At 38.9% G+C, this 142777-nt stretch overlaps 1 protein-coding gene across 4 annotated transcripts; it reads right to left on the minus strand.

The window, feature by feature from the left end:
- Window positions 1-49058: 49058 nt before the first annotated feature.
- Window positions 49059-120880, minus strand: beta-Man (beta-mannosidase). 4 transcript variants are annotated; one of them, XM_076213416.1, is made up of 19 exons: window positions 113920-114072; window positions 113654-113810; window positions 98563-98740; window positions 90555-90707; window positions 87740-87888; window positions 86757-86965; window positions 86458-86584; window positions 84716-84862; window positions 77517-77688; window positions 77051-77244; window positions 76507-76697; window positions 75826-76016; window positions 75590-75689; window positions 73089-73260; window positions 71832-71979; window positions 56924-57012; window positions 54139-54258; window positions 50694-50900; window positions 49059-49668 (listed from the first exon to the last, which is right to left on the minus strand). In XM_076213416.1, exons 2-19 carry the CDS (start codon window positions 113690-113692, stop codon window positions 49381-49383), a joined length of 2874 nt encoding a protein of 957 aa, XP_076069531.1. In that variant the 5' UTR covers window positions 113693-113810; window positions 113920-114072; the 3' UTR covers window positions 49059-49380. The 4 variants fall into 4 exon arrangements, with proteins under 4 accessions (XP_076069531.1, XP_076069532.1, XP_076069533.1 ...); XM_076213417.1 differs by lacking the exons at window positions 113654-113810; window positions 113920-114072 and adding an exon at window positions 120827-120880; XM_076213418.1 differs by lacking the exons at window positions 113654-113810; window positions 113920-114072 and adding an exon at window positions 99120-99346.
- Between the last annotated feature and the right edge of the window lie 21897 nt (window positions 120881-142777).

Here is a 142777-nt window from a genome sequence, read left to right on the forward strand (position 1 = left end):
AATTGGGGGCGAGGGCCCAACAGTCAGGTCAGTAATTTAAATGAAATGTATAACAATCTAACTGATCTAATTATTAATGCACAAAATACATTTATCCCCCTAAAGTCAATACGGAAAAATAGTAATACTCCCAAATGGATGACGGACAGATTGAAACATGAGATCGGAATGAAAAGAGGACTTTACGTAAAAATGAAAAACGGGGAATCACACCTTAGATTAAGATATAACGAAATGGCAAAGCTGGTTAAAAGGAATACACGTTCAGCGAAACGTAATTATGAAATCAAGGTTGCCAATCAAGCAAAATCCAACCCAAAGGGTTTCTTTCACCTCTATAGAACAAAAAATAAAGAAAGAATAGGACCAATTAAAAACGATGAAAATGTCATGATTGAATCGGAAGAAAAAATGAGTGAGTTTAACAATTATTTTCTATCGGTGTTTACTAATGAGAGGTTAGATAAAGTACCTGCTTGCGATCCGATTTTCAGAGGGGATGAAGAAAGTAGTCTAACTAATATCAGCATTAGTAAAGAAGTAGTCAAGCAGATTGACAGACTTAAAGCTACAAAATCTCCGGGTCCAGACGAAATTTTTCCAAGAATGCTTAAAGAGTGTAAATTTGAAATCTGCGACCAGTTAACTGAAATATTCAATAAATCGGTAGACACTGGTTCTGTTCCAACTGCTTGGAGGCAGGCAAACGTTGTTCCTGTTTTTAAGAAGGGAGATAGATCGTCTATATGCAACTACAGGCCAATCAGTTTGACATCGGTTATAGGAAAAATGCTTGAATCAATAATAGTAAATAGACTCAGAGAACACATTGAAGGGCATAATTTAATTCGTGTTTCACAGCATGGTTTCTCCAAGGGTAAGTCATGCGTGACTAATCTTCTATCCTTTTACACTAAGGTATATAAGGCGTCAGACAACAATGAAAATTACACCAGAGACTACTAAATAAAATCAAAGCCCATGGCATAGGAGGAAAAGTGTTAGAATGGATTAGAGCTTGGATTAGTAACAGAAAACAGCGGGTCACCATAAATGGAATAAAATCTAGGTGGGGCAATGTTACTAGCGGGGTCCCCCAGGGCTCGGTTTTGGGTCCCTTGTTGTTCATTATGTATATAAACGACTTAGACGAAGGGTTACATAGTGATGTTAGTAAGTTTGCGGACGACACTATAATAGGACGCCTAATTAGGTCAGGAGAAGACGCCCAGATTCTGCAGGATGACCTTAATAAGCTGTTAACATGGTCGGTGAAATGGCAAATGAACTTCAATATCTCTAGGTGTAGCGTGTTAAACGTAGGGCTACACAACCCCGAAAATAGATACAACTTAGATAACACGTTTTTAGAAAAATCTGAGTGCGAGAGGGACTTGGGAGTTCTGGTGAGTCCGGACCTTAAAACCAGGCAGCAGTGTATTAGCGCCAGAAATAAAGCTAACAGAGCATTAGGCTTCATTGCTAGGACGGTAACAAATAGAATTGCAGAGGTAATTATTAAACTCTATCTAGCGATAGTTAGACCCATCCTTGATTATGCGGTACAGTTTTGGTCTCCGTCCTACAGAATGGACTTAAATTCACTAGAATCAGTACAGAGAAGAATGACCAAAATGATACAAGGACTCGGAAATTTGCCTTACGAAGAGAGGCTTAGGCACCTAAACTTACACTCTCTGGAAAGACGCAGAGTGCGAGGTGATCTAATAGAAGTGTTCAAGTGGATCAAAGGCTATAACAAGGGTGATGCAAACAAGGTCATCATAATAAAACAACAGGGAAGGACTCGCAGTAATGGGTATAAACTGGACAAATTTAGATTTAAGAATGAAATAGGCAAGAATTGGTTTACTAATAGGGTGGTCGATGAATGAAATAAACTTAGTAACCATGTAGTAAGCGCTGAAACTATCAGTTCTTTTAAAAAACGATTAGACAACTTTATGGATGGGGATGACAGGTGGTGATGGATACGGAGCTGCCTAGTGTAGGCCTTATGGTCTTTTGCAGTCTCCTTTATTTCTTATGTTCTTATGTTCACCGGTAGAGAGTCGGACAAAGTACAAAGGAAGGTAGACATCAACCGCCTTAGCCGAAAGGCGTGGCGGTGGCACCCCTCCAAACTTCGGCCTTTTCACCCAGTATTTACTTCTGGGCCTGTGGTACCCTTACCGTATCCCTGAGTGGTGTCAAACTGGACTCCACGGCACCCGTGGACGCCCTCGACCTGTGGGTGATATGGCGGATAAATCTGAGCAGGTGACCAAAATGACCCAAAATCCAGAAAATCTCAAACGAGAAACTATACAAAATTTGCACAAAATCCGAAGGTGACCGATTTGGTCCAAACTTACCTCACAGGTAGAGAGTCGGACAAAGTACAAAGGAAGGTAGACATGAACAGCCTTAGCCCAAGGGCGTGGCGGTGGCACCCCTCCAAACTTCGGCCTTTTCACCCAGCATTCACTTATGGGCCTGTGGCACCCATACCGTATCCCTGAGTGGTGTCAAATTGGACTCCACGGCACCCGTGGACGCCCTCGACCTGTGGGTGATATGGCGGGTAAATGTGAGCAGGTGACCAAAATGACCCAAAATCCAAAAAAATCTCAAAGGAGAAACCATATGAATTTTGCCCAAAATCGGAAGGTGACCGATTTGGTTAAACTTGCCTCACAGGTAGAGAGTCGGACAAGGTACAAAGGAAGGTAGACATCAACAGCCTTAGCCCATGGGCGTGGCGGTGGCACCCCTCCAAACTTGAGACTTTTCACCCAGTATTCACTTTTGGGCCTGTGGCACCCATACCGTATACATGAGTGGTGTCAAATTGGACTCCACGGTAGCCGATAACGCCCTCGACCTGTGGGTAATATAGCGGGTAAATCGAAGCAGGTGACCAATATGACCCAAAATCCAAAATATCTCAAAGGAGAAACCATACGAATTTTGCCCAAAATCCGAAGGTGACCGATTTGGTCCAAACCTGCCTCACAGGTAGAGAGTCGGACAAAGTACAAAGGAAGGTAGACATGGACAGCCTTAGCCCAAGGGCGTGGCGGTGGCACCCCTCCAAACTTGGGCCTTTTCACCCAGTATTCACTTTTAGGCCTGTGGCACCCATACCGTATCCCTGAGTGGTGTCAAATTGGACTCCACGGCACCCGTGGACGCCCTCAATCTGTGGGAGATATGGCGGGTAAATCTGAGCAGGTGACCAATATGACCCAAAATCCAAAAAATCTCAAAGGAGAAACCATATGAATTTTGCCCAAAAACCTAAGGTGACCGATTTGGTCCATACTTGCCTCACAGGTAGAGTCGGACAAAGTACAAAGGAAGGTAGACCTAAAACGCCTTAGCCCAAGGGCGTGGCGGTGGCACCCCTCCAAACTTGGGCCTTTTCACCCAGTATTCACTTATTGGCCTGTGGCACCCATACCGTATCCCTGAGTGGTGCCAAATTGGACTCCACGGCACCCGTGGACGCCCTCGACCTGTGGGTCATATGGCGGGTAAATCTGAGCAGGTGACCAAAATCACCCAAAATCAAAAAAATCTCAAAGGAGAAAAAATACGAATTTTGCCCAAAATCCGAAGGTGACTGATTTGGTCCAAACTTGCCTCATAGGTAGAGAGTCGGACAAAGTACAAAGAAAGGTAGACATGAATAGACTTAACCAAAGGGCGTGACGGTGGCACCCCTCCAAACTTGGGCCTTTTCACCCAGTATTCACTTTTGGGCCTGTGGCACCCATACCGTATCCCTTAGTGGTGTCAAATTGGACTCCACGGTAGCCGTGGACGCCCTCGACCTATGAGTGATATGGCGGGTATATCTGAGCAGGTGACCAAAATGACCCAAAAAATCTCAAAGGAGAAACTATACGAATTTTGCCCAAAACCCGAAGGTGACCGATTTGGTCCAAACTTGCCTCACAGGTAGAGAGTCGGACAAAGTACAAAGCAAGGTAGGCATGAAATGCCTTAGCCCAAAGGCGTAGCGGTGGCACCCCTCCAAACTTCGGCCTTTTCACCCAGTGTTCACTTTTGGGCCTGTGGCACCCATACCGTATCCCTGAGTGGTGCCAAATTGGACTCCACGGCACCCGTGGACGCCCTCGATCTGTGGGTGATATGATAGGTAAATCTGAGCAGGTGACCAAAATGACCCAAAATCCAAAAAATCTCAAAGGAGAAACCATACGAATTTTGCCCAAAATCCGAAGGTGACCGATTTGGTCCAAACTTGCCTCACAGGTAGAGAGTCGGACAAGTACAAAGGAAGGTAGACATCAACAGCCTTAGCCCATAGGCACCCCTCCAAACTTGAGACTTTTCACCCAGTATTCACTTTTGGGCCTGTGGCACCCATACCGTATCCCTGAGTGGTGTCAAATTGGACTCCACGGCACCCGTGGACGCCCTCGACCTGTGGGTCATATGGTGGGTAAATCTGAGCAGGTAACCATAATGACCCAAAATCCAGAAAATCTCAAAGGAGAAACCATATGAATTTTGCCCAAAATCGGAAGGTGACCGATTTGGTTAAACTTGCCTCACAGGTAGAGAGTCGGACAAGTACAAAGGAAGGTAGACATCAACAGCCTTAGCCCATGGGCGTGGCGGTGGCACCCCTCCAAACTTGAGACTTTTCACCCAGTATTCACTTTTGGGCCTGTGGCACCCATACCGTATCCCTGAGTGGTGTCAAATTGGACTCCACGGCACCCGTGGACGCCCTCGACCTGTGGGTGATATGGCGGGTAAATCTGAGCAGGTGACCAAAATGACCCAAAATCCAAAAAATCTCAAAGGAGAAACCATACGAATTTTGCCCAAAATCCGAAGGTGACCGATTTGGTCCAAACTTGCCTCACAGGTAGAGAGTCGGATAAAGTACAAGGGAAGGTAGACATGAACAGCCTTAGCCCAAGGGCGTGTCGGTGGCACCCCTCCAAACTTCGGCCTTTTCACCCAGTATTTACTTCTGGGCCTGTGGTACCCTTACCGTATCCCTGAGTGGTGTCAAATTGGACTCCACGGTAGCCGATGACGCCCTCGACCTGTGGGTAATATGGCGGGTAGATCTGAGCAGGTGACCAATATGACCCAAAATCCGAAGGTGACCGATTTGGTCCAAACTTGCCTCACAGGTAGAGAGTCGGAGAAAGTACAAAGGAAGGTAGACATGAGCAGCCTTAGCCCAAAGGTGTGGCGGTGGCACCCCTCTAAACTTCGGCCTTCTCACCAAGTATTCACTTTTGGGCCTGTGGCACCCATACCGTATCCCTGAGTGGTGTCAAATTGGACTCCACGGCACTCGTTGACACCCTCGACCTGTGGGTGATATGGCGGGTAAATCTGAGTAGGTGACCAAAATCACCCATAATCCAAAAAATCTCAAAGGAGAAACTATGAATTTTGTCCAAAATCCGAAGGTGACCGATTTGGGCCAAACTTGCCTCACAGGTAGAGTGTCGGATAAAGTACACATTTAGACATGAACTGCCTTAGCCGAAGGGCGTGGCGGTGGCACCCCTCCAAACTTGGGCCTTTTCACCCAGTATTCACTTTTGGCCCTGTGGCACCCATACCGTATCACTGAGTGGTGTCAATTTGGACTCCACGGCAGCCCTGAACGCCCTCGACCATTGGGTCATATGGCGGGTAAATCGGGGCAGGTGACAAAAATTACCCATAATCCAAAAAATCTCAAAGGAGAAACTATACGAATTTTGCACAAAATCCGAAGGTGACCGATTTGGTCCAACCTTGCCTCACAGGTACAGAGTCGGACAAAGTACAAAGCAAGGTAGACATGAACAGCCTTAGCCCAAGGGCGTGGCGGTGGCACCCCTCCAAACTTGGGCCTTTTCACCAAGTATTCACTTATGGGCTTGTGGCACCCATACCGTATCCCTGCGTGGTGTCAAATTGAACTCCACGGTAGCCATGGACGCCTTCGACCTGTGGGTGATATTGCGGTAAATCGGAGCAGTTCACCATAATGACCCAAAATCCAAAAAATCTCAAAGGAGAAACCATATGAATTTTGCCCAAAATCCGAAGGTGACCGATTTGGTCCAAACTTGCCTCACAGGTAGAGAGTCGGACAAAGTACAAAGCAAGGTAGACATGAACAGCCTTATACCAACGGCGTAGCGGTGGCATCCCTCCAAACTTGGGCCTTTTCACACAGTAATCACTTTTGGACCTGTGGCACCCATACCGTATCCCTGTGTGGTGTCAAATTGGACTCCATGGCAGCCCTGGACACCCTCGACCTGTGGGTGATATGGCGGGTAAATCGGGGCAGGTGACCATAATGACCCAAAATCCAAACATCTCAAAGGAGAAACCATATTAATTCTGCCCAAAATCCGAGGGTGACCGATTTGGTCCACACCTACCTCACAGGTAGAGAGCCGGACAAAGTACAAAGCAATGTAGACATGAACAGCCTTAGCCCAAGGGCGTGGCGTTGGCACCCCACCAAACCTGGGCCTTTTCACCCAGTATTCACTTTTGGGCCTGTGGCACCCATACCGTATCCCTGAATGATGTTAAATTGGACTCCACGGCAGCCCTGGACGCCCTCGACTTGTGGGTGATATGATGGGTAAATCTGAGCAGGTGACCAAAATGACCCAAAATCCAAAAAAATCTCAAAGGAGAAACCATATGAATTTTGCCCAAAATCCAAAGTTAACTCATTTGGTTCAAACTTGCCTCACAGGTAGAGAGTCGGACAAAGTACAAAGCAAGGTAGACATGAACAGCCTTAGCCAAAGGGTGTGGCGGTGGCACCCCTCCAAACTTGGGCCTTTTCACCCAATATTCACCTATGGGCCTGTGGCACCCATACCGTATCCCTGAGTGGTGTCAAATTGGACTCCACGGCAGCACTGGACGCCCTCGACCTGTGGGTGATATGGCGGGTAAATCGGAGCAGGTGACCACAATGACTCAAAATCCAAAAAATCTCAAAGGAGAAACCATATGAATTTTGCCCAAAACCAGGTGACCGATTTGGTCCAAATCTGCCTCACAGGCAGAGAGTCGGACAAAGTACAAAGAAAGGTAGACATGAACAGTCTTAGACAAAGGGCGTGGCGGTGGCACCCCTCCAAACCTGGGCCGTTTCACCCAGTATTCACTTCTGTGCCTGTGGCACCCATACGGTATCCCTGAGTGGTGTCAAATTAGACTCCACGGCAGCCCTGGAAGCCCTTGGCCTGTAGGTGATACGGCGGATAAATCGGAGCAGGTGACCAAAATTACCCAAACTCCAAAAAATCTCAAAGGAGAAACCATATGAATTTTGCCCAAAATCAGAAGGTGACCGATTTGGTCCAAACCTGCCTCACAGGTAGAGAGTCGGACAAAGTACAAAGGAAGGTAGACATGAACAGCCTTAGCCCAAGGGCGTGGCGGTGGCACCCCTCCAAACTTGGGCCTTTTCACCCAGTAATCTGTTTTAGGCCTTTGGCACCCATACCTTATCCCTGAGTTGTGTCAAATTGGACTCCACGGCAGCCCTGGACGCCCTCGACCTGTGGGTGATATGGCGGGTAAATCGGAGGTGACCATAATGACCCAAAATCCAAAAAATCTCAAAGGAGAAACCATATGATTTTTGCCCAAAATCCGAAGGTGACCGATTTGGTCCAAACTTGCCTAACAGGTAGAGAATCGGACAAAGTACAAAGTAAGGTAGACATGAATAGTCTTAGACCAAGGGCGTGGCGGTGGCACCCCTCCAAACTTGGGCCTTTTCACCCAGTATTCACTTTAGTGCCTGTGGCAACCATACCGTATCCCTGAGTGGTGTTAAATTGGACTCCACGGCAGCCCTGAACGCCCTCGACCTGTGGGTGATATGGCGGGTAAATCGGAGGTGACCATAATGACCCAAAATCCAAAAAAATTCAAAGGAGAAACCATATGAATTTTGCCCAAAATCCGAAGGTGACCGATTTGGTCCAAACTTGCCTCACAGTTAGAGAGTCGGATAAAGGACAAAGCAAGGTAGACATGAACAGTCTTAGACCAAAGGCGTGGCGGTGGCACCCCTCCAAACTTGGGCCTTTTCACCCAGTATTCACTTTTGGGCCTGTGGCACCCATACCGTATCCCTGAGTGGTGTCAAATTGGACTCCACTGCAGCCCTGGACGCCCTCGACCTGTGGGTGATATGGCGGGTAAATCTGAGCAGGTGACCAGAATGACCCAAAATCCAAAAAATCTCAAAGGAGAAACCATATGAATTTTGCCCAAAATCCGAAGGTGACCGATTTGGTCCAAACTTGCCTCCGCATGTACCTCACAGTGCTCTGTTCATGGCTCTCTGCATCTGGGGAAGGATTGGGTCAAATCGGCCGAAGTGACCATTTCGCTCAAAAATTCCTGGGTAAACCTCTGAGATTTTTAGGTAATTTTTGGCCACTGATTCCGATTGAGCCACTATCTCAGCCACCGAACGAGGGCCACAATGCCTCCTGCGCGACATCAATTGGAGGCCACTCAACCTAAACGTACAGGTTTTAGCGTCAGAAAGGCAAAAAAGCAGCCACGGCCTCAACTTTGGCTGGGTTCCACACACATGCCCTTGGGTTCAGTTTCTTCAGATGTACCTACAGTACTCCGTTCATGGCTCTCTGCATCTGGGGAAGGATTGGGTCAAATCGGCCGAAGTGACTATTTCGCTCAAAAATCCCTGGGTAAACATCTGTGAGATTTTTGAGTCATTTTTGGCCCCTGGTTCCGATTGAGCCATTATCTCACCCACCGATCGAGGGAGACAATGCCTCCTGCGCGACATCAATTGGAGGCCACTCAGCCTAAAGGTACAGGCGTTAGAGTCAGGAGCTCCCAAAAATCACCATCATTCTGCTCACAAAAGAAATTAAAAAAAAAAGAAACTCTAGTGGAAAACACAGAAGTGCTGGCAACAAATCAAGACCATAGAAGACTTCGTGGGAAGAGAAGTGAAGGATGAGAATGAGGAATCAAAGAGGAATAATGAAGAGAATAAAGAGTCCATAGCAAAAGAAGCATGTGGTTGGAAAAAAGTCCAAGAGAATAAAAAAAAATAATTTAGAGATATAGTGAAACAACAGATGAAAGAACCAACTAAGGACAGAGTTTTAAAGTGATGAGAGAGAAGAATATAGTAAGAGACTTAGCAGATAAAAAGAAATGTATAATTATATTAGGAATGGAAGAGAAGCATAATCCAAATAGGACTACAAGAGTAAAGGAGAAGGAAAAAGTAAACAAGGTATTAAAAGTAGTTCAAGAAGATGAACAAGAAATAGGGAAAGAAATTGAAGAATATATAGATTGGGGAAATACAATATAGACATAATCCAAATAGAACCACAAGAGTAAAGGAGAAAGAAAAAGTAAACAAGGTATCAAAAGTAGTTCAAGAAGATGAACAAGAAATGGTGAAAGAAATATATAGATTGAGGAAATACAATATAGACAAGACCAGACCAATTAAGGTTAAATTTAGGTCACAAATTACAGCAAAAAATATCTGATAAAAAACAGGGAAACTAGCAAAAAGTATTCAATATAAACAGGTATGGATAATAAGAGATGAATAAAGAGGAAAGAGAGGAAGAAGAAAAAAAATAATAGAAGCTAAAAAAAAAAAAAAAAAAAAGAGAACAGAACGGAATCAAAGAGCAATTCTATTGGAGAGTAGTAGATATGAAAGTGAGGAAATGGTTCATAGTAGAGAAAAACAGGATGAAGGTAACAGAAAATTTAAAGTGTCTTTGACAAATATAGATGGCTTAATAACAGGCTTGAATGAACTGAATGATTACCTGAAGGAAAAAGAACCGGACATAATGGGAATTGTAGAGACAAAATTGAAAGGTCCATTACCACCCAACAGTGTAGGACATGGCGCATACAATTATTGGATTAGAAACAGAGGTAAAACAAGGGGTGGAGTTATGCTCCTGACGAAGGATATAAATGTGAGGAATGTCACATATGGAAAGAATAGTGGAGATTATTATGATGGAGATAGAGGACAGGGACAAAAAGCCAAGGAAATTTGTGCTAAATTATGTGCCTCCTAAAATGGTTTCGTGGGAAGAGAACACAAAAATATGTTAGAAGACACAAGGATAACACTAAATAAGATAATGGAAGATGGAGGAAGAATAGTTATAATGGGTGACTTTAATTGTAAAGAAATCTGCTAGGAAGAGATGACAGTGAAGGGTGGAGACGACCTATGGGGAAATGTACTACTTGATATGATTATAGAACATACAATGACACAATGGATACAAGAGAATACTAGGTATAGAAATGAGGAAGAACCATCGAGACTGGACCTAATAATCACATCAGAACCTGAAATAGTGGACAAGATTGAATATAAGACACCAATAAGTAAAAGTGACCACATAGTAGAATTAGAACTAAATGAAGAAAAATATGAAAAAAAAATTAACAATATAGAAAGGGAAGATTGATGTATGGAAAAATATTGATAAAATGAGAAGAAAAAAAAGCAGACTAGGAAAGGATACACAAGGAGGAAACAACAGTGGAAGAGAAAGGGAAAACTTTGACAAAAATTTATAAGGAGTGGAAAAGTATGTTAAAAAAAGGGACATGTAGAATGTTGGTAAAACAAAAGATGTAGCGAGTTAAAAGATAAAAGGGATAAAGCTTGGATAAAATGGAAAATATAAGGTTATAAAAATCAATATGTACAAATGCGCAGAGAAGAGAAAATATGAAAAGGATGTCATAGAAAAATGTAAAGAGCAACCAAAACTGTTTTATAGATTTGTAAACAACAAACTGAAAGGCAAACAACAATTAGTGAAACTACGACAAGGAGGAGTTGAATACACAGAGGAAATAGAAATGGCAGAAATTATGAACAAGCATTTTAAATCAGGCTTTACGATGGAAAACATACAACTTAGAGATGTCGAGTGCGAGGTGAAAGTCCCCAATAAAAAAAGAGATAGAAGTAACAAGGAACGAAATAATGAATCACTTGAGTAATCTCGATGTCAGAAAATCGCATGGACCAGATGAAATGGCAAACTGGATTTTGAAAGAATGCAGGAATGAACAGACAAAATACATAGTCTAATAAGCAGTTCATTGAAAGAAGGAAAAGCTCCAGAAGATTGGAAAAGAGCAAATATAGTACTAATATACAAAGAGGGAAACAAGGAAGACCCTACTAACTATAGACCGGTCTCTCTTACAAGTGCGATAGCTAAAATTTATGAAAGAACTATCAAAATTAGATGGGTAAGACATCTGAAAAAAAAAACATATTAAATCCGAGACAATTTGGATTTAGACAAGGAAGATCATGTATCACAAACTTGATGTGTTTCTATTCAAGACTAATAGATATAATACAAGAAAAAGATGGATGGATTGATTATGCATTTCTAAACCTGAAAAAAAGCTTTTGATAAGATGCCACATAAGAAATTGCTAAAGAAACTAGAAACTGCAGGAGGAATACAGGGCAAACTACTTAAGTGGATGGACGACTTATTGCATGAAAGAAAAATGAGAGTGGTGATAAAATACAAACATTCTAATTAGGATGAAGTGATTAGTGGAGTTCCACATGGAACAGTTATGGCCCCAATAATGTTTACTATATATATTAATGATATGGATAAAGGAATTGAAAGCTTTATGAACTTCTTTGCGGACGATGCAAAACTGCTGAAAAAAGTGAACCCTATAGAAGATTGTGAGTCGCTGCAGAGTGGTCTCAGTAAAGTATGGGAATGGAGTAGGAAGTGGGAGATGGAATTCAATATTAAGAAGTGTAGTATAATAGAATTTGGAAGAAGCAAAAAATAAAATAAATAGTGGGATCATATAAATTGGGAGAGGAAGAAATAGAAAAAAAGTGGAAAATGAGAAGGACCTGGAAGTCATTATTATGAAATTTATGTCCCCTACATATAAAAAAAAAAAATTGAGAAACTTATAATCTAATAAGAACAATCAAAGTGGCATTTACATACCTGGACGAAGAAATGGTGAAGAAAATTCTAGTCACTTTGATAAGACCAAAATTGGAGTAGGCAGCGACAACGTGGTCACCAAGTACAAAAAAAATGTACTGTATAACAAAAATTGAAAGAATACAAAGAGCAATTATGAAATTGGCACCAACGCTCTTAGAACTATCATATGAGGAGAGGCCGGCAAAACTTGAGCTACAGACCTTAGAGCAAAGAAGAGAGAGAGGAGACTTGATAACTATTTATAGAATCATGAAAGGCGTAGAAATTATTGATAGAGAGGATATAATAAAATGGATGGTAGAGATACAAGACGACACGGAAAGAGACCTGAAAAAGAACAGTTCTCCCCATAGGATCATAGACGTTTGGAACAAGTTAGATGAAAATGTGGTGTGTGTAAAAAATGATACACGATTTTAAAAACAGTCTAGACAAAACGAGATATGGAAACGGGACACCACGAGCATAGCTCCCCTTCCCGTAAAATATAACTAGGTAAATACAACTAGGTAAATACGCACAAAAAATATATATAATAGATAAATGCAAAGACCAACCCATACTATTTTACAGATATGCAAATGATAAACTAAAAGACAAACACGAAATAGTGAAACTGTGCAAAGGAAATAAAGAATATATAGATGTATTTACAATTGAAAACTCATAAATTTGGGATGAAGGACAGCGAGGAAGATCCCCCGAAATGAAAGAAATAACGGTGACACAGAAAGAAATAAGGGACCAAATAAAAAGCCTTAACATCAGAAAGTCACATGGACCGGATGGAATTGCGAAATGGATATTGAAAGAGTGTATAGATGAACTATCGGGCAAAATACACAAGATTGACTTCTCACTCAAAGAAGGAAAAGTACCACAAGATTGGAAAAATGCAAATATTGTTCCAGTATACAAAGGAGACAAAGAAAATGCAACAAATTATGGACTGGTATCCCTTACAAGCACAGTAGCAAAAATATACGAAAAAGTTATTAGGAATAACTGAATTAAACATTTGGAAGAGAACAAAATACTAAACCCCCAAAAAATTTGTTTTAGAAGTGGAAGATCATGTACCACAAAATGAATGTGCTTTTACTCAAGATTAATAGAAATAATACAAGAGACGGATGGGCAGATAGTGATTTCTTGGACTTACAAAAGGCTTTTGACAAAGTGCCACACAAAAGCTATTAAGAAAAATTGAAATAATAGGTGGAATATAAAGAAAGTTATTGGAATAAATGAAAGATTTCTTGAACGGGAGAAAAATGAGGGTGGTACAAGCAACTACGCAATTATAAGCATGCAAATATACAAGCATGCAAACACAAGCAAGCAGACAAGCATGCAAGTATATAAGCATACAAGTAAGCAAGCAAGTATACAATTAAGCAAGCATACAAGTATACAAGCATACAAACATGCAAGTATACAAGCAAGTATAAAAGCAAGTCTACAAATAAGCATACAAGTATGCAAGTATACAATTAAGCAAGCATGCAAGTATACAAGTATGCAAGTATACAAGTAAACAAGCAAGCATGCATACAAGCAATCATACAAGTATACAAGTCAGCAAGAAAGCATGTATACAAGTAATCAAGACAGTATACAAGTAAGCAAGTATACAAGTAAACAAGCAAGCATACAAGTAAACAAACAAGTATACATGCATACAAGCACAAGCATACAAGTACACAAGCATGAAAGCATACAAGTATACAATCATGCAAGCATGCACGCAAACAATCATGCAAGTAAAGAAGTATACAAACAAGCAAGCATGTAAGCAAGTATACAAATATACAAGCATGCAAGCATACAACTATACAAGCATACAAGCAAGCAAGCATGCAAGCATGTATACAAGTAAACAAGCATGCAAGTATACATGCATACAAGTAAGCAGACATGCAAGTAAGCAAGCATGCAAATAAGCAAGTAATCAAGCATGCAAGTGAGCATCCAAGTAAGCCAGTAAGCATACAAGGAAGCATGTAAGTGAACAAGCATGCAAGTATGCAAGTGTGCAATTAAGTATGCAAGTATGCATACAAGTATGAAAGCAAGTAAACAATCAAGGAAGCAAGCATGGAAGCAAACAACAATGAAAGCAAGGAAGCATGCAAGTAAGCAAACATGTAAGTAAACAAGCATGCAAATAAGCAACCTTATAAGCAAGCATACAAGAAAGCATGAAAGTATGCAAGTCTACAAGCAAGCATGCAAATAAGTATGCAAGCAAGCATGCAGGCATTAAAGTAAGCAAGTAAGCAAGCAATCAAGCAACCATGCAATCAAACAAGCAAGCATGCAAGTAAACAAGCATGCAAGTAAGCAAGCATGCAAGTATGCAAGTATGCAGGCAAGTATACAAGTATACAAGTATGCAATTATGCATCCAAGTATATAAGTATGCAAGCATGCATGCAAGTGTGCAAGTATACAAGTATTCAAGTAAGCAACCACACAAGTAAGCATGCAAGTATGCATGCAAATTTACAAGTATGCAAGCATGTAATTATACAAATAGGCAAGTAAGCAAGCAAGCATGCACGTAAGCAAGCATGCAAGGAAGCAAACATGCAAGTAAGCAAACATGCAAGTAAACATGCATGCAAGTATACAAGCATGCAAGCATACAAGTATGAAAGCAAGCAAGTATACAAGTATGCAAGTATGCAAGCAAGTCTTCAAGCGAGCATCTAAATAAATATGCAAGTAAGCGTGCAGGCATGAAAGTAAGCTAGGATGCAAGTAAGCAAGCATCAAGCAACCATGCAATTAAGCATGCAAGCGTGAAACAAGCAAGCATGCGAGTAAACAATCAAGCATGCAAGTATACAAGTAAGCAAGTATGCATGCACGTATACAAGTATGCAAGCAAGTATACAAGTATGCATCCAAGTATACAAGTATGCAAGTATACAAGTTTTCAAGTAAGCAACCATACAAGTAAGCGAGCATTCAAGTATGCATGCAAGTTTACAAGTATGCAAGCATGCAATTATACAAGCCTGCAAGTATACAAGCATACAAATATACAAGCATGCAAGTATACAAGCATACAAGTATACAAGCAAGCATGTAAGTATGCAAGTATACAGGCAAGTATGGAAGTAAACAAACAAGCATGCAAGCAAGCATACAAACAATCATGCAAGCAGTCATGCAAGTATACAAGTATGCAAGCATACATGCAACTATGCAAGCGTGCATGCAAGTATGCAAACATGCATACAAGTATGCAAGCACGCATGCAAGTATGCAAACACGTGTAAAATTATGCAAGCATGCATGCAAGTATGCAAACATGAATGCAAGTATGCATGCAAGCAAATATGGAAGCAAGTAAACAAGCAGGCAAGCATGCAAGTAAGCAAGCAAGCATGCAAGCATTCATGCAAGCAATTATGCACGCAAGTATGTAGGTATGCAAGCAAGCATGTAAGTATACAAGCATGCATGCAAGTATGCAAGCACAGAAGTATACAAGTAAGCAAGCATGCAAGTATACAAGCAAGTATGCAAGTATACATGCATGCAAGCAAACACGCAAGTATACAAGCATGCAAGCACACAAGCATGTTAGTATACAAGTAAGCTATCATGCAAGCATGCAAGTATACAAGTAACCATACAAGTAAGCAAGTATACAAGCAAGCATACAAGCATGCACACAAGCATGGAAGCATACGAGTACATAAGCAGGCAAGCATACAAGTATGCAAACAAAAAAGCAAGCACACAAGCATGAAAGCATACAAGTATACAAGGATGCAAGCATAAAAGTACACAAGCATGGATGCATACAAGTATACAAACATGCAAGTATACAAGTATGTAAGCATGCACGCAAACATAGAAACAAATAAGTATACAAGTAAGCAAGCATGTATACAAGTAAGCAAACAAGCATGCAAGTACACAAGCATGGAAGCATACAAGCAAGTACACAAGCATACAAGCAAGTACACAAGCATACAAGCAAGTACACAAGCATACAAGCAAGTACACAAGCATGCAAACATACAAGCATGTAAGCATACAAGTTTTCATGCGAGTAAATTTGCAAGTATGCAAGTATACAAGTAAGCAAAGCATGCACGCAAACAAGTATACAAGCAAGCATGAATACAAGTAAGCAAGCACGCAAATACACAAGCATGCAAGCATAGAAGCATGCAAACAAGCATACAAACATGCAAGTTTTCATGCGAGTAAATTTGCGAGTATGCAAGTATGCAAGCAAGCATTTGTTCATATATACATGTATATATCAACTAATGATGGGTAGTCTTATGTGGAGGTACAACAAGATGGACAGCAAGTGTGACCATTTTCCAATAACATCACCCCCCCCCCCCCACCCTTAACAAAGTGTCTCCAGGCTGGACCAAAGATCTCCTTATAGCAACTTTAGCCCAAGATCTTTGAATTTCAGCTGCATTTCTTACATTTTTCACAGAGTTCTGACAGCTGGTGATCACTTTCATCTCCCTACAACTTTCGGTTATCGACATGAAAGTAGTCCCACTGATACAACACAGACAGCATTTCGAAGTGTCTCCTCATATAGATCTGGGGGAGGTTCTGAGAACTGTTGCCAAGCACTGGGGCTGCAGGTTTTCTACTTAGCGGAAGTTAAAGTAATAGATTATTTATGTGTACAAGTATATATATATTGCTACGGTCGTGTGGTAGCTCTCCTTCTCCGGTCCTCACAGAGATCCTAGTATACTTCAATGCTCCGGATAGACTTCTGTACACGACCGCCTTCCCACACGAAGTAGTTTCGACTTTCGTGCAAAAGGGGAAGGTATATTAGAGGGTTAGGAGAGAAAGGTTCATTAGACCCATGACAAAAATTGACAGATTTAGTGAAGATAATGGAAAGTGGGACTATGTACAAAAGTGAAGTGTTCGGGCCTTAGGCTTCGGACCGCTGAACAACTTAAAAAATACATTGATTGGAGCTGTTCATTCTTTAGGGTTTGACCAGAGTCTGTGTAGTTAAATAAGTACCACAGAAAACCGTATCAAGCCTATTGTTGAACAGCATCCGGGATAGTATTCGTCTATAATCCCAAAAGTTATCTACATATGGGTGAGTACATGGAATATGATAGCAGGCTGGCTATCTATAAAGAATGAGAATTGCTCAGTGCATAGAACGACCAGAATCTCAGATATCAAGTTTAGACATCTAGAGTAGACCGTATCGTTCATTAACTGAATCAAAACTGGACTATGGACTAACTAGGACAACCCGCTAGCGCGGGATCGGTAGTTGTCAGAGGAGAAGAGATGTCTGTATGAACATGAAAAGTATATGACTGACAGTCTTTTCCGTGACTTTTGAGGAAAGCTTGGATTCACCCAAGGTTTTTATAATCTTACCTAATTACATCAAAATTATACAGTAAATGTACATAATATGTTCTGAGATTTATAATAATGGTTATAAACCTTTACAAGGGAAAATTAACAATATTATGAAATAGAGTTGTTCGAGAACCGTTGTTCATTAACCTAATAATAGTAACCGGTACAAATGAAAATAAAGTTTTTAATATATAAACAACATCGAAAGATAAGGAAATAAGATACTAGAAACATGTGATAACACTGAACGGCTATGTTGTTACCATGCTGCGTATGAGAGTCACCCCTTTTTGTTTTTCGTTCCTAAGCAAAGAAAATTAAGTATTCGGAAATGAATATATTTACGCATACGTTGTATGATTTAGAAGGTTATATTCCAATTAGTGTATGAAAATTCAAGGATATATTTGCTTTATTTTCTTGTGATGTATAGATAATGAATTATGTTAATGACCATATATGTCGACATATTAGTGGTTGGAACTTGCTAGTGGTCGACCAGCCTGGAAAGAATATTTTGGTCCTCTCTCTTCGGTTCACAAACAAATTGTTAATGTTTATCAAAGATTTAAGGGAAATGAGTCCCCATGAGTGTATTGCCTTCCTTGTAAAGATTGTGATTTGGTGTACCTTGGTCAAACCGGAAGGGATCTTAACACCAGGTTAATGGAGCACAAAAGATCCATTAGGTATGCCCAAGAAAATTCCGCTGTATTCCAACACATCAGTGCCAAAAATCACAGTCTTGACTGGGACAAGGCCAAAATTCTGTTTAAGTCCAACTGTAGTTTTTAGAAGAAAAATTGTTGAATCAGCCTTAATCGAAGAATGTCCGAACTTGAACATCTCCAAAGGTCAATGGTCCCCGGACATAATCTCACGGCTAGCTGTGAGCCACTTGGTTAAGAACTGTCACCCTCCTGACCTCGCTTTCAGCCCGCTGCCCTCCTTACCTCATACCTCCACCCACTTATCCCCTCACCTCTGACTCCGCCCTGCGTGACGGATCGTCCTGTTCTAGCTCTGCGTGTTCCCCTTCTACTCACATCTCAATTGTACTTATGTCTCCGCAAATTCTTGTAATCTGTACTTTCCTGAAGAAATATAGAAGCACTTTCTTCTAAAGTTTCCTTTCATTCCGACTGTGGGTTCTTCGTGATTATTATTATATATATATATATATATATATATATATATATATATATATAAACAAATATATATATATATATATTATCTCCTGGACCAAGTCGTTTTAGCATACATTTGATATACATTGTGCTGTTCAAAATCAATTTTTCCAATTGCATTCTTTCGGTCTGACCTAGTTTTTTTTTTTTTTTTTTTTTTTTGGCGAAAATGAAACAAAACTAGTTGCAGATTTATGAGGCAGTTTGTGTTAGCATATTCCTATTGCAAGCGAAATATGACCTCTGATGCAGTCCTCTCGCGATCAGTGGTAATAATAATAAAACTCAATGATCTACATCACACTAGTTTGGGTAGTATGGAGTAGTCCATGCAGGTAAGACGTATATTACACAACAGTAATAAGTTAATGTCAATCATAGGGATCATGTAAGTCCACTTTAGGCTAATGTGCATCTTTCAAACTTGGGCTATTTTTTACTAAGAAATATTTGCGCTTAGTATTGGAAAACACATTACATGTATGAAAAAATTTCAAGGCCTCCAATACGGTAACATATAACTGCTTGTTATCTTGCAAACAGTGTGGGTGAAGTCCAGTACCTGAGGCGACATTGTTGTGAATGGAAAGACGTGGTGTTGACGATAGTGAACCGACGTTGTTTTCATTGTTGTATAGCTGGCGGGTCGGAGACAACGAACGCATATTTAATTATTATTCATCATTTTGTAAAAAAAAATCACATTAACCTAACGTGAAGTATAAAGACAACAGGTCTAATTATAGTAGTTATTGGATTGTCGTTAGTGTACTGAATGGAATATTTCGTACACAAGAACGAACGCTCCCATTCTTTAGCAAAGAATATACCTATGTGAATGGAAAACGCAATCATTACGTGTGCCACAGGTAGTCGATGTCTGACTATGAAACTATACAGCAAAAACAAGAGGAGGAATTTCTTAGTGACGCTTTTGATTGTTCTTTCCAGCATGTAGAAAAAACGTGGACGAGTGTGTAATAGAGCAAGGTTTGCCGTTTTTTCTCTCTCTTTTCCAAGTCACTGAAGCAGCGTTTCTCAACCTTTTTTTACCCTTGCGGAACCTTTTAAACAAATTGCATGTCTCAAGGAACCCCTGCGCAAAAAAAAAAAAAAAAAAAAGCCATATTCTCATTTTATTTTCATCGTAGTAATAGGCTAGATAGGATGATGTCTATATTACATTATTGCAATAGCCAAGAATATGTCGTGCGTGTTTAATTATATTATATGAAAATAAATAAAAAATCAAAAGTGCATTAGCTTATCGCATTTGTTCTCGTGGAACCCATAGGGACCTTTTGCGGAACCTTAGGGTTCCGGGGAACCCTAAGGTCGAGAAACGATGCACTGGAGGAAAATCACACCTTTAGCTGTGCAACCTCAAGATATATATATATATATATATATGCAATAAAAACACTAGGAGCGTGTGTTCACAAATGCGTAAGTAACCACTAGTTAAAGTAAACTAACGAAGCAGAGCGCTTTCGTATAATTACATCTTCAGTGCAGATTTGTATCTGCACTGAAGATGTAATTATACGAAAGCGCTCTGCTTCGTCAGTTTACTTTTCCTAGTGGTTACTTACGCATATATTATATATATATATATATATATATATATATATATATATATATATATATATATATATATGTGATGAAAACAGTTTCTGGGGTTACCTCTACAGAGCTCCGAAAATATGAGCAAGGCATGAAAACCGCCATTAGAGTACCCAGGTGTAATTGGCCGGTGAAAAGTCTTGTCACCATATATACATGTAGTGCAATTTAGATGTGTGTCATTGTATTCTACTTTGGTAGTGATTTGTTGCATGTTATACTGTCAGATATTGTCTTTCTCCTTTTACTTTAGCCGATATTACTTTTTATACTTCCAGATATTTATTTTACCACATGTTCTTCTTCTCCCTTCTTGCTCCTCCACCATCTCCTCTTTCCCTTCCCTGTCCTCCTTCTCTTCTTCCTCCTTTTTCTCCACCTCTTCCCCTTTCTGGAGCGGCCCTCTCCGGGCACTTCACCCGGCCGACTGCTCCAAATTACAAGTCATGGTACTGTACAACCAACAGTACCACATAAACGGACGGACATCCCACAACCGTTTACACGCCAGCCCACCAAATGTAACAAACAACAAAGTGAATTGTCTATTGTACTGGACGGGATTGAGTGTCACTTACAAGTTGTTAAATAAAGTTATCCTGATAATCACCTTAGATGAGGGGCAGTAAGTTGGCAATCATGTAAGATAATTGGATGGCGGGAATGTCGATCATCAATTAAACGGAGGGAATGTTAATCGGTATGGGCGAACAAAACCTCTTCAAGTGATTGGTGGAGACTGTTTAAGAGCTGCATTGTTGTGAGCACATCCGGGAGAGAGTTCCAGCTGCATTTTTTTTTATATATATTTTCTTTTCCCCGGTTTTCTAATTTGTTCATTTCCTTTTCCTTTTTTCTATGTTTTCTCAGTGTCCATACAATTTTATTAAACACTGCATTTCTTATTACTTATCATGCATATGAGTATTCTTATCCTTTCTTATTTTTTTCTTCTGTAGCCCCCATACTGCCGTAGAATACCCAAGCGTAGTTCGAGGTATTGTTGCTGTTGTTATAAACTTTAGTTTACCAGCGCTTCTATCCTTGTGGACAATCTTGCGTCACTGTCTTACACTATCTTGTGTGCAACGTTTTTAAGTGCATGTATCAAAATCAGCCAAATCCTTGGTACATTTTCTCGCGCTTTAACGGAGTAAAATCATAGGCCTACATTGGCATAGAATATTCCTTGTATGTTGTACATACGTATTTGTAATATATATATATATATATATATATATATATATATATATATATATATATATCATTGCATATTTAATGTATTTTTGTGAGAACCAAGTGTTCACATTAAACGTGTATGTTTTTCTCGCCAAGCCTGAGCTTGGTGGCGTGGCTTGGCGTCGGAGTCGGTCTTGATTCTGCTTACGAAGCGACCGCACGCTTGTTTCTGTAGTGCTTTCTCACACTGTGGTTAATACAGTATTTTGCATTGTTGATATGGTTTCATTGGCCACCCTGCACATTCATACGTGTATGGTCCCCCCCCCCCCCAGTGGATCACGCACAAAAGAATTTGGAAATCAATTAATTAATTAATCAATTCATTTATTTTAATTCATTATGAGCAGCTTCGCGTACCGGAAGAAAGTCGTTAGTGTGCCAGGTATTCCACCCGTGTCAAGGATTGCCTACCATTGTTCTAGTTTATCAAGGGTGTTTAGAGTTTGACTACAAGTCCTTTTCTTAAATTCTAGAGGAGTTACTTACCACTTTTTACTTCTTTCCCTCCTTTTTGCTACTGCTGATCACTTATAACTTCTACTGTCTTTCCTTTCTGCTGCCCTTCCCAAATTTATCACCACCTGTATGGTCTTCGATCATGGTACAAGTTTATCACCCGTAAGAGGAGGATTAAATGAAATTTTATATCTTCTGGATTTGTTCTAGTGGATTAGCTAGGTAAAACCACCCGCTCGCGCGCAATCGGTTTTTGTGAGAGGAAGAATGTCTGTAAGAAAATGAAAAGATAGTAGTGTATAATAGAGGGCTATTGCCAAAATGCGCTTTTTCGTGAGCGATTAGGGGCGGTTGATGGTCGTGTCTCGGGAGAAATGGGCAGGGAACTTGGACGGCGGCTCCGACGCCTGGGATTAGAATCACCAAAAATTGAGAAAATGGTAGGAAGCGTAGTAGTAAAGTAGATAAAGGTGGAAAAACGGAAAAAATCTTTAGTGGGAGGTAAATTGAAATGAGATGTAGTATATGAGAAAGTTAGAAAGGAAGCGAATTTTATTCGAAGAAAAAGTACGTGCAGATGTTTGTGCGTGGGGCGTGGTTATGTTCGTGAGAGGTGTGTGTATGTATCTTACGGGAAGTGAGTAGAGTTCACTTCCCACGTGTGGAGATGCTGATTAACCCCAGCTAGGCAGCGCGGTCCTGATTAGCCCCAGGTTGGGCATGAGCGGTCCTGTTTAGCCCCAGGATGGGCTTGAGCGATGAGCGAGCGATATCCGAAGCATAGTCAGGAGAGTGGATCCAATGGCGGTGTGAGGGGGGGCAGGCGGGCGAATGTTGTATTATCTTCCTCCTTCCAAGCACAACTCTGAAAGCAGAGAATTACGTGACTTGGGAATTGTGCGTAAACGTTAGAAGTGTAAACCCGCTCGCCAGCGTCAGCGAAGAGGTCAGGCGTGGGTGCGGGCCGGTTGACAAGAGAGGCTCCCCAATTCCTCTCCCACGACCAGCCGGCGAAGAGTTAAGGGCTCTGAATCAGAGTTGGATTAAGGGCCTCCGTTAAGCCAGCGAGCAAGTGTGCGTATATCTCTTTTCTTCCAAGCACAACTCTGAAAGCAGAGAATTACGTGACTTGGGAAATGTGTGTATTTGTCTTTGGTGTAATGATGATATGGTTTAACGTCACATACTTCTCCTTAATGGGAGGCTAGGACGGTGCCACTTTCAGAGGACTTTGTAGCGCAGAATTTAATGAACCATGCCCTTGGTTCAGCTTTGCCAGTGGCAGGATTTGAACCGCCATCCCCTCGACCTTTGTCACAAGTAAAGATGCCCAAACCCGCTCGGCCAGTATAGTACTAGATAATCATAGAATTGAAATGAGTCCGAACAACTCTCTGCAGGTTAAAAAAAAAATAATAATAATAATAATAATAATAATAATAATAATAATATTAATAATAATAAACAAATAAAAATAAGATAGAATGAAATAATAAATAACTAAATAAACCAGATAAAATGAAACAAAATAAAATGAAACTATATGTGATAAATTTGTATCATAAGAGCCGTGGTTACAACGTCGTCGTTTTTTAACTGATTCTACCAAATTTTATACCAAATGTAACGATATCTGTTGCCTTGAGTTTTACTAACTGAAAACCCGTATCCCAATTGTGTCGGCAACGGTCCTCTGGTTGTCAACATAGATCTTGCCGGGAAGAAACATTGGATTGGAAAAACGAGAGGAGAGAAATACATTAGGAGAGTAATAATAACACAAATCCAGCAGGTTCCGACTTACGAACTCCAAAATAGAAAAGAGCGTAAGTCGAAACATTTCGAATGATATACTGTTACTCCCACAATTAAGACTTCTGTAGGCTTGTGTTTCCCACTTCTCGTCTTACTATAACTTTTTGTACAAAGCCTCTAAACTTTAGAATACTGTGTTGTATTAGGCTGCGTTTACACCAAGCGAATCGAATTGATTCAATACATAAAGAATCAACACGATTCATGAATCGTCTTGATTCGCCAACACTAGTGTCAATGTAACCGTTTACACCAGGCGAATCGGCATGATTAGAATTAGTGCGGGTCTGTTTATGTGTCATCGGATGAAAGAAGGGGAGTGGGTGCTGTCACCTGTTATCAAATCTCCTTAAGTAAGAAAACAGAGGACACATAGTTAAAATTGACAAGATCGATATCCTGGGTCCGGGGCTGCATCACCAGATGGGGGTGAGGGGGTTGACGAGATTTGAAGATGAATATCAGAAGAAGAATGTTCTATCCTCCATCTTGCAAGAGTACCACCAACAGGTATCTGCTATTGGTTCCCTGGGATACGTCGAACTAAGATTCTTTTCTTTTTTATGCACAAACTCTTCACACTCAACTCCTTGAAGATTTCAGTTGCAACATATAGAGCAATCCCATCTAGTTTTATACGCACACACATTTATAAACACACACACACACACACACACACACACTTACGCACACACACACACAATTACACACACTGTCACACACACACACACACACACACACTGTCACACACACACGACTCGGTGGCGCGGTTGATAGAGTACTGGTCTGCCAGTACGGAGGTGCGGCAGTACCTGGTTCGACTCCTGTCTAGGGCCAAAATTATTTCGGTATCGCTGCGCTTCGGGTCGTTACTCCGACTCTCGTGGGCGGGGAGTTGTGTGTGTGTGTGTGTGTATTCACTTGGTCTTTGGATCACGTGTTGGACTCGTGATCGACAGCTATTTCCCTCCTGGAAGAGAGCTCAGAGCTCGTAGGTCCGATCTATGGGTAATGCTATGACCTTGCACACACACACACCCCCAACTCCCCGCCCACGAGAGTTGGAGTAACACCCCTCAGCGCTGCGATACTGATATTATTTCAGCCCCGGGCGAGGATCGAACCCGGACCTCCGTAGTGGCATGCCAGAGCTCTAACCACAGCGCCATGAGTGTGTGTGTGTGTGTGTGTGTGTGTGTGTGTGTGTGTGTGTGTGTGTGTGTGTGTGTGTGTGTGTGTGTGTGTGTGTGTGTGTGTGTGTGTGTAAGGTCATAGCATTACCCATAGATCGGTCATTCGAGCTCTGAGCTCTCTTCCGGGAGGGAAATAGCTGTCGATCACGAGTCCAACACGCGATCCAAAGACCAAGGTGAATACATGCAAAATATTCCTATACATCCGCACATACTGTATACACATTTGTAATGGAACATATAAGAAGCAGCACATACAAATTCCTTCTTGAACATTTATTGATAAGTAAAACATTTGTATAAATGGATGTTTCAGACCAAAAATCCAAGAACATATTTCTTGTCTATTCTAGGATTACCTCGAACCAAGAAAGCTAGGAGCCTGTCTCTGTGTCCTTAAATATACCCTTTTTATTACTATAGATCTTTTTACTAGAAAAACTGAGTGAATAACGCCATCACATGGGTTTTCTCTATTCTCACCTTTTGCTGTTCCTTGTGGCTGGACGGCTGATACTCTACTATTATGGTATGTTAATCGACCTTGTTATTGGTATATAGAAAACAACTGTGTCTTGACTATATACCTTAAACTTACTGGGAAAGAGAATGGTTAAAAGTTGTTCAATGTATCACCAACAGAATGAGACACCACTTAGCTTTTCTTCCTTGTCTTAGCCGCAGCAAATGTCTTACCTGGTCTGGTCCTTGAGCAAAGGTCCTCTTACGCCGTCCTCGAACAAGACCTAGTACCCGAAGAGCCTCCTTCTTCCGTGTGTATGTTCTTCCTTCTACATGAGTACGTCCCGGCCCCACGAAGCCTCTTCGCCTACAACAGGAATGGAACAATGAGAGTGATGGGTTAGTGATACGATTTAGTTTACCGTCGCGAACTCCCTCCTATCAGGAGGCTAGGACGGTGCCCTTTACAGAGAACTTTGTAGCATGAAATTTATTTAACCATGAACTTGGTCCAACTCGCTGGCGGCAGGGTTCGAACTGCACACACACACACACACACATACATATACACGCACGCACACACACACACAAACACACCGTAGCCGATGACTACATTCGATGTAGGGTATTTCTCCTCTCCACCTGTGAGGATTAATGTGACTCACAAGCCCTCCTCTTGACCCGCAGACTTTGTTGCAGGTTGGGCACTTCATCTGCGGAGTGGGATCTTCTCTTCGACCATGCCGCTGCTGCCGATTTTGGTTATGTTGAGAAGTGCGTTCTTGCGCTAGAGTCTCTACTCCTTTGGAGATTTTAGACCTCCAGGTTGCACGATCGATGACTAGAGTTTCCAGGTTTGCTGGAGGGATGTTGCATTTCTGATGATGTCTTGGCTTGATCTTTGTATTTTCTCTTGGGGCCACCAGGTCCCTCGTGAATCTGTCCATACAGGACTTGCCTAGGAAGACAATCTTCTGGCATACGAATCACATGATCCAACCACCGTAGTTGGCGTATAGTAACCGATGCTTCTATGCAACCCATTCGGTATAAGATCTGTACATAGGGGACACGGTCTTTTCAAGCGTGACTAAGGATTTTGTCGAGGTTGTTGATATGGAACTTTTCTAATTGTTTTAAGTGTCTGCTATGCATTGTCCAGTTCTCAGCTCCATAAAGAAGGGTCGATATACACACTGCTGTGTATACCTGTACTTTGGTTGACAGTTTGAGGTGTTTGTTCTCGAATACCTTTGAGCGCAGTTTGCCAAACGAATTTGCAACCTCCTTAATTCTGTCCAGCATCTCCTCATCTATGTTGGTAGACGGGTTACAGTGCTAACCAGATACCTGAATAGTGGGACTGTTTGAAGTTGCGTATTGTTTATTGTAAAGATAGGCAAACCTTGGTTGGGACTAACAAGTTGTACTGTCACTTCAGTTTTCCTAGTGTCAGTTTGTAGACCAAGAGCTTGATATAAGGAAGAGATGGTGTTGAGTGTATGTTGCACTGATTCTGGAGTATGACATTAAGGCAGCAGCATCTGCATATTGTAGGTCAACCACTTGCTTTACTGTTGCTTTAGTATGCGCTTATAACTTCCTGATATTAAGGCTGCCGTCAAGTCGATATTCCAGTTCCATTCCGTCCCCGGACCTCAATGTGTTTTGCATCAGAGACACTATTGACATAATAAGGTTGTACAACACAGGAGCTAGGACATCTTGCTTCACACCCATCTCAACCGGAAATTATATTAATTCGGATCCGCCGAAGGTCTTAATTATACTGAGAAACTTGTTGGGGACTTCAAATGTTGAGAGGACCCGCTATAGTTCCCGAGGTGCAGTATCAAAGGCCTTAGTTAAATCAATAAACACTAAATACAAGTCGGATTTTTGTTCGACACATTTCTCTTGAATCTGCCTAAGAGTGAAAATCATGTCCATGGTACCTCTTCCCTTTCTGAACCTGCATTGGGTTTTTGACAGTATAAGTCCAGAGATATGTGTTATTAAGCGTGGCAGCATGCATGATTTTGCCAGCAACTGAGAGAAGAAAGATTCCACGGCTGTTTTTGCCTTTTTTTTTTTTTTATTTCCGCCCTTGTTCTTATACACTGGGATGATTATGGAATCTATCAATGGGTTAGGCAAATGTTTGCCATTCCATAGAGCGCGCGCGCGCACACACACACACACACACATTCTCTCACACTCGGTGGCGCGGTTGGTAGAGCACTGGACTGCCAGCACGGTGGTGCTCGCAGTACCTGGTTCGGATCCTGCCCAGGGCCGAAATTATTTCGGAATCGCTGCGCTTCGGGTCGTTACTCTGACTCTCGTGGGCGGGGAGTTGTGTGTGTGTGTGTGTGTGTGTGTGTGTGTGTGTGTGTGTGTGTGTGTGTGTGTGTGTGTGTGTGTGTAAGGTCATAGCATTACCCATAGATCGGTCATACGAGCTCTGAGCTCTCCTCCGGGAGGGAAATAGCTATCGATCACGAGTCCAACACGTGATCCAAAGACAAGGTGAATACACACACACACGCATATATATATATATATATATATATATATATATATATTATATATACATACATTTGCATACGTATGTATATACATATACCTCTAGAAGTATCAAAGTTAGGAAAGGTTTTGATTAATTATTATTCTATGATTTTTTTTTTTTTCTAAAACTACAGCGTGATTTGAAAATAATGGCAGCATTTTTCTAGTCGATGCGGTGATTCATCTTGCTGGACTGAAGAAAAACTGCGGAGTTCCCGTGAACGTATCTGATGGACTTTCTATGTTATTGTATTCTTGTTGATAGATCACGTGCCGTTTGGCCCCAAAACACCTTAACGCAGTCTTGGCGTGGTAACTTATATATTCCGGGGCTACTCACCATGACAAGATTGTGATGAGGTGCACTGGGGCCAAACGGGACGTGATCGATCAACAAGAACAAAAGAACACAAAAATTCCATCAGATACGCTCAAGGAAACTCTGCAGTGTTTCTTCACTCCAGCAAGATGGATCACCGCATCGATTGGAAAAGGATTACAAAGGATTACAAAGGCGGAGCATGCCGACAGGAGACCTTTTGATCCATATCTAGGTCGGATGCAAAAAAAAAAATCATATTAATAATAAAATAATAAATAAAAACTATAATAATGTAAATAACAAATAAAATACATAAATAAATGCATAGGTATAGTTAAAATAATAAACAAACAGGTAGATAGTAAATGATAATAAATTGACATATAACTAATAATAAATGAAAATCAGACAGACAAATTATAACAAAACAAAAACAAATAATATAACATAAATTATAATCATTACAGCATCTTACTTAGGTATTTATCTAAATTATTTTTAAAGCTTCGAACTGAACTACATTGGACTACCTGTGCAGGAAGTTTATTCCATTCATTAACTACACGGTTGGCAAAGTTGTTTCTACCCACTTCCAAATTGAATCTATTTCCGGACAGTTTGAGACCATTGTTTCTTGTCTGATTCTCATTCAATGTGAAAATTTGGTCACTTTTGATGTTGTCAATTCCCTTTAAAACCTTAAAGACCTGTATCAAGTCACCTCTGAGTCTACGCTTTTTTAGGGAAAACAGATTCATGTGCTTTAGTAGATTTTCGTATGATTTATTTTTGATATTTGGAATCAGTTTTGTGGCTCGCCGTTGTACTTTTTCCAGTCTGTCAATGTCTTTAATGAGATTCGGTGACCATACGGAAACAGAATATTCCAAATGTGGACGAACTAACGATTTATATAGCTTGTTAATGAGTGATGGATTTTTGAAATCAAAAGATCGCGCAATCAGTCCCAGAATCTTATTTGCTTTCTCAGAGGCTGAAATACACTGCTTGGATGATTTGAGGTCGTTACTGATAATTACGCCGAGATCTTTTTCACTATCCACTTTTGTTAACGAATTTCCAAATAACTTGTAATCGTACTTACTGTTATTTTTACCTATGTGCATTACCTTGCATTTACTTGTGTTAAATTTCATTAGCCACTTTTCAGACCATTGCTGTAATTGATCTAAATCTTCTTGAATATCTAATTGGTTTGAGTGATCATTTGCCACTCCGCACAGTTTTGTATCATCAGCAAATTTGGAAACAGTAGATTTTAGTCCATGGTCTATATCATTTATATATACTATGAATAGAAGTGGCCCAAGAACGGAACCCTGAGGAACTCCACTTGCAACACTTTTCCATCCAGAAGTTTGTCCATTTAAAACAACTCTCTGTTTTCGACCATTCAACCAATTGCTAGTCCAACCTAATAAGCTTATTCCATGCAAAGCTAATTTAGTAAGTAGTCTTTCGTGTGGGACGGTATCAAAAGCTTTTGCAAAGTCTAGATATATCAAATCTATATTGTTTCTTTTGTCATAATTCGAGATAACTGTGTTGTAGAATTCGAGTAAGTTAGTCACGCAAGAACGTTTCCGTCTAAAACCATGCTGGCTATCATTTATCAAACGGTTACTTTCTAAATGATGTTCGATAGCATCTCTGATGATAGTTTCCATTATTTTTCCTACGATTGAAGTCAAACTTATAGGCCTATAGTTATTTGGTTTCTTTTTGTCACCTTTTTTGAATATGGGAGTAACGTTAGCTAGCTTCCATTCTCTTGGGACATCTCCGGATATTATGGATTTCTTGAAAATAATTTCTAATGGAACAACAATCTCATTTTTCATTTCCTTTAAGATTCTTGGATGCCAACCGTCAGGCCCTGGTGTTTTATTAACTTTGAGTATGTCTATACACCTTATAATTTTTTCTTTTGTTATATTTTCAAATCACACTGTGGTTTTGGAAGAAAAATAATAGAATCATCATTTATTAAGCACTTTCCTAACTTGGATATTTATAAAGGTCAATGGTCACCAGATTCCAGTCAATAAATCAATATCGTCCACAGTAGTTACAGCATTGTTTGCAGTTTGCATTGCTGAACAATGCTATGACTACTGTCGACTTCAATAGAACATGATTTCTGAATGGGATTTACCATATATATATATATATATATATATATTATATATATATATATATATATGTGTGTGTGTATGTGTGTGTGTGTGTGTGTGTGTGTGTGTGTGTGTGTGTGTGTGTGTGGCAAGAGTGGCATAGGTAAATTCCAGGAAGGAGCAGAAGTATTTTATTATCTCTCTGAAGAAGACTCTGTCGAAACGTTAGAGAATAAAATACTTCTGCTCCTTCCTGGAATTTACCTATACCACTCTTGCCATACATTTGTCTTTTCTCTTGTCAAATATATATATTCATATCTATATATATTTATATATACATATATGTGTATGTATATATATATATATGTATATAGATATATATATATGTACATACATATATATATATATGTATATACATATATATATGTATATACATATATATATGTATATACATATATATATGTATATACATATATATACATGTATATACATATATATATGTATATACATATATATATGTATATACATATATATATATATATATATATAATATATATATATATTATATGTACATATTACTATAGTTGGACAGCAAATTATCTTTTTGCAGCAGTTTCTGCGTTCACGATTTTTTTTTTCCTGGTATTCTTGACTTTTCTTATGCTGACGTGCTGCGTGGTGCTGAGTTTGGCCACTTGATTAGAGAATTCAGCAGCGCACAACGCGCTTGCATAAGAAAAGTTGAGAATGCCAGCAAAAAACTCGTGAACGCAGATGCTGCAAAATTCAATGATATATATTATATATATATATATATATATATATATGTATATATATGTATATATAAATATATATACCGTATTTTTCGGACCATAAGGCGCACCCGTAATTTGCTATTCCCTGTCCTTACATAAGGCGCACCTGGTCTCGTCATCGGATAATCATGCATATGTGAGTGCATTCAGAACAACATTTTCGTTGTTGAATGAGAAAAATCGGTTGGGATTTAGCAAAATTACAAAAATAAATATATATATTTTTATTTTGGTCAGTGAAATCAGACCACCTCCATGGACGGTCTGCCCTGCCAATACTCCTAAAAAACAACAAACACGTTACGGGAATAGTGGGGAATAAAACCAACATTAGCAGTTTTATTCCCGGAATTCTCTATTCACTTAAAAACACAAGATTACAAATGAAGGTAAATTTTTAGTTTCGACCATGGGCGCAATATAGCAATAAAAAATTAATTATTAATTTTGTAAATTATAATGTATCAACGTAATATGCAATTTTGTGAGCGGAAATAAAAAACAAAAAATGTGCTGAAACAGATTTCGTAAGTAACGAAGTCGTGTCGGACGAATGGTACGCCATGTTTGTTATGATAGATGCCGACGTCGAAGATATGAAAGGGTGATAAATTCGTCTAACCTAACCTGTGTTTAATAAATCATTACCTACAAATTAAATGTCATCCGGCTCGTCCTCGTTGTCGTCGTCGTGAGAGACGTTGGCGTCCCGATCCTATGCTACCGACTTCGTTCATTAGCATATTTGCTTGTAGCAAGGTATTCTTTATTTTCATTTCCGCCCACAAAATTGCATATTACGGTAATACATTTTAATTTACAAAATTAATAATTAATTTTGTATTGCTATATTGCGCCCATGATCGAAACTAAAAAAATACCTAGACTACAGTCTGAGTGGAGCGAGACTATACCAATGCAAAATGGCTGTCTGCGTTGTGGACGCTATCATGTCATAGCCATGATAGCGTGAATGAATGCTGTGGCATGGACCCGAAAACTGTCGAAGTTTTCACAATTTCCTTGTCAAGATACATGCATCTTGGTTATAACTTGGTTGTAACTTTTGCTAGGCCTATCATGCACTGTCACCGTCGGCAGGCTAGCTACGAAACGTGTCAAAATAGTACGTCACTATCCGAGGCATTATTTTGGACTGAAGCCACACATAAGGCGCACCGCACGATAAGGCGCACCACCCGATTTTGGCCGATTTTAATTATTTTTCCCGCGCCTTATGGTCCGAAAAATATGGTATATATAAATATATTATATATATATATATATATATATATATATATATATAAATATAATATATATATATATATATATATATTGTCATGGTGTTGCTAGGTTTGGCCTGAGTTGATGGAAAGTATGAAACTAATTTCGAGTCTAGGGGTAAGTTGAGTTCCAGTTCGGGAGCAAGCCCGTAACAATAAAGTGGAACGTACAGAGACTATAGATAGATTAAGGTACGTTCCGATGAAAAGCTCTATATGAGACTGGATGTAAGCAAGATTATAAGAGAGGGTTCGTAAGATAGAAGTCTGCACGAAACTTAAATAATCTATTTTTATGACAAAAGAGAAATAAAGATTTACCGTTTTTACATTTAAATACATACAACTCACAGTTCACTGAGAGACCTAACAAATATACAATCCTATCTAAATACATATAACAACTAAAGAAACAAAAATAATGTCCTAGACAATGGTTTACACTAATACTTGCACAAACACGTGGTGTACCGATCTACAGCGGCGAAGGGGTGAGACCAGGCAGGTGAAGTCCTCAGGGGGGGGGGGGTAAGAGAGAGGGTCGGGCGAGTGAGCTAAGATAGGATAGGTAAGATGGAGGAGAGGGGTGGAGGGGGGATTTGGAGGGTAAGTGTAAGTAAAGAAGGAAATGGAAGGAAGTGAGAGGTACGATAGATGTGGGGCAGATCCACTTGCTATTGTGATGACATATGTGATTACTAGTTATTCATATAATGTTTTTTGGTTGGAGGCTGGTCCATCTTCCACAGGATCGGGTCTTCCCATCTTCTTGAGTTATGATTTGTTGTTGGTTATTATTTTGTTTGTTGTTTGTTTTTGTTGGTTGTTTGTTTTTTATTTAATGTATACTACTCTTTTGCCTATTTTTAGGTTTTGAATTTTATGGGGATAATTTTTATTTGTGTTCGTGATGGTGGGGGAGGGTCTTGACTTCTTTACGTCGTATACATCTTTTTTTTTCAATGAGTATGATTTTTCCCCCATTAGGATGACGAATAGTGATTTTATTTGATTATTTGTTTATTTATACATTTTTACAATTATGTTAGGGGAGGGGTAGTGACTCCTATTGCCATACTCATTGTTTTTGTATGATACCTCGTGCGATTTGTTTCGCAAATGTTAGAGAGGGTCGGCTGAGGGCCAGCCCCTTTATATGGTCGAGGGGGGCGTGGCTAATTGTTTCATGGTCAAGTTTCGAGTACCAACGTTGATTATACGTTGGGGGGATGAGATGCATTAAAAACTTCGTTAGCAACAGGCGGGAGATTTGAAAGTCTCATTCGATTCACGGTTGGCTATAACATATATATATATATATATATATATATATATATATATATATATATATATATATATATACAGGGTGGGGCACAAAAAGAGGGACAAAATGAAATTGTTACAGTTTCTACAAATGTAGGAATTTATTCAAGATTTTTTCAAAAGAGGTGGAAAGTATTTTAATTTTTTATTGTTCAAAAGCATTTTTAAATTAATGAATGTTTAGTCACTGTGATCAGTAATTGATGACATGTTCGATCCAGGCGCCTCGCTGCTGGATAACGTTCGCCACTCTGACATTGAAATTGTTAACGACTCTCTCCAACATGTCATTCGGAATTCTCCTGATTTCTCTCTTGATGTTTTCTTTCAACCTGTCAATTGTGTCTGGGTTGTCCTCATACACTCTCTCCTTCAGGTAACCCCAGAGAAAGTAGTCTGGCGGGCTCAGATCAGGGGAGTAGGGCGGCCATGGAAAAATATATATATATATATATATATATATATATATATATATATATATATATACACACACAAGCCGCGGGCTTCGCCGGAGGCTTGGCTGTGCAAACAGCAGCCTACAGCCGCAGCTTTCCGCGCTCTAATCCCTCGTTTTCCCCTTCGGCCTCGGGGCGGAACCCCAACACGGGATCCCCAGCACGATGAAGAACGCGAAGAACACGAAGTAGAATGCGAAGGAGAACGCGAGGAAGAAGAACGCGAGAAAGAACGCGAAGAAGAATGCTAAGAAGAATGCGAAGAAAAACGCGAGGAAGAAGAACGCGAAGAAGAACGCGAAGAAGAATGCTAAGAAGAATGCGAAGAAAAACGCGAGGAAGAAGAACGCGAAGAAGAGGAACACGAAGAAGAACGCGAAGAATACCACCTGACCCCGACTCACCCAAGCGCTTTTTCAAGAATATTTTTAGGACAAAGTGTCACCGTAATACCACCTGTCCCCGACTTCCACAGCGTTTTTTTAGAAGAATATTTTTATTTAGACTTATATATATATATATATATATATATATATATATATATATATATATATATAGTGTGTATTCACCTCGGATCTGCTGCAGTCTCTGTCGAGACAGCCAGACACCACCCTACGGCAGTAAGCTGAGAGCTCATTATTTGCCGATCTCTGGGTAGGTCTGAGATCACTCACACACCACACACCGGGACAGCAAGGTCACAACTCCTTGACTAACGTCCCGTACCTACTCACTGCTAGGTGAACAGGGGTTACACGTGAAAGGAGACAAACCCAACTTATCTCCGCCCGGCCGGGGAATCGAACCCCGGTTCTCTGGCTTGTGTGTGTGTGTGTGTATTCACTTGGTCTTTGGATCACGTGTTGTATGGGCAGGATTCGAACTGGGTGCTGGGAGCATTTCTGCTTCCCAGTTCAGCGCTCTACCAACTATGCCACCATGTGTGTGTCCGTGTCCTAAGTCTCGTATCGTAACTATGAGGCAGGCGAAGTATAACAATCTGTATAATATGGCTTAAATTAATTAAATGAAAACTGTCCTTCTACAGGTCTTTCCCAGTTTGGCGTCGTCCTGGTTACCAAGACCTTGTCTGTCTATTTCGATGTTATACTTCCTGTCAATACTTGGAGGCACATGTGCTTGCTAGAGAAGGAAGACGGATTTATTGTGAGTGTTTGTGCGAATACAGTTTAGTTTATTGACCAAATTATATTATACAACATGATACATTATACAACTTGAAAGTTAGTATGGTCCAGTATACAAGGCAATCTACAAATTATACCGTACATCGATTCTTGGAGACAAAAACACCCCCAATAAATTTTAGTATACAAATACACATTGGCCTTGTATCATCATTCCTAAGTGCTACAGTTAAAGTAGAAGACAGACATGTGTACATAGAAACAGATGCTTGTGATGTTCTGCTCATAAAATTAGGTCGCCTTCAGGCAAGTAGATACGTTTTAATTATTTAAAACTTTGTTTACATTTTTACCTGTTTATTGCTTCTTACATATGAACCGTCCAGAGATAGAGAGGCATCCCCGCCTCTTTTATTGGTTTCGAGTTAAGCAGATCGTGAAAGGCCTAATGGTTGTATTCTTAACCCATTTAACTCCGATGACAAGATGTCTTGTCATTTGGTCAAATAAAAAAAAAATAAAAAAACAAAATGTTTGATCAAACGAATGGGTTAAATAAAAAAAAATAAAAAAGTCTTTCCCTTCCAAGGATTTATATAAGATTTCTATGAGGAAAGATTTATACAAGGAAGGATTTTTTTAAGAATACCACCGTAAGATTCTTATTGTGGTATTCTTATGAAAAAAAATCCTTTCCAAGGATTTATATAAGGGAAGATTTATACAAGGAAAGAATTTTTAAGAATACCACCGTATGCCTTTTCTACATATACCCATGCTTAACTTGACATCAGTAAAAGTGGCGAGGATGCCCCTCTATTTCTGGACGCCTCATATCGGTTGCTATTTTTAATAGACTGAAGAGTAGTACCATCGTTCATATCATAACATTTCTCAACAGAAACACATAAGTGACATATCAAAATCATTGTTCGAATGACTTGTGTGTTCGTTTTCCCCGAGTGACTTCATCTGAGGAAAGATCCCTGGATTCCTAAGGAAGCAATCTCGATTGAACATTTGAGTATCTTATTTGACTTGTACATCCATTCGCTCACCATCATCATAATCACATGAATAAACATGAACCATAATCATCATGATCATTTTTATTTTTGTTTGTATTTTTTTTTTTTTTTTCAGTTGTTCGTTGATGGCGTGGCTACTTTTGCTCATCAAAAATATGAAACACTTGACACGAAGACTTCCGAATCCTCAGTTTACCTTGGGTTTGATGATCGCATTACAAAAGACAACGTTATTATGGAGTCGACAGTGCAAGCCACTATCGCTGGTCTCTTCTTAATCCCAGAGATTCTAACAGAAAAAGATATGACTTCTTTATACGAGAGTGGCACTTTAAACAACAATGCCGGTTACAAAACCATCACGCTCTCTTCCCACTGGGAAACGTCTGATTCAGTTAAGAAAATCGAAGTGGATATCGAGGAACTCCATCGGGAGAATGTTCGATTTGCACTCATTGAAGAACGTGGGAATTACCAGATGCATAATGAGTTCTGTGGTGACTTGGGAGGGCAGCTTCTGAGTCCAATTATTACAGATACAGATGATGCTAAGATAGATTTTGAAATGCCATCTGAGTGTATAACTGAGGATAACTTTTACACATGGTTACAAAGTGAATCCATGAATGAAACAACATACAGTGTGACGTCAGAGTGCCCTGCTCTTTTGATGAACGGTACAGTGCTTATGCAACCCTGTTTGAGTGAACGGAACTGCAGCGTATGCGTCATCAAGACCTCTTCACGAATTATCCTGTTTGGGCCTGTGGGGAATATGGTGGACAGGACATACTATATCAAAGTCCAGCCTTCTGGACGTTTCACAATTGATGGAATAGTATCCTCCAAAATAGTTAAAGAAGGGGAGTTTTGGACTTTGAGATCTAACCTGTTCAAAGCAGAATGGAAGACCAAAGACTTGGGTTTACCTTTTGGGAGAAAAGTCTGGATACACAAAGACACCGAAGAGGTATTATCCCTAGGAGACTGCTTAGTAGATGACTACATGTGTGACAATGGACAGTGCATCGATATAACAGATCGCTGCAACGGATATTTAGAATGCAGTGACCACAGTGACGAAAAGAATTGCGAAGTGTTGCTCCTGCCGTCTTTCTACGAGAAGACCCATGCGCCTCCAGCTTTAGTCGAGGGTCAGCCTTTGGTTCTGACTCACGACATCTTCGTCTATAGCAGCTACGACATTACGTCAGAAGGGGGATTTATGGACCTCGACATAGAAGTCACGCTCGGTTGGTACGACTCGCGTATCACTTATACCAATCTTCGGGATGCTGAAAATTATAACATTATTGACTGTGGTGACATATGGAATCCTGAACTGCACGCCTACGGGAATTATCTGTTGGAGGAACGGCTGAACGTTTACAACCAGTATTGCTACACAAAACGTAACATAAGCGTGGAGTATAAGGACTTCAAGGACCAGTACACAGGTAGTTCTCTTTGGCCCTTGAGAGTATTTCAACTTCTCTTTCACTAAAACGTAACATAAGCGTGGAGTATAAGGACTTGAAGGACCAGTACACAGGTAGTTCTCTTTGGCCCTTGAGAGTATTTCAACTTCTCTTTCACTACGGTATGGATATGTAAAATGAATGAGCGAAAAAGACTATAAAAAGAGTGTAGTGGGCAGAGGTGGATGGAGTGAATTTAAGGGGAAGACCGATAATGGGATGGATGGAGTGAAGGGTGCTTTGGATAGGAGATTGTCTCTTGAGCAGAAAAGGAATGATAATCATATTAAAGGATTCAGATTCCGTGGATGTTCGCTTCCCTCAACACTAAGTAGTTATTAATTTATTTAAAAACGTATTTATTCATTTATTCATCCATTCGATAATTAACTAATTGGTTTATTTATATGTATGTTTATACGTTTATTTACCTATTTTTATTATTTACTAACTTATCTATTTATTCATTCGTTTGCTAATTTATCTACTCGTTTAATTTTTGTTCATTGTTTTAGTAGTTTATCTATCTTTCAGGAGTGAAAACAAGAGGAGAAGACGTGGAGACGTACAGGAACATTTCCTTCAGGCTCAAACTTCCCTGTCGGTTCCACTTCTCCCGTTATCCCTTCGACAAACAGACCTGCAACCTGACCCTCTATTTCACCAACCTGAGTCCCATCTTCGAGGTGCTCAAGGAGGACAAGGAGGTCGAGACGCTCATTGACAAACCCTTGCTCGAGTATAAGGTCACAAGCATAAGGAAGACAGTTCTCTTCAATCGGATAAGAGTGGTTTTCACCTTGGAGAAAGTGAATGGCTTCCATTTGATGACCAGCTATGCACCCTCTGTTCTTTTGCTCCTCATCTCCCTCTCCACCTTCTTCTTTCCCCTGCACGACTTCGGGAATAGAGTGATGGTGTCTTTGACAAGTCTTATGGTCCTGGCCGCTCTTTTCACACAGACAAACAGTACCTCCGTCAATACGCCGTACTTCAAGCTCATAGACATCTGGTTCTTCTTCATCATTTTCTTCTGCTTCACTGTCACCATCACGATGACTGGGATTAATTTTGTTTTGAAGAGGGAAGAGAACAAAGGTTTCGTTAAGGTCTTGCCTCTGAGCAAACACACAATGATGAGTAGTATCGACTATAAGGTGCGGAATAGAATGACCAAGTGCAGGATGTCAGTGGAAAGACTAAATTGGCTTTGTTTTATCATCATTTCGGCAGCCTTCGCTTTGTTTTTGGTGACTTATATCATCGTAGCCACCGAGAATTGACTTTTCAAATTGCTATCAAATGACCATGTGTCACGACAAAATACTTCTGAACACGAAGACACGGAACGCAAATAACAAAGATTACAACTAAAAGGGCTGCAATCATACACACATATACCAAGGTTTTTTTTCCCCCTTTTACAAGGAAGGTAGCCAAAGTCAAAGCTATAAATCCACTCCCACCCATTTCATCTCCACATACTCCACTGTAAGCATGCACACTGGAAATTGAACTTTGTATACGTAAGCTGAAAACCATCTTACGCACGCACATGTACATGCAAATACACATACCTAGATTTACCTGGAGTCCCTCTTCAGCATCACTGCCCATATGACAGTAAAATGCCAGATTGAGGAGGTCGTCGGTGTTGTGGCTCATGAACGCTACCGGTGTACTATGTATTTTATCTACAAATATCTCTAACAGAATAATTTGGATTCATTCATGAGATTTCCATATCTTGGTGATTATTGATTTATTTAGATTCCACAATGTCCTGCACGACATTCATCTCTTTGTAACTACTTCAGTTTGTAAATTGCTTGCCGCCATTAGGCGTAATAAATTTATCAAATCAAATCGCTACCGGTGCTACTATAGCGTGAGGTCTACCGCCATATGTCGCCTACCCAGATGCACGCTGAGGTCTACCACGTGACCCGTGTTCTCCCGGGACGCTCCCCTCACCTGTCCACTAAACATGTGTCCTGCCCAAATACATAAAAAACGTGACCTGTCCACGTGACCTGACCTAACCTAACCTATTTGTGTCATTCTTAGAAGATGTACGAAGTGTGTATCGCTAGGTTAAATGTAGGAAAATATATGATAACATGTTTATTTTTACATTTCTTCCTTTAATATGTAATTAGAAATCCAATTATCTAAGTTATTTCTAGGATACGTACAAAATGTGTTTACTGCTAAAACAAATGTATGGAAATGGTAGACTTCGCACTATAGTAGCACCACACTCCCTATATGTGATGAAGATATTTGTTAACGTGTTTTTTTTTTTAACGTTAACACTCTCTGATAAAACTGCTTTATCGGGTAGATTATTCCATTCGTTGATAATTCTGTGTAAGAAACTGTATTTCCCTGCATCCAATCTTGCTTGTGGTTTACACAACTTATAAAGGTGACCATAAGTATCAACCTCACTGTATATGAAAAACTCTTGATCCAATTTCTCAATGCCCCTTACAGTTTTGAAGACTATCAGGTCTGTTCTTGCACGGCGTGTTCCCAGTGATGTAAGCCAAAGCTTTTGTAACCGTTCATGATATTCTAGGTGCTCCAATTACGGAATTACCTTACTAAAGGCACATCTCGGCTTACGTCGTTTCAACTTACGTCATTTTCGAAAATACGTCGGTTTTCAAAAATAATATATGGAAAAATTAAATTCAAGTTGTCGTTTTACTTGACTATACGTTGGTCAGCCAATAGTAATGGAATCGCATAACACCAAAAAACATTTCAAGTACATAAATTCATGTTACAATAAATAAGAATAAAACATGTAAAATGATATCAAGATTCAGTAACTGCTAAAATACACATCATAAAGTAGTATGGCCTAGTTCATTAGAACATGAAATTAGCTGATTTTCTTACTTATCGGGGCAACAGTAGTTCCAACACTGTAACAGTATCTACTGTTAGGCGGCGTCTCGAATCCCGCAATTGTATTGGATTATGATCTGTTTACTGAAGTTTTGTATAGTTTCTCATTAACATTCACTTGTAACTGTAATATTTGCCTCCATGCCTCCGAAGAAAAGTCCTAGTGAAATTGCTAAGCGTCATGCTATTTCGCTGGACTGAATGGCGATGATAAAACGTCTATGTCAACATAAACATATTGTATGTACTGCATTGGTAAATTAAAAATACTTTATTTTATTTTTCATTTATTACAAAATTATTGTTTGTAAGCTTTAAATGTATTTTTTACCGTATGTTATTGACAATGCATTCATAAAGTACAGCACCGCGAAATAGCTTTTAGCGATGTAAACATCACCAAATTGTACGCATTGGTAAAGTTAAAGTACAGGTACTTTTTTTTAAATTACAAAATAATAAATACATGTTTTGTTTGGAAACTTAAAATAGGTTTTTATTAACCTTATCTTATTGAAAATGCATTCATAAGTAAAATACAGTGTCGGGAATAAATCCTGACAGAGGCATTTTTTGAGTAAATAAGCTATTATTACAAATTAATTTACACATCTGTGGTTACGGCCTCAGTTAATTTAGTGAATTGATAGCTGCATAATTAGGATTAATATTGAAATACAGCAATTAAGCATATCAAGCTGTATGAAATTTGGATTCTAGAAATTTAGTACCCTGTGTATGAAACTGAATGCATGCATAACAAATTATACAGTCTTACTTTTTCCATTTAGATAGAGTGGCCTATCATTTTTGTTTATATATATGAAAACATTATATAAAGGACTCGACATCCCCTAGTTGCCACAAGCACGTTGTCTAACCCCTCTCAGGAATGTCGAGTTACCAACATATCATTTTCATTATTAATCTTTTTATTTACCACTTGGTGATTTCTCCATCTTGAGTATTGGTTCTGGTGCACTGCCCATATCTGGTTCCCATGTATGGATTATATATGTATCGTGCAACATTTTCACTTCATTTAAGGTGAAGTTGTACTTCCCATAGACCCTTGGCAATGAGAGGTCAAAGGTCACTAGGTGTTCGAGACCAAGAGAGGTCCCTCTCGCCCCCACAACGCACTTGAATAGTAGTTGAGTACAAGACAAGCCCAAGACAAGAGATGTAACTGACCAAAAGTGCTAGTGATTCGTGACTGGGGAGTGATATGAATTTACTCCAATCTCAGACCTCATATATACCATGTGTGAAGTGCATATACGACGAAGCGTGTCTTAAACCAGTGAGAGGATTCTGTGAGAGAACCATTCCCCTCAACATACCTTTATCCTTCCCATTCCCTCATCCTCCATGCCACGCCTGAAGTCGTCGCACACATCACCGTCATTAACCAGAACAAAGACGAAGAAGATTTCCAAGTGGCCCCAAGGCCTCGGTAAGTCATAAATTGAGTTACATGAAATATCCAAACCAACATGAATAATTGAAATGATTACATATTCATAAAGATACATGATGCTTTGTGATGCCATTGTACTTTTCAGGGTTCGATGAGTCCCTGCCGATCACAGGTATGTAGTTTTGTTGTTGCTGAAAGTTGTATACAAGTTCACACAGAGTATCCCAATATTAACTCGGTGGGACAGTCACCTAGAATAACTTACACCGTCAACATTTCATATCAAAAGAGATGGGAAATCTGTCGGAAGTCATAATATTCTCCACATACAGTACTGGGAAATGGCTATTAGCAGTTTAGCCAAGGCTACACCAGGCCTACCTAATCTACATATAAGTATTATATGGGAACCCCAGAACAAACTACAAGCTTGGAGAAAGGAACCTGGATAAGTCAACGGTGGAAAAAGACCTAGGAGTTTTTGTCTCTACAGACCTGAAGTCCTCCACACATGTAGCCATGATTGCAGCCAAGGCAAATAGCAGACTGGGCATTATCAAGAGGAATTTTACCTACATGGATCGGGAGATCCTGCTCCCTCTCTACAAGGCGCTGGTTCGACCGATATTAGATTATGCATCCCAGTGTTGGTCGCCATACCTAGTGAAGGATATCAAACTACTGAAGCAAGTGCAACGCAGGGCTACCAAGCTAGTGCCGGAATGTTCAGAGCTGCCCTATGAAGAGGTGCAACTTCCTTGGCTTACAGACGCTGGAGGACAGAAGAAAACGCGGAGACACGATTGAAGTCTATAAGCTTCTTCACGGATATGAGGACATTCCCTACACCAAGTTTTTCAGCCTCAGCACAACTGGACTCAGTTACAAATTAGTTGTTCCGGACCACTGGAGAACTTCGCTCAAGGGAAACTGGTTCACAATCCGTACATTGCGTGAGTGGAATCATTTGCCAGATCATGTAGTGACTGCACCGTCAGTATCAACTTTTAAAACTAGGTACGACAGGCACAAAGGGTATGAGCAGTCAAATACCGGCGCAATATTTTAAGAGGTGGGGATCCAACAAGAAATGTTCTTATTTCCCCACTAACCAATACTAGGTAAGCAATACTAGGTAAGTAAGCAAGTAAATTCAACTTACGTCGTTTTTCAACTTATTCTTCAAGCCGGTTCACAGCTTTGGTCATGTCCAGTATTCTTGGCGCCATTCCTGGAGGAAAACCTTTCGATGCAACTGCTTCACCAACATCTTCAGACATTTATTCGCCTGTCTTTTTATAATCACAACACCAACCACTGGGTAATTCCACTATTACTCGCTTTCCGTGTGCTTCCCAGAATCCCAACACTTCACGAGTGTGTGTTGTTTGGTACGATTTTAAAATATCGACATTAATTTTCTAAAATAAATAAATAAATGTTAATGAGAAAATTCTCTCTAAGATGGCTATATGAAAATAATAGTTTGGATTGTTTTCATGTTACACTGACAATTGAAGGAACTAAACAGAAGAACGATAAAAAAAAAACGGTTGTCAGATGCGGAGTCAGGAACGTCTTCGATTCGTGTTAGCTTTCCGGATTACACCAGCCATGCAGAAATTCATGATAAATTTACAATTGAATAATAACCTCCCAAGACCCCATCACCAATTTATGAAAATAACAATAATGATGATAATAGTAATAGAATGCTCTCTTCCCTTCCACCACCATCTACCCACCCTGATCTCCAAATTAATTGTAAACCCTTCACCTTCCGAAGTACCCGAAACCACGCCAACAGCTAGGTACAAGAGCACGAGGCATTTATTCGCTTCGTCGTTCCAATGAGTAACCAATTCAGTAGACATAGACATTAACATAGAAGGGTCCCGGAAGAGGCTATTGAGCCTGTGACTCCGGCTCTAAATGACTAAAACTTAGGTCATCTGGGGTCTAGGTGTTCGTTATTTATTTGAGCTGTGTAATCGAATATTTGATCTTGCTGTTTCCATACACTATCCAATCTCTTTTTAAAACTCACAAATGAATCTGCATTCACAACATGATCAGGAAGACTATTCCAGTTGTTCACAACACGACTGCAGAAAGTGAATTTCCTGATGTCCAATCTTGGGCGCTGCTTGTAGATCCTCTTGGTGTGTCCTCGAGTCACTGAACCGGCAAGTTCAATAAATAATCCCCTGCTCACTTCACTATCATATAAATTGTTCACAATTTTAAAGGTTTCTATCATGTCCCCTCTTGATCTACGGTATGATAGTGTAGGAAGGTCTAATTTCCTCAATCGTTCAGGCTAAGGCAAATCCTTTAGGCTAGGGACCAACTTTGTTGCTCTTCTTTGAACTGCTTCCACAGCCTCAATGTCCTTTTTCTTGTATGGACACCATACCTGATTAGCGTATTCCAAATGTGGTCGGACTAGTGCAGTGTATAATGACTAATATGGTCTCGTTCAATGTTACAAAAGTTCTTATTAGCCCAACTGGTCTATTTGCCTTATTGATTTTCTCAGCCAAGTGTGCTGTGAACTTTAGCTCGTCATCAATTACAACTCCCAGATCCTTCTCGACTTTGATTCCTGTCAATTCTTCTTCCATAGAATATTTCCTGGTGTCCACATTTGATTTCCCGATTCTCATCACACAGCACTTCTTGGGATGAAATCTCATCAGCCACTTCTCTAACCAGCTTCTCATCCTCACGAGATCTTCTTGAATTTCTCACAGTCCTGGCTTTCATGAATCCTCCTGAATACTTTAGTGTCGTCTGCATACAAGAATAATTCGCTGTCGATTACAGAATCTGGCAAGTCATTAATATATAAAACAAACAGTAGCGGACCCAACACAGATCCCTGAGGTACACCGCTGACCACGTCCTTCCATTCTGACTCAACTCCATTGACAGTAACAGTTCAACGGCGAAGCAAATAAAATCCTTGTTCTTATAATACTGTGTAGCTGGTGGCATTAGGAACTGTGTAAAACGGAAGATATATAACAGCAGATTGCAGTCATTTCCAACCAAGGGTGTAAGTTCATATATGGTTTCTAATCTTTCAGATGCTTTGCATGGCGCAATTGATAGCATACGGTACTCATCCTTACTCTTCAAAAGTTATACAAGTTCAATGAGACTAATTCTTTCACAACTTCTACACTCATGGTGTAGTGCCGGGTATGTACTGTCCTTACTCGTGCCTAGTGATCCCTCGGTTACACAAGCTATTAAAAAATCTTCTCGGTGTTACGTTACGTATGTTTAAATATCGTAATTTAGTTTAAATATTGCAGTGTAATATTGGATTCCATTGCAAATACCGGTGTTCAGTTATAATTACATTTACTTGTTACATATATATATATATATATATATATATATATATTCAGATATGTGAATAAGTAAAAGTATATTAAAAAATCAAACATCACATATCCAAATAAAAATAACACCGCCATTACTCTGATCAAAGCAGTAGAATTAAAACCACAATTTTTTTAATTGAGAACAGTTAATCAGTTAAAAATATTATCATTATAATGGTGCAAATCAATTATGTCACAAGTCTCATCCAGCGGTGTTCCATCACACCTAGAGTCTGGTCCCTAATGGCCAATCACAAAGTTGCTGATGACCTGAGCCTAATGGCTGACGTATTTGTTAAAGCCTTTGCATCTGTCGTTGTGTTATAGTCATCTAATCATGTTTACCTGCAGCAGGTGTATTCTGGGAGCTTGCAATATGTTCAATTCTTCCTGTGTCACATTGAGTTTTACTTTTGAAGCACCACAGGCCCAGATAAATTCTCCAACTCCTGAAGGAGTCTGTCTGTAAGCTTGCCTATTCTTTCCAATATGTCTAAAGCTTCTGGCTACCATTCCTACTCATGAAAGCTGTCTCATATATCTCCAATCTACAAAAAAAGTTCTCATAATGATCCTCTGAAGCTTTACTCCCATCCACTTACAAAATTGTAGTGCAAATAACCTGTAAGTCATTATTTAGCTTCATAGGAACCCATTTGAGCAACAGTTTGGTTTCAGACAAAATAGATCATTGCCTGATCTGCTCCGACTTATAACTATGTAATCAGCTCTTACTTACCTATGACAATGTAAAATACTGATATGATCACAGACATGTAGTGTATTTAACATTGTCAAAGCCTCTGATTCTGTCTATCACAAGATACATATGGATAAATTAGCACCCACTGAAGTTTCATGGAATTTCTTATATTGGGTTACAAAGCTTTCTTGTAGGTTGAATCATGAGTGTCCCATAAGTCATTGTGTGAGTACCCCTAAAACCAGGCCTAAATGATATTCTCCAGGGTTCTGTTCTTGGTCCCCTCTCACTTCTCATCTTCATAAACCATACCAGTTTCCAGTGCCAATTTGAATATGTTTACCTCTGATTTCAAACTTTACCTTTACCTTTCTGCCTCCTAATCCAGATGTGCTCATCTTTCAAAGGACCTACAGAGGAGTATTGATATGCTGTCTGCAACCACTTCTTGGAGTTTGAGATTTTCAATTGGTATATACATTGACCTTCAACTTTCAAAATGCCACACTACTACAAATACCATATACAGCGGCGTACAAGTTGATCTGGGACACAAGTTGATCCCTAAAATTGTGAGATGTAATTCAATTTTAAGCCTATATTTGCCAGATAAGATGAGCCCTGAAAACAAGTCAGCACCACTTTCCCAATACTATTGTATGGAGAAAAAAAATCTTATAAATATATGGTAGCTTAACAGATATTTACTGCATAGTTAATGGTCTATATGCAAGTATATCAGCAATAGCAAACTACAAAGTTAATGTCACAGTTACCATGTTCTCTATTGGCAGTCGTGTAAACTACCAGGATGCAGACAATCTCAATGCATTGAAAAGAGTAAACAATGTCAACATGCGACTCATTTCCAAAGGATATATTTGTTAGAGGACGATGTTCCTGAGGCTAAGATAGGCATTCAATGTATTGACAGTTCTTCCAGTTGAAGCATTCATTTGAAGCGTTGGTTGGAATGTCGAATGTAATGCCCACAATTTTCATACTTATTTATATTGTTTAAATTTACTGGATAGGATGCCCAGGAGAAATTTCAACACATACAGGCAACACCCAGAAATACATCCAGTCACCCAAATGTACGGATAGCTCTTTGGGTTTTATCTTTTCTTAAAGTCCCATAATTTTCTTCTCCCATCACATTAATTTTTCTAGCATCTCCCATTGCTACGGTCAATCCCTAACCTCCTCCACATTCAATAAGTCCCTGAAATACTCTATCCATCCTCCCCTAAAACCTCCTTCACTTCCATTAACATCTATCTGCACCAGGTACTTTTTCCTCTGTACCTGACTTAACCCCTTCACTCTTTCCAGTTTCTTCCTATTCACCTCCCCCACAAAAAAATCAAACTCTTAGTGCACTTTACATCTCCCTTCATTGCCTCCCTCATCTTGTATTCTACTTCTCTTCTTTTCTTTCTGTACCTCTCACATGCTTCCCTATTTCTACTTTGCAGCCAATTTCCATTAGCTTGATTTTTCTTTCTTTCACCACCTTTATTTCATCATCTCGCCACTTGCTGCCTCTCCTTCTGTTTCCTCCCATCCTCTTCATTCCACATACCATCTTTGTGCACTTTATTACTTCCCCCTTAAAAAATACCCATTTTTATACTATTTCCCCCTATCCCTCACCACCTCCCACATTTCCCCAAGCTTCTCTTGCTATTCTCTCTTCATCCTTCTCATTTCATTTGTTTATTCTCAATACTTCTCTGCTTCCATCATCTTTCTTCCACTCTCAATTTTCCTTGTACCAAAAAATTATCTGATAATTCCGTTCTCTCTCCCCCAAAAAACATCAACATCCAGAACTTTCAATCCTCCCTTTGGGTGCCACTACATAGTCCATTAATGTTCTATCAACCATCCTTCCCTCAACCACTTTCCCTTATATACAGTACCTATGCTTGGCTCTCTTCATGCTGTTTTTATTATCATAAAATCCCTTTCTAGACACATCTCTCAACTGCAATTCTTACCTGACATCCCAAACTTCCCTACTATTCTATCTATTGGCTCATCTTCTACTCTAACATTGAGATCCTTCAATACTGCTACATTATTCCTCCCAAAACTCTATACATTGCTTTCAGTCAAAAAAAGTTTACCTTTCCTTTTCATTTTTCTCCCTATTAGGACTGTATGCACTCAAAAAAAGCCCATATTTCCCATCACAACTTCACCTCCATCTACATTATCCTTAAAGACACTTCCCTCCACTCCACCATACACTTTCTTATCTCATCACTCCTTCCCTCCCTCTGACCACTTGTTACTTCTGACACCCTTACTGCACTCTCAAATTCACTCATCACTCCTTTTCAACTTAGTTTCACTCAACACTAATAAATCATCTTTCTTCTCACATATATACCTCTGTTTTCTTCCTTTATACTCCCATCTGCATCACATCTATGCTTAATTAAATACCTAATTACCATGGTTCTGGTTGGAGTCTTTCTTCCAGACCCTCTTATACCTCAACATTTTATAGGATGGAAATACAGAGTTGCCTTTTGTTATACACATGAGAACAGGGTGGCAGAATTCTCTTTCCCCCCCACATGTACAAGGATTAAAAAAATAAGTACCAAGGCTACATAAACACAAAGATATGAAATTATTTATGTAACAGACTGTAACATATTTCAGTGTAATGAAGTGAGAAATCCACAAGATGTTATGTAAAGAGTCTAGTATAAATCTTTGATTTCCAACATACTTTCATGTATCTTCCCCTCTCTACTCCTTCATTTCTCCATCATGAAGCTACGATTGTAGAGGGTCAATGAATTTGTCTGATTTTCTCCTTAGAAGATAAAGAGGTGGCATTCTTAAATGCAGTGTAAATCTTTTCATCCTTCCCTGACTGCATGAAAAACAAAGGAAAAACACTCTTCCTAGCCGACACTGTAAGTATTATTTTCATGTAATCAAAAAGTTCTGTTTTTCATAGTACTGTTCTTCTTAAACCTCTGGTGATCTTCTTCATTGTATGTATCTGACAGACTCCAAACTCTGAGATTCTGTTTGAGCTGACTTGGGTCCAATAAGTTATCTTTAGGATAGAACTTGACCATGACCTCTTGACTATGCATGATGAACCCATTGTCTTCAAATACCCCTTCCTCTGGTGTTTCAAGCCAGACGAAAAGAGCTACTTCATCAGAGCTTAAGGTCACATCTAGGGTGCCACTGGTGTCTGCAGAAACATCTTTTATCTGTTCAGAAAAGCAGTTCAACTAATAAGTATCATTTGGAATCAATAATTTCTTGAGAGTATAATCATATCGGACAATGTTCACTCAAAGAAACAATGTATCCATACACATACCAAAGGGTTCCCCCTTATATGAGGGGTGGTCGAGTCAAAACATACACCCATCCCAAACCCATCGAACCTCTTTCATTGTCCCTTCCATCTTAGCACCTCATGAATGAAAGTTCACCCCTGTCCTGCACCACAATGCTCAGATTAAAGGCAGTGCAGCAAGACACAGTACCTCCACAGCAGAGCACAACAGCCACAGCTTGTTTACTCCCACTGTTTGATTATATGATGACCTGCCCACCTCTTCCACTAAACCACTAAAAAAAATATATGGGGTAAACATGAACACCCAGAACCAATGACAGGTACCACCATGTGATGGTCCTATAAACTGGACAGCAAAGTTGTTAATTTTCAAAACCCATCAGCCCCCTTACCTCCCTCAGGAGATGCATCCCTGAGGGATTGACACTTGTCTCCACATCGGCCCCAGGATCTCTCTATAAACTTCTACTGTATTTCTTACATTTTTTCACACATGGAAACAGTCCCACACAAATACAACACAGAAAAGTCTAATGTTTCTCCCCAGAGAGATCTATGGGAGGACCTGACGACCACTGCCAGCCATTTTAAGGGTACAGATTTTCCACTAAGTGAAACTCAAGGCAACAATTTATATCCAAATTAAAACATGAATATCCATTTGGCCCACATCATTCCTTTATCCATTCACACCTATGTTTTGCACTCTTTCTTCCTTACTAAGTAGAAATTCCTCTTGCATCCAATACCCTCTTTACCCTGACCTCAGTTTTGGTCTTTCTCTCAAGTTCATACCATCCATTTTTGCTTTCCATACTCTTGTTTGCTTATATTTTCTCACTCATTCATTCCATATGCCCATATCATCTCAATACTCTTTGATCTATTCTATCCACATTTACTTAATTCTATATCATAATCTAACATTACCTTGAGGGTAGCCTTCTTAATATCAGCATCCTTAGGAGAACCAAGTAAAAGGAAATTGTTATGTTCTCTCTTCCCAGCAGTTAGGGTAGTCCAAATGAAACATTTATCTTCAGGCTTAAAGTACAATGAGTTGTCCGAACAGAGGACATCAAGTTTGAGATCATCCAGAAGACTGTACTGGACCACTTCATGGGCAGTGTTTGCTGGCTGTAAATGTAAAGAGAAAAGGAACTCTGAAGCCTATGGAAATGATAACAGGAATGAAACCAAGTTTATAATTAGACATCGTGAAAATCTTCATAAAAAGATCATCAGTGCAGTTAGTGATGTTTTCTTTAAGCTAATTCTTGCAGAGGGTTAATTGGGCCTGAGGCCCAAAATGAAAGACAGCAATAATAATAAAGTATTAATCAGTACCCTACCGTCTCAGATTTATAACACATTTGGAGAATTTGTTAGCATATAACCCCATCTGGGGTATTGGTTGCATGTTATTGTGAGGTTAAAAGCTGCTCAGTAGAATGTAGCTGATACTTTAGGGTCTATATGGGGTGCCCCTATGGACCAGAACCACACATCATTTTATGTGGTAGAGGAAATCTGTATTCATAGAGGAATGATGATACTATATTTTACTGTGACTGTCCCTCCGTTATGCTGTCCTCCAACTCTTGTTACTGTCCTGTGCCACTTCTCTGAATATTCATTTTCTTATTTTACCAAACCCTGTGGTGGGGGAAAAGAATGTTGCCACCAAGTGTTCCCACTTGAGTCATAAAAGGCAACAAAAACAGGACAGGATAGGACTAGGCATCCTTCTCCCTGTAGCCCCAAAGGGGATATTTCTTAAAAAAGTAAAGGCATAAGAGGGTCTGGGAGGAGTTTTCCAACCAGAATCCTATGGTTTGGGTCTTTTAATCTGCATGGATGTGGTACAGATGAGAGTAAAAGAGAGAGATAGGCAGTCTGTGTTAGAATCAAATGGAGAGAATGAGCGGTTTGGGGTAAAGATGGGACTCCATCAGGGATGTGTTGTCACCTTGGCTGTTCACAATTTATACATGGATGGGGTGGTGTGAGAGGTAAATGCAAGGATAATGCATTGGGAATTACATACATACATATACCAAGGCTTTTTCCCCCTTACAAGGGAGGTAGCCAAAAAGGAAAAGGCATAAAATCATTCCCACCCATTCCATCCCTGAATATACTCCACACTCCTCCACCCTCCCTCTTATCTTAGCACCTCCTGGATGACGGGTCATCTCTGCACCCTGTCCACTGCCCAGGGAATTGAAGATGGTTAAAGAAAATTGAGAAACGTGGGAGATAATCCAATTGTTGTTTGCTGACGACAATACACTTGTGGCAGGATCAGAGGAGGGATTGAGGAAGTTAGTGACAGAGTTTGGGAAGGTGTGCAAAAGAAGAAAGTTGAAGATAACTGTGAGTAAAAGTGGGGTGATGAGATGTACAGGGGGAGAAAGTGGCAGCAGACTAGAAGTAGATAGTTTTCATACTTCGGTGCAAATGTAGCAGGAAAGGGAGGAGTGGAGGTGGAAGTAGAAGGTAGACTGAAAGAACCGAGTACATGCCTTAGATTAAAAAGTGTAATGAGAAATAGATATTTGGGAATGGATGCTAAGGGGAGATTGTATGAAGAAGTGATTGTGCCAACAGCACTGTATGGGGAAGAAACATGGAGCATAAGAGAAGAAGAGAGGAGTTTGAAACAAGGAGGTGAGGAAGAGGAGAATGGGGGTGGAAAGGGAGTTGAGATATAGGGTTGATGAAAGAGTATTGGGATGGTTTGGACACATGGAAAGAATGAGTGAAGAAAGATTAGTAAAAGAAGTGTGGAAAGCAGAGGTGGAAGGAGTCAATATGAGGGGGCAACTAAGGACGAGATGGGTGGATGGGGTAAAAGGGGCATTGGGAAAGAGGGGAATGTCTGTTGAGGAAGGACAAGAGAAGACAAAAGATAGGGGGTGAATGGAGAATGGTTGTGAATGGATGATGCTGCAATGCATGAAAGGGAGTGGGTGGGGGATGGGGGTGAGGGAGCGAGTGTGAAAAATAATTTAACGCAGCCTGAAGGGATTTCTCCTCATCTTCTCTTTTTCTGCATGAGGGGACAGAGGGGCAGGGGTTGCCAATTAAATGAAGTGGCCTTGCTATGGATGTGTTGTGCCTTGCAACACTGCTTCTGACCTAGGGCAGTGGGTGAGATGCAGGGATGACCCATCATCCAGGAGGAGCCAAGGTAAGAGGGAGGGAGGGGGTTGACTGGGAGTGGAGTATGTGGGGACAGAATGGGTGGGAGTGGATTTTATACTTTTGTTTTTTGGCTACCTCCCTTGTAAGGGGGAAAAAGCCTTTGATATATGTATGCATGTATAACAAATCCTCATCTTGACTTCACCCCAATGTTTGATGTTCAAGAACCATATGAAAGGCATATTTTCAAGCCCAGGATTATCCTACATATACCAAAGGATTTTTCCCCCTTACATGGGGGGTAGCCCCCCCCCAAAAAAAAAAAAAAAAAAAAATCCTGATTCCAAAAAAAGTATATGTCTATATAGAGCATATGCAGACTGAGACACAGGGGTCCCAATTGGATAGAGAGAACTTCATATTTATTATTGTGTTATATGTGTGTATATACAGTACAGATGATATATACACACATGGAAAGTTGACCACTGGCAACTACTACCCACCTCATATTTCAACCAGTGACAAAGCAATTCCCCCAAGAGAGAGAGGAGACTTGATAACAATTTATAGAATCATGAAAGGCATAGAAACTATTGATAGAGAGTATCTAATAAAATGGGATAGTAGAAATACAAGAGGACACAGAAAGAAAATCAAGAAAGACAGTTATAGAAGAGACCTGAAAAAGAACAGCTTTCCCCATAGGGTAATAGACATTTGGAACAAGTTAGATGAGAAAGTGGTGTGTGCAAAAACAATACACGAATTTAAAAACAGTCTAGATAAAACGAGATATGAAGACGGGACACCACAAGCATAGCTCCCCTTCCTGTAAAGTACAACTAGGTAAATACACTAATACAACACAGACAAAAGCCCAAAGTTTCTTCCCTAAGAGATCTGTGTGAGGGCTCAAGGACCATTGCCAGCCACTGTGGGGTTGTAGCTTCACCACTTAGTGAAACTAAAGACAACAATTAATTATTTAACATAACTATCTATCTATATACCAAGGGCTTCTCCCCCCTTATAATGGAGGTAGCACATCAAGGTACACCTACATCCTAGGGTACATCATGCATAATAATAATAACAATAACAAAAAATCCAGCTAGGTGGTGTAATTCCTTGCCATACTCTACTTCTGTCTTGGGTTTTCAGTTCTTTAGTAGTCATGTACTCCATAACAAAACAATAAATAAATTAAAAATAAAAACAACCTTACCACTATATGTAGTGTCTCGAGTTCCAGAACAGGGTCAAATGAATCCCATCGTCGAAGTTGAACTTTGAGTTGGACATTATTCACTTCCTCAAAAAGATCATTGATGACAGTCACTTTTACCTGTGGAGGAAAGGAAGACTGGGTCAAAATTTTCTTTCTTTATGATATGGTATGTACATACATACATATACCAAAGGCTTTTTTTCCCCCTTATAAGGGAGGTAGCCAGAAAACAAAGGTATAAAAACCATTCCCACCCATCTAGGGTATTGGCTGCATGTTATTGTGGTAAAGTAACATGCAGTTGATACTTTAGGGTCTATATGGGGCACCCCTATGGACCAGAGACACACATAATTTTGTCTGTGATAGAGGAGGACTCTGTTCACAGACAAATGATGACACTTTAATTATATTGTGACTGTCCCTTCACTTTCCTTCACTTTCCTTTTTAGGAATTTGCCCCGTGGGGCTACAGGGAGAAGGATGCCTAGTCCCTCTCCCCGTCCTTTTCTTCTCGCCTCTTACGATCCAAGTGGGAAACTTGGTGGCAGTATTCTTTTCCCCGACCACAGGGAATTCCCCCATCACAGAAAGAGAATACTCAGAGAAATGGTACAGGACAGCAACAAGGGGTTGGGGGACAGCATAACGGAGGGACAGTCATAGTACAAAAGTGGTGGGCAGTGGGCAGGGTGCAGGGATGACCCGTCATCCAGGAGGTGCTCAGATGAGAGGGAGGGTGGGAGGGGTGTGGAGTGTATTTAGGGATGAAATGGGTGGGAGTGTTTTTATGCCTTTCCCTTTTTGGCTACCTCCCTTGTAAGGGGGAAAAAGCCTTGGTATATGTATGTATGTATGTATGTGACTGTCCCTCCATTATGCTGTCCCCCAACCCCTTGTTAATATCCTGTACAACTTCTCTGAATATTCATTTCCTTTTTTCGCCTACCCTGTGGTGGGGGGGAGAATGCTGCCACCAAGTATTCCCACTTGAATTGTAAGAGGCAAGAAAAGCAGGATGGGGATTGGGACTAGGCATCCTTTTCTCAGTAGCCTCACAGGGGACATTCCTAAAAATAAGTAAAGGCATAAGAGGATCTAGAAGATATGGCATGTAACGGTGACATTTCTATTGACACAGCTAGATATCACAGGTGGCATTGGTCAGGTAGTTGACAGTCTTGGGAAGGGGAAGAAGAAAAATGTCATGGAACACCATTATGGGAACCATGAAACCTAACGTAATACAGTGAGTCCTCCTTATACGGTAATTCTTTATCCAGTAAATTCACAGTTACGGTATTTGGTAATTACTACCCTCGATTCTATTTATGGTAAGAAAAATTCACAGATACAGTATCCACTCGTGTTTTGAAGAGGAAATAGCAGGGAGAAGGTATGTCTCCCATATCCTATTATTACATGTTATAATGGGTTCGGTATACGGTAATTTCAATTTGCGGTAAGGTTTTCAGGAACGCATATGTATCGTATAACGAGGACTTACTGTAATAGGAATAACTAGACAATGTGGTCCCAAATGTAAAATGGGCAAAAATTGCTAAGAAGTTAAGTAGAAAACATAACTTATGTATGTTAGGGAAAGGAATGACATGATTACTGTCTTCAGAATTATGAAAGGAGTACATGCATAATCATCAAAAATCTCCTAGTGTGGGATGAAAGATCAACCAGATGGCATGGGGTAAAAAGACAATGTGTATGAATAGTATTAACCACTTCCATACGGTGATGCCTATGTAGGCGTCATGAGGAGCAAGTGGGTACGCAATGATGCCGACGTCGGCGTCTTGATTATATTTATTGTAGTCGTACCTATGTAACCTCCATTCTCTCTAAACTGGCTTCATCATATTTTCTATGGTTATCAAAATTCACGAGTGAAAGAGAACGAACGATTGAGCACTGACTTTATTTTTTATAATGCGATTATTATGACGCAACATCGCACACCGGGCAGCTAATGCTTCCAGACGTGCGATGTGCCCCGGAGTGAAGAGGTTAAGAAAGACAGTGTTCCATAAAGAAGCACTGATTTGTGGAACATGGAAAAGTAATTTGCTCATTTAAAAAGTCAAGTTTAAAGCCAATTTTAACTGATGGTAGCATAATAATGATACTATCCTTCATACATTCAGTCACCACCCAGCACCAAAAAAATACCAATACTGTATTGAATTGGCCTAGTAATGGACACTATATGTTTAACATACTACCATCAAACAGAAAAAATAAAAAGAGCATGTTACTGTTACTGTCACATCTCAGACAATTCTACAAAATATCTTCTCTGAATGACCTGTGGAATTAGAGATCAGACCCGACAACTGTACATTCAGGATGAAATACGGGGAAGAAGAGCAAGGTGGGCTGGATGCTGCGTACGAATGGAGGCAGACAGACTACCAAGGAAGGTGATGGAAGGAGTAGTAGAGGGCAGACGACCAGTCTGGAGACCCAGGTACAGATGGATGGATGGAGTAAAGGACATGGAGAGGGTGGCACCAAGAGAGGACTGGAAAGAATTGGCTGAAGATAGAACCATCTGGAGAGGCATAGTGAAAGCGGTGAAGGGCCATCCAGCCTGACAACCAACAGAGTAAGTATGAGTAAGAATGACTTGTGGGCCAAGGCAGTTCCTACAGACTTCATAAATGGAAGATCCAGGCCAACATATTGATGGACTGTCAAGAAAAATGAAAAAAAAAAAAAAGAGAAAAAAAAAAAAATCATATAAGTCTGATTACAAAATGTCACTCACTTGATCATGATCCTGCCAGGGAGAGGCAATGACAGGTGCAAAAAAGTTCTTTGCATAATAATGCAACATTTTCCACCGGCCACCAAACTCTGCAAAAAGACAGTGTTGGAGTTAATTGGTAACATGTGACATATTAATATTAGTTATAGTGATGGGCATTCATTGTGTCCACAATCACAATCTTGTGCAATGTGGGAGACAACACACTCATTCTATGCCCAACCTAACCCACCCTCCTTGTATACATGTACATCATAATATATAAAACTAGTACTATATATTTCTGTATCAAGTAACAATGCAGAAAAATTACAATGTTATGAAAATTTGCTCAGCATTTATATTTACTAATTGGGTCTCTAATCTGAGGAGCTGAGATGGGAGGGATAAAAAGGGTGGTGAAGGGAGTGAAATGGGTGGGAATAGGTACATGCCTCTGACTTAAGGGGGTACACGACACCTGGGGGGGTGAATGTGGTCAAGATATGGCATTTTTCAAAACTGTGTTCAAAATGTTCGTATACCACTTAGAAATAAATCCCGACAAATAATTTTCCAGCCGCGCGCAATTTAAAGGTCCTGGGTGAGGTTTAAAAGGACAGATTTAAAGGCGCAACCCACACTAGAAGGAGGCGTGCCACTTAGGACCTTCAGGCGCAGCGAATAACGTTGAAATTTGATTGAATTTACACTCGCCCAGTGTATCAACGGCCAATACGATTGTGGAGGGGAAGGGAGGAAGGTGGAGGGAGAATATTTTGCCAACTTTGTGCGAAACTAAGCGTTAGTTACCGGCTAGCTCTGAAAAGGGAAGTACGCATGTCTCATGAGCTCTCATTGCAATCTATTACTTTAGCTAGTACATATTACTCTTTAGTACAGTCATCATGGGTAGCAAAAAGAACAAAAGAACATCACAATGACAAAAAACAGCAGTTAAAGATGGCAAGCAGTCAAAGACGACTAAAGATCTCACCACCTCTCTCTCACTCCACCACCGCCCTCACCTGCACCTCTGTGACGGTGACAGAGGTAAAGGACAACATTAGACTAAACAATTCAAAGAGGAAGATTAAATCCAAAGAAGAAAGCAAGAGGAAAAAGATCAAGGCTATACAGGAAGAAGAAAGAAGAAGGGACATCATATGATGCTGGAGGGGGTGCCCTACCAACATAGATTGGCGAGGGGAATCTGATGAGGAAAGAGAAGGCGCCCACTACTGGAAAATAAACCTCTTTCCAATGATTTAGATACCCTGAAGACCCCCAGCAGAGAGGTTTCATATGAAGAAACCGCCAAAGGTGCAAAAAAGCAAATTATATGATGTTGTCGTCTGTGCGTCGTCACTACTGTGACATACTTATACTTTAGTTTTTCAGTATTTAAAGTACTTATAATTAAAATATGTTGATAATTTTTACTGTACTTACTTATTATATAATAAGAATTAAGCCATGAAAAAATCAGTCAAATTGGTGAAACTATAAGCAAGTTACAGATATATTCATATTTCAAGTTGCCATATCTCCGTTCGATATTTTTCTACTTTTTTTTAATCATAAAAAATCTAATATACATTAGATTTAGATGAAACTTACAGGGAATATTACTTTTAGTAACTGCTAGGGCCGATCGTTCGAATATTTTGAATAGGATGAAAGAGTTCGGAGTAATAATGGAAACAAGAGCAAAAAAATTGTATTTTTCACGATTTTTGCCAGACATTAAAATTGAAATGCCTGTATGCAAAAGTATAAAGGAAATTGTTCAATTACTCAATGACCGGCCCTAGGTGTGCCTACTGACTAATCACAGACAAAATATAAAACAAATTAGTCTACGTATTATGGTGCTGTGCACTTTTAAATGTCGCTACTGGTATACGTACATGTGTACATGTGTACATACATCATTCTGCTTCACCTAAAATGTAGGCAATATGGATACCTATTTACCTGAGAAGTTTCAGCTCTTTACTCTAAATATTTTAGAAAATGACCTCCAGGTGTCGCGTACCCCCTTAACTACCTCCCTTGCAAGGGGGAAAAAGCTCTTGGTATATTGACAGATAGAAATGGACAGGTATTTGAAGTATTAAAGTGTCAGAAAAAGGCACTGAACTCTGACATGTTGACAGATACCAACACAAAAAATTTCTGATCATAGAATTTCATTATCATTCTTATCAATACCAAATGCCAAACTGAAATTATAGCAGAACAACAAAAACAACATTTACTTGTGTATATGGGTATGTCCCCTCCCTATTACCTAGGTCAGAAGCAATGCAGGAAGACACAGTACCTTCACAGCAGAGCCTAACAACAGAAGCTGGTTTACCCCCACTGCTTCACTAATGGCAACCTATTGTTTTTTCGGTTAACAATAAGGTGAAGTAAAACGCTGCACGTCAAAAGTTAATATAATGTACGAGTAAGGTACACTTCGTCTTTCCACTCTTCACCACAGTCACGGAAATGCACTGATGCGTACAGGACGACCTCGCACAATGATCTGATTAGTGCTGCGTGACAAAGCACTCGGGATCCTATCCAAAACAGTTGCTAACTTTTATTTATCTAATTATTTCAATTAATCATTTGCATACAGAATTTTACATTTACACACTTTCAGTTACATGACAACTTCAAATTTGATAGTAATAAAGATCTATATCCCATTCACTCAACTTTCGCATTACAATTTATATGACAAATAATTAACAGGTACAACGACTTCTAGAACTCTGGAACTCACGCTAAAGCACGCACGCACGCACATACACAGAAACTACGCATTTATCTAATTCTACACGTAGTTTAATTTCTAACCAATACATGCATACAATAAACGCTCGGCCACGTGAAAGGAGCTGGCCCCAGCGACTTACAATGTAACGTACAAAAGATATAAATGCAATTAGTACATGCTGGCATATGAACATTATATATATATACATGGAGAACATACATGGAACATTAATTTAATAAAGGAAGGTAGTGGAGAACATTTTTGGCAGCTATAGGGATTGAAGGTTCAAGAAGTATGACGGTTGCGAAGATTATATGGGTGGGAGACAGGGGATGTTGAAATGTGAGGGGAGGGAGGAAGGGGTTCTGCGGGAGTCGGAGTGTCATTGTCACAGTCTACACCTCGAGAGAAAAGCTTAAGGGTGTCCAGGTGCATGATGGATTCTGTGTCTGAATGCAAGTGTTTTAGTTTGACTTTGTTTGTAGGTTCTAGTGCGAGGACACGGAAAGGACCAAGAAATTTTGGTGAAAGCTTGGAAGATGGAGAATGGTTCTGGGCATATACAATGTCACCTACTGTAATGTTAGATTCTCTAGCATTTTTATTGTGAAGACGGGCCATCTCGTCTTTAGCGAGAGAAAGAGACTGAGTAATTCTCTTGAAGAGAGAGCTGAAATTTGAAAGTGAAACCTTTACAAAATCATCAAGGTTGTAAATGGGACCTATTTCTGAAGCAAGAAGGTCATAAGGGAGTCGCTTGTCGGAACCAAAGATGACAAAGTGAGGCGACTCTGATATGGACCTATTGATGGCACTGTTAAGGCAAGACTGAATCATAGGGACATGGTGATCCCAGGAGAGATGGAGATCAGAAGCGAGGTGTCGGAGAACATTGAGAATCTTTCTGTTTTGCCGTTCAACAAGGCCATTTGAACTGGGGTGGTATGCAACAATATTACATTTTGTGATTTGAAAGGACTTGCAAATATTGGAAAGAATCTCATTGTTGAATTCCGTGCCATTGTCAGAGAGAAGAACTTTGGGAGTAGTGAAGGGGCAAATAACTTTGTCAATGAATGTCTTTGCAATTGTTGTCGCAGTCTTGTCTGGGATAGGTGCAAGTATGCAAAATCTGGAAAAATGATCCATACACACAAACAGGTACTGGTTTCCACTAGAAGTGAGTGGTAATTTGAGAAGGTCAATTGCAACCATATCAAAGGGTTTGCTAGGGATTGGGTATGTCAATATTGGAACTTTACTTTGAATATGACCTTTATGGCTAGCACATGAATGACAGGCGTCAATGTGGTTATGAATATCCTTTCTCATCGTAAGCCAAAAGTACTGAAGTCTGGCCTGTGTAACACATTTGTCTTTTCCTGGATGTGCAGCAAGTGGAGAATCATGTAAAAGGAACAGAACTTCAGGTACTAAGTCAGAAGGAACTACGAGTTGTTGTACAAGTCTGTTTGGTTCATGCTTGTTGGAAAGTGTGGTTTCGTGATAAAGAACGTCATTGACAAGTCTGAAGTGTTCCAAGGAGGTAGGTAAGTCTGTAAGATCAGATGTATCTCCTGACTCGAGAGAGAATATCACACGTTTCCACATTGGGTCGGATCTTTGAGCTGCTTGTATACGCGCATGAGTAAGAGTGACTGGCTGAGGGAGGGTATTGATAGCAGCAACATTTCTAGAAAGTGCGTCTGCAACATGGTTTGCTGATCCGCGCACAAATGAGAAGGTGGGACTGAATTCTTGAATAGTCAAGAACCAGCGAGCAAGTTTCCCGGACAAGTTCTTGCCTCTGAAAAGTTGAAGAAGTGCCTGGTGGTCTGTATGGACTGTGACAGGATAGCCTAGAATGATTTCCTTAAAATGTCTAAGTGCATATATTACAGCAAGAGCTTCAATTTCTGTGACAGAATAGTTCCGTTCAGCTTTGTTAAGGAGTCTGCTGGTAAAGGCAATAGGGCGAAGGTGTGTGTCTTGTTCTTGCATGAGGACAGCACCAAGACCTTGGAATGAGGCATCGGTGTAGAGAATAAAGGGTAAGTCATAGTTAGGAAAGGCTAAGACAGGAGCAGTGGTAAGGGCATTCTTTAAGTCTGCAAAGGCTTGTTCCTGGGCAGACGACCAGTGGAAGGGTACATCTTTCTTTAGTAGGGAAGTAAGAGGGGCTGCAATTTTTGAATAATTGCGGATGTACCTACGGTAATACCCTGAAAGACCAAGGAAGGAGCGAAGGTGCTCAAGGTTCGTTGGACGAGGGAAGTCAGCAACAGCTTTGACTTTATCAGGAACCGTAAGAATGCCATCAGAAGTTAGTACATGTCCAAGAAAACGAATTTCTTTCTTAAGAAAGGAGCATTTGCTGAGTTTAAGTTTAAGGTTGGCATCTGCAAGACGAGAAAAGACTTGTTGAAGGGTGTGAATGTGGTCGGGTACAGATTTGGAAGCTATTATGATGTCATCCAAATACATGAAAACATTTTCACCAATTAAGCCATGAAGTACGGTATGCATAAGTCGTGTGAAGACAGAAGGAGCAGAAGTGAGACCCATAGCCAAACGTTTGAATTGGAAATGACCAGAAGGGGTAGAGAAGGCTGTTAGAGGTCTGCTTTCCGGAGCAAGAGGAATTTGAAAATATCCTGACATTAGGTCTAAAGTTGAAAAGACAGTATTATTCTGACCAACAGAATGTAGGATTTCCTGGAGAACGGGAATGGGCGTTCTTTCGGGGACAGTGATTTTGTTAAGCTCTCTAAAATCAACAACAGGTCGAAATGTACCATCTGGTTTGGGAACAACAAATAGGGGAAAATTCCACTCAGAAATAGAAGGTTCAATGATATCTTGGGCAAGCATGTCTGCAATGAGCTTGTCTACAATCTTGCGCTTACTGTGCGGGAGTCTATAAGCCGGAATATAGCAAGGTTTAGAGCCATCACGAAGGGGAATGTGGTGGTGAATGAGGTCTGTAGAACCTAGGGATTCACCTGGCAAGGCAATGACATGGCGAAAGGCATTGCATAAGGAAGTTAATTCCTGTTGAGCATCGGGGAAGTCAAGGGTTTTGAAGTGAGATGCGTCAATAGGAACGTGTGCTTGATGCACATCGGAGTTAATGGTACAAACTGGCAAGGAAGAATTTTGGTCATCTATGACTTTTACTCTTGAAGGATACACAAGAAAATCACATAAGTTAGTACCAAGTTTGAGGTGGAGGGGAGCATGAGTGTCATTGGCAACAAGAAAAGACGTATGACCTTTCTTGGAGGTAGTGCATAAGGCTGACATTAGTGATATGCCTTTGACACGTGTGGATTCTGGCATACAGAGAACATCACATTCCGGAGCTTGGAAAATGCGAAGCTGCACTTTGAAATACTCATGTGGTGGAAGAGTCACAGGTCTTGTTAACACTGCATGAGTAGTGCGACACATTGTGGAAAGCACATCAGAGACAGGGGAGGAGGTAATTACTAAATCATCCAAGGAAGGAGAAATCTGGCTTTCTGTTGGAGAGAATTCTGTAGAAGGGGGAGAACATTTGGTATTCCTTTTCCTTGATTTAGGCATGCGAGAAGAACGCAAACGCTTTGTACGGGTGGGAACTTTGTGCAAGGTCTGTTCACTAGAAGGAGGAAGTGAATTCTGAAGAGAATGTTCAGATGATGATTTTACAGTATCCTGGGACGTGGGAGCTAGAGGAGAAGGGGAGGAAGTACTCTCAGTTTGAGTTATCTGAATCTGGGTAGAGGGGGTAGGAGGAGCAACAATAGTGGGCACTGACACAGTTGGCATGCTGTGGGAGGGGGGATTTGCAGAAGGTGGGTGAGAAGTAGTCGCCAAGGGTAGGGCTGGTATAAAATGACGACCGTAAGCAATGCCATGGCGTTGGGGAAAGACGCTAATTCCATATTGCTGCATAGTGGCTAGTCCCAGAAGGACATCTGCAGGAAACTGTACATCAGCCACATATAGAGGGATATGAATCTCGTGACTGTTAGGATGAAGAATTATTGGAAGATGGATCTTACCTAAAACTGGAAATGGAACACCATCTACGTTAGTAAGTTGGATATCAGAAGGTTCCAAGATTGTAACATGCTTATAGGATAGGCGGAGTTTGTGGAAGGTGGAAGAAGTTATGATATTTACAGGAGAACCAGTATCTATGAAGAGAGATATAGGAAAGGTATGAACCATAGCAGGAATGGAAATAGCATTGGACCATGTGTTAGAGTTAGAAAGAGTACAAATGGGAAGGGTGGGTGGTGGGGATGGGATAGGCATGCTAGTAGGGGTTGTGCTGAGAGAAGGAGAGGGAGATAGTCATATAGGAGAAGAAGAAGGAGAACTTCGACGGGAAGAGAAAGTCTGTTGAGAGGGGTTGGAGTTCAAAACACGACATTCTGCAGCCGTATGGAAGCATTTACCGTGGACAGGGCAATCTTTATCGGGAGGAGTGGAGAGACGAATAGCACATCTGTTAGCATAGTGGCCTGGGGTTTTGCAATAGTAACAAATAACCGTTGAACGTGAGAAGGATCTTTGTCTAGGTCGAGAAATGGATCTGGGACGGAAAGTGGATCTTTGCCGAGAGGCAGATCGGGACACATGTGCAACTGCTAAGGTAGGTTTGGGGATTGGGGCTGGCTGGGCATCAATGTCTGTCAGTGTCTTTGGTGACTCTTGGATCTGATGAGACAAAGTTGAGATGGTCATATTTGGAGTGAACTGTATGGATTTGGTTTTGTTTAAGGTGTCTGGATGGAGAAGAGAAAGAAAGCGAAAGTACGCAAAGAGGGATGCAACCTGGTTAAGGGAGATTTTTCCATCGGCATCAACCCAGTTGGAAGATGCTAGAGTGGATTTTAGACAAGCCTTTAGGTCTGAAGCAAGTCTTGCAGCCTTTTCTTTTCTGACATAAGGAGGAGAGTTTATTTGTAAGGCAAGGTCATATAGGGGAGTGAGAACACCAAGGGTAGTGTGTTGGCCAAATTGAGTCTTAATTAAGTCAACAAAAGTAGAATATGTGTTGCATTCTTGAAATGCATCTGTTTGCAGGATGTCTCCAGCTACGGAGTTCTGATCAACAAAGCTGCGTAGGACACTGAGTTTTTCATCATCAGTAGTGCAATTTCTACGATTAATAGCTGCTTCGACATTGTTAAGGAATGAATGGAAGGGAATATTGGAACCTGTGAATTTGGGTACGTCTACCGTGTCGTGTACAATAGTCATGAGTTGACGGGGTTGTTGGGTTGAGGAAGAAGCCATGTTGGTAGGGCTTAAACTTGGGGATGAGAACGGAGAAAAAGGTAGGGGTGGAAGGTCGTTTAGTGACACACTGAGTAGCGATGAGAATTTTGGGGAGGGATGAGGTGAAGGTGTTGAGTCTGTGGATGAAGGTAGACTCTGGAGGGAGGGGCTACGAAAAATATTACAAGGAAGGTCTGTCATAAAGGATGTACTGACTGCCAAAATGGTTTTCCACTTACCTTAGAAATACTAGAAGAAGACGTCTTGAGATGTAGAGAGAAGACACAGAGGGATGGAGAAACACACAGGTGAAATGGAAGAGCAGTGGAACTTGCTGCAAACAGTGGAAGATTTTAGTAAGGGTACACAGAAATCTATTGGAGTTATAAGGAATTATGAAGGTATTTTAACATTAATATATACATACACAAAATAATACAAGTAATAATGGTAATGATATAAAGAAAACAAAAAGTAACACTATTGTTTGTATGGCAATGCTAAGTTATAACACAACACTGATTTTACGAGTATAAAGAACTGCTTTAGAAACTGTAAGAATGTCACTTATGGAGGAGGGGCTCAGTAAACCAACTGGAATCGTCGTGTAACGGAGACGACGTCGGGTGGGTGATGTGGAGGGTAGAGCGCTCAGCAAAGACGGCGGAGGTGGTTGGTGTCGCAGTGGAGGCGAGTCCGTTGGGTCTCGCTGTGAGGAACGGAGAGCGGATGGAGGTGGAGTGGTGCCTTGCGCGGACGGTGACGTCACGCATGGAGCTAGGCCGTGAGCTGGGCTGGTGACCTCGTTTTTGCAAAGCACAGTACCGGACGTTTGTGGAAGTAGTTGAAGCTGGAGCGGAGACTTCAAAACGGTCGTGGTTTCTGGATTCCACTTTGGAAGTGGAGAAGTGGAGCAGAGACTGGAACTGCGTAATCCACTTGAGGAAGAAGATGATGCTGGAAGTACGCGTTTGCAGGAATTGGAGTCACGCGTATGCTGTAAGGTTTGGTGAGCTGACTCGTAGAATGATTGACAGCTGGGTAGGGGGTGCGAGCTGAAGGGTGACGGTGAGAGTGAAAGACGGGAAATGCGAACGATGGCTTGGGTATCGACGAACGTGGTTGGAGGTAGCGTGGTGAGGTGACCTTATAGCACTGGCGCTTGTGTATGGTGGAATGCCGCTTGCAGGGCAGAGAATTGCTTGAAAATGCAATATGGGATCACACAAGGAGCGCAGACTGGAAAAGGGTCACACAGATCTTCACTCTGTTGTAAACAATGCAGAGAGAGACTTGTACACTGCCGATGCACTAATGGCGTAGACGCTGTGGGTAGGCCGGTTGGGGAGCACTTAACTTTCGACACCGCGCCACCATTTATTGTTTTTCGGTTAACAATAAGGTGAAGTAAAACGCTGCACGTCAAAAGTTAATATAATGTACGAGTAAGGTACACTTCGTCTTTCCACTCTTCACCACAGTCACGGAAATGCACTGATGCGTACAGGACGACCTCGCACAATGATCTGATTAGTGCTGCGTGACAAAGCACTCGGGATCCTATCCAAAACAGTTGCTAACTTTTATTTATCTAATTATTTCAATTAATCATTTGCATACAGAATTTTACATTTACACACTTTCAGTTACATGACAACTTCAAATTTGATAGTAATAAAGATCTATATCCCATTCACTCAACTTTCGCATTACAATTTATATGACAAATAATTAACAGGTACAACGACTTCTAGAACTCTGGAACTCACGCTAAAGCACGCACACACACACACACTTCAACGAATGGACGGCTTAGAAGACGTTCTGAAGAAAAGTGAAGTCTGTGGATCCCAACGCAAAGAGAAGTGCCTAGTGTTTTTGCAGGGTGGGGGGGAAATTGCTCGTGGAGTAGTGGGACCGTAGGGAAAGAGGAAAAGGGGAGGGATTACTGAGGGAAATGGAAGGAAATGAGGAGGGAGTAGACTTTGACCAGCCAGACAAGCGGAAGGTAAACAAAAGACTTAGCGAGGATCAAATGTCTAATAAAAATGTAAAGATTAGAAGTATAGAGAGGAGCAATACAGAAGAAAGTGACGAGAATATGTTCCAGGGATTTAAAGAGGGTGGGGGGGACACAACCCCCCCCCCCCGACTGATAATACTAGAGGAGAGAGTTGATAAGGTGATCGAGGACTTGGAGCGTAAGTTAGGTAACGTAGACTCCATTTTTCAAAGAATTGAAAGGTTGGAACAACTAGAGAAGGCTAACAGAAACTTAACTGAAGAAATAGAGGACCTAAAAAGACAGTTAGGAAATGTAAAGGAGGAGAATGAGAAATTGAAGAAGAATAGTAATGAAAACAGAGAGAAACTAGCTACAGAAGCTAAAAATTGGAGAATAACTCAAGAAGGGAATAAGGTTTCATTCACTGACATAGTCAAACAGCAATTGAAAGAACATAATGAAGACTCAGTTATTAAAGTGATGAGACAGAAGGAGAATATAGTAAGAGAATTAGCTGACAAAAAGAAATGTATAATTATATTAGGAATGGAAGAGAAACATAACCCAGATAGAACTGCAAGAATCAAGGAGGAAAATGAAAGAGTAAGCAGTTTATTAAAATTAGTCCAGGAAGATGAACCAGAAATTATAAAGGAAATTGAGGAAAAATTCAGACTTGGAAAATATAGTACAGATAAGACCAGACCAATTAAGATTAAATTCAGGTCACAAACAACAGCAGAGAAAATTCTATCCAAGACAGGGAAACTAGCAACAAATGATCAATATAAAAAGGTATGGATAAAAAGAGAAATGAATAAGGAGGAAAGAGAGGCAGAAAAGCAGAAAAGAATTGAAGCTAAGGCAAAAAACGAGGAAAGAACGGAGTCAGAGAAAGAGAGATTCTATTGGAGAGTAGTGAACATGAAAATAAAGCAGTTCGACATACTAAAAAATAACATAAGGGAAACAGAGAATACAATGGAAGTGGCAGAAAACTAAGAGTGTCTTACACAAATATAGATGGATTGATAACAGGATTGAATGAACTGAATGATTATTTGAAAGAAAAAGAACCGGACATAATGGGAATTGTAGAAACAAAATTAAAAGGCCCACTACCACCCAACAGTGTAGGACATGATACATACAATTATTGGATTAGAAACAGAGAGAAAAAACAAGGGGGTGGAGTTATGTTCCTGACTAAGAAGGATATAAACGTGAAAGGTGTCATATATGGAAAGAATACAGTAGAGATGATTATGATAGAAGTGGAAGACCGAGATAAGAAGAGCAGAAAATTTGTGATCAATTATGTGCCTCCGAAAACAGCCTCATGGGAGGAGAGTGAACATAAAAGTATGTTAGAGGACACAAAGATAGCATTAACTAAAATAATGGAAGACGGAGGAAGAATAGTTATGATGGGCGACTTTAATTGCAAAGAAATCTGCTGGGAAGAAATGACAGTAAAGAGTGGTGATGACTCATGGGGAAATGCTCTACTTGAGATGATTACTGACCATTCAATGACACAATGGATACAAGAGAACACTAGGTATAGAAATGAAGAAGAACCATCGAGGCTAGACTTAATAATTACATCTGAACCTAGAATAGTGGACAAGATTGAATATAAAACACCAATAGGTAAAAGTGACCACATATTGATTGAACTGGAACTTAATGAAGAAAAATATATGAAAAGAAATGAACAATATAGAAAAGGAAGAATGATGTATGAAAAAACAAACTTTGATAAAATAAGAGAATTCTTCCAACAAGAAAACTGGGAAGAAATATACAAAGAAGAAACAACAGTGGAAGAGAAATGGAATATTTTGACAAAAATTTACAAAAAAGGAGTGGAAAAGTATGTCCCAAGACAAAAACAAGAAAAAGAATATGTAAAATGCTGGTACAACAAAAGTTGTAGGGAGTTAAAGGACAAAAGAGACAAAGCCTGGAACAGATGGAAAAAAGACAGAAGACCTGAAAAATGGAAAATATATACTGGTTATAGAAATGAATATGTACAAAAGTGCAGAGAGGAAAAAAGAAAATATGAAAAAGATGTTATAGAAAAGTGTAAAGATCAACCAAAACTATTCTACAGATTTGTAAACAATAAACTGAAAAACAAACAAGACTTAGAGAAATTAAGACAAGGAGGAGTTGAATACACTGAGGAAATGGAAATGGCAGAAATTATGAACAAACATTTTAAATCAGTGTTTACAAGGGAAAATATACAACCTGAAGAGATTGAGTGGAAGGAAAAAGTCCCCCCTATGGAAGAAATAGAAGTAACAAAGAATGAAATATTGACACACTTGGGTAATTTTGATGTCAGAAAATCGCATGGGCCAGATGAAATAGCAAACTGGATTCTGAAAGAATGCAGGAATGAACTGGCAGACAAAATACATAGCATAATAAGCAGTTCCTTAAAAGAAGGAAAAGTTCCAGAAGATTGGAAAAAAGCAAATATAGTACCTATATATAAAGGAGGAAATAAAGAAGAACCTACCAACTATAGACCAGTCTCTCTAACAAGTACAATAGCAAAAATATGTGAAAGAATTATCAAAAGTAGATGGGTAAAATACTTGGAAAAAAACAACGTACTAAATCCAAGGCAATTTGGATTCAGACAAGGACGATCATGCGTCACCAATTTAATATGTTTCTATTCAAGGCTCATAGATATAATACAAGAAAGAGATGGATGGGCTGATTGTGCATTTCTAGACCTAAAAAAAGCTTTTGACAAAGTACCACATAAGAAGTTGCTTAAGAAATTAGAATATGAAGGAGGAATACAAGGTAAATTGCTAAATTGGATGGAAGACTTTTTGCAAGAAAGAAAAATGAGAGTAGTGATAAGAGATCAGCACTCAAAATGGAATGAAGTAATAAGCGGTGTCCCGCAGGGAACAGTTCTGGCCCCAATAATGTTTGCTATATATATTAATGATATGGATGAAGGAATTGAAAGCTATATGAGCTTCTTTGCAGATGATGCAAAATTACTGAAAAGAGTGAAAACTGAAGAAGATTGTGAATCACTACAGAGAGATCTAAATAAAGTACAAGAATGGAGTAGGAAGTGGGAGATGGAGTTCAATACAAAAAAGTGTAGTATAATGGAATTTGGAAAAAGCAAAAACAGAATAACAGGATCATATAATTTGGGAAAAGAAGGAATAAAAAAAGTAGAAAATGAGAAGGACCTGGGAGTCATTGTTATGAATAATATGTCACCTGAGAAACATATAAATAAGATTTTTGGAGAAACTTATAATTTAATAAGAACAATCAAAGTGGCATTTACATACCTGGATGAAGAAATGGTGAGGAAAATCCTAATCACCCTGATAAGACCAAGATTGGAATATGCAGCAACGATATGGTCACCAAGTACAAAAAAATGTATAAAAAAACTTGAAAGAATACAAAGAGCAATTACAAAACTGGCACCAACACTCTCAAAACTATCATATGAAGAGAGACTACAAAAACTTAAACTACAGACACTAGAGCAAAGAAGAGAGAGAGGAGATTTGATAGCTATTTACAGAATCATGAAAGGCATAGAAATTACTGATAGAGAGAATCTGATAAAATGGGATGACAGAAATACAAGAGGACACGGAAAGAAAATAAAAAAAGACAGCTATAGAAGAGATTTTAAAAAGAACAGCTTTCCTCACAGAGCAATAGACAGTTGGAACAAGTTAGATGAGAAAGTGGTGTGTGCAAAAACAATACATGAATTTAAAAATAGTTTAGATAAAATGAGATATGAAGACGGGACCCCACGAGCATAGCTCCCCTTCCCGTAAAATACAACTAGGTAAATACACGTACACAGAAACTACGCATTAATCTAATTCTACATGTAGTTTAATTTCTAACCAATACATGCATACAATAAACCCTCCTCCCTTATATTCAAGATTTTTCAGAGCAGACAAGAAGAACTCCTAATGTTCTAAAAATTAAAGTAGAATCACTGGAAGTTAACACAAATATAGTACAGTACTACAGTATTGGAAAAGTAAAAAACCCTAAATAAAATTATATGAATTTTGTCTTTTCTTTATGGTTGATAAAATAACAACAATAACCAAACATTTTTGTTTAGGGAGACAGGGACCAATGATGGGTGACTCTTTGTGGTGGTTCTACAAGATAGATGGTGGAGCTGTCCATTTTAAAAAACCATCAACCCCTTTACCTTCAAGGGTGCAACCCTGAGGAGCTGGCATTCAGTCTCCAGACTGGGCCCAAGATCTCTCTCTATCAACTTTGACTGTATTTCTTTCATCTTTTCACACATGGAGACCTGACAACCAGTGACTGATTTCCTCTTCCTACTACTTTCACTTGGTGATAGAATCAGTACCAACCAATACCATACCATACCATATACCAAGGCTTTTTCCCCCTTACAAGGGAGGTAGCCAAAAAGAAAAAAGGCATAAAATCATTCCCACCCATTCCATCCCTGAATACACTCCACACCCCTCCACCCTTCCTCTTATCTTAGCACCTCCTGTGGTGGGGGAAAAGAATACTGCCACCAAGTATTTCCACTTGGATCGTAAGAGGCGAGAAGAAAGGGATGGGGATTGGGACTAGGCATCCTTCTCCTTGTAGCCCCACAGGGGACATTCCTAAAAAAAAGTAAAGGCATAAGAGGGTCTAGGAGTTTTCCCAACCAATACAATACAGACAATAATCCATATTTTCTTTCCATAAAATCACCATTGCCAGCTGGACTGAAGCTGGGTTTCCTGTAAGTGAAACTTAAGGGAATAGTTTTTGTTATTTTTGTGGGGACATTTGGCAACTGTGATAATAGATATACACACCTATTGAAGACCATGATGCTCCCTGCCAGATGTCATTGAGTTGCCAGTAAAGAGCACCCATAGTGAACCCCTCCCCATTTTCATTCAGGCTTGACATTCCACGACGGTAAAACTCAGTTTCAGTCTTAATTGCAACAGCCTGGTGTACCTGTAAACAAAACAGAAATTGAAAAAAAAATTGGCAATGAGAAAGAAAATGGGATAATTGCACCAGTTCAATGTCCACCACTATTCAGTTGTCTATTTTAGCTAAAGAAATCCTTGATTCTTTCAGGAACAGAGAAATACATAGGATATATTTTTACATGTTAGTATTTTCACAATTTTATCATACAAAATCAATCAATCCATTGCCCCAGGTCTCTCATGCAGAAGACCCATTACCCCTGTATAATTGGCAATAGCCACTTGGGAGACCCATAGATCATTCATATAAAAAACATTGTGTTGTTGAGATGCTCATTGTCTTCTGCGTGATGGTTATGTTTGGGACAGTTTAATACTGTGTTTAGACCTATTTTGAGCTGGCAGTGTCTTAGAGCTGAATGGTTTTCTGAATGCAAGTGCTCTAGTGTGGTTCTTAATTTTCTTGTGAAAGATTTTTCTGTTGCACTGATGCCTATTTTTTGTGGAATACTGAGTTCATAGGTCTGTCTTAAAGAGTTTGTTCAGTGACCTGGGTTCATGTGTTTTTGTGTGGAACATGTGGTAGGGTGTTGTATATGTTTAAGTAGTAAGTTGCTGGTGTGATTTTTGTTATGTTCAGCTGATTGTGTTTGTGTGATATAATGAGCAGGGTTGAGGTCTCTGGCATAGAATTGTGTACCTATACTTTTCATATGGAGGCAATAAAGAAACAGAAGTGGAACTGGTCAAGAAAATTAACCAGAAAGGATGATGGGAAATAAAGCAAATGTGTTTCTTAGAGGACAATGCTAGGTGGAAAACATGGGAGAGGAGGACCAGACAGATGGTGGAGAAGATTGAGAAGTTTACAAAAAAAGACATGGCAGAGTTTGGAGTAGTTTTGTGAATTGTGAAAGTGTATGGATGAGACCCTTGTTTAGTAGTGGCTTATAATTGGTTGACTGATTAATTGAACCAATAAATTCTATTGCAAGTGAATCCCCTTGATTGAATAAAGTCATCTGGTGTTATCACAGGGCTGAGATAGTTTAATGAGAATATTGGGTGAATGAAAAGCACACTCAAAAGGGGCTGACATTCCAAATCAGTTGCATGACCAACATAACTCACCTGACTCAGGTAGAGGAAATACTGATATCCCACAAGAGAATTAGGTGGCATGTGCATGTGAACTCCAATTTGTAGATTGAGTTCTGTGTTGCCTAGTGGGTGATGCTGGCGATGGCTCATCATGTGTGAAGAACGACTCCAGTCCTCCTCGACTGTCACTTGTTTCATTGTTCTATGAACAACAAAGAGATAAGAGACTGTTAAAAACCCTTTCCTGTATGTATGTCAGGTGTTTATTCTGGCTGCAGCCAGAAGTTTTTTATTTACCTTAGTAAACAGCTCCCACAAATAACTCAATCTGCTGATTAAGCTGTCAAGATTGAAGAAGACAGTGAGAAACCTACACCAGGTGTTTGCTGTGTGTGTGTATTTATTTACCTAATTGTAGTATACAGGAAAGGAGCAAAGTTCATTGGGTCCTATCTCGTATTCTCTAATTTTCTAACATACCTAGGCTCAAATTCATGTACAGTTCCAACTTAATCTATATCTTTGGTTTCCAATTATCATATTTAGATTTGAAATCGTGTACTGTTTAGGCTTGGGCTATATCACCTTCTAAGCTATTCCACATATTTATAAATCTACATGGAAAGTTGTTTCTTCATATCCTTTTGAAATGTGGTCTTTCTTAATCTACTTCCATGACTTGTTAAAACCCTCCCATCTTTAATCACGTGATCTCTTCTATCAATGCAATCTATCCCCTTTAGTGACCTGAACACTGTAAGCATGTCAACCCTTTCTTTTCAATTTTTCAAAGTCTGAGCGGGTTAGGGCGTCATTACTTGCGGCAAAGGTCGAGGTGAGGGCGGTTTGAATCCTGCCACCAGTGAAGTTGAACCAAGGGCATGGTTCATTAAATTCCACGCCCTGCAGTAGTCCATATGTCTCTCCCACAATCCTGCTCATATGTCTGTCAATTGACAGGTTGTCTTTTATCTTACTTCTGCTCCCAGGTAGGCTTTCAGCCTGTCAGTCGGGCCAGCACACTTCTCCAGATTGTCCTCTCAAAGCTTCCTTCTTCCCTCAAATCCTCTATTTTTCCTAATCCATTTGCCTCTAGGATTTCTTCAACTCCATCTTTCCTTCGTTTGTTCGGTCTACCTCTAGATCTGTTACCTTCTGGTCTCCAGTTCCATCTTTTCTTTGCAATTCTCTCTTCATCCATTCTCTCCACATGCCCAAACCACCTTAGTTGTGCCTTTTCTATTTTGCTTCTAATTGATGTTACTCCAATCATTTCTTCCATTTCATCATTTCTATTTCAATCTCTTTTGGGTTTATTTACTGTTGCTCTTAACGTTTTCATTATCAACACTCCTAAATCTTTCTCCTCTTTTGTTTTGTAATGTGTTTGCTTCCTAAGAAATAGTTTAAGTAGGGCCTTTTGTCGCTATTGCCCATTTCTAGTATTTTGCATTTTTTGGTACTTCATTTCCCATTCTTGGCTCCATGCAAAAATAGTATATAGATCTTTTTGCAATATTCTACCTTCCACCTCATTTTTCACTCCTCATGATTTTTGCATCATCTCCAAACATGTTGTTGTTGTTGTTGTCGTTCCCTAGACTGTCTGTCCGAGCAGTCCCGTCTCCCCAAGGAATACTACTGCCGAAACTGGGTTTTCCCACAAATCCTTTATAGAGTGTATGTTGTGTTGTTTGCGTCCTGGAGCTGCAGCGTCTACGTCGTGGGACCACCCCCCAATCCCAAGAGTTGGGGGCCAAACAGCAGCAACCACCCCTGGCCATCAGCTCTACGCAGGTGGCACCGATCCCCAAGAGGAGCTACACCTGCCTTGGGGAGTACCACTATCTCCAAACATGTTGGCATAGCTTGTTGTTTCTTCTATCATGTCATTAACATAGACAAGAAACATTGGTGCAAACACTGAACCTTGTACAACTCCACTTGTTACTGCTCTCCAGCCTGACATTTTGTGTGTGTGTATGTATTTACCCAATTGTATTTGCCTTTTTCTTTCTGGCTACCCCCCGTGTAAGGGGGAAAAAGCCTTTGGTATATGTATGTATGTATTTACTTAATTGTAGTATACAGGAAAGGAGCAACACTCATTCGGTCCTGTCTCCTGTGTGTATTTACCTAGTTGTATTTTGCGGGAAAAGAGCCATACTTGTAGTGACCCACTATTGTATCTTTCCACATCCAGTTTTTTCTTAAAGTCATGTATAGTTTTAGCACTCACTGTTTCATCATTCAGTTTGTTCCAGATATCTATCACTCTGTGTGGAAAGCTATTCTTTTTCAGATCTCTTCTGTAACTGTCCCTCTTAACTTTCTTCTCATGTCCTCTTATATGTGCATGTGTATGCATTTAATTAGTCATATTCACCTACCCAAGTTTTACAGAAACAAGTCATACTCTTTCTATCCTGGCTTTTAATCATTGGTTCAAAGTCTAACTAACCCTTTTGTACACTAAGAAATCAACAATGGGATATACATGAAGAAGAGGCAAGACTAAGAACTATACTCACAGGAAGGAGGGCCAAGACTGAAAGCCATACTCAGAGCCAAAACGAGTCCGTGGATAAGTCCTCCAGTTCCAGGCATCACCATAGTAGTTATAGTAGTGAACTGCATTGAAAAAATAGTTAGCAAAGAATATGTACTGTATATTAGAGTTACTCTCCTCTAGTTTTTGAGATTTGAGACTGTGGTAGAGAATAGAAAGAATATGATCTTCCTAAGTTTTCCATTGCAGATCTCTTACCATCACCATATTTGTTGTCGTATGGGTGCTTTGCAATAAAACCCTCTTCTTCAGATTCTATTCCATTATTTGGAGAGCTGACCACAAAGGGGCGGCTTAGGTCTTCTTTTTGGACGGTTACCCGGATGGTGTCCACATATAACTTAATGTAATCCTTTTTGTAGCGAGTAAAGTTCATCCAAGTTCCATACCTAACAAAAAAAAAAGAAAACATTGGAATCAGAACTATGCAAACCGCAAACTAGATATTCAATCTTCTTGTTATTTTCTCATACTTGAATGGACCTTTCCAGTGAATTATTTCATTAATATGAAGTGAACTTTTTTAAATATAAAAAGACTTGTCTGCTGGTGGAAAAGCTGTATGCCATGTTGTCTTACAAGACAATGAGATATCAGTTGGTGTTTCCATCAAAGAATAGTGAGGCTTATATATTTGTAATGATCAAAGATGTAACTAAGGGAAAATGACTATAAAATACATCAACACTACTTTATGAAGTTTGTTCCACTAGATATATCATTAAAACAGCTTTGGTTAAAGTTGTCTTTGACTAGTAATTAAAGGAAACCACTTCTCGACAGAATCAGACAGAACTAAGAGGAAATGTGAGAAGACTCAAGGAACTACCAGATGACCTTTGTCAAGAGTCCCTTGGGTATCCCAAAATTATCACTCACCAGTTGCCTCGAAGGGCTGCTTCATTCTCATTGTTCCCCGCCCAAAGGAGGATGGATGGATGGTGCTGAAGCCGTCTTACTTGTGTTTCTACTTCTTGGGTCACAGAGTCAAGGAAGGACTGATTCACTGGATACATTGAGCATGCAAACATCATGTCTTGCCAAATCAAGATGCCAAGTTGATCTGCGATCTGATAGGAAAGGAGCAATAACCTCAGTATCACAATGTGTTTGACTGATATTCTACATCCTTCTATTACAAGATCCCAATGAATATTCAAAATATGTAAATCAGTGATCCAATTTTCTTAGGTTAAGTTAGAGTATGTTGAGTTAGTTTAAGTTAGGTTACATTAAGTTAGATAAGGTTGGGCTAGGTTAGGTAACAGATTAAAAAATATTTCAAACTGAGTGTATTTTTCCTATTATTGCTGTTGGTAATGATATATGTGTTCACTCTTTCTAACTGAGTGAGTGACTAAGAACAAGCATGGCTGTAGGGCAAAGGAAATGAATGGGCTGTTTAGTGCAGTGATTATTTTACTTTGTAAAATTCATCAGACTCGTAGATGCCACCTCCCCAGACCCTGATGCAGTTCTGGTGGGTGTTTGCAGCAGCCTCCAGAAGTTCCTTCGTGTACTTGGAAGTAACTTGTTCAGGAAGAACATGGGCTGGAATCCAGTTGCTCCCCTTCATGAACATTGTTACATTGTTAACCACCACACGATAGTGGCGACCTGCATCAAAACAAAAGTAACACTGTGGTAAATGACAAGAATTCACAAGATATGACATCAGAAGACTCTAACATAATCAGTATTAGATGACAATATTCAACTATTGTCAACTGTTCATGGAAGAATAATATTAATAGTTTGTGGAAGTTTAGGGTCATTAGTAATATGCATATGGACAGTAAAATTGTTATTGTTTAAATCAATTGTAAGGCTTGCATTTAAAGGAGAAGGAGAGTTACAACAATTTTTGTGATTTACTTTGTACATCCCACCTTTACTTTCATCTTCAGAAACCACAAAGTCTTGATTAAGTTCGACTGTTCTGAAACCTACACGAACAGACTTTGAAGACTCTTCTGGTCTGTGTTTATTCTTCCAGCCCACGGTTAGGTCATAGAGGCGTTGTGTACCATAACCATTTGGCCACCACATATCGACCTTATCCTATAATAAATGAGATACAATGAAATATAAGTCAGTTTTTTTCTCTTTTTTTTCTCATAACTAATCTCTGTAATAGTATAGTTACATTAGTATATATACCTCCCTGGCTATGATTATGTAATGAAACAACAACAACAATAATAATGATACATAGAAACATACACATACCAAGGGCTTTTTCCCCCTTATATGGCATAAATCCACTCCCACCAATTTCATCCCCACCCCTCCCTCTCATCTTGGCTTCTCCTAGATGACAGGTCATCCCTGTATCTCACCCATCATCCTGGGTCAAATAATAATGATACAAACATATACCAACAGCTTTTTCCCCTTTACAAGGGTGGTAGCCAAAGTCAAAGGCATTAATCCACTCCCACCCATTTCATCCCCACATACTCCACTCCCATTCACCACTACTCCCTCCTTCTTGGCTCCTCCTGGATGACAGGTCATCCCTACATCTCGCCCACAACCCTGGGTCAGAAGCAATACAGCATGACACAGCACATTCATAGTAAGGCCACTTCATTTGATTGGCGACCCGCCTTCTCCGTCCTCTCATGCATAAAATGAGATGGGGAGAAATCACTTTGGGTTTTATCAGAATTTGCACATACTCCCTATCCCCCCATCCCCCATCCACTCCCTCCCATGCATTGCAATATCATCCATACACAATCGTTCTCCACTAACCCCTATCTTCTGTCTTCTCTCTTCCTCAACAGACATCCCCTCTTTTCAAATGCCCCTTTTACCCCATCCATCCATCTCATCCTTGGTTGCCCCCTCATGTTAAATCCATCCACCTCTACCATCCACATTTCTTTTACTGATCTCTCTTCACTCATTCTTTCCATGTGTCCAAACCATCCCAATACTCTTTCATCAACCCTATCTCTCAATTCTTTTTCCACTCCCACTCTCCTCCTCACCTCATTTCTCACTTTCTCTAAGAGAGATCCCTACCATACTTCTCAGGCATGTAATCTAAAACACATTTAAACTCTTTCACTTTTATGTTCCATGTTTTTGCCCCATATAGTGCTGTCACCACAATCACCCCTTCATACAATCTCCTCTTAGCATCTATTCCCAAATGTCAATTTCTCATAACACTTTTTAATCCATCAAGGCATATACTTGCTTCTCTCAATCTACATTTCAATAATAATGATAGTAATAATAATAATACACACACACACACACACACTTTCAACGAACAGACGGCTTGAAGAACGTTCTGAAGAAAAGTGCCGATTGTGGATCCCAACGCAAAGAGAAGTGCCTTTTTGTATTTACAGGGTGGGGGGGAAATTGCTCGTGGGGTAGTGGGAAAGTAAGGAAAGAGGAGAAGGGGAGGGATTGCTGGGGAAATGGAAGGAAATGAGGAAGTAGAGGACTTGGCCCAAGCAGACCGCCGAAAAGTAAACAAACGACCGCAAGCCCAACTGGAAGACGACGAAATGTCTAATAAGAATGTAAAGATTAGAAGTATAGATAGGAGCAATACAGTAGAAAGTGATGAGAATATTTTCAAGGGATTTAAAGAGGGTGGGGGGGACACAACCCCCCCCCCCCCCCCCCGACTGACAAGACTAGAGGAGAAGGTTGATAAGGTGATCGAGGACTTGGAGCGTAGGTTCGGTCATATGAACACCATTTTACAAAGGGTTGAAAGATTGGAAGAACTAGAAAAGGCGAATAAAAACTTAACTGATGAAATAGAAGACCTAAAAAGACAGTTAAGAGATGTAAAGGTGGAGAATGAGGAATTGAAGAATAGTAAAGAAAACAGAGAGACAATAGCTAAAGAAGCTAAGAACTGGAAAGCAACCCAAGAAGGAAATAAGGTTTCATTCACTGACATAGTCAAACAGCAATTGAAAGAACATACTGAAGACTCAGTTATTAAAGTGATGAGACAAAAGGAGAATATAGTAAGAGATTTAGCAGACAAGAAGAGATGTATAATTATATTAGGAATGGAAGAGAAACACAACCCAGATAGAACCACAAGAATCAAAGAGGAAAATGAAAAAGTAAGCCAATTACTAGAGTCAGTTCAGGAAGATGAACCAGAAATTATGAAACAAATCGAAGAGAAATTTAGACTTGGAAAGTATAGCACAGATAAGACCAGACCAATTAAGATTAAATTCAAGTCACAAACAATGGCAGAGAATATCTTATCCAAAACAGGGAAACTAGCAACAAGTGAACAATATAAAAAGGTATGGATAAAAAGGGAAATGAATAAAGAGGAAAGAGAGGAAGAAAAGCAGAAAAGACTTGAAGCTAAGGCAAAAAACGAGAACAGAACGGAGTCAGAGAAAGAGAGATTCTATTGGAGAGTAGTGAATATGAAACTAAGGAAGTTCGACATACAAAAGAAAAACATAAGGGAAACAGAGAACACAATGGAAGTGGCAGAAAACTAAGAGTGTCTTACACAAATATAGATGGATTAATAACAGGATTGAATGATTATTTGAAGGAAAAAGAACCGGACATAATGGGAATTGTAGAAACAAAATTAAAAGGCCCACTACCACCCAACAGTGTAGGACATGATGCATACAATTATTGGATTAGAAACAGAGAGAAAAAGCAAGGGGGTGGAGTTATGTTCCTGACTAAGAAGGATATAAACGTGAAAGGTGTCATATATGGAAAGAATACAGTAGAGATGATTATGATAGAAGTGGAAGACAGAGATAAGAAGAGCAGAAAATTTGTGATAAATTATGTGCCTCCAAAAACAGCCTCATGGGAGGAGAGTGAACATAAAAGTATGTTAGAGGACACAAAGATAACATTAAACAAGATAATGGAAGAGGGAGGAAGAATAGTTATGATGGGCGACTTTAATTGCAAAGAAATCTGCTGGGAAGAGATGACAGTAAAGGGTGGAGACGACTCATGGGGAAACGCTCTACTTGAGATGATTATTGACCACACAATGACACCATGGATACAAGAGAACACTAGGTATAGAAATGAAGAAGAACCATCGAGACTAGACTTATTAATTACATCTGAACCTAGAATAGTGGACAAGATTGAATATAAAACACCAATAGGTAAAAGTGACCACATATTGATTGAACTGGAACTTAATGAAGAAAAATATATCAAAAGAAATGAACAATATAGAAAAGGAAGAATGATGTATGAAAAAACAAACTTTGATAAAATAAGAGAATTCTTTCAAAAAGAAAACTGGGAAGAAATATACAAAGAAGAAACATCAGTGGAAGAGAAATGGAACATTTTGACAAAAATTTACAAAAAAGGAGTGGAAAAGTATGTCCCAAGACAAAAACAAGAAAAAGAATATGTAAAATGCTGGTACAACAAAAGTTGTAGGGAGTTAAAAGACAAAAGAGACAAAGCCTGGACCAGATGGAAAAAAGACAGAAGACCTGAAAAATGGAAAATATATACCGGTTATAGAAATGAATATGTACAAACGTGCAGAGAGGAAAAGAGAAAATATGAAAAAGACGTCATAGAAAAATGTAAAGATCAACCAAAACTATTCTACAGATTTGTAAACAATAAACTGAAAAACAAACAGGACTTGGAGAAATTAAGACAAGGGGGAGTTGAATACACTGAGGAAATGGAAATGGAGGAAATTATGAACAAACATTTTAAATCAGTGTTTACAAGGGAGAACATACAACCTGAAGAGATTGAATGGAAAGAGAAAGTCCCCCCTATAGAAGAAATAGAAGTATCAAACAATGAAATATTGATACACTTGAGTAATCTTGATGTCAGAAAATCGCATGGACCAGATGAAATAGCAAACTGGATACTGAAAGAATGCAGGAATGAACTGGCAGACAAAATACATAGCATAATAAGCAGTTCTTTGAAAGAAGGAAAAGTTCCAGAAGATTGGAAAAAAGCAAACATAGTACCTATATATAAAGGAGGAAATAAAGAAGAACCTACCAACTATAGACCAGTCTCTCTAAAAAGTACAATAGCAAAAATTTGTGAAAGAATTATCAAAAGTAGATGGGTAAAATACTTGGAAAAAAACAACGTACTAAATCCAAGGCAATTTGGATTCAGACAAGGACGATCATGCGTCACCAATTTAATATGTTTCTATTCAAGGCTAATAGATATAATACAAGAAAGAGATGGATGGGCTGATTGTGCATTTCTAGACCTAAAAAAAGCTTTTGACAAAGTACCACATAAGAAGTTGCTTAAGAAATTAGAATCTGAAGGAGGAATACAAGGTAAATTGCTAAATTGGATGGAAGACTTTTTGCAAGAAAGAAAAATGAGAGTAGTGATAAGAGACCAGCACTCAAAATGGAATGAAGTAATAAGCGGTGTCCCGCAGGGAACAGTTCTGGCCCCAATAATGTTTGCTATATATATTAATGATATGGATGAAGGAATTGAAAGCTATATGAGCTTCTTTGCAGATGATGCAAAACTACTGAAAAGAGTGAACACGGAAGAAGATTGTGAATCACTACAGAGTGATCTAAATATAGTACAGGAATGGAGTAGGAAGTGGGAGATGGAGTTCAATACAAAAAAGTGTAGTATAATGGAATTTGGAAAAAGCAAAAACAGAATAACAGGATCATATAAATTGGGAGAAGAAGGAATAAAAAAAGTAGAAAATGAGAAGGAACTGGGAGTCATTGTTATGAATAATATGTCACCTGAGAAACATATAAATAAGATTTTTGGAGAAACTTATCATTTAATAAGAACAATCAAAGTTGCATTTACATACCTGGATCAAGAAATGGTGAAGAAAATTCTAATCACCCTGATAAGACCAAGATTTGAATATGCAGCAACGATATGGTCACCAAGTACAAAAAAAATGTATAAAAAACTTGAAAGAATACAAAGAGCAATTACAAAATTGGCACCAACACTTTCAAAACTATCATATGAAGAGAGACTACAAAAACTTGAACTACAGACACTAGAGCAAAGAAGAGAGAGAGGAGATTTGATAGCTATTTACAGAATCATGAAAGGCATAGAAATTACTGATAGAGAGAATCTGATAAAATGGGATGATAGAAATACAAGAGGACACAGAAAGAAAATAAAAAAAGACAGCTATAGAAGAGATCTGAAAAAGAACAGCTTTCCTCACAGAGTAATAGACAGTTGGAACAAGTTAGATGAGAAAGTGGTGTGTGGAAAAACAATACATGAATTTAAAAATAGTTTAGATAAAATGAGATATGAAGACTGGACACCACGAGCATAGCTCCCCTTCCCATAAAATACAACTAGGTAAATACACAATATATATATATATATATATATATATATATACAGGTAAACGTCGACTTACGATGGCAGTAGGTTTCGATAGAGCCAGCGTATATATATATATATATATATATATCACTCTGTTCCGTGGTCACTGTACCTAGCCTACCTGTATATTAACCACCAGAGATACTGAATATAGCCTATTAAACATGTACAGTAGTTTATTTAATTATTTTTATCCTTTTTACCATATTCAAACACTATAATATGTATAGCGAATTTTGAAAACCACAGAGAATGGGATTTAGGGCACATTTGAGAGAATGTAATCGTCGTCGTCGTCGTCGTCGTCGTCATCGTAGGCCATCGTAAGTCGACGTTTACCTGTATATATATATATATATATATATGTATTTTTGTGGGAGAAAGTATACGCTGGACGACACGTTCGTAAATTTATTCTGACGTTTCGAACCCTGTCCGGGGATCGAAACGTCGGAATAAATTGACGAACGTCGAGTCCAGCGTATACTTTCTCCCACAAAAATGGTTCCTGGACTCCAGCTATTTATGAATATTAATATGTATATACCAATGGCTTTTTCCCCCTTACAGGGGAGGTAGCCAAAAAACAAAGGCATAAAATTCACTCCAACCCATTCCATCCCCACATGGTCCCTCCCTCTTACCTTGGCCCCTCCTGGATGACAGGTCATTTCTGCAACTTGCCCACTGCCCTGGGTCAGAAACAATGTAGCAAGACACAGCACATCCACAGCAAAGCCCCTTCATTTAATCAGCAATCCCACTCTCTGTCCCCTCATGCAGAAAAAGAGAAGACAGGGAGAAATCCCTTTGGGCTACATCAATATACCATTAACACATATTCCCTCACCCTCCATCCCCCACCCACTCCCTTTCATGCATCACAGCATCATCCATACACAACCATTCTCCATTCACCCCTATCTTTTATCTTCTCCCTTCCTTCCTTCCTTCCTAAATAGGCATTCCCTTTTCCCCATGCCCCTTTTACCCCATCCATCTATCTCATCTTTGGTCACACCCTCATGTTCACTCCTTCCACCTCTGCCTTCCACACCTATTTTACTAATTTTTCTTCACTCATTCTTTCCATGTGTCCAAACCATCCCAATACTCTTTCATCAACCTTATCTCTCAACTCCCTTTCCACCCTTGTTCTCCTCCTCACCTCCTTGTTTCTCACTCTATCCAGCCTAGTAACCCCTAACATACTTCTCAAGCATTTCAGTTCAAACATATTCAAACTCCTCTCTTATGTTCCATGTTTCTGCTCCATACATTGCAGTTGGCACAATCACTCCTTCATACAATCTCCTCTTAGCATCCATTCCTAAATGCCTATTTCTTATTACAATTTTTAATCCCCCAAGGCATTTACTTGCTCCTCTCGACCTACATTCTACCTCCACCTTCACTCTTCCCTTTCCTGCCACATTCACACCCAGGTATCTTTTTTTCCTGAGTGGTGATCCCATTTCCTATGCTGTCACTATAATGAGCAATTATGATAATCAGGCTATTAAAGAGCCATTCTCCTAGCTCACACAAGGTAGTCATAAACTGGGTGCTGCACAATATCACAGATGATATCACACTGTTGGATATGGTGGACCATCATAATCCAGCCACAGACATAAAAAAAAAAGAGAGAGAGAGAGAGAGAGAGAGAGAGAGAGAGAGGTTCAGATAAATAAATTGTCACCAATATTACCTCGTCTACAAAGACTGATGTTGTAAAAGTGTAGACATCTTCCTTTGGCATGGTGTCAACTTCTGTTGTGGAGTTGAAGATCCCCTCTAATTCTACAGAGATACTTCCCACGAGAGGTATTGATGAATTTGCAATGTCAAAGAATGCCTATAAAATAAATAAGGATTAGATTACGATTATACAGAAGGAATGGACAGATACTGTTATAATGATACTTGGGAATTCTTCTCACAGTTGTTTGATCTTATCCATAGAAAAAACAATATTCAGCTCTAGTGAAAACCAGAATTTGTTGAAAAACAGTATCATAAACTGTTTTTTTTTTTTAAACACAAATTTGAAAAACGAAACTTATCTAATTATTGTTACAGAATTAGAATACTGGTATCTCAATTAATATAACATTCTTCAATATCAAGTCATGACAATTGTGTAACAGGTATTACCAAAGATCAATCACAATAAGTTATACTAATTCTATTCATTTAAGGCTGACAACCAATACTATACTGTATGATATATCTATCCTATCTCTATACCAAGGGCTTTTCCCCCCTTACCAGGGAGGTAGCCAAAGTCAAAAGGCATATAACCATTTCATCCTTGAAAGTGGCAGTTGCCGACAAGATATGGTGTTTAACTCGTCAACCATTTCATCCCCACCCATTCCACTCCCATCCACCACCCTTTCCTCCCTCTCATCTTGGCTTCTCATGGATGACAGGTCATCCCTATATCCCACCCAGTAGGATGCCAAAATAAAACTATGTATCTATTTACAGCATCCAGACATGGTATTTTTGTTTGGAGTGAGTTTACAACCTCCCCCTGTCAAATCCACCATGCCCATTATAAGCCAGCCAGGGTAGTTATCTATGTATTTTAGTAGATGAGTACCAAAATATCATCTATATATTGTATGCCTATGTATGCCCCTCTACCTATCATCTTAATAGTTGTTATAAATGCAAGTTCACTATTATTGTACCATGACTAGACCTTTGAACATGAATGCCCCAAAATTAACTCATAATTCCATTTTATAAGCTATTGCTTCTGCTCTCTCCTTTTCAACAAATTAATATTTATGTATGTATATATGTACATCTTCAACATGAAAATGTAATGTGTGATATTTTGTTAAATAAACTGTTAAATTTAAATTTAATTGAAAAACTATACTACCATCAAGACTTACAAATAAAAAAATCTTAGATAATAAGAGTTTGGTATAGGCAGGTTGCTTTCATACATGTTATCTACAGTTCCCTTAATTGCTTGCACTCCATCTCAAATTGTGACGTTAGTGTAGAGGGCTATGACATCAAAGCTTCCCAGTTTTTTTTTCTCTCTCTGCCTCATTAAAAATGTGTCCAATAAGGTTTGTTTCTGTCTACATTTTAAAATGTTTCTAAGCTGAGACATGGCATTATAATTGAAGATGTTTATGATGCGGATGTGTATGATGCGAAAGCTACATCGCAACTGACGCTCTGTGGCCGATACCCCGGCCTGTCGCCCCCCGTTATTTCCGGCTTTCGTGATCGTCACTCGAGACACCGTTCGTAACCCGAGATTTTTTTTTTCTTTCTTTCTTTTGCTCGTGAACCGATTTGTTCGTAATAAGAAGCGTTTTTGTGATCCAAGGTTTCACTGCACACACCCACACACATATGGGCATGCTCATATACACACACATACTAGTATTTTAGTATTTTCCGGAAAAAAATCAGTATTATTACTTTTACTGTGACATTCCAGGCGGGCCTCAGAGCCGTAGGGACGTTCGGAAGGGACGATGCAGGGACTGCAGCAAACAACACATCAGCAATTCGTAGACTGTTCCAGCTTGCCAACGTCCAAGGCTTCCTGATGGAAGGGTGGAAACATTAAATGAGATTTTGAATGCAGCTGCATTGACTGAGAAAGTATTTACTAATACACGATCGGAAAAATAAATAAATGTTCTTATTACAGGCATAATCACGTAATGCCACTTTGTAAATATGGGCAACAGTCATTTATCTAACCATCTACCTACCAGATCCCCAGATTGGGAAAAGCTGGACCCCAGTCCCAGCTAAAAGATGCCTGCATCTTCCGAATGTGATTAGCGTGGCATTCGCCCCGGAACTCGGGCACAACACACTTGGGTGGCACCACATAATCGGCCTTCTGTTGTTCGTACTCGTCCTTCGCATAGCCAACAGGGGATTCGAAGCTGATAGACAGGTCATTGTCACCCTCTACCTATGAGTGAAGATTAAGTTTTGTTGATTTGTTGTATATACATACATATATATATATATATATATATATATACATATATATATATATACATACATATATATATATATATATATATATATATAGAGAGAGAGAGAGAGAGAGAGAGAGAGAGAGAGGGGGGGGGGGTCCTCGAGTTACGTCGGAAATCCATTCTTAAGGACCGTCGTTTGGAGATTTTCGACTAAATATATCGGAATTACCATATATCAAGTCACTTACCTAAACTAAAATACCCTAAGGTCATACCCATATATCAAGAAACAGAAATAGGCCTTAGGAAAATGAGTGGGAGAACATAATTATAGTACAGAAATTTTGCAAAAAAAAATTAATAATAGGACACAAAAAAAAGAGAAGTCCCCAAAATGACAAATGAAATTGTACATTCTGTATAAGTGATTATAAAAATACGTCGCGCTGCTCAAGTCGATTTATTATTCTTGTTGTTGTTGTTTGTGGGATTGCCGCCGTAAAGTCGAAATGACGCATGTCGAGGACCCCATTTATATATAATATTATATAGTCAAATCCAACGGTCGCGTATCCCCAAACCAGGGACGGTATGATTCAATCCAGTCCGCTATCACCTTGCCACTCAATAGATATGAATATTTTATCTTCTCATGCGCCTATTTCACCTTCAGGAATAACCCTACATTTTTTTATTTCCACACAGTATCTCTTCCTCTTTTGCAAATGGATTCTGTTGACACAAGAGACACCAATCATACACACCTTAAGGTAATCCTTGACGTCGAATATGTAGCGCACAAACATGTTGTCCGAGCGTCCGACCAGGACATCATTGACTTTGACTTGGGCAACTGTATCAAGGCCTTCGAACACAAGCGCCACTCTTTCCGATGCCAACTCCTTTGAGGTAACTAGATAATAAAGTAATTATATTTATTAACCAGAGGTAAGCTAATGCTAAGCAAACACACAAGGATCACTGTTGTTCTGTCATTGTGAAACTTACGATATCTGACGAGAGATTTGATTAATCTCTTAACATTTACTCTGTTACTCAAAAATGTACTCCAGGTATACTGTGTTCTGTGTTATGATAATGCAATGGTGAAACTTAATCTTGCACGAAAAATATACTGCAGCACTACAACATCCAAACCTGATTCACAATTTCACAACACCAGAACCATGCAAACACACCTTTCATTGTCGAGTTATAAATACTTCTAAATATTGTACAGATGTTGGTATTAATTTCAATCTAATTAATCCACTGTAGGGCCAGTCTTTCTCTTGGGTGATCATACAATTTTTGTGCCTCACCACAGTGATCCGACTTACTAAGTCTGTATGTACATGTGATTTTGGCCACGTGGTTGGAAAGTTGGCTAGAACTATTGCAATCATCTTGACCATAATGATTAGGTGCTAGCATTGAAACATGGCATTTATCTACTGTATCTCTGATATCTGTCACTGTAGGGAGGGGTAGGGAAGCCATATAGTGGAACTTAAAAAAACTGCCCAATCCTTACTGGGATTCGAACCCAGGATTCCCGCATCCAACATGCTATGCCTACCGAATAATAAAAGTATTCTGAATCAAAATTGTCCTAATGCAACAACAACAAAATATATATAAACATAATATATCAAGTGTTAAGTATGGGTGTTTGCAATGATACATAATTATATATTTCTTTGGGTTGGTTTCGACACAATTACATAATCTATACTAGATTTATATTTACAGCTGATATAGCATTACCTCATGTTATGACAATGTAGTCAAACACATAAACCATCATTTGATGAACAACATACGGTACTTAACCATTCTAAAGAGAATTGTTGCATCAAGTGATAATATGTAATTTGACAAACACTGAAATTATAATAGATTCCCATTTTACAATAAATTATTCGATAGACTCCATAGCAAGAGGATGGCAACGAGCCTACGCCAGAAGGCGCGTAACTGCGGCAGAAGCCGCAATCCCATGTATGACTGCTGGGCCAGGTAATTGTTACTGCTTGGAATCGGAGAGGAGCGTGGGATTCGAACCCACAACTAAATGAATGCCAACCATCACATATCCGATTACGCCACCAACGGAAAGAAAATATCATATATATATATATATATATATATATATATATATATATATATATATATATATATATATATATATATATATATATATATATATATATATATATATAATATATATATATATATATATATATATATATAATATATATATATATGTATAAAGTGCATTATGGTAACAGCATATTACACACTAAAATCCATCAATTCCCATTTTGCAAAAAAAAATTGGTTTTACATTACAAAAAGATGACACTAGACAAAACCAACAAGGACCAAAAACAAGAGTCCTTACATGCCTAAACGCCGCTTCGGGGCAAAGTTCTCAGTGACGTAACACCCCCCACCATCACTTCCACCACCCCCTTACTGATTACCCTAATTTGTGTTACGTGAATACAGGATACCGGTATACATAGTAAGGTATTCATTTGTTGTGTATACCGCATAATTAAGTGGAAATTAAAGATTATTTTTTTCATAAATAATAGAAAAAAAACATTCTTCAGACTACAATGTGGTTGTGATAATGGAAAATATTTTAAATTTTGTTTATTCTATCGCGAAAATCGTCGATTACGGTAAAATATTCAGGACTTCTTTAGCCTCTTTCATCTTAAATGTCTTGTCAGCCTTGTAGACAGCAAGTCTAGGCTAGAATTGCCGCCCCCTAGAAGTGCCTCCCCCGGACATATATGCCCCCACCCCATGTGAAGTCATTGACAATATCCATTTACCTGAAGGAAAAAAATCTTTTAACAGAAGCAGTCATACAAATTTTCCGCCAGTGAAAATTTGAGATGGTTTCTAACCTATGACATTAGGTTTCTCTTATCTGAACAAGATCACTTTATGGAAGCAATGAGGCATAAATAATATCCGCCAATGAATGTATTAGATAGACAAGACAAACCTTGCTTTGACCACTGTTTCCCAACCCTAGGGTCGGTAAGCGTTTTTCCTGGGGTCGCCAAGACATCCTGTAGGCTAATTTTTTGTTTCAAAATTATATGAATTCAATACAATGATTAAAATATGTTAATTTTGGCTTTTATCTCACAATACATTTCTTAAACATATATTAATCATACTCGTCCCCTACTTTTTAAAGTCAACAACTAGTCATATATATTAACATATACGATTAGTAGGGTCGCGGTTATAGCATGAGTATATTGGGGTCGCCTGAAGAAGAAAAAAAGATGGGAAACAACTGGTTTTGCATTGCATATCCGGAAACTGCAGACGGTTAGGTTACATGGGAGACGAGAGTCTCCTACACGCGAGACCTGGGGCAACGCACTTGCATGACCAACTGAAATTATCTTTAACGTTCTATTGTGTGGCTGGCATTGTGTTCCGATCATCCATATCAATGAAGAATGACGGTTAAGGGAAATTATATAAATTTACACACATGATAAAGTATTATGTGACTGCCATGCACTGGACTGATCGGTATCCACCCACCTTGTAGTTTGGTGCTGTACGTCCAATTGTCCTTTGAAACCCATCGGTACCCAAGGTCGTTGTAACGGTAGTAGAAGTCGCCATCTTGCAAAACGTTGGCCCTCAGCAGACTGCTGTACACTCCTCCAGGCACTTCTCCGGAAATGCTGATGGCTACAAATTAGCCAATAAAAAAAATAGCGTCATATAACGGAGAGAGGAGCGTGAAAAGTACAGTACATAGAATTTTTTTACGCAAAGATAGACTGAGAAGGTAATTTGGGTAAAAGGAAAAATACCCTAATGAACATATTCAGTACAGGCGCCAAATTCATGACATTAAAATAATCACGACTTACATCCATTCCCACATTCCAAAGACCAATTGGAAGGAAATTTCACAAAGCCATGCCTTTGCGGTATGGGATGATTCAGTCTGTAGTTCAGGTAAGAGAAACTGCACGTGAGGCAAATAAAGACGACCAGGAAGAGGGACGGAATAAGGATAGGCGATCTCTTGACGCGCCAAAACACCTGCCTCACACGCGTCACTGATAGTCTCGACTCACCCACCGCCTCCTCCATGCCGAAGCATCAGTGACTAATCACAACAACGTTCTTGGTCATTGGCACATTGTCCTCGTTTTTAGTTAAGCAGCAGCATCACTACGTGAAACATTAAACGCCGTACATACAAATCACAGCCTCCGGTCTGTATACTGCCTTGAATCACAAGTGAAACTGGCACACGGTTTTGCACACTGACGCCAAAGTCTCACAGGATACTTTTTTCATTAGGTTCCTCACATGATGAGTCTCCTGTCCAACGCCTCATCCTGTTTGTACTTTCTCTAATGTGTATATAGCTACATGGAAGATTGTCACAAGCACTGGTGAGTAACACTGTCAACAAAACTGAGCATACTATGCAGGTATCTCATCTTGGGCTGATAAGAGGAAGCCAGGCACTCTTATCAACGGGCTTGACTGACAAGAGGGCAAGTTTTTGAGAACCCGGGCAATTTCAAATTCCATTACAAGATTCTTACGTTCCACAGGCTGGTAGAAATGCTTCAAGAGGTAAAATACAATGCTAATATTACAATCGTCGCAGTTGCAAAGAAAATCCCGCATCCAAAGATGAGTTTGTTCCGTCCAATCCAGACCACAATATCATGGCGATCCATCTTTGCGAGAGTTAACACTTGTGTTATAATCAAACAATAATCTTGTTTTATCTTGATAGATAGGTGATCTGAGCTTCACACCGGCATGATATAATTCAATATTCCGTCAACAATGCTGCCTTCGCTTCAATTTAATTTTGGCGATTTTCCTCCGTCGTGTTGGTACGGAGTGCAACCGACCTGTCGACCGGACACTGCTTTAGTACTGATTAAATGGACGACTCTTCTGCCGTAACGCAAACTCGGACCAACGAGCACTGATAACACTAATGAGCAGGTTATCAGGTGTCGCTCTGATTACAAGAATGACAGTGACTAAAGATATCGCAATCACAAGGTTGTCGGACGGCGGGTCTAATTGTTTGCACACTGACCCACGAATTGCCATATCAGAAATCAGAGATAATGGGTGATCGATCATGTTTTGCTCTATCTAACCTTTGAACGACCGGACCTAATATAGAATTGCTGTGGATTTGTAAGAAAAATAAAAAATAAATAAATCAACTTCCCGATCTGGATTAAAAAAAGAAAGAAAATCGAGATGATGGCAACCTTATTAAAATTCATCCGGGGAGAGGCTCTTCCTCCTTCTTCCATGGCGTCTATGTAGAGCAGAATTGATTGGTGCAACCAGGAATAAAATCCTAAAACGTCCTGATTGGGGTATTTAACCATTGAGAACAAATTCGTATTAGACATTTCAACAGTGCACCTGGTGGTCGTAGAAAAATACACTACTATCACTATAATATCGACATAATTCAATCACTTGTACATAATCTTATGTTACATCCGATATGAAATTAAGTACATAAAGGATAAACGTTTGTTAGAATAACGACCTAAAAACATGGAACTGATACATAACAAAGTGATGACTAATTGTGCGTTTATTTTCTTAGATGTATTTTCCATATGACTATATGACTTCACTGTAGGTGGTCATGCTTGCTATATCGCGATTTTGGGTTAAAGACCCTTCTTCAAAAGCTGTTAGGGATATTCTATTTGATCACGATAAGAATTATTACGGGGTTTTATTTAATGTTAACTTTTTATACTTCAGTCTCATCATTGGGGGAGGTTACCAGTGACCTGGGAGAGGTTACAGGACTGGTAACTCAGGCAGTGATGAAATATGAAATGCTTGGGGAGGCCTCCGGCTTCGTGTTGACAAAATGTCGAATGCTTGGACTTGTGGCATTTTGTCTCGGGCTTGGATTTGTGGAGGTTTGTCTCATGCTTGGGAGGGCCCTGAGGTCATCTGCTTGTATATTTAGATTTGGCTTAACTCTTTAATGTATAATCCTTCTAAGATTGTGAGGCATCTATCATCTGTACATATTTCCAAAATATCAGTGTTTTCTTCTAGGGTGTTTCTTGTTAATGTTATGCCATGGATTTCTCTTCATTGTTTTTTAGGGGCTCTTGATGTCAGGTGGTATGAAAGGCGACGGGATAACCTCATTGTCGTCTTGCCAATATAGGTGGAGGGGAGGGCTTCACAGTTCCCTCGTGCACAAGTAAACCTATAGAAGACATGTGATTTCTGAAGTTCCTTTCTCTCTTGATGCAGACTGTTTTTAAAGAATTGTCTGGCCTTCCCTGTCTTAAAATAAATCACCAAGTTAATTATTTTCTCTGGGTTGACTGGTTTAATATTCCTCTTTATGTTTCATTTTACGTTCATCTTTATAGGCTGATGAAAATGTAGATTTATAATAGATGTTAATTTTTTTCTATATTCTGTATCGAATCCCGACAACGGGGCAACGTATTAACAGACGCTTCCGCTATTGAGGGGGGATGAGCTGCCACGGACGTGAATGAAATAGCCTGGCGACGGTCAGACTAAAAGAAAAAGTTCCAACCAGTACGGAAGTAGCCCACAACTCATTCACTGCCGATTTTTTTCTTTTTCTTTCTTTCTTTTTAGTGAAGTATCACTCCCACGGGCGATAGCGTATGCTACAAAGGTGAACGAAACGGACGACTACGTACGTACTCGCCTAACGGCATCAACCAGAACAGAAGGGTATTTCTAAAGATATTTGGCAGTTTCACAGATGCAATTCTTGCAAGTATCATCGGATAGATCTTATCATTCTGAGTATTGTGAAACAATCGTGTAGGTAACACAAATTGAGAGTAACGACAGTAGTGATTTTTTCCAGGGGGCTGCGGTGCAGAGAGGATAGGCGGGTTAGGGCGTCGTTACTTGCGGCGAATGTCGGGGTGAGGGCGGTTCGAATCCTGCCACCAGCGAAGTTGAACCAAGGGCATGGTTCATTAAATTCCACGCTACAAAGCCCTCTGTGAGGGGCACCGTCCTAGCCTCCCGATAGGGGGGAGTGTGTGACGTTAAACCATATCATCATCATCATCGACTCTCTTAGAACAAAATAGGAGAGAGCAAGAGATCAAAAGACTAGACAGTCCATCACCACCCGTCATCCCTATCCATAAAGTTATCTAATCATCACTTAAAACAGCCAATTGTTTCAGCACTCACTACATAGTTACTAAATGTATTCCATTTGTCCACTCTATCAGTAAACCAGTTCTTGGTTGGCTGGGAACTTTGGGAAGTCAAACTGAACATAATCGGAGCTGTCTGGGTTTTAATTAGTATTGGTGCCACCATTTGTCCAAAAAGTAAACAATCATGGCACTTATTACATCACGATTATAGCGACGACATGGATAAGACTTGCATTCCCGATCCTTCCGTCAAAAAACTGCTAACGGAATAACAAGCACCCCCCCCACGCACACACCCGATAAGAGGGTTGAAATATTTTACCAAAATAAAGAACTGGCTAAGCGATGCGATGCGATTTCTGCACATGATGTTCCTAACCCCCATGAACACGACCATATTGTCAGATGTAGCAAGTGCTAGTTGGTTGCAACTGAGAAATAATATAATCATAACACCAGAAATGTACGTAGTATTCATGCGCTGTTTTGTCTCTGTTTTTCGCTCTTGTCGCGTATTTCCAGGGTGATAAACAGCGGAACAAGACTAAGAATGGATATAACAACCCCGTAAATAGATACAGCTTAGATAACACGCTTTTAGATAAAACTGAGTGCGAGAGAGACTAGGGAGTTCTAGCGAGTCCGGACCTAACCAGGAAACAGTGCATTAGCCCCAGGAATAAAGCTAACATAACATTAGGTTTCATTGCTAGGACGGTAACGAATAGAAGTGCAGAGGTAATTATTAAACTCTATCTAGCAATAGTTAGACCCATCCTTGACTATGCGGTACAGTTTTGGTCTCCTTCCTACAGAATGGACATCAATTTAGAATCAGTACAGAGAAGAATGACCAAAATTATACATGGACTCAGAAATTTACCTTACGAAGAAAGGCTTAGGCACCTTAACTTACACTCTCTGGATAGACGCAGAGTGCGGAGTGATCTAATAGAGGTGTTCAAGTGGATCAAAGGCTTTAACAAGGGTGATGCAAACAAGGTCATCATATTAAAACAACAGGGCAGGACTCGCAGTAATGGTTATAAACTGGACAAATTTAGATTTAAAAAGGAAATAGGTAAGAATTGGTTTACTGATAGGGTGGTTGACGAATGGAATAATCTTAGTAACCATGTAGTAAGCGCTGAAACTATCAGTTATTTTAAGAAACGATTAGATAACTTTATGGATGGGGATGACAGGTGGTGATGGATACGGAGCTGCCTAGTGTAGGCCTTATAGTCTCTTGCAGTCTCCTTCATTCTTATGTTAAGAACAATAAGGTCATGGTGATTTATAAGTATTGGTAAAATAAGTGAGCGCAGTATGACTCTCATAATGTCAATTTGAGCTCGCCAAGTACTTGCTCGCGCCAGATCGTAATCATACGATCAACTCGATCACCACTCCCGCCTTCACGAGAGCCATGCATCTCTAACTGTAATGGGACCTTTCGCAGTGAGCGATTTGATACCAGACACCGCCAGATTTTGTAATTCTTGCCGGAAAATAAATACTTTTTTGGGCAAGTATTATAAGCTTACAGAGGTGTATCGTTGTACATTATTGTGTCTGAAATTTAAGTCAATTAATTTCATGATTGCAAACGGCATATAGCATTGTTTGAGCCTCTATTTATAATTACAGATGATATTCGTAAAACAGCCTATAATTGTATCAAGCCAAGCAATTTGTCATTTTCTACCGACTTCAATGGACGTATACTGATATATACTTTTATTTGAATGCACCAAGCAATAGGCAAATCCATGTAATGTATAGAAAATATAATTTTGCATCGAAGACTTAATTTTTTCGGTACGATTACTAACCCTCGGCTTCTTGAATCTGACGTGCAGTCTGCCACGGCACACGTAAAATTAGTCATATTTGTTTGAAAATAGCTCCCAGCAGATCTAAGAGGCTATTGTTTATACAAACGTCGTTCACTTCAGTATACTCATACGTCTGCCACCACTGTTGTTATCTTTTATCTCACCGATTATCTTCATATACAGGACGTGACAGTGATATCCATTATTTTTCAACACTCTCAGATAAAATGCACAAACCGAAATCAACATCCTCTTATTTTTACTGCTCATACTTCAGTAAAAATAATTACCTATTTTTAGTTTTATCTTATAATTAAATTAACAAAGCCTTATCACACACCAGTAAGTAAAAATTATAACATTAAGAGTCATGTTTTTAATTTTAAATACACTTATGCAGCAATTTATATTTTTAATATTGGTTTCCAAATTAGCTAAGTCACCCCTTTGCCTCGTGAAATCCGAGACAATTGAAAATTCTAGCGCTAATAGGAATCTGCGAGCCTGACTGCGAAAGGTCCCATTTACTAAAACAGCATCACGAGTTCCAAACAAGAAACTACGCTTTGCAAAAGTTTCTTGAAAATATATATGTTTTGCAAAAGGTTAATAAAAATTAATACGTTTTGCAAAAGGTTAATTAAAAAAACTAATACGTTTTGCAAAAGTTTCATAATAATAAATACGTTTTGCATAGGCTGGTTCACGCGTGCTCGGTCCTTTCCTCCACCAATGGAAATATTTCTGCTACTGCTGCTACCAGAACCGGTTCTACCTGGTTGGTATTTACCGATTTGGAACTCAAACTCTAACTAGGAGTTTCACGACACCTTTCCTCCCAAGGGTAGTAGGATGTGGTTCCCTAGTCTGAATAAAACCACCCAGTGACATCCACAAAAATGTATAATTCATGATCGGTTACCTACTTTGGACTGTGATTTACACGATGTTTCTATCCTAGTGGGCACGATGAGAGATCAGAGATAAGTTTGACACCCCTTGCGTCAGAGGTGTGTAGCCATGTAAAGCAATTTATTGCCGGCAATGATAAGATAGGATTGGTAATTATTGCACTTCGTCCTGCTTTTTGAAGTGGTTTTTAGATATCTCATTTGCTCCTATAAATGAAAAAAATATGTGGTTCACTAGCGGCATCTGTTATTCCACAAGGGCAAACTACGATCGATTCCTTCATTTACTTATACATTTTACTAGTTTTTATATATCAGTCTACTTGGCATGGTGGTGAGGTGAACAGAGAAAAATGAATAAGTTTTTATTGCCTCAGGATTTCCTGAGAGAAAGTATGAAACATAAGGTAATAAAACCTCCAACTGATTTGTTTTACCACACCATTCCGCCACTCGCCTGACTTCCATCCTTCATCAATTTATTCTTAAATCAATTCATTCCTAGCGACGGTTGTGACCAGTCGTACACTGGAATGATTTCATTACAAATTTGGATAAATTAAGGTACATAATCATTTTAATGCAATGAAGCTCAGCTAGTATGAGACAATGATACTTTGACAGAAAATCGAATTTTATATCGGCGGACTTGCTCGTCAACGTGTTCGTGTCGACGGAAATCTAAGAATATTCATTTTTCATCATTCATCGGCTGAGATACTGGAACACTGGATTCATTTAAGTTTTATCTATCCTTTTGCGAAATGGATATATAAGACCAATCAACGAACTCCCACACCTTTCTTTCACTTCGATCAGCACTTGCCCATAGACAACTGTTACCATTAGCAAGGTGACACTGCCTTGCATCATTCGTGCAACTCGGTTTTGTTTTTCATCCCACAATTTATGTTCTAATAGTCTTTGTAATATGTTTTACTGTCTTCGTTCATTTTTTTTTTCTATTGTTTGAAGAGGCTTCCATTCAATATTTACTCTTTCGACGGTGAGTGGTATGATCTGTTAATACGAGAACTTTGGTTGAACTAACCCACTAAAAGCCGCGAGACATTTCTTCCACATCCCTGAAAAGAAAAGGATCACATAAAGAATCGTCACCTCAGACTCTATAGGGTGACAATTCTTCATGTGGGCTATCCTCGGGTGTCAATTCTTCAGTGCCATCCTGGGTTCACTATTCTTCGGTTGTACAAGTTGATGACAATGAGCAAAACCTTCATTCAACCTAACATAACCTAATCTTTATTCTATTGTTGATATTCGGCGTACTGGGGTGACAATTCTACATGTGGGATCTCATGGGGTGACGATTATATTTATTCATGTGGGCGTTCTGAGGTGACAATTCTTCACCTGACTCCAAGAAAAATATTTTTTTCTGGCAGATCGATGTCATTCCCCTCTCTCCACACACAAAATATATCTGACCGGACGCAGTGACACCCTCCCACCCATTTAAATGTTATCTATATGTCGCAATAGCCTGGATGATAGCCGCTACGTTTGTTTGTGATCGATTATACCCTGAACCGCCCAATATGTTTGTTTGTGATCGATCATACACTGAACCACCCAATACAGTACTTACATCCATTGGAGTTACGTAAAGTCCAGCCCGAGTTGAATCCGGGCTTCGCCGAGAAGGGCCCAACCAACAGGTGAGACCCCGCCAGGATCATCAAAACCACGAAGAAGATTGACGCCATTACGTCCCTCTCCCGCACGAGGAGAAAGGGTATCCGAGTTCCTTGGCCAACAGCAGGTTTCTGGGGGTTAAAGAGTCGAAGGTCAAATTTGAACGGTACTAAGGGAGGCGAAGATGAAAACGCATACCACCAAGAACCTCGTTAATATAGTTAAGAATATTTTACCCTTTTGCTGCGTCGGTGGTCAAAACAGAGGAAGGATTAATTGATAACCACCATAGGAGAAAAGACAAAAGGAAGTGTAGTAGTGGACGATCTGTAGTAGGTCGTTGATGGCATCGTCAATTCCATCCAAGATTTCATGTCACACTGTTCTTATAAAAACATATTGCGGTTCACGATGGTAATTTTCAACCGTACGCCTATCATCCTCTGAGCATATATTACACATGGTGTGATGTAACATAATATCAGCTACCAACAAAATAAGGTAGTTTACGTGTTAGTGCGGTCGCGCTTTGTCCGACGCGACACTGCTTTTGAATCCAGTCGATAACTGTCACTTGTCGTCCTCCGACCACAAAATACACGGGGAGGGAGGGAGCAAAGGGGACAACAACTTCAGTCGCAGCTATGCACCAGGTGTAAGCTCGTATTTTTTCCAACTTCTGTTTTAGTTCCGCCGCAGGTCTGGGACATGAACTGCGTTGGACGGCGCGAAGCACAAATATGAACAATAGAATATAGTGACCCTGCCCCCCACCCCCCAAGAGGAAAGGTTCCCTCTGCCGCTCTACAGCTGCAAGCATCTCTTCTTTTTCCCACTGCCACACTTGATAGTTCTCAGCATTTCTAAAAATAATTACATTGTCATATGTCGCCGAGCAAAGTTGTCGGTGCCCTTTCTTTGAAGAGAAGAATGGTTAGCAGATGAATCCCACTTCTGCACCTGCTACCAACCGCCGAGATAATGAGTAAACATGGCCTATAGGAGGGGGGGGGGTAACGGGAAGTGGATCCCTTGAGATAGAGAATATTCGCTATCCAAGGGATGTCACAGAGATGAATAAAATGATTCGACTAATGCGAGAATATAAATGAAAATGCCACCCGGTAGCCTACGTAAGGGGTCATTCTCTTGTCTTTCTTTGTAGAGTTGTATATATATATATTTTTTTTTTATAATGAAGTAGCAAAGAAATTAATTTTGCCGTTTACTACTTGAATGGCAATAACCCATGTAGTCTTCTTACTATGGTAATAAGCGTGGCATGTGTATTTACGTATAGATGAAACGGGCAACCCTACCTAAACTTGTAAAAACAACGTATACATTTGTCGCACGTTGACTGTAGATTTCATTGCAGTTTGTGACCATCTTAAATGTGTATTTCCAATTATTTTTGTTACCTTTTTATTTCAATCTATTGTACTGATGTTTTCATTGTAATAATTACTTGAACCATTTGAATGTACAAGTATTTATAAAAAATATTTGTATACATCTCGCATTTCATTTTTGTAATTCACCTTTCACTATGTTCAGAATACTTTCTCTTGAAAAGTTGTTAACTCCTCTCCACCTAATTTAAGCTTAAGAGTCAACGACTTGTGGTGTCCCAGTTTTTTTTTTTTTTTTATCTACTGTACTTAGTTTTTAAATTGCTTATTGTTTTAATCTGGGCTCTACAAAATTTGAAGCTAATCCAGAAGTTGGTACATCTATGTGGAAAAGTGTTTTTTTTTTTTTTTTTTTTTATATCATTCAGACTTTTCATGGCCTGATTTTCTCTTATACCAGACCAGATTTTCTCTTCTAGTTTTATAAATTCCATTTCATGACCTAAATACTATCAAGCTACCACTTTCTCTTTTTTCTTTCAATGGCTTTAATTCTTTTTCATACATTTTATCAGCAAGATTGGGAACCAATCTGGTCACTGCCCTCAATCTTATCCACATCCTTCATTTTAAGTGATCACACAACCACTGCATATTCCAATCTAGAATGTATAAGGCACTAATCTTTTCATTATCTACTCATCTAGCAACCAATAGATATAAATATATATATATATATATATATATATGTATGTATGTATATATATATACATATATATATATATAATATAGATATATATATATATATATATTCTCTTGCAGGCAGACGAGGTTAAATGCTATTGAAGATTCATTTTTGATTATCTTCTTGCGTATAGTCTCTATACGTCGTATATTTGACTTATCATTTTCTGTAAGTCTGTTTTGGATATCTCTTATTTTGGCCGACGTTTCGGAACTCTCTTGTTCCATCTTCTAGGGCGATTTGTTGTGTCAAGTTTTCTGTGTAGATTATATATATATGATGTACGGATCATGGACACTGTGTCGAGGAAAATTTGGATATTCATGATCCATGATCTGTACATCATATATATATAATCTACACAGAAAACTTGACACAACAAATCGCCCTAGAAGATGGAACAAGAGAGTTCCGAAACGTCGGCCAATATAAGAGATCTCCTAAACAGACTTACAGAAAATGATAAGTCAAATATTCGTCGTATAGAGACTATACGAAAAAGAAGATAATCAAAAATGAATCTTCAATAGCTTTTAACCTCGTCTGCCTGCAAGAAAATATCCTACCTGGCTACACAAATATATATATATATATATATATATATACATATATATATATATATATATATATATACATATTTATATATATATAAAGATATATTTATATCTATATATATATATTCTATATACATATATATATATTTATATATATATATATATATATATATATATATATATATGTATATATATATATATATATATATATGTACACAGGCAAAATTACAACCTTAACTACTACCCACCAGAAAGTCACCCTCAAAAAGAAAAAATTAAAAAAAAAATGTGCATGAGAGAGAGAAAAAACTCACAGGACAAGAAAAAATAATTGTTGCAACACCTAAACATCATAACTAATACAGAGCACAGAGAAATAAAACTGAGAAAAACATACAAATACAACAGATGTAAAAACAACAAGCATATGTGGAGAACTAATAATAACAATCTATTTATAATGGGAGGTGGAAAGGGAGTTGGAAGATAGGGTTGATGAAAGAGTATTGGGATGTTTTGGACACATGGAATGAATAAGTGACCAGGAGAGGGCAACCGAGGATGGGATGGATGGATGGGGGTGAGGAGGATGTCTGTTGAGTAAGGAGGACAGAGAGCAGAGGATGGGGGTAAGTGGAGAGTGACTGTGTGTAGATGATGCTGTGATGCATGGAAGGGAGTGGGTGAGGGATGGAAGGGAGTTAGGGAGTGGCTGTGTGTGAATCATATTTTGGCACAGCCTGAAGGGGTTTCTTCCCATCTTCTCTTTTTCTGCGTGAGGGGATGGGGGAGGGTTGCCAATTAAATGAAGCAGCCTTGCTGTGGATGTGCTGTGTTGTGCTGCAATGCTTCTGACCCAGAACAATGGGTGAGATGCAGGGATGACCAGTCATCCAGGAGGAGCCAAGAAATGAGGGAGGGAGGGGTAGTGAATGAGAGTGGAGTGAGTAGGGCTGGAATGGGTGAACTGGAATTATACCTTTTGACTTTGGCTACCTTCCTTGTAGGAGGGAAGAAGCCCTTGGTATATGTATCTATCTATATACCAAGGGCTTTTTTTCCCCTTTATATAGGAGGTAGCCAAGTCAAAGGCACCCACCCATTTCATTCCCATCCACCATCCATGTTTCCATCTTATCTTAGCTCCTTGTGGATGAAGGGTCATCCCTGTCTCCTGTCCATTGCCTAGGTTGGAAGCAATGTAGCAAGACACAGCTTATCCATAGCAGGACCTTTTCACTTCCAAAGCTACCCTCCCCCTCTCCATTTTCTCATGCAGAATATAGAGAAGATGGGAAGAAATCCCTTCGGGCTGTATCAAAATATCATCCATACATAACTGTTCTCCACTCACCTCTATCCCCTGCCTTCTCCCTTCCTTGCTCCACAGACACTCCCTTTTTGCTCAAAGCCCCTTTCACTCTATCCATCCACCTCATCCTCAGTCATCCCCTCAAGTTCACTCCATCCATCTCTGCCTTCCACACTTCTTCTAATCTTTCTTCACTCATTCTTACCATATTTCCAAACCATCCCAATAATCTTTTATCAGCCCTATCTGCAAGCTTCTTCCCACCCCTGCTATCCTTCTCATTCCTTACTCTATCCAATTTTGTAACCACTACCATACTTCTCAAGACACTTCAGGATACTCAATGAAGAGCATCCTGCACAAACTGGCAGGCGGCTCAGATGCTACCCATGCATGAAAAGTTGTAAGAGATACAGTTGAAATTTACAGAGGAAGATCCTGGGTCCAGTCTGAAGACATGTTGGCCCCACAGGGCTGAACCTCATCATGGACAAGAGGGGGTTGACAAGTTTGAAAATGGGCAGCTCCACTAAACATCTAACACGACCATTACAAGTAGGTTCCCCTCATTGGTCCCAGCCAATTCAATGTCTTGGAGGAATGAAAAGTGTTATGAGAAATAGGTATCTGAAGATGAATGCAAAGAGAAGACCAAAGGGGACACTGTCCATGACACTGTATGGGGCAAACTTGGAATTTAAAAGAGAGAAACCTAAATATGTTTAATATTATGTGATTGTCGCCTCTGTGGCGCAACCAGTTAGTGTGTTCAGCTGTTAACCAAAAGGTTGGTGGTTCGAGCCCACACGGGGGAGGGTGATTTATGGCTACCTCCCTTATATTATAAGTGAGAAAAAAAGCCTTTGGTACATGTATGTATGTATGTTTAAGAAGCATGTTTGGAGTTATGATAATGGATAGAATGAAAAATGAGAAGTGGAGGGATGGAAAGAGAACTGGAAATAGGATTGATCAAATAATAATAGGATGGTTTGGGAATATGGTATGAGTGTAGTCAGCAAAAATAATGTGGAAGGCAGAGGTGGATGGTAAGAATTTGAGGGAAACCAAGAATAGGTTGGATGAATGGGTTGAAGGGGACCTTGGGTGCAAAGAGAATGTCAAGAAGGGAAAGAAGAGGACAAAAGATAGGTGTGAGTGGAGAGTAGCTGTGAATGTATGATAAACTGATGGAGCCCAAATGGGTTTCTTTTCGTCTACTCTGTAAATTCCTGAGTGGATGAAGGAGGTGGGTCTCTATGTAATGAAGTAGTGGGGTTAAACCAGCTTCAGCTGTTGAGTCCTGCTCTGGAGCCGATGCGTCTTACTCCAAGGTTTCTGAAACAAGCAGCAGGCAGGTGACAGGGATGACCTCTCACCCACAGGGAATTAAGAGAGAAGATACAACAAATGAGTGTTGGATAGGTGTGGAATGGGTGAAGGATGGGATTAAATCTTGGCTAGGCCACTTCCTTTACAAAGAGGAAAGGGTCTTCTGGTATGTAATAAACCAAATCCTTTGTAATTTTTAAATTGTCTCTTGCTTTCTCATTTCACCTTTATTTACTAATTTCATTAAAATTGATATTCACATAATTCTGAACTTCTTCAATTGAAAACATAATTAAATTATAATTGAATTATGTTTTCAATTAATAATTACTAATGCATTTCATGTTTCATTTGGTTGAAGTGAAGTTCAAGAAAACTGTTATGTATAATTATAAAATCAGATGAATGGATAATATATAATCAATCCATGAATTCTCTATCCATTTCAGTTTAGAGCTTTCAACTGACCTATCTCATAAGGTGACAAAATGAAAATAGATATTTGAAGGCATATCTGCCATGGAATTATGTATTTCACACATATCTATTTACAAAACAATATTTAACAAGTTAACAATATCAAATGTAATTGTCTAATTATTATCAAGTATACATGGATATCAAGTATTTAGACTTCTCATATACACCAAAGAATATAGAGCCACCAATTGATATCCACATTGTTCGTGGAACTACCCCTGAAAAAACTCTGAAATGGGAAAATAAAAATATATCAAAACAGAGATACTTATGTTTAAAAGTATTTCCAATTATTACATCAAAACTTCAAAGATCTGGACTATTTGGAGATATAACCCTGCCTGGGCCTCTACTAACCAAGCATACACTTGGCCCTTGATTCAATGGACCCCATTTATGAGATTTTGATAGCAAAACAAAACAAATTGACTCAAATAATTTTCCAAATCCCCCACTATATGATCACAGCATAACATACATACATACATATACCAAGGCTTTTTCCCCCTTCCAAGGGAGGTAGCCAAAAAGGGAAAGGCATAAAAACACTCCCACCCATTTCATCCCTAAATACACTCCACACCCCTCCCACCCTTCCTCTCATCTGAGCACCTCCTGGATGACGGGTCATCCCTGCACCCTGCCCACCGCCCTGGGTCAGAAGCAGTGTCGCAAGACACAGTACATCCACAGCAAGGCCGCTTCATTTAATCGGCGACCCCCCCTCTCCGTCCCCCTTTGCATAAGGCGAGGCAGGGGAGAAATCCCTTCGGGCTGCATCAAAATTTACTCACACATACTACCCCACCCCCCACCCCCTGCCCATTCCTCCTCATGCAGTCACATCATCATCCATATACAACCATTCTCCACTCACCTCTGTCTTCCGTCCTCTCCCTTCCTTCCTCAACAGACATTCCCCTCTTCCCCAAAGCCCCCTTCACCCCATCCATCCACCTCATCCTAGGACGTCCCCTCATGTTCACTCCCTCCACATCTGCCTTCCATACCTCTTTTACTAGTCTTTCTTCACTCATTCTTTCCATGTGTCCAAACCATCCTAATATTCTTTCATCAACCCTATCTCCCAAATCCTTTTTCACCCCTGTTCTCCTCCTCACCTCCTCATTTCTCACTCTATCCAGCCTAGTAACCCCCACCATACTTCTCAGACACCTCATCTCAAACACATTCAAACTCCTTCTCTCTTCTTCTCATAACAAGAACCCATTTTCACAATACTTGGTAAGTCTGATATCAAATGATAGTAAATATACTGAAATTATCATATTTATCAGGCTGATGTTCACTACCCCTTGCATACTACATTTTGTCTCTTAAGTCAAAGGATGGGTGTACTATATACATGCTATTTTATGTGTTGTTTTCCTGTAGGATAAACTACCCTTTTTATTTCTAGATTATTTTTCCTTTATTTCAGTTTTCTAGCTTTTGAGCTACAGTACAACACTTAACAATTAAGAGGACAGCATTAAGGAAATAAGGATATGGGATGCTGGCAACACAACCTGACATGACTGCTACTAGGTCATGTGTGCTGTGTCATATATCTCATCGGTCAATCTTCAGCAAAGATTATTTTTACTTTAAAAATAGGATAAACTTAATTTTTTAGCTTTGGAGTCACAGCACAATGCTTTTTAAGAGGACAACTAAGGAAGTAAGGATATGGAATGCTGGCAGCACAAAGATATACATACATACATACATATACCAAGGCTTTTTCCCCCTTCCAGGGGAGGTAGCCAAAAAGGGAAAGGCATAAAAACACTCCCATCCATTTCATCCCTAAATACACTCCACACCCCTCCCACCCTCCCTCTCATCTGAGCACCTCCTGGATGACGGGTCATCCCTGATATGATTACTACTAAATAACATGAGTTGTAGTTTGAATGATACATAAACAATCAATCACGTAAGCTGATGGTTTGTCTTCAGCAAAGATTATTTTAACCTAAGAACGGAATAGATTAACATTTTTTCTTTAGTTTATTTCTATCTAATTTGTCATTATTTCAACCGTTTTAGTTTACCTGATAGATCTTTGTGACAACTAGATCTTTGAAGTTTTCTGTATGAACTATCTTATGCATGTATATTTCATACAAGAATATTTCATACAAGAATTTAGCATCTGATATAATGACTATATGCCATCTGTCAATAAATGGGAAAGTCCTTACCCTTTTATTCCATGTTGAGTATGCACTGCAGTGAGAGCATTCACAATAGATCCCTTTGCAATATGGCTCCCACTTTCAGCTAACATAATTCTGGTCTTTGCAACATCTAAGGGAGTTGTAAGGGCAGCTGATATACCACCTACAGGTTTAAAGATTATCATTAGAGAAAATATTCCCCTATTGTAATCAATGTAAAAATTCTTATGAATAAAATATGCTGATACCTGTAGCATCTACTATAATTACTTCCAAGAACCAGCTAAGGGAAGTATCATGAGCTAGATGTCAGAAGACTGTCTACCTGTCATGTATAACCCCATCAACACCTTAAAGTACAGACAGATATGCAGCCTTAAAAGGTTGGGCATAAGTCTCTGGCATGAACTCAAGAATTCACTCTTAACATTTTCCAGAATTTGTCCACAACTTTTGTACCTCTTGCAGGAGACCCATAGCTCCCAGGTAACCAGCAACTGTCACTAGGAAGAAACTTTGGACCTGTGTTGCATTAGTGTGGGACTGTTTCTATGTCACTGGCTGAAAGTGGTAGGGGGAGGCAAGCAGTCACCAGTTGTCAGTTCTCCATATGTGATGAGAGTGCAAGAAATACAGTTGAATTTCAAATAGAGATCTTCAGCACAGTTCTGAGACTGAGTCTCAGTCCCTCTGGGCAGCACATCCTGATAAAGGTGCTAAGGGGATTGACAGGTTTTGAAAATGGGCAGCTCCACTGTCCAGCTTGCAGGACCACCCCATGCAGAACCTGTCAATGATCCATCTAACTTACATGACTACAACAAGTAGGTACCCATTGCTGATCCTTCCATCAAAGATTATCAATGAATTCAATCAAGCTTTCAATTTATATTCCCCGACTCCAGTTAAAAACTTACACAAAAATAAGTATCAACAATACTACATACATACATATACCAACAGCTTTTTCCTCCTTACAAGGGAGGTAGCCAAAGCCAAAGGCATAAATCCACTCCCACCCATTTCATCCCCACATACTTCACTCCCATTCACCACCCCTCCCTCCCTCTTTTCTTGGCTCCTCCTGGATGAAAGGTCATCCTTGAATCTCGCCCACTACCCTCGGTCAGAAACAATGTAGCAAGACACAGAACATCCACAGCAAGGTTGCTTCATTTAATCAGTGACCCCCTCTCCGTCCCCTCTTGCAGAAATAAATATAAAAAATTCTACATACATACATATACTAACAGCTTTTTCCTCCTTACAAGGGAGGTAGACAAAGTCAAAGGCATAAATCCACTCTCACCCATTTCATCCCCACATACTCCACTCCCATTCACCATCCCTCCCTCCCTCTTTTCTTGGTTCCTACTGGATAAGAGGTCATCCCTGCATCTCGCCCACTGTCCTGAGTCAGAAACAATGTAGCAAGACACAGCATATCCACAGCAAGACCGCTTCATTTAATCAATGATCACCCATCCCCCTCTCCATCCCCTCATGCAGAAAAAGAGAGGACGGGTAGAAATCCTTTGGGCTGGGTCAAAATTTCATTCACACATACTCCCTCACCCCCCTACATCCCCCCACACCATCCCATCCATGCAGCACAGCATCATCAATACACAACCATTTTCCATTCACCCCATCTGTCTTTTCCTTCCTTCCTCAATAGACATTATCATTTCCCGATGCCCTTTTTACCCCATCCATCCATCTCATGTTTGGTCGTGCCCTCATGTTCACTCCTTCCACCTCTGCCTTCCACACCTTTTTAACTAATCTTTCTTCCCTCATTCTTTCCATGTGTCCAAACCATCGCAATACTCTTTCATCAACCCTATCTCCCAACTCCCTTTCCACCCCTGCTCTCCTCCTCAACTCTTTGTTTCTCACACTATCCAGCCTAGTAACCCCTACCATACTTCTCAGGCATTTCATCTCAAACACATTTAAACTCTTCTTCTCTTATATTCTATGTTTCTGCTCCATACAGAGCTGTCAGCACAATCACCCCTTCATGCAATCTCCTCTTAGCATCCATTCCCAAAAGTCTATTTCTCATTACACTTTTTAATCCCCTAAGGCATTTACTTGCTTCTCTCAACCTACATTCTACCTCCACCTCCACTCCTCTCTTTCCCACCACATTCGCACCCAAATATCTTAAAGCTATCCACTTCCTCCAGTCTCTCTTCCCTAATACTCACTTCCAATTTGCTGCCCTTCTCTCCCCTTGTATATCTCATCACCTTACTTTTATCCACATTTATCTTCAACTTCTTTCTTGCACACACCTTCCCAAACTCTGTCACTAAATTCCTTAATCCCTCCTCTGAGCCTACTACAAGCACAGTGCCACCAGCAAACAACAGCTGACATATGAACAAAGACTGGCCAAACTGGAATTACCAATCCTGGAACAAAGAACAGAATGAGAGGACCTACTAACCATCTACAGAATTATGAAAGGAAAAGAATGCCTTGATAGAGAAGACTTATTAAAGTGGGATAGAGGAAAAACAAGAGGACATGCAATGAAACTCAAAAAGGACAACTACAAAAGAGATCTGAAAAAGAACAGCTTCCCACACAGAATGATAGATATATGGAACAAATTGGATGAAAAAATAGTGTGTGCAAACACAATACAAGGATTTAAGAACAAACTTGATGTTTTCTTTAACCATCTCCAATCCCTGGCCCATTACCCATTTCCTTTGTGTTTACCTCTTGTACCACCCCATCCATGTATAAATTGATCAGCCAAGGCAACACGACACATCCCTGGTAAAGTCTCTCCTTTGCCTAAAACCACTCTCTGCATTTCTAATTCTAACACTCTCGTAAAATCTCTTGACTGCTCTTAACAGCTTTCCTCCTAACCCATATATCTTCAATACCTTCCACAGTGCCTTCCTGTCTACCCTGTCATAAGCCTTTTCCAAATCCATAAAAGCACAAAAACAGCCTTACCTTTTCCTACAGCTTTCACACATATCTGCCTTTTCACAAAAATCTGATCCGTGCAACCCATACCTGTCCTAAACCCACACTGTTCCTCACCAATTACTCCCTCTGTTCCTCTCCTAATCTTCTCAATCAAAACTCTTCCATAAGCCTTCCCAACTACACTCAACAAACTGATCCCTCTGAAACTACTACACTCACACTTGTCCCTTTTTCCCTTGTAAAGTGGAACTATACATACATACATATACCAAGGCTTTTTCCCCCTTTCAAGGGAGGTAGCCAAAAAGGGAAAGGCATAAAAACACTCCCACCCATTTCATCCCTAGATACACTCCACACCCCTCCCACCCTCCCTCTCATCTGAGCACCTCCTGGATGACGGGTCATCCCTGCACCCTGCCCACCGCCCTGGGTCAGAAGCAGTGTTGCAAGACACAGCACATCCACAGCAAGGCCGCTTCATTTAATCGGCGACCCCCCCTCTGCATATAAGGAGAGGACAGGGAGAAATCCCTTCGGGCTGCGTCAAAATTTACTCACAACATCATCCATATACAACCATTCTCCACTCACCTCTGTCTTCCGTCCTCTCCCTTCCTTCCTCAACAGACATTCCCCTCTTCCCCAAAGCCCCCTTCACCCCATCCATCCACCTCATCCTAGGACGTCCCCTCATGTTCACTCCCTCCACATCTGCCTTCCATACCTCTTTTACTAGTCTTTCTTCACTCATTCTTTCAATATGTCCAAACCATCCCAATACTCTTTCATCAACCCTATCTCCCAAATCCTTTTTCACCCCTATCTCCCAAATCCTTTTTCACCCCTATCTCCCAAATCCTTTTTCACCCCTGTTCTCCTTCTCACCTCCTCATTTCTCACTCTATCCAGCCTAGTAACCCCCACCATACTTCTCAGACACCTCATCTCAAACACATTCAAACTACTCCTCTCTTCTTCTCTTATGTTCCACGTTTCTGCCCCATACAGTGCTGTTGGCACAATCACTCCTTCATACAGTCTCCTCTTCGCATCCATTCCCAAATGTCTATTCCTCATTACACTCTTTAATCCACCAAGTATGTGATAGAAGAAAGCTAAAGATAAATGTGGGTAAAAGTAAGGTGATGAGATGTACAAGGGGTGAAAGTGGCAGTAGACTGGAAGTGAACATAAAGGGAGAGCGACTGGAGGAAGTGGATAGTTTTAGATACTTGGGTGCAAGTGTAGCAGGAAAAGGTGGAGTGAAGGTGGAGGTAGAATGTAGATTGAGAGAAGCGAGTAAATGCCTTGGTGGATTAAAGTGGAACTATACAACAATATTAACATTGTTAAAATAAATAAATAGAAAAATTATTTATTTGGTTTAATGTCACTTACAGAGGACTTTGTAACATGTAATCTAATTAACCATGCCCTTGGTCCAACTCACTGGTGGCAAAATTCAAACTGTCATCATCTTGACCTTCGCTACAAGTAGTGATGCTCTAACCTGCTCAGCCAGTGAGCATAGATATATAAGCAAGTAAATAAAAAATTAAAAAACCTATGTTACTACTCAATAAATATCACCACAAATTGTGTGGTTTTAATTTATCAATATACCTGCTCCTGCTCCACATAGTGCTGCTTGCCAAGAATCCACATAATACCCTTGCTTCTGTGTCCACAACTTTTTAAATAATTCCCAGAGAGGAAACTGGATAAAAGAAAATGGGATCTCTCTTGCTACAGTGCTGAAATATCCCCGGTACAGTCCTCTAAAACCTTCTTTTCTGAGAGTATCTTTCACAACTTGAAGTGAGGAATCATACATTTGTGCTTGTCTTCTCTGTTTAACAATCTCCATTGGAACTCTGATAATGCATGCCACCTATTCAAGTAAAGAAAAACATTTGACCATTAACTACCTGCTTCTAGGTAATTCATGAAGAGAGAGGAACTCTCCTTTACATAATTCTATACTGTATACTGACTTTGTAGTGCAGTAAATATTCTCAGAAACGTACTAAGATAAAGTGTAAATACGGAAACTTACCACTTCCCCTGCTCCAGCTGCAACCATATGTATTCTTGATTCATAGTCTCTGCCAATGTGGTGTAACAGGTACTTTTTCACACTTTCATATGTACAGAAAAAGGCAGCAGCTGAAAGACATTTATTTTGTTAGTTTTAATGGTACACAATGCCATGAGAACATTGAGTGTGCTTGCCAACAAGTCCTTAAAGGAAACATTCCTTATTTACTTAACTGAAATTAAGGGGGAGAACTACACTCATTGGGTTCAACCTCCATGTCTCCAATGGTCAAACTTGGCTTAAATTCATGTACGTTGCTTGAGTGAACTATTTCTTGATCCAACATCTCCCAGATGCATCTCTACAAAATGATGTATTTCTTCATGTCTTTCAAGCACCTTATCTTCAGTTTTTTTTTCTTTGACTTCTTGTTTCTCTTCCATCCCAAGCTTAGAAATCTTCCATGTCAATTTTGTCCACTGTTTTCACAAAGCAATCACGTCACCTCTCTTCTTAGCTATTCTAGTCTTTCACCAAACTACACTCTGTATATTAGGGAGTACCATTTCGGGTGATGTAATTTATATTTTCTCAATTTCTTTTATATCTTTCTTTTTTGAAGAGACCACACAACTGTTGCAAACTCTTACCCAAAATTTACAACTGCTGAGCAAAATACAGTACTACCTCTCATTAACGGACATTAATTAGCTGTGTTTGCGGTGTTTTCGCTGTGTTTTTGGTGCTGTTGTTTAGTGCTGTGCAATCACTATGCCACCCAAAAACCACTCCAAATCAACGGATTATTCACATCAACGGACACCGTTACCCCCCTTTTAGTCCATTAATGAGAGGTAGTACTGTACAACCTTTCCAGCCAAATTGTGTAGCTTTTCAATTTCTTTTTTATATTACATCTCCAATGGAAATAAAAAACTGAATCCATCACAAATGAGTGATAGTGCAATGCCTATATCAATGCCTTTATTAGGTAATGCTATAGATAAATATAACACCTGAGTAAAAATTCATCTTTGTGCTTTCACGTACAGAAGAATCTGTTCATGAATTTTATTAAAAATAAGTATGCCATTAATAAAATTTTCATGCAAATTCAATTAATCCATTCCACACCCTAAAGAAAATGTATTAACAACAATATGCATTTGTATTCTATACAAAATAATTAGTTTCACATGCAAAAAGCAATAAGAAATTCATACAAAAGAAAAATTAAACAGAATAAATTAACATTTATCTTCACTTTATCTTGACTGAGGAAAAAAAAAACTTTAAATTCTTCAACAATTTTTAATCACTAATAATCTGAGTTGGCAGCTTCCCCATAACACACGACATTGTAAATACCACTCTAAAATTTTTATACCAACCCCTGCTCATCTTGAATTATTTTTCACTTTTCTATCACTCATTCCACAGCACATCCACAGCTGTGGATGCGCTGTGTCTTGCAGCACTGGTTCTGATCCAGGGCAGGGGCGAAATGCAGGAATGACTTGTTATCCAGGAGGAGCCAAGATAAGAGGGAGGGAGGGAGGGAGGGAGGGGGGTGAATGGGAGTAGAGTATGTGGGGGGTGGAATGGATGGGATTTATTATTATGCCTTTGTTTTTTTTATACCTCCCTAGTAAGGGGGAAAAAGCCCTTGGTATATGTATGTGTATGTATCACTCATTTCAGGGATTTTCTTCAATTCTTTTGGACAACAGCGAGGCTGCTTCATTTATGTGGGTATTATAAGGCCACTCACACTTACACAGCTAGCTCCATTATAATGGTGAAAAATCCCCTTAGTATGCAGATAGATTGATAGATGTCAGTAATATAGTTACAATATATTTGGATCTCTACCACACAATGTATATACATTTTATCAAAGCTGCTTGTACTCTAGTGCATGCTATTAATTTTGCCAGTTCAACCATCCATCATCTGCACTCCATTATCTTCACTACAACCTCATCCCCTCCTACAACTCTTCCTGATTATATATTTTCTTACAGCTTTATTACCAAAAACACAAAAATAACACAATAAGATCATGCTTCCCTATAACCTAGACCACTTACCATTAGGTGCTGATGCAAGAGCTGCTGGTCCAAGGCCATTATATATTCCTCGAAAACCACCAGCAGCCCGAAATCCAACCTCACTTTGTATTCTTGTCTTTATGGTATCCAAAGGAAATAGAGCAATGTCTACAGCTGTCCCAGCTGCTGCTCCTGCCTTAACATAAGAAGAAGGACTTACAAATATAACACAATATCCAAATATAAATCATTCATATCAACAGAAGCACATTCTAAGAAACTATGCTAAACTACAGTTTACTTACTGCTAAGGATGTAGTAAAGCTTGGCTCATCTCTTCCCATTTCAAAGATTCAAAATTCTTTTACATTAAATAAATAAGCTTTATATAATAAACTCATTCTTCACGATAAACTGATTCTAAACAACTTGTGAAAACATCAGTCATCAGTCTTCAAGCAGCTGCAAAAATACAAATATATATGTATACATATATATGTAACACTGTTCCCATATAAAAAATATGTTCACACAGTAAAATCAAACAATTGCATTAATTTACTCTTTCCTATTCTGAATATTGTATCTTATAAAACTAAACAGGGACCAATGACAGGTACCTGTGAGTAAGCAATGGAAAGAATCTTCTCCCTTCTGCCATTCTTAAAACCTGTAATCCTCCTCATGTATATATGGAGGTACAGCCCTGAGGACCTCACACTTAATCCCTGGTCTGGACCCACAATCTCTACCAACTCCAACTGTATTTTATTTTATCTTTTTTTTCCACCTTTTTCCACATAGACAACTGGCACTCAGTAACTGCTCTCCTCCTCCTCCTCCTTCTTTCAGCCAGTGACACATAGTCAAATCATCTAACCTGCAGTTTTATACTTTTCTTTCAAGGAGCCAAGAGATATTTTTTTAAATGAAACAAATGGGTGTGGGATATGTGGAAAGTGGGTGCATAACTTGGCTGGCTACGTCCCTTGTGAGGAGGAAAATCCTTTTGCTATATCATTGATACTTTTGATACTTTTCTCCCCAGATATGTACAAGGGGTGAAAGTGGCAGTAGACTGGAAGTGAGCATTAAGGGAGAGCGACTGGAGGAAGTGGATAGTTTTAGATACTTGGGTGCAAATGTGGCAGGAAAAGGTGGAGTGAAGGTGGAGGTAGAATGTAGATTAAGAGAAGTGAGTAAATGCATTGGTGGATTAAAGAGTGTAATAAGGAATAGACATTTGGGAATGGATGCTAAGAGGAGACTGTATGAAGGAGTGATTGTGCCAACAGCACTGTATGGGGCAGAAACATGGAACATAAGAGATAAAGAGAGAAGGAGTTTAAATGTGTTTGAGATGAGGTGTCTGAGAAGTATGATGGGGGTTACTAGGCTAGATAGAGTGAGAAATGAGGAGGTGAGGAGGAGAACAGGGGTAGAAAGGGAGTTGGAAGATAGGGTTGATGAAAGAATATTAGGATGGTTTGGACACATGGAAAGAATGAGTGAAGAAAGACTAGTAAAAGAGGTATGGAAGGCAGATGTGGAGGGAGTGAACATGAGGGGACATCCTAGGATGAGGTGGATGGATGGGGTGAAGGGGGCTTTGGGGAAGAGGGGAATGTCTGTTGAGGAAGGACAGGAGAGGACAGAAGACAGGGGGTGAATGGAGAATGGTTGTATATGGATGATGTTGTGATGCATGAGGTGGAATGGGTGGGGGGATGGGGGGTCAGGTAGTATGTGTGAGCAAAATTTGACACAGCCCGAAGGGATTTCTCCCCGTCTCCTCCTTTTACGCAATGGGGCGACGGTGAGGGGGGGGTCGCCGATTAAATGAAGCAGCCTTGCTGTGGATGTGCTGTGTCTTGCGACACTGCTTCTGACCCAGGGCAGTGGACAAGGTGCAGGGATGACCCGTCATCCGGGAGGTGCTGAGATGGGAGGGAGGGTGGAGGGGTGTGGAGTGTGTTCAGGGATGGAGTGGGTGGGAATGATTTTATGCCTTTTCCTTTTTGGCTACCTCGCTTGTAAGGGGAAAAAAGCCTTGGTATATGTATGTACATGATACATCTACATAATCTGTGGTTTTGTAGTCCCAAAGAGACAAATTTCCGAGAAGTTTATACATGGCACTCTATCATAGATTTTGTGGCTTCTTGGCAAACACAAATGCTGAAGGCCCAGCCAGCCAATTGCAACCCAGCTCTGGCAACAATTATGTTCACTACAGTAGAAACTCTACAGCTACATTGCCAAGGACAGGAAGTGAGTCTATGTTTACAGCTGTGCATTACACAATGGAAACTCACTGATGCAGTGATTGAGGACAATAATTACATAGAAAGGTAGAGGGAGGCAAAAATGACTTGGATGACAGCACCACCCTAAGCCCAACCTTCCATAGTTTAGTGATCTTCTGGTTATGTGGATTTGGCAAAGGAGTTAGTAATGATTCTGAACTCAATGAGGAGAGATGCAACAACAGCATGTCCCACCTGGAAAAAGCAGTGTTGTTTTATGTGGACTTGCACAACAAGTGCATGAACAAAATGCATCAAGACATTAACATCCATTATTTTGGTCAAGTTTACCTTGAGCCACAGCCTGGCCCTTCACACACCAAGGATAATACAGTATTGGTGAACTTCTGCAGAAGAATTTTAAGGGTTTCTGAGAAAAGCAGAGGAAACTTCAATGTTGCCACACAGCTAATGTTGCCATCTCCCTCCTTACACATCAACGAACTTCAGGATTTTCATCATACATTAAATGTGAGGCTTCCTATTTTGGTTTATATTATGATTTCCAGATTGATTGAATAATTGCACTAAATACTTGCTACAACTATGTTTTGTGGCAGCTGAGGAGATGTGATTTGGGATGAAAGCTGGGGATTACCGGGCTGTCCTGTCCTAAAGTATATAATCAGCAAGGCCCTTCCAATTTCTAAATTGCTCCATATTAGGTGACTGTACTGTATAAAGAGTCCCACGCTAATACACCACAAACAACAATCCAAAGTTTCCTCCCAGAGAAATCTATGGGAGGGCCTGAGCATCGCCAGCTTCCTTGTGTAAGGAAAAAGCCCTTTGATATATATGTATGTCGACACCTTCACCTCCACCTGAAGGTGCAGCCCTAAGGAGCTGAAACTCGTCTTCAGACTGGTTTCAAGATCTCTATCAATTTTAACATGCCAAATAAAAGAATCAGTTACTTCATTCAAATTCCTCAAGACTAAAAATCATCTATAACACCACTTTCCACAAATATTGCACAACACTGAATTTACTACCACATCTCTTCCACAAACACTACATTGGTACACTTTTGGTAATACACAATTTTTCTTCTATGTTACCATAAGCTTAGTTTGCCTGGTACACTTTCCCTATGTATTTTGATGCGCTGATTAAGTTTTGTTCTAGTTTATGTTTAATAATGACTTAAAGAACTCAAGAAATGATGACAATATCATCATACCATATGTTAGCACATATGATGCATCCTTATTTTACAAGATTTTGAAAGAAAATATTGTATTCTGAGGAAAAAGTTTCATTATATATTGAAAGTTACTGAAAAAGATTTCATACAGGAAGGGAGCTATGCTCATAGTGACCAGTCTTAGTATCTTTCAGCATCAAGTACATTCTTAAATTCTTGAAGAGTATTTGCACACACTGTTGCCTCATCCAATTCATTCCAGATATCCAACACTCTGTGTGGGAAGCTATTATTTTTCAGATATCTTCTATAATTATCCTTTTTGAGTTTCTTTTCATGTCCTCTTGTTTTTCTCTTGTCCCAGTTCAATAAATTATCTCTATCTAGGACTTCTATTCCTTTCATAATTCTGTAAATAGTCAGTAGATTTCCTCTTTCTCTTCTGTTCCAGGGTTGGTAGTTCCAATTTGGACAATCTTTGTGCACATATCTAAATATAATATCATACTCAGTGCATTGAATGCAATCAAATGATTACAAAAAAGACATAATGCTTGCAAGGAATAAAGAATTTGGTCTTGGTATGAAATAAAAATGCCAGAGCAGGCATCATTAGTACACCTAGAGATCAGTTCAGACAATGACATAAAATTATCAGGTCCATGGACAGCTATCTATTGCAATTTTTCATTGATGTATCTCTTTATAAGCACGTCATTAGTTGACCAATGGAGACTGGAGATGCAACCCCTGTATCATTAGTTCTACATTTGGTGCCCAAACTCTAATTCACACCACATAGGTGCTAGCTTGTTTTTCAATATTAGATGTTACTGTAAATATCATCAGTAGTATATTTTTGTGCTCAACAAAGATCTCCTCAGACCCCTTTAATCATACCACAGGCCATTCTACATTCTATGCTTCATCTTAATATGGTTACATTAAACACAGGGTGATTTATATCAATCAATCAATTCAATGTCCCTGATCTCTTGCAGAAAATCTGCAGCTTTCAGGTAACTGGCAACAGCCTCCTGACAAGATCATAAGTCACACAGGCAGGGGAGGTATAATGTGTTGTCAAGGAATTGCTAGTGTGGGGCACTGTAGTATGAGGCCTGGTGTTCTGTGTCCTCTGTATTTACCTATTTGTATTTTACGGGAAGGGGAGCTACCCTTGTGGTGTCCCACCTTTGTATCTTGCAGTGTCTAGTTTGCTCTTAAATTTGTGAGTGGTTTTTGCACACACTGTTTCGTCCAGTTTGTTCCAAGTGTTCACTACTCTGTGTGGAAAACTGTTCTTCAGAAATATTCTATAACTATCTTTTTTTTAGTTTCTTTCCATGTCATCTTGTGTTTCTCTTGTCACAATTTAACAAGTCCTCTCTATTTAATATTTCTGTGCCCTTCATGATTCTATAGATGGTCAGTAGGTCACCTCTCTCCCTTCTTTGCTCCAAAGCTCCAATCTAGCCAGTCTCTCTTCATATGACAAGATTGAAAGTGCTGGAGCCATTTTTGTGGTTGCTCTCAGGGTAGTTTGAATTTACAGTGGGACTTAATCTATCTACGGTAAGACTTATTCTATGTTGGTACTGATTTAATGCTGGATGGTACCCTAAGCTCAGACATGACAGTTTGGTCTTTGTCAGATGTGGAAGTTTTTTTCTGTGGGGTTTGTGTCTGGGGGTTGTTGTTGGAGTATTGAGTTTGCCAGACTGTCTTGAAGGGCTTGTTTAGTAATCTCAGTATGTATCTGTTTTTGTGTAGATGTTTTGTGTGGTATACATGTGGGTTGACATGGATGTTTGAGTAGTATACTGCTGGTGTATATATATATATATATATATATATATATATATATATATATATATATATATATATATATATATATATATATATATATATATATATATATATTATTGGTGGTATATTTATGTATGATATGATGATGATGATATGGTTTAATGTCACAAACTCCCCATTATCGGAAGGCTAGGACGCCCCTCACAGAGGACTTTGTAGCATGAAATTAATGAACTATGCCCTTGGTCCAACTTCGCCGGAGGCAGGACTTGAACCGCCATCCCCTCACCCTTTGCCGCAAGTAATGATGCCCTAACCCACTCAGTTAGCAAGCTTCCAATATATATATATATATATATACACATACATACACATACATATAGAGACATTATAACAAGTTAACAAGAATGAGAACAGGAAACAGGAGTTTATTTCTAACACACACATAGTTTTATGCACCAGCATATATATCAATATACAGAATTGGAAATTGTTGAGTACCAAGACACTTCCTGTGAATTTTTTTCTTACAATCATGTCAATCATATTTTTCATTTTATTCAACTGTTTGTGACTTCAATTGGCTACAAATTTTACCACTAACAAAAAAGAAAAAAAATATCTTAGCCGAAGGGAAACCCATAACTCAGGAAAAATAGTTTTTCTTAGCATCATGCATTACTCTAAATATCAAATCACAAAAGAAATCAGAAAAAATTATTATATTTGTTAAGGAATGCAAAAGTATAACTTGTTCATTTCATTAATGCATTTTTTTTTCTTGAGGGGGGTGAGAAGGATATATGGACATTCAAATAAGAAAACACTGTTCACAAACTAATAACAACTTTGATGACATTCCTGGTGTACAACAGTCCTGTCTAGAGAGGTATAATTACTCAATATAAATTGTTTGTAAAAGTTTACCATACCATTATGTTTGGTAATTGTTAAGGTAGACACGTCATTATTTTCAAACTTAAATGTGTTTCTGTGAACTTATTTGGACGAAAGAATGATTCTTCACTATAATGTTTTTGAAGCAAATTAATTACTAGTTTCCATAAAAATAGTAGAATTTGTTTTGCTATGAGAGAGGTGGGGAAGCAAATTGGGCTGCTAGAGGTAGAGGTCCTATAGATAATAGAGGTCCACCACACAACCCCACTAATAAAAAATTATTTATAGTATGACTTGTGTGAACCTAATGTTGATTTCCGCTGTAAATCACTTATGTTTTATACCCACCCCAGTTGAGTTGGCATGAAAATGTGTAAATTTTAGTAGAAATATCACCAATGTTGGTTGTGTTAATAATTCATTTTGCCATGTTTAGGCTTTAGCACTGACGGGGTGAGGGAGTAATTTACATTGTCATAACACAACTAATTTCTAAAATAATATATGACACTCACCTTCCTCCTCTCTCTCCCATCACTGTTTACATGGATGACCAAGAATGCATCTACATTAAACTCACTGTCGATACAAAAATTATAAACAAAAACCCATACATTTGCAGATCTTCATTTAAGAAAGTTTATGAAATGTAATTGTAATTGTCAAGTTGAACTAGCTGATCTAGAACAGAAAAAAATTATAAGGCATATGGTGGACCTCTGCAGAATTAATATCCTAACCACACCTCAGCAGTGCAAAACTGTTCTGAAGAATTACCAACTACTGAAAGAAGATAAGTCTGTCCAGGCTAACCATAAGCGAATTCATAAATAAGTATGATTGTTGGAGAAAAAGAGACGGTGCCTTACGATGGTAACACCTCTCCTGTATATTGCAATTCCGTAGGTATAACCGTATAAACGTTTGATAAGGTTTCATTCTCTTCAAAGTTGATAGGGACTTGGGTTATTGCAATAACATTACATAACCTCAAAGTTTGTATATAAGCACCAGAATAATTAGTGAATGGTGGTATTATATTGACATTACCTTATGACACGATAGTGCTGCACTGTTCCTTTTCAGCATAAACACGTTTAAATTCAAAGTTATCGCGTAATACCGGTATCATCCGTCCTTACTCACAACCATGCACTCCGTAGAATACAATCAGCTGATTTCTGTAAACAAATATTCTATGTTATTACTATTTTTTCTTACAAGTTTGCTCGTAGTTTATATCATTACATAACCATCCTGTAGGCTACTACAAAGCCATAAACTTGTAAAATGTGTATTTAGGGACGTTACGCATCTTTATTAATGAAGGGTTACATACATCTTTGCTCATGAACAGAATAGGACAATGCCTACGTAGTAACTTTGTTTTGTTAATACTAGAGTAGTTTTGCAGCAGTGGGTGTATGATACAGATTTTAAATGATAAGGACAGGAATTGCGATAACTAAGGAAAAGTACAGTAAGAAATAGTTGGAAACAAATAATTTTGAACATAATTCTACGGTGCGTACACCGATGTTGCCCCTTAGTAAATGCCGAGAATATGGGAATGTTTTGGGCGTTGATAACCTACAGTATATACATACATAATATGTATATGTATATATATATATATATATATATATATATATATATATATATATATAGAAATATATATATATACACATATATATATATATATATATATATATATATATATATATATATATATATACGTGTGTATATATACACATAAATATATATATATATGCATGAGAAATCACATAAACTCGTGATTCTAAATATGTACCCTGAGGATGTCTGAATAGACGAAAGCGCTTGGTCATCAGTTTTTCTTTTTTCCTTGGTGGTTTTTCCGCATATGTATATGTGTATATATATGTATATATATATATATATATATATATATATATATATATATATATATATATGTGTGTGTGTATTTACCTAGTTGTATTTACCTAGTTGTATTTTACGGGAAGGGGAGCTATGCTCGTGGGGTCCCGTCTTCATATCTCATTTTATCTAAACTATTTTTAAATTCATGTATTGTTTTTGCACACACCACTTTCTCATCTAACTTGTTCCAACTGTCTATTGCTCTGTGAGGAAAGCTGTTCTTTTTAAAATCTCTTCTATAGCTGTCTTTTTTTATTTTCTTTCCGTGTCCTCTTGTATTTCTGTCATCCCATTTTATCAGATTCTCTCTATCAGTAATTTCTATGCCTTTCATGATTCTGTAAATAGCTATCAAATCTCCTCTCTCTCTTCTTTGCTCTAGTGTCTGTAGTTTAAGTTTTTGTAGTCTCTCTTCATATGATAGTTTTGAGAGTGTTGGTGCCAGTTTTGTAATTGCTCTTTGTATTCTTTCAAGTTTTTTTATACATTTTTTTGTACTTGGTGACCATATCGTTGCTGCATATTCCAATCTTGGTCTTATCAGGGCGATTAGGATTTTCCTCACCATTTCTTCATCCAGGTATGTAAATGCCACTTTGATTGTTCTTATTAAATTATAAGTTTCTCCAAAAATCTTATTTATATGTTTCTCAGGTGACATATTATTCATAACAATGACACCCAGGTCCTTCTCATTTTCTACTTTTTTTATTCCTTCTTTTCCCAAATTATATGATCCTGTTATTCTGTTTTTGCTTTTTCCAAATTCCATTATACTACACTTTTTTGTATTGAACTCCATCTCCCACTTCCTACTCCATTCTTGTACTTTATTTAGATCTCTCTGTAGTGATTCACAATCTTCTTCAGTTTTCACTCTTTTCAGTAATTTTGCATCATCTGCAAAGAAGCTCATATAGCTTTCAATTCCTTCATCCATATCATTAATATATATAGCAAACATTATTGGGGCCAGAACTGTTCCCTGCGGGACACCGCTTATTACTTCATTCCATTTTGAGTGCTGATCTCTTATCACTACTCTCATTTTTCTGTCTTGCAAAAAGTCTTCCATCCAATTTAGCAATTTACCTTGTATTCCTCCTTCATATTCTAATTTCTTAAGCAACTTCTTATGTGGTACTTTGTCAAAAGCTTTTTTTAGGTCTAGAAATGCACAATCAGCCCATCCATCTCTTTCTTGTATTATATCTATTAGCCTTGAATAGAAACATATTAAATTGGTGACGCATGATCGTCCTTGTCTGAATCCAAATTGCCTTGGATTTAGTACGTTGTTTTTTTCCAAGTATTTTACCCATCTACTTTTGATAATTCTTTCACATATTTTTGCTATTGTACTTGTTAGAGAGACTGGTCTATAGTTGGTAGGTTCTTCTTTATTTCCTCCTTTATATATAGGTACTATATTTGCTTTTTTCCAATCTTCTGGAACTTTTCCTTCTTTTAAGGAACTGCTTATTATGCTATGTATTTTGTCTGCCAGTTCATTCCTGCATTCTTTCAGAATCCAGTTTGCTATTTCATCTGGCCCATGCGATTTTCTGACATCAAAATTACCCAAGTGTGTCAATATTTCATTCTTTGTTACTTCTATTTCTTCCATAGGGGGGACTTTTTCCTTCCACTCAATCTCTTCAGGTTGTATATTTTCCCTTGTAAACACTGATTTAAAATGTTTGTTCATAATTTCTGCCATTTCCATTTCCTCAGTGTATTCAACTCCTCCTTGTCTTAATTTCTCTAAGTCTTGTTTGTTTTTCAGTTTATTGTTTACAAATCTGTAGAATAGTTTTGGTTGATCTTTACACTTTTCTATAACATCTTTTTCATATTTTCTTTTTTCCTCTCTGCACTTTTGTACATATTCATTTCTATAACCAGTATATATTTTCCATTTTTCAGGTCTTCTGTCTTTTTTCCATCTGTTCCAGGCTTTGTCTCTTTTGTCCTTTAACTCCCTACAACTTTTGTTGTACCAGCATTTTACATATTCTTTTTCTTGTTTTTGTCTTGGGACATACTTTTCCACTCCTTTTTTGTAAATTTTTGTCAAAATATTCCATTTCTCTTCCACTGTTGTTTCTTCTTTGTATATTTCTTCCCAGTTTTCTTGTTGGAAGAATTCTCTTATTTTATCAAAGTTTGTTTTTTCATACATCATTCTTCCTTTTCTATATTGTTCATTTCTTTTCATATATTTTTCTTCATTAAGTTCCAGTTCAATCAATATGTGGTCACTTTTACCTATTGGTGTTTTATATTCAATCTTGTCCACTATTCTAGGTTCAGATGTAATTATTAAGTCTAGCCTCGATGGTTCTTCTTCATTTCTATACCTAGTGTTCTCTTGTATCCATTGTGTCATTGAATGGTCAGTAATCATCTCAAGTAGAGCATTTCCCCATGAGTCATCACCACTCTTTACTGTCATTTCTTCCCAGCAGATTTCTTTGCAATTAAAGTCGCCCATCATAACTATTCTTCCTCCGTCTTCCATTATTTTAGTTAATGCTATCTTTGTGTCCTCTAACATACTTTTATGTTCACTCTCCTCCCATGAGGCTGTTTTCGGAGGCACATAATTGATCACAAATTTTCTGCTCTTCTTATCTCGGTCTTCCACTTCTATCATAATCATCTCTACTGTATTCTTTCCATATATGACACCTTTCACGTTTATATCCTTCTTAGTCAGGAACATAACTCCACCCCCTTGTTTTTTCTCTCTGTTTCTAATCCAATAATTGTATGTATCATGTCCTACACTGTTGGGTGGTAGTGGGCCTTTTAATTTTGTTTCTACAATTCCCATTATGTCCGGTTCTTTTTCTTTCAAATAATCATTCAGTTCATTCAATCCTGTTATCAATCCATCTATATTTGTGTAAGACACTCTTAGTTTTCTGCCACTTCCATTGTATTCTCTGTTTCCCTTATGTTTTTCTTTAGTATGTCGAACTGCTTTATTTTCATGTTCACTACTCTCCAATAGAATCTCTCTTTCTCTGACTCCGTTCTTTCCTCGTTTTTTGCCTTAGCTTCAATTCTTTTCTGCTTTTCTGCCTCTCTTTCCTCCTTATTCATTTCTCTTTTTATCCATACCTTTTTATATTGATCATTTGTTGCTAGTTTCCCTGTCTTGGATAGAATTTTCTCTGCTGTTGTTTGTGACCTGAATTTAATCTTAATTGGTCTGGTCTTATCTGTACTATATTTTCCGAGTCTGAATTTTTCCTCAATTTCCTTTATAATTTCTGGTTCATCTTCCTGGACTAATTTTAATAAACTGCTTACTCTTTCATTTTCCTCCTTGATTCTTGCAGTTCTATCTGAGTTATGTTTCTCTTCCATTCCTAATATAATTATACATTTCTTTTTGTCAGCTAATTCTCTTACTATATTCTCCTTCTGTCTCATCACTTTAATAACTGAGTCTTCATTATGTTCTTTCAATTGCTGTTTGACTATGTCAGTGAATGAAACCTTATTCCCTTCTTGAGTTATTCTCCAATTTTTAACTTCTGTAGCTATTTTCTCTCTGTTTTCATTACTATTCTTCTTCAATTTCTCATTCACCTCCTTTACATTTCCTAACTGTCTTTTTAGGTCCTCTATTTCTTCAGTTAAGTTTCTGTTAGCCTTCTCTAGTTGTTCCAACCTTTCAATTCTTTGGAAAATGGAGTCTACGTTACCTAACTTACGCTCCAAGTCCTCGATCACCTTATCAACTCTCTCCTCTAGTCTTATCAGTCGGGGGGGGGGGGGTTGTGTCCCCCCCACCCTCTTTAAATCCCTGGAACATATTCTCGTCACTTTCTTCTGTATTGCTCCTCTCTATACTTCTAATCTTTACATTTTTATTAGACATTTGATCCTCGCTAAGTCTTTTGTTTACCTTCCGCTTGTCTGGCTGGTCAAAGTCTACTCCCTCCTCATTTCCTTCCATTTCCCTCAGTAATCCCTCCCCTTTTCCTCTTTCCCTACGTTCCCACTACTCCACGAGCAATTTCCCCCCCACCCTGCAAAAACACTAGGCACTTCTCTTTGCGTTGGGATCCACAGACTTCACTTTTCTTCAGAACGTCTTCTAAGCCGTCCATTCGTTGAAGTGTGTGTGTGTGTGTGTGTATGTATGTATATATATACACATAAATATATGTACTGTATATATATACGTATACATATATATATATATATATATATATATATATATATATATATATATATATATATATATATACACTTTCGTCGGATGGACAGCGAAGATTGGAATGCTGAAGAAAAAGTGAAATTTTCGTGGATCCCAGCGCAAAGGAAGTACCATATTGTATTTACAGGGAAGGGGAAAGCTAGTGGTGTAGTGGGAAAGTGAGGAAAAACGAGAAGGGGAGGGATTACTGAGGGAAATGGAAGGAAATGAGGAAGGGGAGGACTTGGTCCAGGAAGCAAGGCATTTTGTAAACAAGAGAAGGACCGATGATTTTGGTGAAGGAATTAACAAAAATGTAGAGATAAGAAATATTGATAAGAGCAGCACAATGGAAGGTGAGGATAATAATTTCCAGGGATTTAATGAGGGGGGGGGGCGGATACCAACCTCCCCCGATTAGCAAGACTAGAGAAAAAACTTAAACAATTGACCGAACATTGTCAGAATAGGTTCGGTAACAGCAAAGATTGCGCAGAGAGTTGAAAAATTGGAAGAACTAGAGAAGGTGAACAAAAACTTAACTAAAGAAATAGAAGAATTAAAAAGACAGTTAAAAGAAGTAAAATAGGAGAATGAGGAATTAAAGAGGAATAATAAAGATAATAAAGAGGCCATAGCAAAAGAAGCACAGGGTTGGAAAAAAATCCAAGAAAACAGTAAAGTTGCATTTACTGACATAATTAAACAGCAAATGAAAGAACAACCTGAAGACTCAGTTATCAAAGTGATGAGACAGGAGAATATAGTAAGAGACCTAGCAGATAAAAAGAAATGTATAATTATATTAGGAATGGAAGAGAAACATAACCTAAATAGAACCACAAGAATCAATGAGGACAAAGAAAAAGTAAGCAGTTTACTAGAATTAGTTCAGGAAGATGAACCTGAAATCATGAAACAAATTGAAGAGAAGTTTAGACTCGGAAAGTATAGTACAGATAAGACCAGACCAATTAAGATTAAATTCAGGTCACAAACGACGGCAGAGAATATCTTAGCAAAAACAGGGAAACTAGCAGCAAGTGAACAATATAAAAAGGTATGGATAAAAAGAGAAATGAATAAAGAGGAAAGAGAGGAAAAAATGAAAAGACATGAAGCTAAGGAAAAAAACGAGAACAGAACAGAGTCAGAAAAAGATAAATTCTATTGGAGAGTAGTGAATATGAAAGTAAGGAAATACGACATACTAGAGAAAAACAAAAGGGAAACAGAGAATACAATGGAAGTGGCAGAAAACTAAAAGTGTCTTACACAAATATAGATGGATTAATAACAGGATTGAATGAGCTGAATGATTATCTGAAGGAAAAAGAACCGGACATAATGGGAATTGTAGAAACGAAATTAAAAGGTCCACTACCACCCAACAGTGTAGGACATGATGCATATAATTATTGGATTAGAAACAGAGACAAGGGGGAGGAGTTATGTTCCTGACTAAGAAGGATATAAACGTGAGGTGTGTCACATATGGAAAGAATACAGTAGAGATGATTATGATCGAAGTGGAAGACAGAGATAAGAAGAGCAGAAAGTTTGTGATAAATTATGTGCCTCCGAAAACAGCCTCGTGGGAAGAGAGTGAACATAAAAGTATGTTAGAAGACACAAAGATAACATTAAATAAGATAATGGAAGATGGAGGAAGAATAGTTATGATGGGCGACTTTAATTGCAAAGAAGTCTGCTGGGAAGAGATGACAGTAAAGGGTGGAGACGGCTCATGGGGAAATGTTCTACTCGAGATGATTATTGACCATACAATGACACAGTGGATACAGGAGAACACTAGGTATAGAAATGAAGAAGAACCATCGAGACTAGACTTAATAATCACATCTGAACCTAGAATAGTGGAAAAGATTGAATATAAAACACCAATAAGTAAAAGTGACCACATATTGATTGAACTGGAACTAAATGAGGAAAAATACATGAAAAGAAATGAACAATATAGAAAAGGAAGAATGATGTATGAAAAAACAAACTTTGATAAAATAAGAGAATTCTTTCAAAAAGAAAACTGGGAAGGAATATACAAAGAAGAAACAACAGTGGAAGAGAAATGGAATATTTTGACAAAAAATTATAAAAAAAAAAAAAAGGAGTGGAAAAGTATGTCCCAAGACAAAAACAAGAAAAAGAATATGTAAAGTGCTGGTACAACAAAAGTTGTAGGGAATTAAGAGACAACTATAGACCAGTCTCTCTAACAAGTACATTAGCAAAAATTTGTGAAAGAATTGTCAAAAGTAGATAGGTAAAATATTTAGAAAAAAACAAACAATATGCTAAATCCAAGGCAATTTGGATTCAGACAAGGATGATCATGCGTCACCAATTTAATATGTTTCTATTCAAGGCTAATATTTATAATACAAGTACCACATAAAAAGTTGCTTAAGAAATTAGAAACTGAAGGAGGAATACAGGGCAAACTGCTTAAATGGATGAAAGACTTTTTGCAAGAAAGAAAAATGAGAGTAGTGATAAGAGACAAACACTCAAAATGGGATGAAATAATAAGTGGTGTTCCACAAGGAACAGTTTTGGCCCCAATAATGTTTGCTATATACATTAATGGTATGGATGAAGAAATTGAAAGTTATATGAGGTTCTTTGCAGATGATGCAAAACTATTAAAAAAAGTGAAAATGGAAGAAGATTGTGAATCACTACAGAGTGATCTAAACAAAGTATGGGAATGGAGTAGGAAGTGGGAGATGGAGTTCAATACTAAAAAGTGTAGTATAATGGAATTTGGAAAAAGCAAAAACAGAATAACAGGATCATATAAATTGGGAGAAGAAAGAATAAAAAAGAATGAAAAGGAGGACCTGGGAGTCATTGTTATGAATAATATGTCACATGAGAAACAAATAAATAAGATTTTTGATGAAACTTGTAATTCAGTAAGAACAATCAAAGTGCCATTTATATACCTGGATGAAGAAGTGGCGAAGAAAATACTAATCACTCTGATAAGATTGGAATATGCAACAACGATGTGGTCACCAAGTACAAAAAATGTAAAAAAAAAAAAAAAAAAAAAAAAAAAAAAAAAAAAAAAAAAAAAAAAAAAAAAAAAAAAAAAAAAAAAAAAAAAATTGAAAGAAAAAAAATAGCAATTACAAAATTGGCACCAACACACACAAAAAAATCATATGAAGAGAGACTAGCAAAACTTGAGCTACAGACACTAGAGTAAAGAAGAGAGAGAGGAGATTTGATAGCTATTTACAGAATCATGAAAGGCATAGAAATTATTGATAGAGAGGATCTAATAAAATGGGATGATAGAAATACAAGAGGACACGGAAAGAAAATCAAGAAAGACAGCTATAGAAGAGATCTGAAAAAGAACAGCTTTCCTCACAGAGTAATAGACAGTTGGAACAAGTTAGATGAGAAAGTAGTGTGTGCAAAAAAAAATACATGAATTTAAAAATAGTTTAGATAAAATGAGATATGAAGACGGGACACCACGAGCATAGCTCCCCTTCCCGTAAAATACAACTAGGTAAATACACACACACACACACACACACACACACACACACACACACACACACACTTCAACGAATGGACGGCTTAGAAGACGTTCTGAAGAAAAGTGAAGTCTGTGGATCCCAACGCAAAGAGAAGTGCCTAGTGTTTTTGCAGGGTGGGGGGAAATTGCTCGTGGAGTAGTGGGAACGTAGGGAAAGAGGAAAAGGGGAGGGATTACTGAGGGAAATGGAAGGAAATGAGGAGGGAGTAGACTTTGACCAGCCAGACAAGCGGAAGGTAAACAAAAGACTTAGCGAGGATCAAATGTCTAATAAAAATGTAAAGATTAGAAGTATAGAGAGGAGCAATACAGAAGAAAGTGACGAGAATATGTTCCAGGGATTTAAAGAGGGTGGGGGGGACACAACCCCCCCCCCCCCGACTGATAAGACTAGAGGAGAGAGTTGATAAGGTGATCGAGGACTTGGAGCGTAAGTTAGGTAACGTAGACTCCATTTTTCAAAGAATTGAAAGGTTGGAACAACTAGAGAAGGCTAACAGAAACTTAACTGAAGAAATAGAGGACCTAAAAAGACAGTTAGGAAATGTAAAGGAGGAGAATGAGAAATTGAAGAAGAATAGTAATGAAAACAGAGAGAAACTAGCTACAGAAGCTAAAAATTGGAGAATAACTCAAGAAGGGAATAAGGTTTCATTCACTGACATAGTCAAACAGCAATTGAAAGAACATAATGAAGACTCAGTTATTAAAGTGATGAGACAGAAGGAGAATATAGTAAGAGAATTAGCTGACAAAAAGAAATGTATAATTATATTAGGAATGGAAGAGAAACATAACCCAGATAGAACTGCAAGAATCAAGGAGGAAAATGAAAGAGTAAGCAGTTTATTAAAATTAGTCCAGGAAGATGAACCAGAAATTATAAAGGAAATTGAGGAAAAATTCAGACTCGGAAAATATAGTACAGATAAGACCAGACCAATTAAGATTAAATTCAGGTCACAAACAACAGCAGAGAAAATTCTATCCAAGACAGGGAAACTAGCAACAAATGATCAATATAAAAAGGTATGGATAAAAAGAGAAATGAATAAGGAGGAAAGAGAGGCAGAAAAGCAGAAAAGAATTGAAGCTAAGGCAAAAAACGAGGAAAGAACGGAGTCAGAGAAAGAGAGATTCTATTGGAGAGTAGTGAACATGAAAATAAAGCAGTTCGACATACTAAAGAAAAACATAAGGGAAACAGAGAATACAATGGAAGTGGCAGAAAACTAAGAGTGTCTTACACAAATATAGATGGATTGATAACAGGATTGAATGAACTGAATGATTATTTGAAAGAAAAAGAACCGGACATAATGGGAATTGTAGAAACAAAATTAAAAGGCCCACTACCACCCAACAGTGTAGGACATGATACATACAATTATTGGATTAGAAACAGAGAGAAAAAACAAGGGGGTGGAGTTATGTTCCTGACTAAGAAGGATATAAACGTGAAAGGTGTCATATATGGAAAGAATACAGTAGAGATGATTATGATAGAAGTGGAAGACCGAGATAAGAAGAGCAGAAAATTTGTGATCAATTATGTGCCTCCGAAAACAGCCTCATGGGAGGAGAGTGAACATAAAAGTATGTTAGAGGACACAAAGATAGCATTAACTAAAATAATGGAAGACGGAGGAAGAATAGTTATGATGGGCGACTTTAATTGCAAAGAAATCTGCTGGGAAGAAATGACAGTAAAGAGTGGTGATGACTCATGGGGAAATGCTCTACTTGAGATGATTACTGACCATTCAATGACACAATGGATACAAGAGAACACTAGGTATAGAAATGAAGAAGAACCATCGAGGCTAGACTTAATAATTACATCTGAACCTAGAATAGTGGACAGGATTGAATATAAAACACCAATAGGTAAAAGTGACCACATATTGATTGAACTGGAACTTAATGAAGAAAAATATATGAAAAGAAATGAACAATATAGAAAAGGAAGAATGATGTATGAAAAAACAAACTTTGATAAAATAAGAGAATTCTTCCAACAAGAAAACTGGGAAGAAATATACAAAGAAGAAACAACAGTGGAAGAGAAATGGAATATTTTGACAAAAATTTACAAAAAAGGAGTGGAAAAGTATGTCCCAAGACAAAAACAAGAAAAAGAATATGTAAAATGCTGGTACAACAAAAGTTGTAGGGAGTTAAAGGACAAAAGAGACAAAGCCTGGAACAGATGGAAAAAAGACAGAAGACCTGAAAAATGGAAAATATATACTGGTTATAGAAATGAATATGTACAAAAGTGCAGAGAGGAAAAAAGAAAATATGAAAAAGATGTTATAGAAAAGTGTAAAGATCAACCAAAACTATTCTACAGATTTGTAAACAATAAACTGAAAAACAAACAAGACTTAGAGAAATTAAGACAAGGAGGAGTTGAATACACTGAGGAAATGGAAATGGCAGAAATTATGAACAAACATTTTAAATCAGTGTTTACAAGGGAAAATATACAACCTGAAGAGATTGAGTGGAAGGAAAAAGTCCCCCCTATGGAAGAAATAGAAGTAACAAAGAATGAAATATTGACACACTTGGGTAATTTTGATGTCAGAAAATCGCATGGGCCAGATGAAATAGCAAACTGGATTCTGAAAGAATGCAGGAATGAACTGGCAGACAAAATACATAGCATAATAAGCAGTTCCTTAAAAGAAGGAAAAGTTCCAGAAGATTGGAAAAAAGCAAATATAGTACCTATATATAAAGGAGGAAATAAAGAAGAACCTACCAACTATAGACCAGTCTCTCTAACAAGTACAATAGCAAAAATATGTGAAAGAATTATCAAAAGTAGATGGGTAAAATACTTGGAAAAAAACAACGTACTAAATCCAAGGCAATTTGGATTCAGACAAGGACGATCATGCGTCACCAATTTAATATGTTTCTATTCAAGGCTAATAGATATAATACAAGAAAGAGATGGATGGGCTGATTGTGCATTTCTAGACCTAAAAAAAGCTTTTGACAAAGTACCACATAAGAAGTTGCTTAAGAAATTAGAATATGAAGGAGGAATACAAGGTAAATTGCTAAATTGGATGGAAGACTTTTTGCAAGACAGAAAAATGAGAGTAGTGATAAGAGATCAGCACTCAAAATGGAATGAAGTAATAAGCGGTGTCCCGCAGGGAACAGTTCTGGCCCCAATAATGTTTGCTATATATATTAATGATATGGATGAAGGAATTGAAAGCTATATGAGCTTCTTTGCAGATGATGCAAAATTACTGAAAAGAGTGAAAACTGAAGAAGATTGTGAATCACTACAGAGAGATCTAAATAAAGTACAAGAATGGAGTAGGAAGTGGGAGATGGAGTTCAATACAAAAAAGTGTAGTATAATGGAATTTGGAAAAAGCAAAAACAGAATAACAGGATCATATAATTTGGGAAAAGAAGGAATAAAAAAAGTAGAAAATGAGAAGGACCTGGGAGTCATTGTTATGAATAATATGTCACCTGAGAAACATATAAATAAGATTTTTGGAGAAACTTATAATTTAATAAGAACAATCAAAGTGGCATTTACATACCTGGATGAAGAAATGGTGAGGAAAATCCTAATCACCCTGATAAGACCAAGATTGGAATATGCAGCAACGATATGGTCACCAAGTACAAAAAAATGTATAAAAAAACTTGAAAGAATACAAAGAGCAATTACAAAACTGGCACCAACACTCTCAAAACTATCATATGAAGAGAGACTACAAAAACTTAAACTACAGACACTAGAGCAAAGAAGAGAGAGAGGAGATTTGATAGCTATTTACAGAATCATGAAAGGCATAGAAATTACTGATAGAGAGAATCTGATAAAATGGGATGACAGAAATACAAGAGGACACGGAAAGAAAATAAAAAAAGACAGCTATAGAAGAGATTTTAAAAAGAACAGCTTTCCTCACAGAGCAATAGACAGTTGGAACAAGTTAGATGAGAAAGTGGTGTGTGCAAAAACAATACATGAATTTAAAAATAGTTTAGATAAAATGAGATATGAAGACGGGACCCCACGAGCATAGCTCCCCTTCCCGTAAAATACAACTAGGTACAACTAGGTAAATACACACACACACATATATATATATATATATATATATATATATATATATGTGTGTGTGTGTGTGTGTGTGTGTGTATTCACCTCGGATCTGCTGCAGTCTCTGTCGAGACAGCCAGACACCACCCTACGGCAGTGAGCTCAGAGCTCCTTATTAGCCGATCTCTGGGTAGGTCTGAGACCACTCACACACCACACACCGGGACAGCAAGGTCACAACTCCTTGACTAACGTCCCGTACCTACTCGCTGCTAGGTGAACAGGGGCTACACGTGAAAGGAGACAAACCCAACTTATCTCCCCGGTCGGGCGGAGATAAGTTGGGTTTGTCTCCTTTCACGTGTAGCCCCTGTTCACCTAGCAGCGAGTAGGTACGGGACGTTAGTCAAGGAGTTGTGACCTTGCTGTCCCGGTGTGTGGTGTGTGAGTGGTCTCAGACCTACCCAGAGATCGGCTAATAAGGAGCTCTGAGCTCACTGCCGTAGGGTGGTGTCTGGCTGTCTCGACAGAGACTGCAGCAGATCCGAGGTGAATACACACACACACACACACACACATATATATATATATATATATATATATATATATATATATATATATATATATATATATATATATATATGTATATACACGAGGTCCATTCAAAAAGTATTCGACCTTGGTCCATAAAAAGAAAAATAATCTACCATTCAGGAATCTATTTTTGTGGCAGTTGACGGCACCCTTACTGCGCATGCGTGGAAATTTTAAAAGCTGTAGTGCGCACCAGTCATCCAGTACGTACTCGTCGGATTATCGTCCTTATTCAGCATGTCGGAACGCATCGAGCAACGTTATTGCATTAAGTTCTGCCACAAGCTTGGTGATACGCAAGTGCAAACTATCCAGAAGATTCAGCAAGCCTTTGGCGATGAAGCCATGGGAATAACACAGATAAAGGAGTGGTATAACCACTTCAAGCAAGGACAAACCTCGGTTGAGGGCAAGCCACGGTCTGGCAGGCCATCCACCAGCAGAAACGAAGAATACATTGCGAATGTTCGTCGAATAGTGGAGGACGACCGTCGTATAACCATCAACGAGATTGTCGGAGAAGTAGGAATAAGCACAGGATCAGTTCATACAATTTTAACCGAAGATTTGGCCATGCGACGAGTGTCTGCAAAATTTGTTCCAAAGTTGCTGGTGGAACAGCAAAAACAACTCCGCCTGGAAATTGCATAAGACCTACTTGACTGTGCCAACAGTGATTCTGACTTCATGAAGACCATCATCACTGGTGATGAGACATGGGTGTATGGATACGACCCGGAAACAAAATTTCAGTCATCACAATGGAAGCATCAGGTATCAAAAAGACCCCAAAAAAAGCACGACAGCTTCGCAGCAACGTCAAAGTGATGTTGACGTGTATTTTTGACTCCAGTGGTTTTGTGCATCATGAACACGCACCAGCAGGCCAAACAATTAACAAGGAGTATTATCTGGAAGTTATGCGACACCTTCGTGATGCTGTGTGACGAAAACGACCGGAAATGTGGGTGGCACGAAACTGGCAACTTTATCATAATAATGCACCTCTTCATTTTACCCACCTGATTCAAGCTTACCTGGCCAAAAACAACTCCACTTGTTCGACACCCTCCCTACTCTCCAGACATAACATCTTGTGCCTTCTGGCTGTTCTTCAAAAAACACCCCTTACGGGGAAGCGCTTTGAGTCGTGGGTGTAAATTATTATAAAAACGACGGTAGAGCTCTACAACATTCCAATTTCGGCATTCCAGAGATGTTACCAGCAGTGGCAGCACCGCTGGGAGAAGTGTATGCACTCCCAAGGGGAGTACTTTGAAGGTGTTTAAATAAAATTTATGAAATGTACATTCTTTTCTTTATGGACTAAGGTCGGATACTTTTTGAATGAACCTCGTGTATATATATATATATATATATATATATATATATATATATATATGTATTTATAGATGTAGATATAAATGTATATATATGTATGTATATATATATATACGTGTGTATATATACACATGAATATATATATATATATATATATATATATATATATATATATACGTGTATGTATACACACACATACATATATATAAATATATATATATATATATATATATATATATATATATATATATATGTAACCACCAGGAAAAATAAACTAACGAAGCAGAGCTCTTTCCTATAATTACATCCAGTGCTAATACAAAGAAGGAATTATATATATTGATATATATATATATATATATATATATATATATATATATATATATATATATGCATACATATACATATGTATGTATATATATATACAGTATATATATATATATATATATATACACGTATATGTATATGTATATATATGTACTAGACCACCCGTGACACGTTGGGTCAAATAGAATTTTAATTATAAGTTGTTGATAAAATGGTTAATAAAATCTTTATTAAGACAATGTTCTAATCAGTAGATGAAGGCAATGACTTGATTATTTATAAGAAGTGAAATGCAGAAGATTGTGACGTCATGTCGTTGCTTAGAACACTACGCATCATATGATTTATAGGGTTCGCAATATTTTAATAAACTCATTATGCCTCATGGATGCTAACTCAGGAGTTGGCTATACTTTTAGATACTGAATATGAAAAAAATTATAAGTATATATAGATAGATATATATATGTATATATATATATATATATATATATATATATATATATATATATATGTGTGTTGGGTCAAATACAATTTTAAATGATACGTTGTTATAAGAAGTGAAATGCAGAAGATTGTGACGTCATGCCGTCGTTGCTTGGAACACTACGCATCATATGATGTCGTGACGCCATGTCTCATCTTCTGATTGGCTGGTTCTCAGTCGTGACGTCATATCAATTCTTCTGATCTCTTCTTCTGCTTGGCCTGTCCTCAGTCGTGACGTCATATCTTTTCTTCTGATCTCTTCTTCTGCTTGGCTGGTCCTCAGTCGTGACGTCATATCTCTTCTTCTGATTGGCTGGTCCTCAGTCGTGACGTCATATCTCTTCTTCTGATTGGCTGGGTGACGGTTTCAAACAAGCACGATAACAAACAAGATTATCAGAGTTTTATAAGTATATAGATATAGATATAGATATATATATATACATATGTACACACACACACACACACACACACACACACACACACACACACCCACACAATATATATTTATTTATATATATATATATATATATATATATATATATATATATGTGTGTGTAACCACCAAGAAAAATAAACTAACGAAACAGAGCGCTTTCGTATAATTACATCTTCAGTGCTAATACAAAGAAGGAATAATAAAGGGAAGACAAAAGGCACAGAATATATGACTGAGTGAGACATGGTGAAGAAGGAATTCGGAGAGGTAGTGGAAGAAGTACATGTGATTTTACTGCCGTCTTAGTAACCAACAAGTATGGAACAGTTGCTCACAATTGGTACATTACAATTTAAATATTTTAGAAATTTCTTGGCAAACATAACTATCTAATTTGTACCAACCGTGATGGAGATTAACTGCATTTGATCAAATTGCATTCAGTTAAATTTCTTTTTGTGTTGTTATTGTTATATGTGATAACTTTAGCTTTATCCCAGTGAACTGGGTGGTTAAATTTGTTCATGTGGTTGAATATACCGCTAGATTGGCTTCCCTCTCTAACGTATTTCTTGTGTTGATTAATTCGTGTTTTGAGTGTTTTAGTAGTCTGAGCAATACAAAACTGATTATATGATTTCCTGAGGGGATAGATCGGTCCTGCAGTAGACCACTAATGCTACACTACACACGTGTGTGTGTATGGATATATTGTGCACCCACACACACACACGCACACACACACACACACATATGTATATATATATATGTGGGTTATTGATATCCCCGTCTGGCGACATGTGGTATATATATATAGTCTCTGCGTTTGTTAAGGAAAACTCAAGTGCCTTTTGTCCCTTCTGTTTATATCCACTTTACAAACCAGTGTCCCGTGGGCTCTTGTCAGACTGCTCCACGGGCGACGGCCCTGGCGCGTCGCAGGTCAAACTGCTGACCTGACATTTCTAATAAATATGAGGTGCCAGGTCTAACTTACAATATAATTATTTTATATTTCATCATTGTATAAGCCGTGACTGTGAATTATATGTCATTGATAAAGGTGTGTGATTGTGTTTGATGTTAAGTTAAACATCTATGTATATCATCATTGAGAGTATAGCGGTTATGTGAGTGGTTGGTGATATCAGGAGTCTGCTCTCATCATGTAACTATCATGAAGTCACTGGATGATAGGAACCTTTCTCGTGCGTGGACACCTGATGGGGAGTATATCATGGTGATGCGTGGGTGTTGTTGTTGTTGTTGTTGTTCCTAGACTGTCTGTCCGAGCAGTCCCGTCTCCCCAAGGAATGCCACAGCCGAAACTGGGTTTTCCCACAAATCCTTTATAGAGTGTATATTGTTGTTTGCGATCATGATTGTGTATAATGCAGTCTTCCATTATGTGTTGTATGGTATGGGGTGAAGTGTTACATCCTGGGCAGCTGTTCACAATGCGGTCATCCAGCCTCTTCTGGTAGCTTAGAAGTGCTGGGTGGTGACCGCACCGCAGTCTGGCCAAGTGGACTCTGTCCTTTCGTGGGAGAGAGGATTCAGAAGGGTGGATATCAGGGGGTCTGGCATGCAGCAGTGTGTTGTCTTTCAGTGTGTTAATGGAGCGGTGAGTGATATGATTATGAATATGTTTCCGGAGGCTGGTATTTGGTGGTTGTGGAGGAAGAGAAGAGAGTATCTGTGCGTGATAAAGGTCTTTGGTTGTTGTTTTAATGTTTCTTGGTGTGTGTGGGTGTTCTGCTATGTAGTGTAGCGGGTGTAATGTGTTTGTGGTGGCTGCGGCAAGTGTTTGGGTGCCTCTCATGTCGAGGTGGTCCTTGTGCGTGGGTGTTGCTTTGTGTGGTTACAATATATATATATATATATATATATATATATATATATATACATATACATATATATATGTATATGCAGAAGAAATCACCTGAACGCATGATTCTAGTATGCAGAAAAAGCACTAGGAAAATACTGTAACAGAAATGAGATCGAGCACTTTCGTCTCAATATACGAAAGCGCTAGGTCTCATTTCTGTTATTTTCCTAGTATTTTTTCTGCATATATATATATGTATATATATATATATATATATGTATATACACAGTATATATATATATATATATATATAGATATATATATACATATATACATGTATATATACACTCACTTTTAACCAACTATCGGAGAAAAATAAGATCAGAAATACAGAGCTATTTCTACCACTGTCTGCTGTCCTCTTCACCAGATGGGTACAGTAAGTAGTGAATAAGAATATATACGTACAAACATACGATGGTACAAAAGAGAAACGAAGAAGGAGCTTCATGCCATATGCCCTTGGTGAGGTCGAGCATATGATTGGCAGTTGTTTGGGTCAGAATCAGTAGCTTTTGTGATTGGTTTATTAACTGGAGTCCCACGTATATACCCCGTGCAGCATACACGAGAAGTCGTGTGTATCTATGCCATCATCCCCAAAAGATTTCCTCTAAATACTGATGCAAGCTTCAAAATCTTAGCCCATGTCTGTTGAGCCATAACACATATTCTAATAAATATCCCTTAAAAGCGCTTTGTGACAACAAGCCCTTTTATACACAACTATCTCTTCCCCTTCCACGAACACCGATTGTTATTGGGTGGCTGATGAAACGAGTTTGAATGGAATGTTTAAATTAATCAGCACAACAAAAACTGGCGTACGACAACTTTGGATGCAGAACGAAGACTGCTTTTGACGCCCAGCCACGCCACCAAGCTCAAACTCGGCGGGAAAATCACAGCCGTGCGCTTGGTATGAACGCTTGGTTCTCACATTTAATAATACATCGGACATACAGTATAAATACATAATCAATATACAATAATAGATATACAATATTACAAGGGCACATAAACACTTGTCGGAAGACTAGCCTGCACAAAGTATTTGATGAAATACTGTGCATTCCACGTTTCACCTTGGTGCCAACGGCGGATCGATTAGTACGTAAACTAAGTCGATTAGTAAAGAAGGGTCATGGTGGCGTGACGGTACGGTCTTCGCCTTATAGAAAGCAAGCCGCTCAGGCGAGAGTTCGAATTCCAGTAGGAGAGTTTATTTCCAAATGTCATAATGATACAAAAACATTTGTCGGAAGACTAGCCTGCATAAAGGATTTGATGAAATACAGTACATACCACGTTTCACCTAAGTGACCTCGGCGGATCGATTAGTACGTAAACTAAGTTGTTCCGTTTTGAAGGGTCATGGTGGCGTGACTAGTTTTGCAGGTATGCTTTTTCAAAGCACACCTGCGAAACTAGTCAGGAATAAACTCAAGACTAAGACTCCTGTGTTTCCTACTCCGCTTACGTCATATATATATATATATATATATATATATATATATGTATTATATATATATATACATATATATATATATATATATATATTATATATATACATATATATATGTACTGTACATATATATATATATATATATACATATATATATATATATATATATATATATATATATATATACAGTATATGTCACGTCCTTAGCGTGAATAGAATCCTGTGGCTGTGCTGTGTCACGCCCTTGTGTGAATAAAGCCTCCTGTATGTATTTCTAAGGCACGCCGTGTGTATATGATGTGTGGTGTATATATAATTTGTATTTTACAAATTGTTTTTCATAATATTTATGTTAAATGTTAAATATTGCGCAATACCTGCGTACTGGGGTGAGTAATGACACTCGGTACATGAATAAACTGATTATTTTATGGCACGACAGAGACATAGCGTGTACTCGACTCGAGGGCGAATAACAGACTACTGCCAAGCTGAGGCGGCAACTCTCGAATAAGCGAGCATAACATTTGGTTCTTATTACATATATATTTATAAAATACAAATAATGTATACAATGATAATAATGTACAATATCATCATGTTTATAAAAAGGGAAAATATTTATTTCCCAATCTAACAACACACATGTACAATAGATAATAATAAATGTACAATGCTATAAGTACGTATGTATAATATACAGGAAAAGTACAATGCTATAAGTACACCATTACAATATGTATGTACAATAGACAATAATAAGTGTACAATGCTACAAGTATGTATGCATAATATACAGGAAAAGTACAATGCTATCAGTACACCAGTACATTGCTCGGCCACCACCACTCGGTGACCCCACCGAGCAAATGAGAAAAAATAAGACAAAATGGACAATATACTCGTACATAGCATGTTACACACACACACAACAACATACGTTGCAAACTTGGAGGCCAAGTGAGCAGAGTCACTTGTTTGTGAAAACTGAAACACAGAAGATGCAATGATAGGAGGCGAATCCAAAAAAGCATCAACGTCAACTACTTCAAAGGAGCCTAAGTGACTACCAGGTGAGAGAGCGATAGGAGCACCCGTGACGTTGATTACCATTACTGTGGTAACATGATCCTCACGAATAGTGGAGAGAGTTCCTCCCAAAGCAAGACGACGAACACAAACAGAGTCAGGCTGAGATAAAACGCCAGATCAAACTGGAGGACCTGAAATGTGCACCGGAACTCAAACTAAAATCGAAGGTCCAATATGATGCTCTCCTACAATAACAGCAGCACAAGAAAAAATAGGAGAGTCAAAACGATTAGAACCCATGAAATGACCTGAGAGCCCACCGAACATCCAACGCATCGGTGGTTCACGCGGAACAATATGGACACACCCAGCTGGAACAGAATGTAAGTATTGCAACAAGAGTTAGGCAAGAAGAAGAGGAAAATGGTCGAGGCAGCATTCATAACATCCCAGCCCTGCTGTAACCATTGGGATGGTTTTATTAAATTGTCCAAAATGTCCGGTTGGTTGGTACTCCGGGAGTTGAAGGGGGCGAGAGGGAGGAGTGGGGTTGGTTAGGAATGTAGAATGTATTATTCTACATTGGAATTGGTGGTGAAGGAAACTCAGGCGGAGTTCTTGGTTTTAATTCTCCAATACAAGATCTGTTCTCTTCTCTTCATACATGGCAACCCCTCAGGAAAGCTCGGAGGGTTGCCAGAAATATTCTATCTACATATTTACAAAGGTTGCCAATTTGTGAAATAAGGAGGCTGTTGCCATATGAGGAATATTTGGAAGTTGGGTCGCCTCGGTTGAGGCGTCGGCCGATGCAGGTGGTTGACCCGAGACGCAGCTGTCATTTTGTCTAGGGGTCTTGGATTGACACTACCATCTCGTAGCATATGTGTGCGTGCGTGTGTACGCTAGTCATCGAAATTGTTGCATACATTAAATGTAACAGTAAAGGAATGCGGCATCGAGCATGCGGGTTAGAAATATGTTGATTTTCTGTCCATGTATGCAAACTGAAGAAGTTTTGTTAAGAGCAAAACGTCAATGAATAAAAACTCCAACGATTCTCGGTGTTTATCTCACCACCCTACCACTCATTTTGTCGTCCATCCTTCAATATATATATATATATATATATATATATATATATATATATATATATATATATATATATATATATATATACATATGAGGTAGCAATGAAGCCCTTATTTCACTCCAGACGTTTTTATCCTTAGGCCTTCTTCAGTGGTATGAGTGCAAAATGAAAATTCAAACGTCAATAGCCCTCAACCATCAGGACAATTGCTTCTGCTCTGACCTCATTGGTGTATCGTCGAACCTCTCGTCGTTCCTGCCCTACCCAACTCGTCTACCGTTACCTGCGAGACTATTTTCGCCCAAAACAAAAAACCAATTCTGAGGCTTATATAATTTTCCGTAGCTATGTATTCTGCTTCTAAAGCAACCTCACCTCTAACATGTGCTCTGGACATTTATGTTTTCAGGGGAAAGATTGGGGGTTTTGTCAGATCATTTTTAAGTTGAAGACGAATAGAGAATGGAAGAATAATGGAGAAATGGAAGCGTGGAGGATATAAAGAAGTGCTGAGAGTAAACAAATCAAATGAGAAGTAT

This window comes from Oratosquilla oratoria, chromosome 31 (genome assembly GCF_046742065.1).
Source record: "Oratosquilla oratoria isolate Oo_2021 chromosome 31, ASM4674206v1, whole genome shotgun sequence".
Lineage (NCBI taxonomy): Eukaryota > Metazoa > Arthropoda > Malacostraca > Stomatopoda > Squillidae > Oratosquilla > Oratosquilla oratoria.

Bases quoted from the DNA above. Each gene is read 5' to 3' on its own strand.
- beta-Man (XM_076213415.1), bottom strand. From the start codon at position 91,118: ATGGAGGAGGCGGTGGGTGAGTCGAGACTATCAGTGACGCGTGTGAGG. The intron at 90,708-90,892 runs GTAAGTCGTGAT...GCTAATTTGTAG, and splicing joins TTTGGAATGTGGGAATGGAT to CCATCAGCATTTCCGGAGAA. The intron at 76,017-76,506 runs GTGAGTGATAAT...TTTTTTTGTTAG, and splicing joins GCAGCCCTTCGAGGCAACTG to GTATGGAACTTGGATGAACT.